This window comes from Xenopus tropicalis, chromosome 1, assembly GCF_000004195.4.
Source record: "Xenopus tropicalis strain Nigerian chromosome 1, UCB_Xtro_10.0, whole genome shotgun sequence".
In the NCBI taxonomy this organism is placed as follows: Eukaryota; Metazoa; Chordata; class Amphibia; order Anura; family Pipidae; genus Xenopus; species Xenopus tropicalis.
Window position 1 is genome coordinate 83452862 of NC_030677.2, and position 144179 is coordinate 83597040.

The following is a 144179-nucleotide window of genomic DNA, read 5'->3' on the forward strand; positions in this document are numbered from 1 at the left end:
AAAGCTGCCATTAAGCCTACTGTAAATATGATATTTTGGTATAGCAGCTGGAAAAGTTCTGGTGGGTCAGTATATTTTCCCTAGGTCTTTTAACTATAACAGGTAATCTGATGTGTTTTAAATAATATTGGAATATGTGGGAATTCGATTGAGCAGGGTGGGGCAGATTCCTAGTTCCTAGGTCATCCCAATGATTTCAGATCATATTTAGCTAAAGTGATATTGGTTGGCTGTCTGGTGGTTGCATTTGGGCAAGTAACAAAAAGGCTGAGAATGTTGAGGAATTGTGGATACTGACCTTCTAACTGTAATTGCTGCAGCATTGTTGTGTGAGAACCACTGGATTTCTTTTTATGTTATATGCACTGCTAAACAGCAGCTTCATTTGTGACCAAACACTAAACTTTGCCTGCTTGTGTAACTGTGGCACACAGAGACTTATTAAGCTTAGTTTGTGGCTCAGAGGAGCATTTTTAGGTTTGGATAAAAAGTGGTGGAGAAAAAAAAAATACTACACTATATCCAGTTGAAGAGCTGTTTTGTTTTGTTTTTTGTCCTAAATAAACACAGGACATTTTCTTGCAAAAGAAATTGTTTGTCCAATAATTTTAATCCTCATATTGCATTTAGGGGGCTGAGTTTTGCAACTCTCTTTGGCATTTATATATTAATTTAGCATAAAGCAAATAATGTCTATACGTAATAACAAGTGCTTATTTTAAATTATTATAAATGGCTGTCTCTAATATTCATTTCGCACATCAGATAGGTCTTGGTTCACAGCTTTATAAATACATCCTTTAACACCAGGTTGTGGGTAGGACTGTCAGTATCATATATGTGTTAGCCTGACAAACTGTAACCTCTACATCACATCTTTTCTGTTCTAAACTGAATGCTTGACTATATAAATGCAACATAAATATAAATTGAGATAACTTATGAAATAACAGGTGTAACTCTGTACCAAGTTCTAGTTACTAATAGCAATAAATCAGCAGACTACATGTATTGGCTGTTCTAATGTAAACATCAGTTTGGCTGCTTTGGGTTACAAGGAGGAACTTTGTGCCATAACACTATACTATTTCAGACTGTCTGCATTCAGTATTTACCCAGTCACACTGTTGTCCAGTAAAATTACCTTACTTCTGTGAACCTAGAAAAAGGACTATGGCTTGAAGACACCAAAACCAAATGCACAAAATATATATATTTATTTAATCATATCTAAAAAGTAATTTTCAGACCAGAAGGTTCCTGCTGAGGAATATATAATATATGACTATAATGTATGTAATAAAGAATAAACAAGTGCCAGCAGCATTCATAATACACATAACTGTAAGTGTTGTAACTCCCTCTAGTGGTACTAAAAAGGTGCACACTTTGCCAGTTGAAAGAAGCCTCAACCAGAGTAAAATATGTATATGTTTTCTCCTTAAGGGAGAAAATATGAATATCATAACTACCTTAGGAATTTTCAGGAACAGAGCAAAATGCTATTGTGGATATTAAAAAATGTAGGCAGATGAGGTTGGAATCAAGTAAACATATCAAAGAAGTTAAAGGATGTCTCCAGACAAAAAGTTTGTATCAAGCTGGAATGAATATAAACTAAAACGCAGATGGAATAAAAGTTTGAATCGTTGCTTATAAATAAGCATGATATGCATAGTACTTACAATGCTCTGGATAATATACGTATACATATGTTACCTAGATTAGCAATATTCCTATTCATATACTTTTAACTAGGAAAGAACAAACTACCATTATTCTGATTCATATGTAAAATATCTCTCTGGGCTCCTTCTGAACTGCCTTTTCTAGCACATTTTACATAAAGTGACATATCAAGTATAGACTCTCTCTTTTGCATTCAAGAAAGTTGACAATGAGCTCATAAATATTATATTTATATTAAACAAATATAAAAGATATTTAAATAAACAAATCCATGAAAATATTTTATATTAAAATAATTCACTACAATACTGTATGTATTATTCCCTATTAATTTGCCCTTTGCTGCATTTTTGCTATTTAACCATTTAAGTTGGAGGTGAATATTGTTTGCTTTAGCTGGGGCAATCCCATAGACATTGAGCTTACTTAACGCTGTTTTATGAAATCGTACTCCTATGTATGAATGGAAATATGCAGAAACATGTTCTATACAAGAAGCAATGAATTGATGGTTTACTATTAGTTTACTGCAAGCAAAAAGAAACTAAATATTGCAGACATATATATCCCTATAATGTTCAAGGCTACATTATTTAAGCATAACTTGATTTAAACATCCAGTTAATTGTTTTAGATTCTGGCACAGTTTTATTCCATTTTACACTGTACTAATCTGTCAGTGACATAAGAATACATTTATTTAGTTACTTGCCCCCTATTCTTACTGTATCAAGAATAAAATATCAATCTTTCACTTGAGAGCTTTTCAGTGCAATTTATATGCTAAAATATATACATAGAGTCTAGGCATCATTGGCAAGATAATCCAGGAGATAAAGCATTTCCTTTTGCAGCCTGTATCCTCCATTAAAAAGACATTTTTATAGTTCCAAGTAGCTCAACATTTTGTTGCTCATGGGCATTCCTCTGACAGCTCATGTATCAAACTGTAGAAGACATTCAAAGGTCTCACAGAAGTGGGGATTGAGACAGACTGTGAGCATCTTCCATAAATAGAATGACTTTAAAATTTTCTTAAAGGTGAATCAGTGAATCTAGGGACCATCCTCTGAAGGCCTCCATTAAAAATTGGATCTGTTTCGCTCTTTGCAGTGTAAAATAATATATTATACATACGGTGATTCTTTTGCCCATCTTGTCAGAATGATGTTTCAAAAATCAAAGATGATTTTTATAAATTTCATGTATTAAAAAATGTGGTAGGTTTACAATCTCCTAGGCAAAAGTCAGAGATAAAGTTTGTATATTTGTTTTACTCCTAAGTTGTATGATTGGCTGGTGTTTTTGAGGAATATATTTCAGATATTTATATTTATATTATTAATAATTCCCTGGAGTAAATCAAGTAACAGCGTCATCACATGTCCCTCAAGGAGCAAGCCACTAATACAGCCACTGATAATGGTTGCTAATATAATTACATAAGGAAAGATTGCAAAACCTCAACTTTCAATTAGAAATGATGGTGGTGTTCACTAAACATTGCTCTTAATACATACATGGTAAATTATAGTATCTCGTTGCAGTCCTTATTTTCCACTGACCAATTGCCTGTGTTGTTGCACATGTAGGACATTAATCTATTTGTAAGGGGAAGGGGATCCTAAGATGGGACATGTAGTGCTAAGTGAATACCCGATGTAAAGCAATAACCATGGTACATAAAAGAGATGCTTTATTTTCTCTGAACTATATTCCTCTTTAGTCAACAATAAAAAAAAGAAATGAAAAGTTACTCTGCACCAATCATTCTGGGAAAGAAAGCTATCACTCCAGCTTTATACAGAATACAGCAGCAAATCATGGACTCAGAAACACAAGTCTATGCATGTAGCCCTATGCCTGTATATACTGTACATGTAAGTGGTGCTCTGTTTGGTGCTCCTGCTGCTCATAGAAGGAATTTATAACTCCAATAAACCATAATTCACATGGCACTCACATTAACAGCAAGGAGCAGTGGTTTTGATGGTTTGGAGGAGATTTGAATAAAAAGCATCAAAACCACTGCCAATTATGGTTTATTGGAATCATGGACGCCAATTACTGACTGTTAACTGCTAGTACAATTTAACACACCTCACACAATGTTCAGTTGCATAATCATTCTTTAGCTGATGGTCTTTGCCTCCCTGGCTCAATGGTAAGGGTACAGATTACAGACATTATTTTTGTCTGCAGTATAGTGAGATCTGTGAGCTACATCTCTCTGCAGAAATGAGAGTGTGTTTTCTGATTGCTCAATTTGTAGGCAGTGTAAAAATGTTCAAAGAGTAAATTTTACAACAATGAATTTGTAAAAAGCTTGTTTTGTTTTCCTGAAACCAAACATTATTCAACCAGGATTTCAGTAATAAGAGTCATTAGCAGGAAAATATATGCCATAGGTCAATAAGAACAATTTTTCTGTTTGTGTGAACAACTTTTTAACGTTAATTTAACTGTAAAATTGCTAAAGTATTTAACAAGTCTTCCTCCACAAGGGAAAAGCATTTTGTTTTTGCACCAACCTGCAGTGTATATAATAAAACTTCTTAATGAATCTTAATGACATTTTTCTACACAGGTTTTCGTTCAATATTAAAATATACTCTCCAGAAAAAGTAATACATAAAATCCTGGCAGAACTTGGTGGCTGATTTATTGTTTGTTGGTATTTCTTTACCCAGTGGTAACTATGACTACCGCTTGGCAAAAGATACATATATCTTTAAGCTCATGGCACACAAGGTGTTTTCTATGCAAGGCGTCTTGACTTTACCAGTGGTTTTAGCTGTTGTAAACCATTAAGACCTCCACTGATTTACACTGCATTCATTTTAAGGAATGCTCATTAATATTCCCTATTCAGCAGAACCATGTTCTAAAACCCAACAGCACAAAATGGAGTTTGACTGCAAAAAGCAGTCAAACACATGATCACAGTAGTAAAGGCTCTGAGAAATAAATCAATTCTCAACAGAAACATTTTACTAATAATGATAAAAGAATTAATAATGTAGAAAAAAAACATATACCACTGAAAATCTCTCTAAATTCTAGGATTCTGTACACAAACTCTGTAAATATTAACTGTTAAATTCCTAAGTGGTTATTAATATGCTCAGGGAAATATGTATATGTGCTGACTATAACATTAATATTAGCAATAACCCAGTGATCTATTCTAAGAACAGCTGCTGACACCTCGCTGTCACAAACAACCTTTGCCAATGAGAAGTGACAGTTCTAAGATTAAACTGCATTTTCAGCATGGAGAAGAGCAAACAATATCTCTTTGTAATTAGTATGCAGCCTTTGACTGACTAGACATCTGTAACACCACCACAAATTATAATAAAACTATATTGGCTAAGGTTGGCATAATATTTATGGGCAACAATTGGGTTATTTAAATGCCAAAGCTTCAGGTGTATACAAATTGCAGCACTGCATATACAAAACAAAAATGTAAAACCAAGAAATTTATTGTAGTAGAATGTGCGCTGCTCTGAGGTGCTCTGAAGTTTTGACAGCCACCTCTAATTTCTCTCTGCATAGATTTTCATTACATTTGCCTCAGCCATATAAACAAAGCTGTTTTTGCATTTTTTTAATGTTGCTTTTAGAACATTAGGTCTGATGTGTTTGCTAACCTAATAATGTACAGTGTCTGCATTACATACATTATACTGATTCTGGTACAGTTTTAATGATGTCAAATCTTTTCAGCTTTGCAATGACACATTTTAAGGTCAGTCTAATTAAACTTTTATATAAGCATAAAACTTTATTTACCATAAACACAACAAAATCTAATACAACACTGGCAGCCAGGTATCAAAGGGCAAATAATGATTGTGCCTGGTTGTTTTTTCAGCACAAATATATACTGGTATGGGAGTTATTATTAAGAATGCTTGGACCTGGTATATTCCAAATAAGGGATCCTTAATTAATGGGGAGAACTATATCTTAGAAATACTAAAAATACATTAATAAATTCAAAACCCTGGGAGGATTTTGCTACCAGTATGGATTTGTGCAGCTTAGTTACCATCAAGTACAAGGTACTGTTTTATTATTACAAAGGAAAAAAGCAAAGACTTTTTTAAAAATGTAATTATTTGATTAAAATGGATTCTATTGAAGATGGCCTTCCTGTAATTCAGAGCTTTTTAGATAAGTGGGTTTCTGGATAAATAATCCCTTATGTGTATTGTCTTATTACTGAGATAAAACAAATTAAATAAAAAAAATAAGAATTGATTGTGGCAATAAGACACTGTGGAAGATGGCATTTCTGTATTTGGGGCTTTTTGGCAAAGGATATCCAGATAATAGATCCCATACCCGCAAAAGCGAACAAAAGCTAACAAAAAGTCTTTGTTAAGCTTGAAGAGCTTTAAAATCTTTCCCAAGGAATGGTTTTACAGCATAGTCTATCTTGATGTTGGGTGGAGACACAACATTTTACAGTTATACCTGCTCTCATATAGCGAGATACACAGGACCTCTATAGCACCAAAAAGGGAAATAAGGGATGGACTTCCCACGATAGTAGAAAAAGCAATATAAGTAACAAAGGAGTTGATAGTTATGACCTGAGTGCTAGGTGCAGGGGAATGGAAAAGCAAACTGGGGTGGTATCAAAAATAAATAAGTAAGAGCGCATTGTCATTATGTGCTCTGAGAATGATAGTAGGTCCTTACATCTGCTTGGTTTTCCCACAGTAAAACAAAGTTTCTGCCAAATTAAAACTGAGGAGAAACAGAACAAACATAAAAAGTAAAATATGAAAAAGAGAGCCAAAGTGACAGAAAAGAAGCAAGTATAGTAGTGAAATGATCAACATTATATTCAACATTTTATATTTAAAATGTTTAAATATTCTTATGCAACAAGTGACTAAATCAAATACTGGTACAAGTAATGAAAAAATATAGCTGATATTATGCAACACCGTTTAGCAGTTTGCCCTGGTTTAAGTCAAATATGACACATTTTCCTGCATATCCCCAACTTTTTTTTCAAGTCGTTGTAGCCTTTCTCAAGTAAGGAACACACTAAGCTTTTCTAATGGAGCTCATATAAGAACCTTATACAGAGTGACATTTCATGGTTCCAAGATGTGACCTTGTTGCTTTGAAATCTGACATACATAGTAGTGAGCCTAAATAGAAGTTTCATGACGAATATGTAGAACCTCAAATCACCTGACAGCATATTACTATATTTCATTCTTGCAAATAAATGTAATTTACTTTGAAGTAACGTGTTATCATTGGAAAAAATGAATAGCTGTCTGTGACAAAACAATCGTTATTATTAATAGGTTTTGAAAAGAACCAAGACAGGAGTTTGGAATCTAATCATTTTTTCAGCAAAACAGTCTATTAATTACTAGCAAGCCCTCTGCTAATAGACTTAGTTTCTAAAACAATTCCCTGGCAAATGAGGTCACAGCAATGGCAGTCCTACTTTTGAATAATACAGATTTAATCTAGAGACTAATAGTGCTTTGTGGAACCAAGTTCTAAAGATCAGACGTGATAATAATTAATTCTTAATTTCCTGCCTATAAGGATTTCACCTAAGTGCAACATGGAAATCTCAAAGACTTGAAAGGATAGATAATGACTTTTCAAAAGCCTCAAAGGAAACACAAAATGGGTGGCCTATGAGACAAGCATGTCTCTTTAGTTTTGCTCAGTGCCTTCCAACCTTACAGGTTCATCAGCTGTCTAAATAAATTATGATCTTACCTTTTCCTTTTAATTCCATAACTTCAAATCAGTAGGTAAGGGCAAATGAAAATGTAAATTCCTTCAATTTACTCATGAAATTGTCTCGCTTTGCACAAAACACAAATAGCGTGTCACAAGGAATTACATTTGTATTTCATGTGTATTAATTCTCATTAATTAGGAAAAGCTTTAAAGTGATACTGACACAAAAAAACTACTTTTCAAAATATGAATATACATAAAAAGCTACCTATAGGTCATGTTGACGGTTTTTTGCTGACATGTTTGCCTTTGTAAGTAATTGTTACTTGAAGTTCCTAAACCTGACTGTTTTGCCAACCTGACTGTCCCTTCTCAGCCTGTCAGTTATAGCTTCCACTGCAAACGGACAAATATGGCCGCCCCCTCTTTGAGGAACATGGGGGATCAGACAGGTAATGTAAAAGCATCCGGCAAATACTTTTATGGCAAAATTATAAAGTTATTGCAAAGACAATGTTATGACAGATGTAAAAAAAAAGATATACTTTCTGGTGTCAGTATCTCTTCAACATTAATATATGGGATTTATATATACAGTGCAACAAAGTAGTTCTGGACTTTAATTATACGTTTCTTCTTAACAAAATAAGGTCCTTTAATAATAACACCACAAATTGTACTTTATATAAAACCCATTCCCCTTTCCTGGTCTGACTTTCAAGATTGTGAGACACCTTTTTGTGATTTTCCCACTTAGGAACAACATATGGACATGTCCTCATAGTAATATTCATCAATCAAGTTTAAACTTTTTATCTAAACCTGCCTAACTGGTAGCTGATCCATAGGAAAGAGAAAACAGTTATCTGAAGCTACTCCAAACTCCTGGCTCAAAGATGGCAATCAGACCAGTCACTGGATAACCTTTTTACTATGAGCTTATTTTTAGTAACCCTGTATTTTCCTACTGTATTGGTGAAAAAAACCATCCATCCCCTTCTTTAAGCTAAACAATCCAAACTCTAAACCCCGAACCCCCACCAACGATTAGGAGTGAGAGGGGTTCAAAATTGCTGGGTGCGTGCAGCGCGCGACGAAACCCCCCCACCACCACCATTTAACCCTTCTGAATGTTAATTAGCATATGCTGATTAGGAATTAGTTCGACCAGAAAGCAGACTCTCTGGTTGCTGTGATATCTCTTTGTATAAAAGTATATGGCCTGCATAGTTTTCTGTCATCTGCAAACACTGGTACTTACATGAACCATTAAAAACCACCCTCTGTACATGATCCCATGGCCAGTTTGCAATCCATTTGCAAACAGCATTATCAAGACCAACAGACCTTAGCTTAAAAAGTAGTAGTGTATGCAGCACAAAATCAAAAGTTTTGGCAATATCTATATAGAACACTGCAGCCCTTCTGTCTAAGTTCCTATTTAATTCATCCTAAAAATAAATTAGCTGCAATCAACAACTCATGCCTGATTAAATATCTGGCAAGAAGTATAGCGGTTATTACTTTTAATTGAAAGCTGCTAACACTTGTGAGATTTTTAAAATTACACACCAGAATAAATATGTGGCTCAGGTGCTTTGAACCCCGAGCTTATCGCTTAAAGACTCCATCCACTCCGTACATATAAGGGGATTCTATGAAGAGTACTTAACTCACTGAATGTTGTCGTTGGCCCAGGTGCAGCAACCCTGAGTCCATAGCAAGAGGAGCTTAGCAAGCTTCAAATCCTTGTGACCATCGGAATATCAGATAAAACTTCTTATTTATTTGAAGTTAGTTAAAACATGCTTAAAACAAGCATAAAACCATTTCAGTGTAACTGGCTATTAGTATAGCAGTTACTGGTTTTGGGCACAAGGCAAACCTGTCAAACTTCAATGAGAAGGGTGCAAAGTGCAAAAAATTTGATGGCTTGAGCGTATTGTTTGCACTCTGCACCCTTTCCTGACATTTGTAAATGACAGAGTGCCAATTCAGCCCTCATCTGCCCCATATGCTTGCACAGTGAGAGAATTAGAATCAAGTGTGCATTTTCTGCATTAAATCTGCTTCATAAACGCTTTGACAAGCAGATTCCAGTCCAGTAAATGCACACACATACGGGGCAAAGGTGGGACAAACTGACATTTCCTTTAGGGCAGTGGCACATGGGGAGATTAGTCACCCCACGATAAATCTTGCCGTTACCATGGGCGACTAATTTCCCCGCTATGCCATCCAACCAGCAAGAATGTAAATCGCCGGTGGGATGGCATACATGTCGCTTCGGTTTCCCGAAGTCGCCCGAACTTTCTTTGCGGGCGACCAATCTCAACTTGTTTCACTGCCCTTACTGTAAAATTGGATGGCACCCAGGAGATTTAATGAGGATGTTAATTCTTGTTTCAACTGTAAAAGGATTACTTTTTCAATTATCTTCTGCCTCAAATGGGTCCATAAAGGTTTTGGATTTATTTGTTTTGCTTTTCTCTGTTGAAGTCCATACATATGAATTAACATCCCAATCATGGAAAGAATCAATTATACAGAGTTAAAAAACTATTTTATAAATGTGTGTAATATTGATGCCAGAGTAAAGCCTAAAATGAAGCCAAGAGTTTACGCTACTCTAGGCCTAGAATAACCAACTGACAAATTCAAGCCACAAAGAAATACAAGCATGAAACTGGTTAAAAAGATGTGTAGAAAGCATCAGCATTTAGCTTAGTGTTTTATATGTATTCTTTAACACTTCTTTTAACTAGGATTTTACACTCCATTAAACCGTCACGTATAATTAGATGTCTTTAAGAATATGAGCAATTTCATAGGGAATACCATGACATTGCATGGTGTATTTCAGAACTCCTATGCTACAGAACACAGCCCGTTCTTTATTTAACTCTACTTTTTTGTAACTGACATTGCTAAATTAACTTTTTAGAGGAGCCTTCAATAAACTCCTAAAAAGATTTATTAGACTGCTTGCTTTTCAGATCAGTAAAGATAAATAGATCTCTATGTTTTTATAAATGTACACTAAAAGACCATAACATATTAAATTGTACAAACAACTTACCTCTTGACCTAAAATGTAATATGCTGCAAATAAAAATGTCTGATTAAATTATCTTACAATACAAATTAAATACAGGCGATCTCTTATCTGGAAAGCCATTATCTAGAAAGCTACTGAAAGGCCATCTCCCACAGCAAATAATTTTTAAAAACAGTTTCCTTTTTCTCTGTACTTGATGGTAGCTAAGTTGCATGAAACTAAATTGAGGGCAATATAACCCTGCTGGGTGTATCTGACATTTTTTTTTTTTTTTTGTATCAGGTATGTTTATTCAAAGAACACTTCTGGAAAACCCCAGGTATAAGATAATAGATCCTATACCTGTACATATTCTGACCAATACAAGTTTACAATCTAAAATGAGAAAGGGGGTATAGGAAACAAGATGTGGGGGGGAAAGTGGGAATAGTACAGGTATTCATCTATGGACAGATCACCTGACTGCAGCTGGAAAGGGTGGGAGCTACAACACAAGAGCTGGCCACTGCTCCTGTATAAACTATAGCAAAAAAAAGGGAAAGTTGTGCTCAACCACTAAATTTTAAAACCATTAGGCGGGGGTGCAAGGAGGTTGTGACCACAAAATACATAGAAACAACAAGAAATCCTCTGCCCCCATTATTGATCTATATGGTACATTAAGACATTCTGTGCATTAAGCTACCAAGAAATGCCCTCGCCTTTAAACAAAACAGGGATTGTTTGTCCATATATTGCAATATACTTCAAGCTGGCCAACTGCGTCAAAGTCATCCCTTCTGGCCAGTCCTACACTAACTTATGCGATTCATTAGAGATGAATATACAATATACATTTAGCAACGTAATGTTCTATATAGATTGATAATGGGTGAGTGCAGAGAATTTCTTGTTGTTTCTATGTATTTTGTGGTCACAACCACATGCATAAAGAGAGGGGGATTGATCAATGTACATTTCCTGGTCCCCTGTTTCATAAGTAAATTGTCTATGCTAATACATGTATTGACAAAAAACAGGGGTTTTTAGTTACAAAATTATGATCATAAGATTGGTAAGCCTCCATTCATCTATGGACCAAATCTGATACCTCTCCAGGACATTTTAATCTCAAACTGTATTTTCAAAATACCCCACTCCTCCCCCCTTTTCACAACCATGTATGTTATTTCCTTATATTTTGTTGATGCTGCTTCTTTTCCAAACCTGTTGGTTTACCAAAAGTACTATTTCCTAATACTTTATTGAAATGTTTTACATTTTTCACCTCTACTTCATACAAAATAATACTGTTCTGCTGTGTATTTTTTTGTACCGCTACCTACAGTACATACAGCACATGGGTAGGATATGGCAGGTCCCTTTCTTTGGTAAGGTGCAATACTTATACACTTTTATTCAATGTGAAATGTGCAAAGTGTTTCTAAAGTCATTTCTAAATTATTGCTCCATACTGTGGAGATCCATTTGTAAGGACAAACTTCTTTAAACATTCTGATCAGTGAGCATCCAGGAATGTTTTAATAAACTGACAGCATGTCCTTGATGAAACTAGGCCACTGCCAATTTTCCATTGATCTAATTGCTGTACATGTTACATACTGAGAACTTCATTCTGTCTAAATATAAATATTTCCTCTAGTGGTTGTAATTGATTGAAAAATCCTATTTGACGTCAGTAATTTTCATTTAAAATTTGCATACCGACTGTTAATTCATACAAAGATTAATTCCTATAATATGATGAGAGTAGATGTTGAACTGAACATTAACAAAGAGTTAAAAAACAGTAAACAGTAACTTTAATAGCAAATACTGTATTAAAATGGGGGTTATTTTCTCATCAAGCAACTCAGTTACTTTAATATAGTTTGATATTTATATTTTTATGTTTTGAAAATTTAATTTACCCTTTGGTGTATGTAAAAATAAAATATGTATGGCCTCATTTACATATCACTGGTTTCAACAGTAATTACATTTACACATAACTTTAAGGGCTCTGGCACACGGGGAGATTAGTCGCCCGCGGCAAAACTCCCTGTTCGCGGGCGACTAATCTCCCCGAGTTGCCTTCCCCTGCCATCCCACCGGCGAACATGTAAGTCGCCGGCAGGATGGCAGACGCGGCGGCGCGATTTCGCGCAAATTGCCGAAAAAGACTCGCAAGACCTGTTTTTAACTTCTAATCGCTTAAGCATTGATTATTTTTTGATATATTTACTTTACAACTTAACATAACTATACCCCTCTTGTGTTCACACCTTGTAAACACTGTGTACAATTGTGGTGCTATATAAATAAATGCATACATACATACATTTAAGTTGTTGTGTAAAATATTTTATGGCAAAACAATGGTGCTAAAGCTGGTGTAATTTATACATTTATAAAGTTCTGCTATTGTCAATCTATTTAAAATTGTGTTTATAGTAGATTCACACCGAAAATACTATTATTTTACAACAGTCTCTATGACTGAAGTCAGTGGGCCAATTACAGATGGCAAAGAATTTCTGGTGTGAAAAGTAGTGTGCTGTTAAAATGTGTTTCTTAGCACAAGGTTTTATTAAGATTCTTTTTACAGATCTTTATACGCCAAAATATTACTCTGGGCTACACAGTCACAGAAAATAATTAAATAACTTAATAAATACAGTACATACTGTGGCACAAAGTGCTATGTTTGGTGTGTTTTTTTATGTTTTTAATACCACTTTATAAATATGCCTCTCATCATTTGTAACTTTTTACAGTTTTTTTTTTTATTAAATTGTCCTTTCGCCTTGCTGAATGTCTTTTTTCACAGTCAAAATGAGAATCTGACAATTTAGAACACTTTCACAGTGTGACAGTGCCTCAGTGTGCCAACTGATTAAAAAAGACAGAAGAGGTTAGAAGGGAGAAGGTTGTCAAGAATTCATTACTGCTGTGTATGAGCTGGATTTCTTTGTTTCAGGTTATTCTTAGCAGTTTTATTGTTCAACACAGAATCAGAAGGAGTCTCAATGAATATGTATCTTGATGCATCCCTACATGGCATAACAGCTAACCATCCAAATCACAGTTAGCGTGCATATCTTGATTTATGACTGCTGTCACCAAGGTATCATGCACAGTCTCCGATGAGAACGCAAAATAACCTTTGCTCATTCTGCCGGTTCCGATTTTTTGTCTTTTCTGTTTCAGTGAAATGAGATCCTTGTCTAAAGCATTTAGCTGCCCCACGGCACATACTGAACACAGCTTGTCTAAAGTTCTTACATCTTTCTTCAGATCTTCTGTCCTTTTGCACTTTTCAAGCCAATGACCTTTACCTTATTAGAATTCTATTAGTGTAAGAGTCTGATGGCCTCAGCTGCTGGAACCTTGGTAAGCAGGTGTTAAATAACCCTTTGCAAATGAATTAGGACATGTACAGTAAGTAGACTGATATAATTAATTTTTCATTTCATACCATGCTGAAGCGTATAATCATTCTAGATTGTTTCTTGTCACAGCATAAAGAAAATGCAAATATACATTTACACAAAAGGGAAAAGGTGTTTTGTTTTCTAATAGAACTATGTCTGGGCTTTCAAATAAATAAAGGGTAAAAATGTTAGATCATGTGGATAATTGTTTTTTTTAACAAAAATTGCACGTAAGAGCATAAAAACTGCACCCACTGTTTAAAAGTGGTGTTCAAATTTAAAGAGGTCATAATGATTGATATTATCAGCATGGCAGTGTTGTTAATGAAAATGTAACTTTAAGGCTGATGCCAGACAAGGCGTTTTTACACTGCGTATTTTCTAATTCTCTCGGCAGCTGAAAAACGCACAATATCATCATCCATAGAAATAACTTAAACAGTCTCGATGGAAAACACACTATGCGTAAATAAGCTAGAAAACGCGTTACCACGGACTTTTCATGCGTTTGCCGAAATATGCCGTTATTTGCACAGCAACCTATTCCTATGTATACACAAAGGCAGCTGCCAGACCTTGCGGAAATACGCAGCATTTTTACTATTTCGCACTATTAGCACCATGGGAAACGGGATTTGCTACGTCACCAGTACTAGGCTGAAAAACGCCATAGTCAGGGGCTGTGTGGGTTGTGTGGCGTTTTTAGGAAAATATGCAGCGTAAAAACGCCACGTCTGGCATTAGCCTAAAGGAGAAGGAAATGTTATAACACTAGCTGGTATGTCAAATGTGTCTCTTCATTAGACTTGTCTGGGATTCAGCAGGTCAAACCAAAACTGCAATTGATAAAGTCATAGCAGCAAAACCAGGTAAAAGAAAGGTTAAATCACTGGGGGTGCCGAATGTTAGGTGATTATAATCACTTACCTGATACCTCAGGCCATTATACCTGTTAGCAGAAATCTGCACTGGCCTGGGGTACTTCTGAGAGAGCACTGCAGAGCTATCCTCTTCTTCCACTTCTTCATTCCTCAACGGTCCTGGGATGACACATGCACAGTACAGTGAAAAAGCTAAAGCTAAAGAATCATTTAAATAATTAATTTCATATTAATTTAACATCCCAATAGGATAGTTTTGACACCAATATGGATTTAAGCAGCTTAATTTGAATAAAGTACAAGGTACTGTTTTGTTATTATAGAGAAAAACAAAACATTTTTTAAAAATTAGAATTATTTGCTTTAAATGGACTCTATGGAAGATAGCCATGCCTTAATTTGGAGCTTTCTGGATAACAGATTCCAGATAAGGTATACCATGCCTGTATGATCTCAGGAAATCATATTAAAGGAACAGTAACACCAGAAACTTTACAATAGTTTATATAAATAAGCTGCTGTGTAGCAACAAGGGCAGACATTCAAGCTGGAAAAAAAGGAGAAAAGGCACAGGTTACATAGTTGATCACAGATAAAACACCATTGTATTCTACAGAATTTATCTGTTATCTGCTACATAACCTGTGCCTTTTCTCCTTTTGAATGGCTGTACCCACGGCTACACAGCAGGATATTTATATAAACTATTGTAGTGTTTCTAAAGCAAACAAACACTTTTCACGAGTGCAGGGCAGCAGTACATTATAATTTAAGTACTTTGATACATTTTCATTTTTTGGAGTTACTGTTCCTTTAAGGGTATATGATGGCACCTGCATTACTGCATTAGTTTCAGCTGCAAAAAAAAATTTTTTTTTGGTTGAACAACTCCCAAATTAATTGTTAAATATATAAACGACTGCAAGGGAATAAAAAAAAATCTAACTATTTGTGAAGCAGATTTACAATTATCAACTACAATTTAGCAGATTTTTTTTTAATGGTGAAAGCCTCCTTTAAATAATAGCTTTTGTAGGTTTAATAAGTGCTGCACTGTCTTTTTTCTCCAATCTAAATGCTATTAAATTCCAAAGTAAGCTGCTAAATGTATTTTAAAAAGTAATCACAAACAGATAAGTGAAATAGAGATAAATTGTGCAGATGCTGTGAGAAGGTGGTAGATGCCAAAAAGCACAGCTGCCATTTTGCCTTATCTGTTTCTCAAGTTCCTCTTAAGCCCTTGATCACTTGATTACAAATAATATCATTCGCTAAATGCTGTTATTAACAGAGAACAATATTAGTTTAATTATGATCTACTTTTTTTATGATTTGTTTGAAAAAAAAGCCTATTGATTTGTTCTGTAATTCCATCTGGGGTTATATGACATTTGAATAATTTCTTAAGAAGTTTGTTTGCAAGCCAAATACGTGCATGATTGAAACAAACATGTTGGCATCTACCACCTTCATTTCTCCTGCTTGAATTTGTATGTAAAACTCTTCTACAGCTAACCTAAGATCGACAGAAAATTAGAATCATTGAAATGAGGCAAATCTGTCTAATGAGGGATGATTGATACATTCAGCTAATTAACAATTTTTCATGATTCCAACCCCAAATGATTTTTCAGAAACAAATATGGGTTTTTAAGGAGATAGTTTTGTTCAACAGGGTAGTGTTCATGTTCCATGTATTACATTCGGGAAGGACTAAAAACCAAATTATAGTAATTTCCTCCGATTCTCATGACAGCTCTTTAAAAGTCAAATGCACCTGCTTGCATTTGTAATCATTAGTCATGTGCAGCACTGATGCCTTCTCATATGACTTAACATTAACTGTTCCCACCTGAAACTAAGAAAGACAATTTACATTTACTAAATCATCTAGTTTGTATATATTATTTTTACATAGCAAACATACATAGTTACATCATTTTATTTCAGTGTATACCTTTAGAACATTTAAAGAGATCAGTTATTATTCATTTGCAGGGCAAATAGGGGACAAATTTGGCACTCACTCTTCGAGATCTTGGGTGCTGCCCCCCCCCCATTGTCTCCTATAAATATATATAATATATATATATGATATCAGTCTGACATCAGTAGTAGGAAAGATTTTGGAAGGGGTAATAAAGGATAGGGTACTTGAATACATTGCAGTTCACAATACCATAAGTTTGTGCCAGCATGGTTTTGTGCGTTACAGATCTTGCCAGACTAATTTAGTTGCCTTTTATGAGGAGGTGAGCAGGAACCTTGATGCTGGAATGGCAGTTGATGTCATCTACTTGGACTTGCTAAAGCGTTTGATACAGTACCTCACAGAAGGTTAATGATCAAATTGAGGAATATTGGCCTAGAACATAATATCTGTAATTGGATAGAGAATTGGCTGAAGGATAGATTACAAAGAGTGGTGGTAAATGGAACATCTTCTAATTGGACCAGTGTTGTTAGTGGAGTACTGCAGGGGTCAGTCCTTGGTCCTTTGCTTTTTAACTTGTTTATTATTGACCTGGAGGTGGGCATAGACAGTACTGTTTCTATTTTCTATTCATGTCTATTTAAATAAGTGAATTTCTGTATTTCACACTCTTCCATGACTTCCTTTTATCCTTAACCAATTGTGCATATACTTACAGACCAAAACTATGGTCTTGGAGCTTGTAACAAATTCCCTCTTGGTAGAACTATAACTCCCAGCTTCTCTTTCTCCACTTTCTCCTGCTGCTGGACAAATATATAACGGAAATGTGTGAAATCCTAAAACTTTATTCTAAAACATATTGAAAGTGAAAATCACAAAATCCATAAAAATTACGTCCATCGGGAGTACTTTTATAAACAGCGTTGGATCCTTGCTTGCTTATCAGTCTCCTTATGTGATCTGCAGTGTTCGCTTTGGTCCTGGCTTGCAAGTCTCTCCGTTCGTGTTCCCCCTTTGGCATCTCTCTCCACCGCTGACGTGTTTCGCAGATTGGCTTCCTCTGAGCGATGATGGAAGCCAGTCGGCGAAACACGTCAGCAGCGGAGAGAGAAATACCGAAATTCACTTATTTAAACGAACTTTAAACACTTTGCAGTGGATTGTATTTATATTTTTTCACATAAAAGTGAAGTAAATTTGGTAGTGGTGTTTAGAGATGTAGCGAACTGTTCGCCGGCGAACTAATTCGCGCGAACTTTGGGTGTCCGCGTTCGCGCAAATTTGCGGACCTTTGCCGATGTTCGCCACTTTGGGTTCGCCGCGTTTTTTTTTGGCGCTGCGTTTTTTCACCTTGGTTTTTCCGCCGCGTTTTTTCACTTCGTTTTATCGCCTATGCATATACATAGGAATAGCTTGCGTTTTTTTTGGCGTTGTTTTTTGGCGTTTTTTTGGCGTATTTTTCAGAGAAGTTTTTGCCCTTGATCCCCCACTGTCCAGGTCGTGGCACCCTTTAAACAACTTTAAAATCATTTTTCTGGCCAGAAATGGCTTTTCTAGGTTTTAAAGTTCGCCTTCCCATTGAAGTCTATGGGGTTCGCAAAGTTCGCGAATATTCACGAGTTTTGACAAAAGTCCGCGAACGGGTTCGCGAACATTTTCGGCGATGTTCGCTACATCACTAGTGGTGTTCACAAGATTTGTTTCGGATACAAACACGTTTGGAGGGGTGATTATCAATATTATATTACTGTGTTACGCAATTTTTTTCTTATTTATTTATTTTATTCCATAAGACCTCATCTGGGAAGTCTGGACAGAGGAGGGCACTCCAGAGTTAAGTATTATAAGGATTTAAATGAAAGCCTCATCACTTTTTAGTTCAATGAAAATTATGAATGCCGTATTTCTAAAGGTTTTACAAACTGTCTTCATTATCAAAGTTTCCACAATTCCAATAAAACTACCAACAACATTAAAATATTATAGAAGAAAGAAAAGGTAAATACTATGTAAGCTTAATCAGAGCAGTCTAATAGTGATGAGCACTATCACTTCATCAAAATATTTGTGAAACTGCTGCAAAAATTCAAAAAATGACAAAGAAATTCATGAAAGGTTACTGCATGACTTTTTGGGTGTGGGCATCTTTTTGTGAAATGACCAATATAATATACTGTATATCTATATAAGTAAATACAGCCATGAACACTTCCATAACTGCTGCTCTGAGTTCTCTGTGAAAAGAAACATCAAATTTCTTTCCTTCTATTCTGTACACATCATCTTCTTTGTCAGTAGCTGAATTGCGAATAAACAGATACTTTGATGCAGAAACTAAGCTGCTTTACATTCTATAATTGTTTAACACATGTTTTGAGCTGTGACTCCTTCTCTAGTGTTGAGAACACTTGGGACAAAAGTTTGGTGAAGAGATACCAGCACCAATATGCACAATCTTGTCCAGTAACACTCTATTTATTGATCTTCTATGTCAAATTTCCTTCTCCCAGCAAAATTCTTCAGGGCATGGATGAGCCTGCACAGCTTGCTCCTCTCTCCTTCTCCCTCTCCTTCTCCTTCCACCCCCTCCCATCCCTGCTGTAATCTGAGCTGAGAGATGTTCCAGGCAGCAGCATGCAACAAGGAAGTGACGTCAGACCTAGTTAAAATGACAGTTGCTATCTTAAACAAACAGAGTCTGTGGCTGTTTACTCATGTATTGTAAATCATTCTGTAGAATAAATATAGCATTCTAGCTTGTACTATTGTGACTAATCTATTGACAATAAAATGCTTCAGTAGCTTTCCTTCTCCCTTAAGTAGAATTTTTATTTTCTTTAAGTTTATTTAAAGTTGATATTGCTTAGCTTACCACATTTACTGTAATGCACTTTTGTTTAATTCTGTGCTTTTTGAAGGCAACTTGGAATTCATATAAAATCTGTATAAAGTAATGCCTATTACTGTATTTTTTTTTTACTTGTCTTGGATATTCAATGACCCTGATTTGATTTGGTTTATCACCTTTCTTATATTTGCTCTTAATGCTTAGGGCACCCAGGGATCTTCTAGTCCAACCTCTCATTCTGAAACAAAGGATATTAATATTACTTTGGTGCTCACATTGTAGATCTTGTTTCTAATCTTTTTGAAAATCTAGCTTTCGGCTACAACAGTATTATTAAGGTCTAGTACTGGTGTTGGCTGATGATGCCTGGAGCACAGTCAGTTTCTGAATTTGTCTCACAGGTTTCAGTTTGGTTGAGGCCACGGCTCTCTGCACGCAAGTCATATACATCCACCCCCTTCTAAACAAACCAATTCTGTACAGACGTTGACTTGTAAACGATCATGCTGAAACTAGAAAGAAACTTCTTTAAACTACTGTCACAAAGTAAGGGCACTGAATTGTCAAGAATGTCATTAAGACATGCTTTCAACCAGGGCCTCTTGTCCAAATCAAGAAACTCAGTCCTATGTATTAATCTTCTTCCATAAAACTTTACTGATAGCATTATACATTCAATGTTCTCCTTGCATCCCCCAAACCGAGATATTGGATTGATAATTTTTGAAGCATGATTAAACACGTCAGAGACTGCATCCCCTTTGCTCCAGAGTCCAGTAGAGGCAATTTTTACACCACTCCAGCCAATGCTTGACATTGATCATAATGACAGTTAAACACTGGAACCTCACAGTGGGGGTTTCATAGTTACATAGTTATATAGGGTTGAAAAAAGACCAGTGTCCATCAAGTTCAACCCATCCAAGTAAACCCAGCACACCTAACCCACACCTACCAATCTATACACTCACATACATAAACTATAAATACAACCACTAGTACTAACTGTAGATATTAGTTTCACAATAGCCTTGGATATTCTGATTGTTCAAGAACTCATCCAGGCCCCTCTTAAAGGCATTAACAGAATCTGCCATTACCACATCTCTAGGAAGGGCATTCCACAACCTCACTGCCCTCACCGTGAAAAACCACCTACGCTGCTTCAAATGGAAGCTCCGTTCCTCTAATCTAAAGGGGTGACCTCTGGTTACCTCTGGTAACTAAGGATATGCAATTTAAAAGGGGTTTCAAGAAACCTTTAGCCATAGTGTATTACAGAATATAGAATTTCAATGCTTAGGGATAGAATGTGTTAAAAAAGGACAATTTATAAACTGTAGTAAAGATTGTAACAGCAAAAATACATGAGGAGGACATCTCTCTTGACAATGTGGTTTGGTCCTTATGGTCAAAAGGTCACTACTGTGAGATCTTTGTATGCATAATGTATACCGATCCTGCTATCTGCAATATACAATTATGCAATGTGTTCTTTCAAATGACCTAGTCTTATTGAGAGGTGAAGGTCAAATTAATCATCCAGTTTGCTCTTATGGATATCACAGCACCAATTTTTTTTTTTTTTTAATACATCCTGTATCACACCTGATTTATGTATTTGTCAAATATGCAATATTCTTTTTAACAAAGTGCACAGCAAAGATATTATCATATGTCATTTTTAATATCTTTTCAGAAAGTGTTTTGTGAGCTTGATTTCTAATCTGTCACCAGATGGGACTGTTTCCCATCTGTTTAATCCCATGACCATGAGCTGTGTTTATTTACAGCATGTTCACCATATACCTAATGTACAGTTATAAATACATTTTTTTTAACAAAAAAAGCAACCTATATTTATACATAAAGGATTGAGACAGGCTTAAATGATATAAATATATAGAGACAGCAATGATGTAGATAGAAATGATAAGAGACAATACTAGATTTTGATATTTAAATTACTGGTATAGTCAGCAATGCACAAACAATCACATTTTACAAAGACAGAGCAGCAACAAGGACATAAATTACATTTCTATAATGTAGTTTTGTAGTGAAAAATACTTAGCATATGTTACATGAACATATAAATATTTATGTTAAAGCAAAATTGACCTAATTATGTGGTACATTAATTACATTGTTCATGGGATACTTTTTGATGTAAAAAAATGCCCTAGTTATGACAAATATCTCTCTCAGTAAATATGGTCATCATTAGCATTTGTGCTACACTGTGCACGCACTTAGTTGCCATGATTATTATTAACTTTAAGTATATTGATTTACATTTTTGTGTTTTGTGTATAGCTTTTGAGTTGAATAATATTTTGCTCTATGTCAGGCAGCAATTACAAGCTATAACAGCATACTATCTTTTTTCATAATTTATGTTTTACAAATCTTCATTTATTCCATGGCAGTACAATTGCACTGGCATGGACTAAATATTGCCATTTTCAACTAAAAGGTGTGATTTTATGCTGCTGAACTTCTCTGGTTTCTCTAGTATCTGGACCTGTCAACTCTCAAGCCCTCCTTGATTCTGGAGCTGCAGGTAATTGTATGGACCCTGTCTTCGCTAAGCACCTTGGTATTCCCCTTTTTTCCATGTCAGCCCCCTTACAGGTGTTTGCAATGATAGACCCCTGACATCTGAAATCATCTCCAAAATTATGGGGGAACTACCTCTGGTTGTAGAGTCTCTGCATAAAGAGATATTATCCTTTCTTATCAATTGACCTTCTGCTCCAGTGATGTTGGGGTTACCTTGTCTCTGTTCACATAATCCTCTCATAGATTGGTCCACTAGCCAAATCTCCCACTGGAGTCCATATTGCCACAATAACTGTCTGCCTTCTACCTGCATGCATTGGTTGCCTGTTGCCTTTGTTGAACTTCAAGCCCTGCCCTCTCCATGTAAGGACTTTTCAGATGTCTTCTGCAAAAAGTCCACCAAGATTAAAGACTTTCTTCTCATCGTCCCTATGACTGCCCCAGCAATCTACTTCATGGAACTATGCACCCTAGAGGCCATACCTATCCTGTCTCTCCAGCTGAGACTCAGGCCATGAAAGAATACAATAAGACAACCCTTAACATGGGTACATATATCCTTCAACCTCTCCTGTCAGGGCTAGATTTTTCTTTGTATAAATTACAGAGGGCTCAACAAAATAACCATTAAGATCCCCTACTACTCATCTCTGAATTGTTCCATCAGTTGAAAGGGGCTAGGGTTCTCTGTAAATTAGATTTCTGTGGGGCCTACAACTTGATTTGGATATGTGAGGAAGATGAGTGAAAAACAGCCTTAAACACCAGAGATGGGCATTATGAATATCCCTTAGGATCTGCAACGACCCTGCTGTCTTCCAATAATTTGTTAAAGGCATCAGTCCGTGTTTGTCTAGCTAGCCCAGGTGCAAGGCATACTCTGTAGATTGAAGAAAAACTCTCTACACTAAACTGGAAAAATGTGTCTTTGAAGCCACCAAGATTACCTTCCTTGGCTATATTATCTCTCTCTAAAAAGGGTTTGAAATGTACCCTGTCAAAGTCTCTGCAATCCTGAACTGGCCTGTTCCTACCAGCACCAAGGCCATACAGAGATGTATTGGCTTTCCCAGTTATTATAGACAATTTATCAAGGGGTTCTCCTCTCTCATTGCACTTATCCTGGCCTCCCCTCATTATAGTATAGGGGACAAAGTATGGTTATCCACCAAGAACATCCATCTCAAAATTACCTCTGAAAAGTTGGGAGTAATTATTAACATAGTGGCCATCCAACTTCCTCCTGAGATGCAAATTCCTAATGTGTTCCATATGTCCCTTGTTAAGCCTGCAATCTCTAACCATTTCTCTTCTGGAATTCTCCTCCTGCCCCTGTCATTGTTGATGGACTCAAGATTTCCATTTCCATTTGATTCAATGGAAGGGCTTTGGTCCAGAGAAATGTTTCTGAGTGAAGCATTCAGATGTCCTTGCCCCACGGTTGATACAGGAGTTCTACAGACAGAAAAGCCTTGTCTTGGTGGCCCAGCCCCTGTGCGGTCTGGTTAGGAGCGCTCCTCTTCATAGGGGAAATTAAAGATGGTGATGCCAGTGGCCACAATGTCATTGCACCGACACACAGCATAATGATGGACTACCTACTTGTGGCGTCATCATGCTTGGTGCAAAAATGTTAAATAAATACATACAGAAGACCCGGGTTCAATGCTGGCCTGAACACAACCTTCCTTCTTGGTCCCTCCCGCAAACCTGTTAGGAGCTAAGCAGGCCCTTACAGACCTTAAGAAAAGCTTGCTGATAACCCCTGTATTACATTGATCTTGTTGTTAAATAATGTGGTTGGAGTTAATGTTTTTTTCGTACACAAATTTAATTAAATATATACTCTATATATGTTTCTGGAGCCTTTATATTTTTTTACAGACATTAATATGGGTGAAATATGGAATGAGCAATTACAATTAAATAAAAAAGTTTCATTGTAAATAAAAAAATTATAATTTAACAAGTACTGGGGTAAACAGCAATAGACATACTGCTTTTAGTAACAATTCTTACAAATAACTTGCATAATAATTTAAAATATTCATAGTCAATTTCATAGTGTAGGAATCAAAAACCAATACAACGAAAGGAAGAATAAATAGAAAAACAACAGAGCAAGTAATACAACCGCATATATCTAGTAACATACACATTAACAAAATTCACAATGATGTCTTGTGGTCATCTTACTAGCACATACATTTTAAGCACTAATGCTGTTGCATATAATCCAACAATGAAAAAAGAATGTTCAAGTTGAGGTTATTTACAATGGAGAAGAGTAGCTTAATGGAGATATAATTATGTATAAATAAATATAGGAACAATACTATAAACTATCTGATACTTTATTTACCAATAACCTGAGTTGAGACAAACTGAGCATGCTCAGTTAGCCATGAGCAAAAGTACATTTCTGAGGGAGAGGTCTGAGTTTGTTAGAAGAGGAGAAGAGCGGATGCTGCAGCCTTACTATTAACTTTTTAACAACCCGAGTGGCAGGTATTTAAAAAAACAAAGGCTGTTCACTGAATAATTTTTTTGTGGTGGTTTACATAGGTTGTTTTTTATTTGACACAAGCACCTGCCCAGGGTCTAAGGTAGATTATATGCACTGGCTGGTGCCTAACGCATTGGAACTCCCACCAGTCAATAAGGTTAATTCACTAAAGGTCGATAAGCATTATCGCATGCTTTTTTGCGTTAAAATTGACGCGAAAAAACACGCAATTCGCTAACGTATTATCGCATGTGTTAAGTCGCATATCGCAATTATTAAATAACGCGTAACCGAATGTGTTCATTTTAACACATTGCGTTAATTAGCGCGCAGAAATAACACTAACGCATGATTCAAAAACACTTAGATGCACTAAATATCACATTAGTCTGTGCGAAAATTAACACCTACTTGGGGCAGGCGGTAATTATAGAAAAGTACAGTTCATGAGCTTTTGGCAACACAATATGGACTTGGCAGTGTGATTTATTCAAGTATGTGTTGGCCCTAGAGTGATGTAGCCTCCAGTTTGCAGGGAAATGGTCATTTTCAGAACAGTAGTTTTACGAAAGTAATGGTGTGTATGTAAGTAATGTAAGTAATGTATGTATATGTATAAAGTGTGTGTGTGTATGTATAATGTGTATGTATAAAGTAGTGTATGTAAGTAATGCGTTTTTTAGCACACGGTGACAATTTGTGCGCGTCAAATACCGCATGAAAATAGTCCTTGCAACTTAAATAATGCAAACAGCATAGCGCCTAAATTAACACAAGTATCCTTTTAGTGAATCATGCGTTAAGACACGAAAAATAACATGTGATTTTTAGCGCATGCTATTAATAGCGCTCGTTTTAATGCACCTTAGTGAACCAACCCTAATATCTATTAACTTGTCCTTGAATAATAAAAACTGAATTTAGAGATGAAAATAGTCAAACTTGCATTTTCACTTGTTTTCTTTCAGTAAAATATTTGGTGGTAGGGGTTATTCCAGACGTCAGTATGAGAATAATGTATTTTATCTATGAACACTGAAACTAGCAAAGGGTTAATAGGCCTTGACTGTCTTAGCAAAAATGAAAATGCAGCTATGTATTATGAAGAAACAGAAAACGATACAAACACAGCATGGAATCTTTTTCTACCTCAAAGAAATTACCCAATCTAACCTCATTAAAATGTAAGAAAATATTTGTTGTACTTCCACGCAAAAGACAGATGAGGTAGCTAAATCTCTTCTCAAGGTAAAAAGTGAAGGGTTTTTTCAGCAAGTTTTGCATCTGCTTCATTAACTGAGCTCTGGAGTTTTAATATTTGTAATGCAATTTGCATAATGAGCCGTTCACAAAAAAGTATCCATAATAACCCTGTAATTTAACGTGTATGATCGAGTTTTCAGCAAGCTGTCTTCATGATAGTTCCCATGGTGTGAAATGATAGATGGCTAATGTACACATACCACTTCTAATCCTGTTACACCTAATATACAGTGTATCTCTCAATACCGTATTAGCCCAGGAAGATGTTATTTAATGCATGAAAGAGCTATTGCAGCTTGAGCAAAAAAAGAAAACAGTAAATCTTATAATTAAGGATATTGCTGCATATTGCAAATATATGTTTATGGTTCTACTACTACAAAAAGGTTCTGAGCATGTATTACACCTATATTATATTAGGTAAACATGTACTTCTTGGTAGTGGAAAATATAATGATTTTAGAGGTCAAAAAGTCATAGAGATTCAAGGTAACTTTAAATACAATCATATTTTACAACATGGCATGCTTTTTACAATACAGAAGTTTCCATGGGGTCTTGTGACACAACTGATGTCACTAAGCACCATATTACAGACATATTTTACTAAATATCATGGCTTTTTCTGTATTATAAAAGTAATATTTTAAACATATTTGAAAATTTCCCTATGAAAATTTTTTTTTTATAAATAAATGAAATATGCTAGAGAAATGCTACGTTTTCTATTAGCCAAGGTGACTAAAATAGCCCTGTGTTGCACCTTCCAAAGAAGTCTTAAAAAGGATTATTCTCCACGTTTTTTTGTTGATTATCTTAAAGGGAGTAATAATATTACTAAAGTAGGTTTTGCAACAATGTAATTTCCAAGGCTTTTAGAAAAGAGTTTTCTGTGTAGAATCGAAAAACTAATACATTATGGGCTGGGTTAAATTGTATAAATTATTAATTTAACATATTAATAATTATAAAAAGGCACATACCCATCAAGTACAATCACTTTTTCTAAATTAAACCTGACTGACTAAAAGTTAATCCAGAGGCGAAAAACCCCAATTTAATGATGGCACCCAGCAGCATACCTGGGCGTCATCTTCTGTTCAATCTAATACTTTGGTACTCGCCACCGACACGGACCCTGCTTGAAGCTGATTTCCTGCCAGCCCCAACTGCGCAAGCTCAAGCAGGGTCCGTATCGTCGGTGAGACTTGAAGCATTTTCTATTGAATGGAAGATGGCGCCCAGGTACGCAGCTGCTCTTTTAGGTTGGGGTTTTCTATAGGGCCAGTATTTTAAGTTACAGACTATGCGATAAGAGAGAGGTGGGGGGGGGGGGTTGAGGCAGGCCAGTTAAGGGGGCTTTTAAACCTGAGGGAGGTGTAGTTCTTCTTTAAGTAACATGAAGAAACAATTGGTAAAAAAAGAAAAGAATTTACTTTTTTTAAAGGGGACCTGTCACCCACACATAAAAAGCTGTACAATAAAAGTTCTTAAAAAATGAATCATGAAACCAAAAATACTTTTTTCAATTAAATCATCCGTACTTGTTATAAATGTATAGAAAAATCTTAACTTTCCATTCAGTACTTCCTAGATTTCACCTAAGTGGCAAATGCTTAAGATTTTGGGGTGGTACAAAACTTGCCTAAATAACAGTGTACACAAAATAGTGCCGGCCTGCTGCCTGTGACTGTAAATTTTAAGACTGACAGAAAAAGAAATTCAATAACTTATATAGTGTAAGTAAAGTTTATGATCACATGATACAACATGATACAAAAGGATTTGGAATTATTTTTTGACAGGTGAAATGGATTCATCTAGCTACTGTTATGTGAAGCACAAATATTGGAGCAAAAACACTATTCAGAAACATTTGCACCATGTAACATCAGTATTGTAGTGAGGCTTTGACTAAGTACCAGTTGTAGATTAGGCAAAATGTGCATACACATAGAAAACATGTAAAAGTATCCCATGACACTATGAGGCTCACTTTGACTCGAAAGAAGGTTGCCATTGATTCAAATTTCAAACTGATATTCTATTGGTAGAGGGTAGTCAGAATAGAAGTCACTAATGACTTACCACTAGGAGGTGTATGCAGAATTCCTGTGAGTCAGGATTTGCACCAGTAACCCAACCTCTTAATTATTATTTTAATAAAAATATAATTTCAGATCATCCAGAATGTCATAGATTTAAAAAACCTGTCCACTCTGATATTTTGGCAAATCATTTTTATATGTTTTCTTCCAAACTTTTATTAATGGTAATGCATTTTTATTCTTTCAGTCACACCATTCTAACCTATGTGCTTGTTTGTTGTTCCACACCTGAGTAATTACTTCCAGAAGACTCCAGATTTGGAACAAAATGCACATTTGCTCAGTTTGTGAGTGCTCCCATAAATCTATGCTTATAAATGTGTAGCATGTCTGGAAGTCCCCAGTGTGTACTACTAATCCTTTAGAGACACAGCCCACTTAGAAAGAGAACTATTTTTATACCTGGAGGATGGATATTAGAAATTCAAACTGAGTGTTTAAATGTACTGTCCCACTTAAAAAAGCACACACTGTAGCTAAAATAATATAAACGCTACAATAATATAAATACTTTCCATCTCTTTCCAAAACCCAAATTGGATCTCATGAAGTTAAAGGACATTTACCTTAAAATACACTAAACTACAAGTTTATTGTTTAAACCATGTTGCAGTTATTGTGTATAAGGCGTGCACAATAGGCACCCTCAATCTTCTACTAAGCTTACTGCCCAAAATCTAAAAAAAAAATTTGCAATATTTGTGCTTCAGCAACTGGAAGTCCAGATATCTAAAAATGGGCCAGATTCAATTTAATGAGAAAAATTTCCCTCATGGTTTAACATGTGAAAACCCATGGACGAGATTCTATTTGAGGAGAAAAAACTTTAATGTGAGATAAATTTTTCTGAACTGCATGTCAAATTGAATCATGAGTTTTCATGTGATAAACCTTTTTTTTCACTGAATTGAAAAAATCCGGTTCTTAATAATATGGAAAAAAAAAATCTATAATTTCAGTAACTGGTACAATCTACAAAACACACACTGTATAGGGCACTGGTGGATAAAGTTCTATGCATTCAGAAACCAGAAAAAAAATAAAAACGTGCAAAGGATTTTGGGTTGTGCCTATTTTTTCATAAGCAATTTTTTTAAATTCCCCTAATGTTCATAACCCCCCAAAAAGTAAGACTAATAAAAGACTGTGTAAAGTTACTATTGTCTACATAATACAGGTATTGAATGCCTTATCCAGAATACTCGGGACCTGGAGGAAATATTTTTCTAAAATTTATAATTATTTGATTAAAGTGAAGTCTATGGGAGATGACCTTTCCATAATTCGTAGCTTTCTGGATAACGGGTTTCCGGATAATAGGTCCGATGCCTGTACTAGCATGTAGCACCCCTATCTGTTCCAGTCACAGTTGATGATTTTTTTTTTCATGAATGTGCAGGATTGCAGTTTTCTGTAAAACAGACTAGACCCTGGATATAAAAGAAAATGCCATAACTAAGGAGTATGAATTTACAATAAATACAGTAAACAATAACTGTAATGTAACACTTGTTTGGCTTAATAGGGGTAATATACCAGGCTAGTTGGGTACTTAGAGCATGGGTTACATTCAACCCCCTTTCCCAGGAATGGGCCTCCGCTATATGGGAGCTATGTCAGGCTAGATGAGGTAGTTGAACTACAACTCACACTGGTGTTGTGCAATATAGTAAGTGATTGGACGCCAGGAGCTCTTGCAGTTAACTGAATGATACTTTATTTGGACAAGGCACATATAGAATAGTGCATCAGGGTATATACTCACAGTCACAGCAGTATAGAACTTGGTCACAGAGAACACAGCAGATGTGACACTCAAGGTAACAGTATAGCCCACTTGGAGGTTATGCAGAGTATTAGCTGTATGCCAGGAATGGATGCCCTTTACTGGAACGGATCCCCTCCAGCCAACTATGGTTCAGGGTAAGGAACTGCCTGAATCCTGCGTCTTAACTGTGGTCCCTACAGCAAGGCATACAAAGCCTGGGTTAGACTAAACCCTTACAGTCTCCTTTGATGGGGCCAGTGCTGCCCTTACTAAATAGGCTATCTATGCTCACCACTCCTAGAGGGTGCTATTACATATGACTGACTGTGCTGGCTTTATCTCATTCACGGGGCCCTGTCCCCGACTTACAAATCAGCAGTTCTCTTTACTGGGGCCTAATTGCCTCAGGCTCGATGACATGCAGCCTCAGGACAACATCAGCCAAAGAGGAAGACACTTCCTTGTGCCAGACACTATATAGTCTGCACAAGGGGAGTGGTCAACCTGGGCTAAACCTATAGGGGGTAGCCTAATACTGTAATCTGAGTGTAGAGGGCTCTGCCCTATTACAACACAGATAACATAAAGGTAGGGGATAACACCATAGGGAACTTAACCCTATGGGTCCCTACAGTAATATGCAGTTAAGAGCTGAAACAAAAGTAAATGTGCAGCAATGAGTTGCTGGCAGAAATCATGGTGGCTGGAGAGAAACCATAGGCTTACCAGTGATACCATCAAACTGTAGAAAGTGGGAAAACTAATTCCCAAAGTTGTTTTTTTTATTATTATTATTATCTTTAATAAAATGAGATGCAGGCAGAGAATGTGGCTCCATAAATGGAGATATTTTGGTTACTGGGGACTCTAAAAATGCTCAATTAGCTCAGGACCAACTCTTTAAAATTTACGTGGCTTAACTCAAAGACGTTATTGGCAGCTAACCAGGATATAGCACTTGACCCTTTCACTGCCAGCTGATTTGGTTGCTTGTGGTATTTTCATTGCCAGACAGTTTTTGAAAATGTTGATGCCCAATGTGTACAGGTTAACCGAAGTATGTGGAATGTAGGGGCCCCAAAATGAAAACGCCCCCATATGATCTATCATTACTCTCATTGCAGTTCCTGTAAAATTAACACATTTACATAATTTTTTTTTTAGTTTTTCAGTCCAATTCTTACGTAGCAGAATTGTGGTTCCTATTCAAAATAATAATACACATTAGTTACAGCTTCTACAAGTTTTATTTACTTGTGTTATGCAAATCTTAAGAGAAAAATTAACCTGTCCATTTACATCATTTTACGTGAGATAAACCTACAAAAAAGTAAGTTCACCCCAGAAAACCATATATGGTTTCGTAAGTGCGGACTGCCTTAGGAAGTAAGCATGTGAGAGAAGCCGGGGAACCCAGACACTTTGCTCAGGATGTCCATATGTGCATCACACACCACTTGCACATTGAGGGAGCATGCGATGACGGTTCACTTTAGTGAATCAACCCTTTAGTATGAACAATAGGGGTCTGCTGCACAGTTTTATGCCCAACGTGTATAAGTTTACCTAAGTATGTGCCATTTAGTGACCCTGAGGTGAAGATACCTCATTTAATCTATCATTTTTATCATTTCAGCCCCTGTAAAATCAACATATTATATCCTTTTATGTGGGATAAAGCTACAAAAAAAAATGCTCACCCCAGAAAGCCATATATTTTTGGAAAGTACATGATTCCCCTAAATCCAAAACTCCAAAGTACCAAGTCGCAAAGCTTCCCTAAATTTGGCCATTTTGATGAAATTTCTGAAAATCCCCTCAAGATCCCAGCATCTTATCCCCTACAGGTTAAACAGTTTGATGCCCACTGTAGCACATGGCACTTAGAGACCCCAAAATATACCTTGTGCATATTGGAAAGAACCTGCACATAGGACCGATTGCAAGTGGGGTGACCAATGCGTGTTTATTTAATAGTGTAACATTTTGAGGACACTGCCCTTCATCAGACATACACACCTCAGCTCAGCTTCGGCAAACATGATTCCTTGCTTGTGTATTATGTGTAGTAAGATCCCCTAAATGTACAGACACCCCCAGAAAACCATGTATTCTTGGAAAGTACAAATTCTGAGGAATCGGACATGGGTGAAGATGCGGTTTTTATGACTTTTCTGAAAATCGCCTAAAGATGTTGCAATTTGCCACATTTATCTTGCATAATTTCTTACATAGAAAGGCAAATCACCCCAAATATGAACACCAGAGGTCTACTGAACAGTCTGATGCCCAATATACATAGATGTACTGGTATAGTATGGTATGTATGGACCCCAAATGAAAATAGTGCATATTAATTTTCTCAACTGCCATGACTGTGACTTATGTGTCATAAGATGCCTTAGCTGCACAGAGACCACCAGAAAACCATATATTTTCGGAAAGTACACATTCTGATGAATTCAAAATAGGTAAAGACTCCTTTCTACACCAAAGTACCAAACTGTAGACCTATGCTAAAAAAACAGATCAGTAACAATAATGCAGGAATTAAAATGCAATAAAACCAATAAAAAAAATGTGCAATTTAGGTTATCCTCATCCTTAGCATCATCAGACAGTTTTGTGTGTATATTGACACTGTATATATACACTTTTGAAAATTGTTCATGGGGATACAATATTGTTCTTCAACAGGATCTTCTCCAGCACATTTGGATGAAGAAGGGGCAAAAGTTTGAGGGGCTTTGAGCTTCTTTAGTAAAAGGATGTTACAATGTTTCCTTTACTTGGCTGTGTGTCCAGAAATACATTTTTGTGTGCACTTTGTGCGCTTTGTCCTTAAAATGTGTGCATGATGCTAACCACACAGCTTTGAGAAAACATTGGTAAATACAGTTATATGTAATGTAAGTCTAAGAAGCTTTCCAACATATGTTAATTTAAAATTTTCAGTAGTTTTAGGGACAGTTGAATTTCTTAATCTTTTTATTGCATTTAACAATGTAGCAAAAGTCGTCTCTCCTCTAGCCAATACTTTATTTCTCATAATGCTTTGCATGCTTCTTTACAGTTTATTAATCATCAACTGGCTTTTGCCAGCATGCCCAGCAGTGCGTAGAATAGGGACAGACAGATACTGCATTTATTAGTAATAAAATTTACAAATAATTTTACAACCAGTGAACATATATAATGAATGAATAATGGAAATTTTTTACATTTGTTTTTTGTTAGGCATTTTCTACTTTGGGGTTTACAACCTTTAATGTGACTATGAATTAGAGAGGTGAGGTGAAGAAGTGACATGGACTGTTTGTATGTACATGATTATGAAGCATAACAGCCAATGAAACTTTATATTGCATTAGAAGCACACAGGGCTTTGTATCATAAGATTATATTATGAAACAATGTAGCATATTATGCTTTTATACCTCTGTAACGATGGTACAGTATACATTGCAATGTCACTATAAGAATGTATATTGGTGGATGATGGTCATGCACACTGGAGCTAAGCATTGTTTGTCAGTGTAATGTATAGGACGTTAAATAATCAATACAACCCATTGAGTAAAGATTTATATATTTATAGGGAGTATGTATCCTTTACTGTTAAATATAAGAATATTAGTTGGTGAGCAGATCCATAATATTATATGCAATGGAAATACAGGAATATTTAGTACTGTATATGACATTATAGTGGTCTTATTTATTAATTTTAGAGTTTGTGAATTGGAGAGTTTTTCCTAGTTCTAATAAACTCACAATGTCTGCTTATTTATTAAAATGAAAAAATCATTTTAATAAAAAAAAAACTCAAATTTGTTTACAAACTTGAAAGAAACTCGAAAAACTTGAAAATCTCAAACTGAAAATATGGCTTGACGTTGCCTAGGAAAACTCCCATTGACTTGTACATAAACTCGCAAGCTTTTAGGTGCTGAAGTTTTACACAGGGTTGAAACTCAGAATAGGCAGAAGAGGCACCTGCCTAGGGTGCAGTGATGGGGGGGGCTACCCCTAGTCCACACTCCCTTGTCACTGCCCCTGCTGGTTGCCAATGCGCAGTGAGAGCAATGACTCCCCTTATGTGCGTACAACGGCATTGCACATGTCCCTAGGGTTGGCTTGGCTTGGCCTGCCCCTGAGTTTACATTCGATTTTTCAGGTTTTTTGTACTTAATAAATATTGGACATTCAAGTTTTTGAGCCATAACTAGAATTTTGGAAGTTTTAGCACAAAAAAATATGAATCATGCCATAAATTAGAATTCAAATGTTGATAAATCACCTCCAAAAGTATTATAATATCCATTAAACAAAAGTTAGTTCAGGAATGCGCCATCTTGAAGATGGTTTTTGTAACTGACATTTTTTCTTGCAGAATATTAAAGAGATCCTATTTTGTCTTATTTCAGTTTTTAATTTTCTCCATATTTTCAGGGGATAAAAAACCTCTAAATGTAATTTGTAAAGAAAAGTTATTATTTCTTAGTTCATTCACATTAAGTGAAAGAAAATGTACTGAATTTTCAGGCCCTTTGAGTTTTTATAGAGTTTGTCCCTATCCCTACAAAGCAGCAATATTCATTTGCCTTAACATGATACAATTTTTATTTAATGCAATTATATTCTCTTGTCTATTCTGAAATCAAGAGAATGACCATGATTAATTTACAATCCCTTGCTTATTAAGTAGAAGACACACAGTTCAGCTCTCTTTGAGATAATACTACAATGTATGGGCTTTAGGTTGCTTTCTCTCACAAGGGAAAGAACTCATGTAGAAGCCTCTATAGACCCTTCAGCACAATTTAAGAATAATTCAAGAAAGGAAATAATTGAAATTGCTCAGCTGAACTTTATGTTTTATTTTTTCCTCTATTGGTAAAGGATATGAAGTCTCTAAACTTGTTATGACCTAGAAACTGAATTACCCAACTGTCCCTGCAGCCCTAATTAGTTGCAGAAACAGTATTTTAGCACATAACCTTCAAATCATCTCTTTGAATTTTCTCTTTGCTTCTAAATCTCATTTCTATCCCAAGTGTTTTGCTTGTCTCATTTCATATAGATAATGAAACAACTCAATCAAGAAGGCTGGTGCCTACATGAGCTGATTTATGCTGAAATCAGAAACTCCGTGCTTTAAAACAACTGTGTAAAATCTGCTGCCCCTCTAAGCATTGTTTAGAAAATATATTCATTCAATTTCAAAACATTGTCTACAATATGTAATAAGTCTCAAAAAGCAGCATAAAATTAACTACCAATGATGGTGTTATGGTATATAAAGATCCATATACTGTACAAGAGATACCAAGTGGTGAAAGATCCACACTACAAATCCTAGTACTTTATTGCATTATTATGCGTTAAAGGGGTTGTTCGCCTTTGAGTTAACTTTTAGTATGATGTTGTATGACTATTCTGAAACAGTTTCCAATTGGTCTTAATTTTTTATGATTGTAGTTTTTTAGGCACTTTAATTTTTGTTTGAGTTTCATCTGCTATCTGCGACCAGGGAGTGGTTTAAATACGAGACAGATATATAAATAGACGAAGACTTGAATAGAAAGATAAGTTATTAAAAGTAACAATAATAATGGAACTGTAGCCTCACACAATAATAGTTTTATGGCTGCTGGGGTCAGTGATCCCCACTTGAAAGCTGCAAGGAGTTAAAAGAACATGGCAAATAATTAAAAAACTATAACAAATAAATAATCAAGGCCAACTGAAAAGTTGCTTAGAATTGGCCATTCTATAAAATACTAAACGTTAACTACCCCTTTAAGGGCTCTGGCACACAGGGAGATTAGTCGCCTGAGACAAATCTCCCTTTTCACGGGCGACTAATCTCCCCGAATTGCCATCCCACCGGCAAAAATGTAAATCGAAGGTGGGATGGCACACGCGGTACCTTGAGAGGAAACTTCCATGATTTTGTTGAAATCGCGGCGCCGCGTATCCCATCCCAACGGCGATTTACATTTTCGCCAGTGGGATGGCAATTCGGGGAGATTAGTCGCCCACGAAAAGGGAGATTTGTCGCGGGCGACTAATCTCCCCGTGTGCCAGAGCCCTAAAGGGTACTGTAGTCCAACAATATCAGGTTTGTATTCTTAAAGCAATGTTGTCCAGTAAAACATTTCTTCAGCTCTCCTCTGTCAGTGGCAAAATAATTATGCAAAAGAATTCTCTAATGAAGATCTCACCTGATCTCTGTATATTTGGTTGCATGTTGTTTGTTCCTGCAGCCGCAGAAGCTTTTTAGCACAAAACAACAGCAAAATATCTTCTATTGTGTTTCTTTAAATACAGCATGGTATCCTAAAGCTAATATTACTCAATAATGTCAATGTGTAAAATAACTATAAAGATATTTTTACATTTTGCCATTTATTTTAGAGAAGAAGCAGGTGCAGTGAGACAATTTTTGAAGGGTTAGATATCCCTTTTAAATGAACATTACTGAATACACATGCACATACAGTATGTCCCAAATAAACATTACCAAATAATCTACAATCTACATCAGGGGTCCCAAACCTTTTTAACCTGTGAGCAACATTTAAATATAAAAAAGTTGGGGAGCAACACAAGCATCGAAAAAATATTCCTGGGGGTGACGATAAAAGGCTGTATTTGGTTATTTTGTAGCCCCTATGTGGATTGGCAGACTACAGGAGGCTCTGTTTGGTAGTACCCATGGTCATTATGCCTCCAAAACTTGCCGCCAAGTTAGAAATTCAAGAATAAAGACCTGCTTTGAGGCCACTGGGAGCAACATCCAAGGGGGTGGTGAGCAACATGTTGCTCTCGAGCCACTGGTTGTGGATCACTGATCTACATAAACAAAAGCAGTAATGGCATTCTTACAAAAAATCCATTTAAAAAATGGTAGGAGGACTGACGTTGCTGACCTCCTACCTGCTTTAATGTCTATTGGTTGCCGATCTTTTGCCTGTCTGGCTTTTGTGTGATGAGTTGGCCTTCCTGACTTTTTTATTGCTTTACTCCTTTCTCCACTCTCAGGGGCTCTATGCAGTGGAAACTTTAGGGGAGAGTCCTTTTCCTCATCTGGCCTCCTCTTTGCTTTCTAATACACGGGTTGTATACATTTTTATCCAGGCATCTGCTATTATTATTAGCTAGTAATGAGTGAGAGGATGGAAAGGATATTATTAGTCAGGCAGCTAAGGTTATATTAGTGAGGAAAAGCTAGTGCCTTAGGAACTGGTGATGCATGTTAAAGTGCCTATGCCTATGCTCCCATCTACCTCTGTGCCACTGGGCCCTAGTAGAGCCCTGCACGTATGACAAATGATAAGCACATGTTTTATTCCCATTAGATATTTGTAGACTGACAGATGAAAATGTTCACACATAAGCACCAGTCAAAATAAAGCAGCATGGGACCATCTACAGTGGTAACAGGGCAGATCTTTGGGGGCAAGATATTTAGTGTTATGGTGCATATGTGTATCAATTAAATTTGTTGCCTATTATAGCTGTCCTTTAAAGAGCCAATTAAGTAATCCCATGTTTCTCCAGGGAATCCTAGAAATATATGCATATCTGCACAATGGTAAAGTTTAGAATCATATTAAATATAAGCATTTAAAAGGATGTGATTGTTTTCCAATTAAATGCAACCAGATTTTCTGAATCTGTAACTCTCAGTAGTAGGAAACTACAATGGGATCAAACTAAGACCTATTTTCAAAATATTGTAATGAGAACTCTACATGTTTAGGGTATTCAATGCATGATTGTTCCTGTCCACATACATACATCCCCAATATGTAGGCTAGCCCACAATGGAATATTAATAAAGACACAACGATGTTTGTTAATATGAAAAAAGTTGTTTTTCTCTTTTAATCTCTCTTTTTGTTTATTAATTGGGTAATATGTGACATGTTGAGGGACTTGCTAGCCTGAATTTACTCGCTTTTATTATTCTACATGCACTAGGGAGATTAAAGCTGGTTATCTGGTACAGCCCCAGTGGGTTCCTTGCTCCTTATAATGACAGAATTTGTTGCTTCCTGTTTCTCAGAGTCTATTTAAAGTGACAGTCATAGCCTAGCTATTAATGTAGCTAGTAGCTTAAATAATGCAGCAATAATGCAGAAACTGTAACTGATGTTCATTGCCTTTTTATTTGACATGAGATTTGTAGATGAGATTTAATATATTTATATATATGGTTGATATATATTTAGTAAATGTCAAAGTAATTAATTGTGAAAGTGTAAGTGTGGACAATAGTCTATCTGCCATAAAACCTCAACAATCCTTGCAGCTTTGGAACAGTCCACATGCTGATGTGGACAGTCAGATTTTTCAAAGCAGAGAGACCCAGCTAAATCAACAAAGGGATACCAGGAGCATTGGACTTTATGGTATTTGATCTACAGTTCAACCTATCTTGATCTTTTTCACTGACCTGATTAGCTGTGACTGTCCTGGGAAAGGGTAGTATGGGTTATGCTTGGTTTCCTTATGCATTATATAAATAGCATTGTAAATACTTTGTTATACAGGCACTTTTCTTTACCTTCTATTCTACCTTATGCTCTACCCTTTTCTTCCTTCCATTTTAGTTATTTCCCTTTGATATTATACTTTGTCATTTTGTAAATAAATCAGGCTTTGTCCTCCTTCCATTTTAGTTATTTCCCTTTTATATTATACTTTATTGTTTTCTAAATAAAGGCTGTCTTATTTCAGTAGGTAAGCAACCCAAAACAGAGCAGATTCGAAACAAGATTACGGTGACAAATAGCTGGATAAAACATTTTAATAAATTAAAGGAATAATGAAGCATTCCTATGGAAATCCATGTGAGCATTACTAAAGAGTTGTGGAATAAAAATATGTGTAGGCAAAAGCCTCCCCCTGTCCAGCAGAACATGCTCATCATGAAGGGGACAGTGAGCAGAGGGAGCCACACAGTTTTCCATTTATTACTGAGGGCTGAGACAGCTCGATCCTTCCATAAGCTGATTACAAATAAAATTTGTACTCCAGCCTATGGAATGATTGTACCCCCTTCAGCCAAGTATTCTGCCAATTGCTGAGGGAGCCCAATAAGTCTCTAAAATATAAGCAGTTTTAATATTTATGAAAAATGTCTTTAGGGAGCCCTAAAATGATTTAGCTGTGGGACCCATTAACTTCTAGTTATGCCACTGGACTTGCTAATTGGGACATGTAACACTAGAAATAGGTGTATTTGAAACACAAGATCTATAATACAGAGTATGCATGTTTGTAGGTTTATACAACAGAGCAAAATGTATTTTATTATTCCATGTATTTATTTATATTTATTTCCACAAGGAATAAGCAATTGTTTCACTGAATTATGCTGATACCATTGTTTGTGGTGCTAAATGTAGGCTACATTTTTACAGATTAACATTATATTCCATAAACATTTTAACAATATTCTGTTTCTATTCTTTCCCATGGTTACTTAGTAGCAAACATGCTACGGAAATAAATGATCTCAGCACTTTTCTGCAATTCAGTTTGGTGACCTCTGGCTTGCACAAACTGCTTGTTTGTGGTAACTGTGTTTCCTTTTGTTTGTGTCATTTAAACAACATTAGAAACATTGAAAAGTTAAGACATCTGATTTGTGCTTCTATTATTTTCACATTATTTCTTTAAAGGTTATCAAAGTAGTGAAAACGAAAAAGCACCTATATCAGGAACCATTAAAAGTAGCCAGAAGTGACAGTAAATAAAACATTTCTCTAAAGGAGCGGTTGTTATAAGTAGGATTAGCAAAATAGGGTAACGTGAACACTGTTGTTTCAATGAGTTTTGAGAACAATGTGTAGTATGGTAAATTAGCCATTGGGATTTCTTTTGCAATATACTGTCCAGCAGAATGCCCTGTGGCAATCATTACTGCCCTGTGGAATATTTCAAATTCACTCCTATAGCTTTTATTTCATTACAAAATGCTGTTCTTTGTAGTAAAGCATATTATAATATCCGATTATATTAGTTTACCAGTGCACAGATAATTCCCTTGCATGCAATGGACTTCTGCTCAACGAAGGGTGTATGCTGGTATTCTAATTATCTACCTGGCAAGGACCAACATGAACTAGCTACAGTTTCACTGTTTGCTCTTTTTAGCTGAATAAAACTACAGAAACTATAGATTTTTTTGCCATTAAAATAATAGGTAAACATTTCGTTCAGCACAAGTTCAATTAATTGAACTCATTTTGAACAGATATGGATCCTCTGTGAAATTCCACATTTAGCCATTGGCAAGTATTTTCACAAAGCCGCTGCAAAAAAAAAAACCCATAAGCAACAATGTATTTTGTGTGGAAAAAGTTGCCTCAAAAAATGCCCATTAATTCCAATTTGTTTGAGCAATTTTTGCTGTTTCACTTATCTCTAATTATACCATTAGTATAAATGAATGACATCAGTGGGACTGACAAATTTTCAACGTGAAACTGCAGCAAAAATTCGCTGAGTGAAGAAAAAGTTGTGGCAGTGTCAAAAAGTCGCAGGTGCATCAAAAAAGTCATGGTCATGTCAAAAAAGTTGTGGGCGTGCCACAATATTCACAGTCCTAAAAAGTTGTGCTTCAAAAAAGTCATGTGGTAGTAGCGATCCAAAATTTATTCGCCAAATAGGAAATTTGGAAGCAGTTTCACTAATTTTTCAGCAAAAAAAAAAATTAAGTGGGGCAGATTTGTTCATCACTACACATAAGGGAGAAGGAGAGTGGAACTTAAGTTGCAAGTGGGCTGCATTGTGTGCCTATATTTAACTCTTCCAGGCTGCATTTTCTGAAAACTGTAAAGGCCTGACATTCTATTTCATAGGGATGTAAACCTTCCATTATACTATCCCACAGTGCTACCTAGTTCTCTAGGAGATGCAGGAGGTTTCACCACTGATAATATTGCCTATGTCAGGCATCTTCCTACTTTCTTAAATATAGGTTTGTATAGGTTTATAGGGTTGTGTAATTGTGGCTTCATGATATTACACTATAATTAAATATCAGTAGGGAGATCATCACATCTTGTGCACATTCAGAAAACATAATTCATGCTGTTTTTTAAGGAACCATAAACTCGTCCAACAGACATTTATTTCTGTAACTTCTCCCTTATAGCATAATGTAATTTCATTAACCAGCTGTAGTTATTTATACAGATTCATCATGGCTTTACAAAAACATTTTAGTATTCATGTTATAGTGTACAGATGTGTGCTGGATGTGGCTACCATGGCAACTTGCAGCATTCATTTAAAATACGGAAGATTCTATTTGTATTTCTCTTATAGGAGCAAATTGATGCCTGTCATTATTTATCTTTCAAAAAGAAGAAATGGTATGGAGAAGACCTTTCTTGCTATATTATTAGATAACGCAGTTGTTCTGAATAACTAAGAAACACAAATGCAGTCTTATTTGGCAAAAAGAAAAAAGAATTCAAGAAGGTTTCAAGGGAGCTTATTAACCTCATTAGAAAATCGAAAAGGAATTTCACTAGCAATGGTAATAGTCTTTTCATATCATATTAAATATTTCATATTCATATAATATATTTCCCTTTTGTCTGTGCAAAGGTTCATCTGGCCACTTGGGTATCTAATGAAAAGAGGACAGCAGATCGTTTGAGCAAATACAGTATTCCATTTAATGAAAAGCAATAAAACACCACAGGATACAATCAGCTTCACTGCAAAAGAGAAAGGAGGTATTTCCTGTTGTGTTAGGTAATAATCAAAGGATTACATTACAGCCATTTACACTAGACTTTTCTTAACTTTTACCTAATTATTTTATTTTTAAAAATATATATTTAAAATAGTCATTTAAGTTGCGTGCTTTTTAATTTTCTTTTTACGCTACTGAGGTATTGTGATTTTTTGCTAAACATTTATTGATCCTTCTTTCTATTACAGTGATAGGCCATGGATGGCAGAATCCTTATGTTATCTGACTGCAACTATAAATACAGGTACTCTGCAGAGGTTCCCAATTGGCATGACCTCTTCAATCAGTTGTGCCCACTAATATAAGATGTAAAATGCATCAGAGGAAAGCAGCATTGAAATCCGATATCAAGTTATAAATCTCAGATTTTTTGCACATTTTGATGCAAAATCATTTTATTTGTAATACTAAGAAACGGATTGGTTCAAATAGTTTTTCTTTCATTTTTACTGGTCTAATTTTTTCACTTTTATGAAAGTTCTTCCCATCATTCTAAAAATGTCACCAACATTTTTCGTTAAAGAATTCTAGAGCTTTTCTCTAGAATTTAAATCATTATTAGTGATGAGCGAATCTGTCCCATTTCTGAGCAAATCTGTCCCATTTTGCTTCACCGAAGCAGGTGAAGGTAAACATATAATTATAAAAAAAATTATAGGTAAACATATAATTGCATATTCCATTACACTTATGTATTTGTCAAATTGAATAAAGGTTATTATAAACAATATATGCTTGATTTGCATATGTTATATTGTTTAAATATTTTTATGGCCTGGTGGCCTAACTTATAACTGGGTAAAACAGGGGGGAGGGGTTGGGGAATGTTAAAGAGGGAAGGGGAAAAGAGGGGTTTGAGTGCGGTTGAGCATACATTTCTTTGCTATATATTGGTTATAGAATATGTATCAGTCCTTCCCTAAATAACCATATTTTCCATACTTTTTCAAATGAACGTAAATTATTGTTAACTAAGTTTTTCCATTTCTATTGTCCACCATAGTTTGTTGCTTGAGTTGTGCTGGTTTGCTTAACAGAAGGGTTAGCCATGGATCTGGATTTATATTAGCAGCTAAAGTTTCATTTATAGTTTGAAATATTTCCACAGTTGTATAATCAGAGGGCATGTTCACCACATGTGCATTTCATCCGCTACTTCTCCGTATCCCCATGGGCATAGATTTTATATGCATTTTCCTCAATTCATGTGTTAATGGAGAAGGTTGCCATATTTCTGAGTATTTTGTTCCAATCCTCTTCCTCTATATGTTCTCTCAGTCTTTGTTCCCATTTAATTATTGCTTTAGTTTGCTTCTCTAGGTTGTTGGGTGAAAAGAGTTCTGAGTATATCCAGGTGATTTTATGTTTACGTGATGGATTATTGCAGAGTTGTTCATAATGGGAGAGATTTGGGTAGGAGTGCTTTAGTATCTGTGCTGTAAAGTGTTTCACTTAGCACTAATTTTAATGATTTGGCTCAGTGTTTGCCAGATCTGGATATGGCTAAAACACTTCCCCACTTTCTCTATGGTGTTTTTCTTAAAAAAAGTTTAACTTTGAACATACCAAAATGATTTTATTCTATAGGCCAAAAACATGCAAGTCTTCTCCAAATTCAGTCAAACAAGGAGAAAGTTTGGAAAATGTATATACAAGTATGGGATCCATTACCTGTAAAACTGTTATCCAGAAAGTTCCAATGTACAAAAAGGCCATCACCCATAGACTCCATTTTAATTAAATAATTCAATTCAAAAATTCCTTTTTCCCTGTAATAATAAAACAGTAACATGTACTTGATCCCAACTAAGGTACAATTAATCCTTATTGGAGGCAAAACAATCCCACTGGATTTGTTTAATGTTTAACTGATTTCTTAGTGGACTAAAGGGTTGGAGATCCAAACTAGAAAAAAGATCCCCTATCTGGAAAACCTCAGGTCCCAAACTTGTATATGAATAAAGATATTCTGCAAATGCAACCTGGAGGGTCATGTATAGTATTAGCGTAACTATAAAGGCATTGCATCTCTATAATTGCCTGGCTGAAAAATTCCTACAGTGCTAGGAGAAATCTGCACTATAACTCAGAAGATATCTATTAAGGTTCAAAAGTCATATGTGAACGCCAATGCTTTGATGGTGTCCTTTGATGATGCTACATAATAAAAACCAAGGCAGCCACAGGGAACACAGTTGGGGAGAGGGAGTCGGAGTGCTGAAAAAGGGGCATGATCTTCCACCAAAGGGATGTGGTTTGAGTGAATTAAAGTGGAGCTTGAGCTGATCTCTGGTGGGATTCTGCATATCAGGTGAAAGGGCCAAATATGACATGTATAAGGCCCTTATAAGTGCTGTAATGCACACAAAGGGGTATGTTTATCATGCTGTGTAAAAAGTGGAGTAAAACATCACCGGTGATGTTGCTCATAGCAGCCAATCAGATGCATTGCTTTGATTTTCTAACTGTTAAAATATAATTGCTGATTGGTTGCCCTCCAGTAATGCTTCACTCCACTTTTTACACAGCATGATAACTATAGCCCCTAGTGTAATCATATCTGTTTTTTGGTGTGGGAACTATTTCTAAAGGTGGCCATATATGGTGCTGATTCTAGATTGATCTGTCCCAACGGGCTAATGATATTGCCCAACTGAGGTGGACATATCGGGAGAATATCTGTTGTGGATAGCAACATGTATAGCCACATTAAAGCTCATACCATATAGGTTGTTTTCTTGTATTTCAGTCTTTCATATTAATAACAAGAGTTTATGTTACTGCAGTACCTCCATTTATCCTAAGTAAAATATACTGTTGTGTGTCTTTGTTTTTATCTTCATTTATTGATATAGAAAAAAATGATACAAAAAATGTAAATGTTTTTCATTTATCTAAATATATATACTATATATAAACAAACACTACACATTAGATTTGGCACTGGAACTAATCAGTATTTAGACTTGACAAGCATAAAATATACTATTTATAGTGACAAGCTTAACTAGGATTCTCTTATACAAAGGATGTAATCAGTTGTCCATTACTCAATTTCATCTAGAAGCTGTGCTCCAAATTCTCTGTTTCCATTTGTGTAAGATCACACATCAAGCCGCACACAGAGCAAAGCACTTTTCTTCATGATGCAAAATCTTTCTTTTAGGTCATTCCTGATGAATGGCCAGAGAAGGCTTTTTCTGTTTGCTTTGGTAGTTGCAATCTTTCATGTCTTCTAGATTCAACCTGCTGTACTGGCCCTTTGTGTTTAGTACCCTTGGGAAGAGAATTCACACAGGCTGGATAAACCTGACATAAACAAATAATACATTTATTTGGTACAATGAAAAGCAACATATTGTTGAACAGTGTAAAGGAAATTAAAGAACACTGACCTATTTTCATGTTAGTTTTAGTGTTTACTGTGTGTTTTTTGATCTAGTAAAATATTGCTGATAAGATAATATAAAGTAGTATAAATTCTACTATACATGTATGTATATATTTATATAGTGTATGCAGCACTGTACTATATGTACAGCCATTTGCCACCATACAAACATAATCTGTGTAGGAATCAACAAATCATACCTTATTAGCAATGGAATGGTTAAATAAATGTGAAATAAGAAACAATCTCACTTTAAAGGAGACATATCCTATAACAATTATGAATGTACTAGTGAATTATACTCCTCTAGATATAGAAGGATTGTGCTTAAAAATGTTGTGTTGCAGACTGATTTATTGAGCAATTCCACCAAAACCCCACTAGCCCCGCCCATCTGTGCCACTTCCTGCTGGCTAAATTCTCTGGATGTGCAGGGGAGCCGGGGGCCCTCAGTACACAGCACTGTAGGATAGGAACCAATCAGCAGCTAGTCTGACCTGAGAGGGAACTGAAGCCTGTCTGTGTGAGTGCAATGCTGGGAATGGCTGTCCCCCTCCTACTGTGATTCTGGCAGGGACCGTTAGGACACGCCCACCCTTCATTTCAAACACGGTCAGAGAACTGACCACTATACCAGTGTTTTATTTGAAGTTCTTTAACCAGTCGAATGAGTTTAGTAAATTTTCATAGTGCCCTACTGATGATATTAGTCTGCATTGTACTGCACTGATTTTGGGTCAGATACACATCCTACTGATGGCCCAAGCAGACCCTTCAAGAAAGGACCATATCATTTGCCTTTATCCAGCTTTCCCAACCAATGTAATTATGGCTCAGTGCCACCCTGAGGTGGCGAATTTACAAATATGGCACCCCTTCTGTGCAAAGCATATTCACATTGTGAAAAGCAACTATAGTTTATATAAAGAATGCTGCTGTGTAGCCAGGGAGGCAGCTATTCAAAGAAGAAAAGGCATATATCAGATAACAGATGAAACACTAGAGTGTATCTGTTATCTGCTATGTAACCTGTGCCTTTTCTCCTTTTTTCCAACTTATATGGTTGCCCCCCATGGCTACACAGCAGCCTATTTATATAAACTATAGTAGTGTTACTGTAGCAAACACACTTTTACCAGTGCAGGACAGTACATTATATTATTTGCTTATTATTATTATTATTTTATTTGCTTTAAAAAAAAAAAAAAATTTGATGTTACTGGACTCCCAGAACTGCACAGCATGCTCAGGATTGAGGAAGAGTAATACTTATAAATCTATTAATAATAAATTAATGTATATTGCATAATATAAATAATAAAATAATTGTTAACTAATATTACTTCACTGGTCATCACATTTAATTATACATTTATAAATTGCAAATAATATGTATTTTAGATTATTCATTGGCATGATCAGTGTCAGTGGCACAAATAATAACCCACAACATTTATAGCAGATTATGCAGTTGGCCTAAATTAGTGCCAAAAACTCAGAGAAATAACTCTGATATGAACTGCTCTGCTTGCATAATCAACCCCAAATTATTGCAAGACAAATTTGTCACATTGCATTTTAGCAAATGTAAGAGCGGAATACATTTTGTCACAAGAATATTCATTGGGGTTAATTGGTAATAAATTGGAAACACTTTTTACTTTTTACACCAATTTGTTTTAAAAATAATCCTTATTACTTTTATGTTTGTTTCTGCTTCTTTCTTTCTTCGTGCCACCACCTCTACAAATACAAGCACTGAACTTCCAAACCATGCACAAATAATTTTATTGGAAAAACAAGGATCTTTGTTTAGTTTGCATCATTGTTTACTAGTGTTGTTTGTGTACATGAAGTAATACTTTGCACAATGTTAATAGAACTATAATTATTCAAGAACCACGCAGGGTCAAAATTAGCAGAAACAGTTGATGAAATACAAAGCTATGCATAAAGTAGGACATGAGTCTCCTGGGAAGGATAGTCCATGAATGTATTATTAGTGTCTGGATGAACTGTCAACAGTAGCAGATGTGCCTTTCCTTATCCATCAGAAACCATATGATATACATTATCACCTCCATTAACTAGAAACAGCAAGGCAGAGAGACTTTTGCATTCTTTATTTTATTTATCTGTTTTACTTGCAGTCAGTGAAATATCTGCATTTAGCTAACAACATATCCCTTTATGTCATGGTGGAATGAGTTCATCAGAGTTCAAGGACTGTCCTTCCTCTCAGCTGAAAAAGGTCAGTTAGTCTTTCCATTTAAACCAACAAGTTGACAAGGATTAATACCAATCTTTTGACAGTTCTCCCCAAGGCAATAGCTATACTTATCAGTTACTAAGCTGTCTTTATACAAGAATACCCCAGTGCTCATTGTCTTCATGAAATATAAGTGTTTTTAGTTGCTTAGCTGCCATTTGCTGCCCAAGGATGCCTACGAAAATATATCATGTGCTCAACACACCAAATAACTCTGTAGGCAGCTAATATCTTTAGAAATAAAAACAAATAAAATAACAAAAAAGATCATTTCCATTTTAAGCTTGTAGAAACTTTTTTATTAAGGAAAAGGTTGAAATGTTCCTTTGAAAGTAATTATTGCATTAAAAAGGATATACATAAAATGAAATAAAAAAACTTTCCAGTATATATCTTTTTAATAATGTCAGTGGTTTCTAAAGTAATGCTAAATGTATTTGCTATTAAAAGTCATATATCTGGCTGTTTATATTGTGAACTCCATTAGTTCTAAATTTTTAAACCAGCTGAATAACAGATCAGGAGAAATTTGACTTCTGCTACATTGTTTCAGGTTATAGAACCAAAGTCAGGTGTAGGCATAGTTTTTTTGCAGGTTTTTTTGGCCAATTTTCTTACTTTAAAGCATACCTTCTGGTCCCTGGCTTTCTGGCATGAAACACCATTAAAATCTGTTCTGATCCTGCTTCCCATGCACCTTCTTCTGCCTGAAGATCACCACTAGTGAACAGGGGACAGGAAACAACACAGGACTGCCAGCCCCAATGCACAGCTCTGTCTTCTGAGCTCAAATACAGGGGAGCATGGCCATTTTGGAATGTCTGCTTGCTTTGCTTAGAGAGGGCGCTACCATGTATAAATGGCATCCATTAATTGTAGCACACATAATTTGTTAAGTCTTCTGGGCCATACATACCTTTATTTTAAACAGTAGAAGTGACAGTACTCACAGGCAAGTATTAAGTCTAAAGCAACTGAACTTACTGGGTAATCTTGAACAACATTTCACCATTCATCTATGCAATTTCTTTAGTTTAACAGAGTGGCTTAATGGAACCATTATGACTGAATGAGTTTTATATACCATGGTATTCTCAGCTGAGCCGAAGAAGCCGCAGATGAATGGTAAAACATTATTAGGTTTATTCAGAAACTCCATTTTTTTTGTACTTATCGCTGCTAAATACTGTACATCATGACCTGGATGAATGAAAACATGCCAAACATACAATTTTTTTTTACAAAATCACCAAGGCAGTTATATTGGGTTTATGAAGTGCATTCTATTTGCTTGGCTATATCTTTATATTAATACATATAAGATGTAACATGAAGGCTTTGTCACTGAACACCAAGCAGAGGCATTAGAGGCAAAGAGTAGATGTCTCAAGAAAAGGAAAGATTCTTTTTATACTATGCATATACTAGGCAACTGCTCAAGAATATAAGAATAAAAAAAAACCTTGCATAGAGCTTTCTCTACCTCCGTGTTTAACAGTGAACTATTTTACTAATATACACAGCATTTGTAAAATAGCAATGGTTTTGAAAAGAAACTCACTGAACATGTGTGTGTGTAGCATATAGGTACGTGTCTTAAAGAACATAAATATTTCAAGCCACTGTATTGGGGTGTTTGACTTTAGCCATCTACAACTACAGTATAATTATGAGGGTGCAATTAATAATGACTTTGAGTCCTCTATAAATTATACCTGTCAAGGACAGGCATCTTCACTGTTTTCCTAGTAGATTTCATTGTATTTTACCCAGCACATCTCATCTACTCAAGTTCTTCCACAGCCAACAGCAATATTGGAACCCATGACCTTGTAATACATATCTAGAGATTCTATGCACAGAAGTGTCAGAGACAAAAGTTAAAATTAGTGATGTAATTTGTGAGTTTAAAGCCTAAGGGCTTTTCATCTAAATCACTTTTTTCACACAATGTTAATACTGACTTTCATATTACAGTGCCCTTCATTTCAGTAGCTAAGCTCAGGTAAATTGTATTTTAATATGATATTTTGCAGACTCACCTTGAAATTAATGCTATGGGTAATATTCTGGACGTTTAAATTTAGAATTGGCAATTATAATTTATTAATAACTCTGTCGGTGCAGCATGCACACAAGTATTTGAATATGCAACAATCCCTGTGCTTTTGTGATTTACCCATGAGGTTAAAAAGGATGGCCTCTGGGGCATTTAAGAAACATGCCATGTTAGTTTTTGGCTCAAATTCATATATATTTTTTTCTTTTTAAATTATGCTCTTTTCACTAATTTGTCAATCAGTGTACTTAGGGGTATATTTATCATGCTGTGTAAAAAGTGGAGTGAAGCATTACCGGTGATGTTGCCCAAGGCAACCAATCAGCAATTAGATTTTAACAGTTAGAAAACAAAGCAAAGCATCTAAATGGCTGCTATGAGCAACATTAATGGTAATGTTTTGCTCTACTTTTACACAGCTTGATAAATATACCCCTTAGGGTGAAGACACACTGAGCTACTAGTAGCAGCTACTTGTCATGGCTACGAAAATAGACAATGCTGATCATTTACTGATAATTGTCTCTACGTGTGCTTTAGCAGAGGCAATTCTCAGTATTGTTTATGGCATGGGATTTTCTGGCGTTTCGTAGCTGTGAAAAAGTAGCTGCTACTAGTGTGTGTCTTCACCCTTAATGTACACATCAGTACTCTGCAACACATGGCAACCAACAGATGTGACCCAGGCAGAGAAACCCAAATGTTCGATTTGTACAGTGCTATCTATGGGAAGTAATACCATGCATTAATATTAATCAGCATAACTTTACTTGCCCTTTATATTGAGTAGAGTAGATTAGGTCAGATGAGTACTGCTAACAAAAATAAGGTGTTGACATTACTTACTGTGAAAGAGATAGGCTCAGAAACCTGAATATTAGCAATGTACAGAAGACAATAGTGTACCTAAGAACTTATTAACCAATACCTAAAATTGGTGCAATTAACTTTTTTCCCTGACATTTTTTTATTTTAATCTTGGTATTCCTGATAAGAAAAATTTTATTTGATGATAAGCAAGACGTTAAAAATTATTTACAAGGGATCAATTAATTTAAAAAATGCAGTGTAGGAAAATTCTGGAATCTGCCATTTTACTTTGCACAATGTGTTCTGCTCTTTTTGTATTGCAGGGGCGGGCCAAGCTGACCGGGCACCCTAGGCAACCCGGTCGACCACTCCCCCTCCCGAACGGCGCATGCGTGCCAAAGCACAAGGGGGGGAGAGGTGCAAGGGGGGACACAATCAGAATGGTCATTGCCTCCACCGCTAGTGACAAGCGGCGGGCGCAATGACAGAGGAAGATGAACTAGGGGTAGGTAGGAGAGGCTCCAGCCTGGCGCCCCCCAATCGTTGCGCCCTAGGCAGCTGTCTCTTCTGCCTACCCCTAGTTCTGGCCCTGGTTGCATGTCTCTGTCGCTCTTGCACCCCTTAGCCCCAGGACTATGTATGAATTTACCCAGAACTGGCCATCCATTTTGCTGTACAATATCTGGCAGACTGACCTAAACTGATACAATTTATGACTTAATGGTGAGCCTTAGCGGGAAATTAAATACAAGTAGGCATTAGTGATGAGCAAAATTTTTTGCCACGTTTTGCCATGGCTTGGAAAAAGCTGCCTAAAAACGCCCATTTTTGTAACTTTTCGCCATTGCAGCTAAGTGAAATGGGGCATATTCACCCATGACTAGTATGGCATTACATTTACTTGCAATATTTCATCTAAGGTCATTCTGCATTTGTGTATATCTATCCAAAGTATGCCATCTTCTGGAAAAAAAACAGAAAATGTAGCCCACAGTGTGCTTCCTGGGTGGGATGGACATTCACTGTCATTCATAAAATAGGTCAAGGCTACATTACAGGTTTGTGTACTATAAAGCTGAAGCTGCAGCAATGCATAAACTCAGCAGATGCACTTCTTGCCCCAAGCATCTTGTACAAGCATACATGTACAAGGGCAGTAGTCAACTCCAATGCTACAGATTTGCGCACTTGTTTTTAAATTGTGAAGTTGATACTTTAGGTTTGAAAGAACTGGAATACCAAGTCATAATCCATTAACTCCTATCAGTGACATGCAAATTCTTAGTTATAGCATATGCTATAGAATTGTGTTAATGATATATTGTAAAAAGAAAAATGTGACTTAAGTGCAATATTTAAATACTTTCCAGTTTTTATAGTGGTGCAGAATGTATCTGGTATCTTGATGTAGTAATAAGAAGGCCTTTTTATCAGGCGCATGCTGACTTCATTTCCTTATACAGTAGCATAGATGCTTTGTGTCCTGCTAAGCTGGCAGTTAACATTTTTCTAAGGTGATGTCTAGCTGTGAGGCTGGTGCTTAAATTTCTGTTAACACTCTGTAAATTTCAGTGCTTGAACATTTGCCAGTTTTTCTCTCATACACCTGCCATCTCACATGAACAGGAAACTCATTTGTCAGCCATCACTCAGATAAACACTTGCCTTGCTACAGGGGGGTAACAAGGGCAATGTTATTCTACACATAATTTAGACAAATATATGAATTAGACCACAACTTTTTACCACTTCACACAAGAATAATAATTACACTCCTTGTACATAAATGTTATTATTAATAATATTATATTATGTACTTTGGAGTAAATATGGGAAACACTTTCTGGAAAGAGTTTCTATGTTTACCCCATGTCTGCTTTCTGCTATTTTAGTTTTCTTCTATACTTAAGGTTAACTGAACCTGACTCTTGTGCATTGAATGAATGTTATAGGCACTTTAAATTGTAAGCTCCTCTTGGACAGACACCAACATAAAATATATACATAATGCTGTGGAATGTATATAGATGCTATGAGGCAGATTTAATAAATTCAAATTTGTGTTATGTGTTTATGTTTTGTGGCTTTTTCTACCACAAAAAAACCTCACACATTAAAAAAGCAGAAATGTTGACTTATTATTAAAAGACTCAAATATAAAAAGCACTGATGAATTAAAAATCCAAAACTAAATCCTTGTTTTTGTAAGAATTTGTGTGCTCTTACAAATGTAAAAAAATCACAAAGACCTCTAAAACAAGGAATTAAATACAATTTGCCTAGGACAGCTGACTTCTATATGACCTTGCCAACATTTAGATGGCATAGTTTTGTATTAGGGGTTTTTTTTGGTTACACCTGATAAATAAGGATGTAAATAAAGGATTATGATATAGTAATAACAAAGCTTTTCATTTGTAGTGATTCTGCATTTTTAGTTCTTAGTTTCTCCTATTGTTGCCTTATTTTCTCTGTTAAAAACAAAGAAGGTGTACAGTGTCGGACTGAGATGGCAGGGCCCACCAGAAAAACCTGGACCATGGGCCCACTCTCAGAACTTTAATTCCTCCCTCAAACTCTTTATTATCCTAGTCTCTTTTCTCTACATACTATACTCTATTCTTCTATCAATCAGGCTTCCTTGTTCCCATACAGAAATATGGAATGACCATGAAATAAGCTAAATAGTTAGAAGCAAGAGCCCACTGACACCTGGGCCCACCGAAAGTTATGAATATTTTGAATGTTTACCATGATTCTTAACTTCTCTCTGCAGGCATAATATGACTATGGAAGTTTGATCATTTGCAGACAAATTTGCCAGTCACAAAATTATCCTTGCCTCTTCAATTTTTCCTTTCACTTATGATATTACATGGAAAGCACAATCAAAGCAAACATTTTTTAACCTCACAGTTTGAGTCATTTAAAATCTAAAATTAAATAGTTCACAAACTCTTTATGGTGTCAAAACCAATAAAACGGAAACATGAACTTTTATCAAGGTCAAGAAAAATTCCATTTGCATTTCAATCTTCTATAACTTATGGATATTTTTATGATACAGGTTGGTAGCTTGATGGTTTCTGGCTGATATCTAAGCCAAGTGGCCTCTTGTTGTGCTGGTGGGGAAACACTGCAAAAGTTCAATAATTTTAATAGCTCAAAATGCCTTAGGGACCACTGGTTAATAGAGGCCACTTGCCAGAAGCAATGTAAGCCTTACATTTTTTAATTCATACTCTGAAAGCAGAGATTACATGAGCACACAGTATATTCCACTGCCGAAATCGAATTGATTCGTTTTTATTTTAAATTATACTCATTTCTTTGCCTCAATTTCCCAGTGTGTACCCTACAGTGATGTTTTTAATGTCAGCTGAGAGATGGCGTGCTGATGTGTGTATGAGCATTAGCTGACAATTGACTATATGTCACTCATATATTCAGAGATGGACTGCATTAGGATGGTGGAGAAAAATTATTCTCGTTCTTCCATTTACAGTCTGGACTTTTCTAAAACAATGGACCTAAAGTAAATATGAAGGCTTCTAAAAGAAAAATGTCAAATAATCAGCAAGTCATAAATGTTTAAGTAGTTATTAAACAGGCAGGAATATTCTACATGCTATATGTTAACTGCATACTGAAGGAAATCTAAGCAGCATTTGAATAGCCTACTGTATATATTAAAAATAGGGTTAAAAATATAAATCCCAATCATGTAACACTCTAATAGTTAAGGGGATAGATAAGTATATTGCTTGAACATATATTCAGCATCTTACAATAATAGTCAGCCCTTTGCAGTATAGCAGGAGAGCTGCATTTAATCCTCTTCATACCGGTCATCTATATATACAGTAATAAGCTATATGAATGCAACCTGTTAAAATCAGTTAAGCAGAAGCTTGGACAAAATCATTTTTGTCTTTTTACAAATTATTTTGCTTTATCATATTTTGAGTTATAGTCGTGTTTATATTTTTTGAGGCAACGCACATTACAGTGCCCTATTGGCTAACAATGCTTCCTTCCATGGCTGAGCTTTTGGGAACAATTTTAACCCAACATATGAGTAGGTTAAATGGTTCCTGAAGAAAAGGACTTTAGCGCATGTTTTTGGATTGTAGGTACAGTGGGACATGGAGTGAGCTATATAAATAAAGGATGGGCCGCATAGTGGCTCAGCGATTAGCACTTCTGCCTTGTATTGCTGGAGTTGTAAGTTAGATTGCTACCAGGCCATGGATCATGGTGAATAATAAACTGCAAGCTTGAAAGAAGGCTTATTTCAGATCTCATCCTGTACAATGTTTCAGAGTATACCCCATTTTTCAGGTGCAAATAGCCAACTACCCCATATAAATACAATATGTATAACAGAAATCCCTTGGGTGCCTAAATGATGTCAACCCACACAGAAAACACCAAAATTGTTGATACTTTGTTATAAATGATAACATACATGCAGAAAAATTGGCCAGATTACATATAATACAACATTTCAAAGTATTTCAAAGATAAACCTAAAAAAAACTATGAATTTTTCTTCATCGCAAAAAATCTTCAAATAAATAGCACCGTGGAATAAAAAGACTGTAAAAACTGTGCCAGGCTTTGTCTAACATCTCATCCCACTTACAACTACATTTTTGACGCCATGCTATCTGGTTTGGCCCAAACTGACAAAATGACCAAAGAAAAGGTGTCTTGACAAAAGTGGTCATTTAAGACCCTGGAGGAGTGCAGTTAGCTTTAACTCATTCCCTCTTCCTGTCAGAGTTCCGTAGGGCTCTGTTTAGTGAAACAGGGAAAATGTTGCACGCCAAAAAAAAATTGATGCGCACCACAATACGTTAGGCGCCCAACAATTCTTCTGATGAGAGACAATTCTTTTTGCCGTGAGACAATTCTTTTGATAAAAGACAATTCTTTTTGGCGTCAGAAAATTCTTTTGATGAGAGACAATTCTTTTTGGCGCAAGACAATACGTTTGACACACGACAAAGAGACAATTCTTTTGGTGAAAGACAATTCTTTTTGCCGCAAGAGACAATTTTTTTGATGAGAGACAATTCTTTTGATGAGCATGACAATTCTTTTTGGTGCAAGACAATACGTTTGAAGTGCAACAATATGTTTGACGCGCAACAATACGTTTGACAGACAATTCTTTTTTGAAACGTAACAATTCTTTTTATGCTGACAACAATTCTTTAAACGCTCACAACAATTATTGCTCGTTTGGTAAAAAAATCCACCAGTGGAGAAAAGCAGAAATTTGTCGCGAATTCATGCCTGGCAAATTTTTTGCCCATCACTATCCAAGACCCTTAGCAAAAAAAAACTTCTCCCTATATCTCATTTCTGACTTCAATATACACTTTTCCCTATGCTCTGCTTCTGATCTTTGCCCCTTTTATAATTTGTCACTTCATACCTTTTCAAATTGTATAATTTATCAGACCCTCCCCTTTCTACTAATCTTTAATGACCAATCACATTAGCATAGTTTTAGGGGGGATGTGGATATTCTTTAATATGATTATATCCTTCCTCTAAATTAGAGTCAATTTAGTGCAATTAATGTTAATAATGTTACTTATTAAAAGTAAAATAATTATCAAAATGATGATGATTAACAGTTCCTTGTCAAGCTAGCCACTACCTATAAAGTATGCATTCAAGCTAACCAATCACAATCTATCCCTGCTATCATACTGGTCCTTTGCTCACAAATAACTTATGTAATCCCTTGTGAGGGGCCTCTAGCAAAGTGTGAGTGCTTAAAGATGTTACTTGACCTAAAGAAGGACTCATGAATTCCATTTTTCACAAACTCACTCCATTTGTGCTATTATATTGGCAAATCCAATCTGATCTACTGTACTAAGTCAGGATTCGGGCCTGTAGTTGGAATTTAAAGAAGAATAAGATTTCGTTTTTATTTTTTTTATGCTATTTTTTATACTTTCAGTAATCCTTAAATAAGTCTATGTGTAATGGATTACGTAAAGATTACATATTCTAATGACTCATCTTGGGTTTTTTTTTTAAAGGAATTTGCATTGCTCTGCCAAGAATTTTACTATGCTTATTTTTCTTTTTATCATGTTGATTTTGTTCTGTTCCATGCATACTTGAAAGAGCATTGGGAATGGTAGTAAATGTATAATGTTCAACAAAACTCACAGTGCAATGGAAACATGAAAAGAACAACAGCATCACCCAGTGGCCAAATTATATCATGACAGGATTCTAATTCAGCAGTTACCTAATTTCAAATACCAAGTTGTTGTATTCCTTTTGACGGAAGAGAAGAGAAAATGCCTTATCTGTGATGATGGAGAGATGGCCCCTACAAGAATTAACCCTAGAGACTGTTGTTTCTTAATAGGCATAGGATTTCTGACTCCATACAGTGGAATGTGGAATTTCGCAGCGAATCCATGTCTGCTGAAAAATTTCACTCATCTTAATTAAAAAGACTTTATTATCAGATGATGTCAAAAACAAACAATGCTGATTTAAATGTTTGATTTTTGAAAGACATATAGCATTATGGAATAAAAGGTCCATGGTTTGTTACTGGTCTAGTAATCCATAGCAACCCATCAGCAGGTAGCATTTACTAGCCAGCAGTTTGAAAACAAAAACCTGGGCATACTTTGTTCCTTTTATTACATAACCCTGTTCATTTAATTGTGTTCCTCAGTATGTGTGATCTATTTTATCTCTGTATATGATCCTGTACAGAGAGATTTTTAAACAGCTGAAACCACAAGAACAGAAAAAAACTTCCCCCTTAATGTATCTTTTACAAAGCACTGGTAAGGCCCCATCTGGATTATGTGCTGGATATGGAGGGCATCCATTCAGCTTAGAAGAAGATTCCACCTTAATATTCGGAAAGGGTTTTTTTGAGTGAGAGCGGTAAAGTTAAAGCATTTTGTCCCCGAATCAGTCATATATATATATACATATGATATATATATATATATATATATAGCTTTAAGAAGAGGTTGGAGCAAGTGAGAAAATACAGCCTGACTTACTATAGCTCTTACTACAAGACTGGTCCAATTGCACTCTGAGGCAACCTTGTTTTTCTTCCTTTCCCTGGATCAACTAGTAGTTAAGCAGGTTTTATATACACATAAATAGTTCAACTTGATGGACATGTGTATTTTTTCAACCTAAGTAACTTAATGTTACCTAATTATTTAGCTAATGTTACTATGTTACAAGGTCTTGTTTTATTATTAGAGAGAAAAGGCAACTTGTTAAATAAACTAAATAACTAGTGTAACAAAACTAGTGTAACACTTGTTTGGCTGTGCAGTGCAGTGCAGGAAATATGAACACGTTTATTGTCAGAGACAATGCAATGCGGGGTTATCTTATACTCACACACAAGCAGAGGTAGATGTTACTTGATAATACACTCTGAGGAAGAAGAGAGGGTGTACACCGTTATATCCCACCTCTGGGCAGGTTAAATTCACCTTTCAGCCAATACCCCTGTGGAGGTTGTCTGGGTAGATATCTGATCCTTCAGATTGATAACCTCTAGTATATGAGTCCTCCGGGTGAGTAGGGATCAGGGTTGATTCTATACCTGTCACTATCTCTACTCCGTGGCCCTACACTGAGGCAACATTGCCAGATAGGAGAAATACTCCCAGATCTAAACCTTTGTTGGGGCTATTAAACTGCTCTTACTTACTAGAGCTGACTACTTCACTTTCCTAGAAAGTGCTATGACAAATCTGCTGTGCTTTCTAACCTCATTCACATGGCCCTGTCCCCTACTTTTCTCCAGAGGGATGAGATCTTCTGGGGTATGATGGCTTCTGGGGCCCAAGGTCTGCTCCCAGGCTCAATGGAGCTTTGCTTGGAAGGCAGCCTGCAGCCAAAGAGGAAGTCACACCCTCTTGCTAGACACTATATCAGTCTGCAGGGGGTGTGAACAACCAGACTAACCAATAAGGGATAGTTACATAACTGAAACCTGAGTACAAGGGCTTTGCCCAATAACATGTGAAGAGGTAGGGGTTTAAAGCCATAGAGAGCTTAACCCTATGGGTCCCTACACTAGATAAATGGTTTCTATAAAAGCTATGGGACAATCAACAAATGAAATGGGGGTTGGGTTTTTTAGCTATTTTTACATATAATCCCATTTTCTCTGAATTTAAACCTTGAGTCCATTTATTATGCCTGTTTTGATCAATACTTTGCCAAAAATATTACTGTCTTTAACTCTGCTTTTTTAAGGCAGAGTGCCAAACTTTTCCTATTCCTGTTCTGAACTGTGGCAAATGAATTTGTTGCACTTTTGACAGTGCACTTGCACATTTTAGACATAAAATCAGGGTCTGTTATTGGATCTCTTGAGTAATGCCTTTGACAGGATGTGCTTGCTTTCATCAGTTACAATAAATAGAAAGAACAGCATACAAGATGTGAGACAATGACAATTTTGAGCAGGGTGAATTTAAAGCAAAGAATAAAATAATTTGTTCAGGGACCTAAGACTGGCATTTTTGTTCTGACTGCTTCTCTGGTGTGAATGCATAAAAAAGGCACTGGACACTCCCATGCATAGACTGTCTTGAAATCACACAGCAACTCCGATGTGACTGTAAGATATACAAAGCACACACTGACAAAATACTAATACTCTGCCTGCCTTCAAGCCGGTTGTATGGATGTATGGAACTCTCTGCTCTGATTTTATATGTGACCAGTTAGATCAAGTGCAACTGCATCAGGCCTAAAGTGTATTCCATTTAATCTAAAGATATCTGGAAGTACATATAACTGCAGAGTTTACATGTCATTCAAGTAAGTACTGATGGGCTGGGATGGCTTTGGGGGACCAGACTAGCTTGATTTTCATGCTGAAACTCTTTGGTAATACTAGCGCATTCCTTTAGATTTTCATAGGAAGGCATCAGTATCTCCTTAATATCAATTTTGTTACAGTAAGGAGAGGGCTGAAGGTGGTGAGACTTGGGCTAACACTAGATGGGGCAGTTTTTCAATAAACTTGAAAAAAATCTGAATAATTGTTTTTTCCAATTACAACGTACAAGCAGATAGTGAAACATACTTGCCATAACAGCTTTGATCCTGCAGAGGGCAGTATTTTATTATTATCAGGATTTTATTAAGCACTTTTACTGAAAAGTATATAGACAAATTCATTTAAGACCCAAAGGCTGATGACTGGATAATTGGGCATCATCCTGAGCTCTGTGTACTTTGCACAAATCATTTATTTTATTCCAAACTGTCAGTACAAATATATATTATAAAGCTTGATTACCCCAGCTGCTAGCCCACTCATTAGTGATGAGTGGATTTTTTCACCAGGTGTGGATTTGCAGCGAATTTTCGCATTTCACCATTGGCGAATTGTTTTGCAAAATTTTTGCGAATATTTGCAGTGGAAAATTTCCTCCAAGTATTCCGGGTCATGGATCCCACATACCTGTACAAACATGTTAGTGCTGGGAGTTAATTACACAGTTGGAATTAGGTGCTTGTTCCAAAGAGCTTACAACCTATGAGGAGAAAGAGATAGAAATAAACAAAACTGGAAGTGGAACAAGTGCCAGAGTCAAGGAAGTGTTATAGCAGATGAACACCAATTAAAAGTGTTTACTCTTAAATATAACGCACTTACTTATTTAACATTTTACAAGTCACCTCAAAGTTCCATAACCTGTATAAAATGATCCACATTGCAGCCTCAGCCTCGTGTCTACATCTAATCATGGAACTCCTCAGCAATCTTATAATATAGGGCGGGTTTTTTCCTATACAAAATTATTCAATTTCTGCCTGTGTAATAAAATTGGAAGATTATCAAAATAATAGGGAAGCTGGCATACCTAATATTTTGAATTCATATTGTTAGACTACCCCTCTGGGGTCATAAGTAACTACTTGTTTCTAATAAGGCAGTATCTAGTGCTTGAGAAAAACAATGCTGTATAAATTAAGAGTGGTAACAAAACAATGTTTTTTAGTAAAATAAAGTATGGTGCTCAGAATTACAGAAGGACCCCTTATTTGAAAAATAATCATTCTTGATAGGCTCCCTGTGTGTAACACTTCACACCCACCCCTCCAGTGTAGTGCCCCTACCTTACCCTATATGATAAAAATACTTGACAGAAATTATTTTTTTACACAAATCTGTCACTCTCCCCTACACAGTGGTGTGGTGCCATAGAGAGCTCTATTTATACAACAAGCACTGTCTCTCTAGGCCCCACCTTTAGGGCCTTCCTGGGCATCTTGGTGGTTACTAATTCTACTGACATTGGTGATGCAGTCATGAACAGTGTGACTCAAGAAAGAGGACAGTATAGAAATCTAAAATGGCAGAAAAGCTGACTTTTTTCCCTTTAGATAGCTGAGCAGTTTTAAATGCAACAGTTTATTGAAGGTGTGATGGATTAACATGTACATTAAATTGCGATGACTTTCAGAAACATGTCTGACTTTTTTTGTGTATCAAGGCCAGTTATCAGTGTATAATGTGGCATTTCCATGACAAATCGAATGCTATGATTGTATTTAATGTATTTATGTTGCCATTATAAAGAGCCAGAAGAGTAATATTATCTCAGGATATGCTACCCAGCAAAATTCAATCTATAAACACGGTAGTCAGGGATGTTAAATATGATCTTTCTTTGATGAAAATGATATCCTTTGTGTTACCTAAGGTTCCTGAGTATTCTTAGCATTGAGACTGATGGTGGGAGCATAATAAACCGTGTCACTCTAAGCCGCATCGGCCTTTTGATTTATTTAGTGCAGGTGGCTACAGGTTTGGCAAGGCCTCATTTGTTTCACACACTATAATGTCTCACATCCTGATGAGCACACAATACTGATTGTTGTACACTGTAAAATACACTTGTTTTTCACTTCAGTACTATAAGTATTTACTTCATAAGTTGTCCTTGCTGGCAAGGCAGAAAGAATAATAAACTAGACTGTGGCAAATTTTTGGGAAGCTGGGCATATAATTTATCTTCTCTTTGCTACAGGCAATGTGTGATGCCTTCTATTCCAGGCTCTTGGAGAAACCACAGAGAGTGACCTGATGTGAACTGACCCAGAGAGCAAAGAGGTCTCCCGGCCGTGTCTGCTTTGGCTGTACAGACAAGTAAGGATGGCTTCCTTAATCAGGATAAATAGCCTTTTGAATTTCCTTGACTCTATAACAATTTCTTCTGGAAAAGTGTGATGTTAGGCCTGTGGTAAAAATTGAAAATAATCATATTATTGTGTATTGAAATTAGGCTCTACTACATATACACTACACTGAATCTTTATCAAACCTTGAGCAAACTTCAAATGTGGAAGTTGTACATGTAGTATTAGCTGTTTTTGGTCTGCCACCTCCCCAAGTGAACAAGGAATGCTTTGGAAAACAAAGCAAGTGGGATATACTTGTACATTCCAATTATTTTCCTGAAGTGTAAAACCAGAGTAAAGACAGTAACATAATAAAAGGCACTATTTTTGCACACCTGCAGTAACCAATAAGATGTTTGCTTTTAAACAAGTGTTCAGTAAATTATACACTGGGAACAAAATAATCTGTGGAAAAAACTCAATTTATACAAATTTGTTTGATTGTTAAAAATGTTGAAAAATACACCTCCCATTGATTTATGTAGAAGCGTGCCAGGTTTTAGCTGCTGAATATAACAAAATAAAATTAGATCTTGAATATTAACAGATAGATCTCTTTTTGTATTTTAATATATGGCTCCATTTACACAACTTTACCTGTTTTTTCTAACCACAACTACACTAATAGAAGGTCATCTAATGACTTTCCTCTTCCTCCCGTCCTGTCTCCTTTCTTACTCCTATTCTTTGCTACTTGCTTATTTCTGGCTTTAAGCCAATAAAGCATATCATATGGCTGTATTTGGCAAACTGTTTAATAGTCATTGGTCAAGCGGATAAAACTTGTCTTATATCTCATTCACATACTTGTACTGTCCAGAAATATGTGGCAAGCTTATTGACTGCTTAAGTAGTAGTGATAACAAGAGTTCCTTTTTCTGGGCCTTGATTTGAAAACCATTTAATGTTTAAGAGGAATTAAATACTGCATCAAAGTACTGTTTTGTCTGTTGTAGAATGGAGAGAGATGAATTGTAATTTGACTATTATGCTTTCTCTAATTTCTATCCTGAATAGACCATTAAAATGCTTTTTCCATTATAACTATTAGAAACTCTGGGCAAGAATCAATCTGATAAGTGTTCTGATCTCTTAATGCAATTCCAGACTTTCCCATAGACTTCAATGATGTTTTCACATGATAAATCTTGACTAAAGGTGGCCATGCACAGGCCGATTCTAGCTGCCGATATTGGTCCCTTAGACCAATTCGGCAGCTTATCGGCCTGTGTATGCGCACTAACAACGGGCCTGCCCGACAAACATCTGGCCTGAAATCAGGCAGATCTCTATCAGGCAGGTTCGAAAATTAGTCGGATGCGGTCCCTGAACCAACGGACGTCTGTACCTGTTGTTCTAATTCAATCGTTTGGCCCCAGGGCCAAACGACCGAATTAGCCCGATATCGTCCACCCGTAGGTGGGGATATCTGGAGAAGATACGTTCATTGCCAAGCGAGCGGATCTTAGCGTGTATGGCCACCTTTAGCAAGATTAGATCCATGTACATTTGTAAAGGTTTCAGTTATTACTAATAAATATCTATCATTCACAGCATTCTGAGATCATTTACTACTGGCCTGGTGTAGTAACTTATATATGGATTATGAAATATAAAATAGAAATGTAGCATCTCCTTGCATTTGCTTATGGAGACTCATGAATTGTCAGAGCAAGATGTCAGCCTTCAAATGTCTTCCACATAGCTTAGCCCCAAAGATGAAAATTAATGACATATGCCAGATGTTGAAATGTAAAGATTTCAAGAAAAAGCAGAGAGATATAGTTTTCAGAGGGTCATGTTGAGATACAGTATATACGTTTAACCCACCACCTGTTGTGAACTGCAGCTCAGAGCTAATGTGGTGGTTTTGGAAAGTTGTTTATTTCTGATTAATGGAATGCAGACATTTAAAGATGAGAGACTCCTAAAATCTATTCAGTTCTAGATTACAGGAAACTGTTATTGGTTGTGTGCACGCATGAGAGGGCTTTGTGCTACTCTCACAAATCTGTCATTTGTATATTTTTCTAAGGACATTCTTAAATTTTCAACAATATGTAAAACAATAAATATAAAAGCTGCATTTGCAATGTTTTACTGGATTTGATTGATTGCCATTTATATCATTTTAGCATTACGTATTACATTTGGCTTAGTAAACACCGTTAGGGCTGTGGCACATGTACATTTTGACTGCGACTACTTGTAGCTAAGGAGGAACCAATCCATAATGTTTGTATTGGGCTGAATTCCAGATCCATCCCATAAGACAGAATTGCATCAATAAAATTAGAAGAATTCCATCATTTACCCTGCATACACAATTACTATCTAAAAAATGCACTGCCATGTTTTCTGGATATAATTGTCCATGCAGGGCTGCCCATAACACTTTCCATTAATGTCAGTGACACATACATGGATAAAAAGCTGTTGTAGGGTTGCTGTAACACAGTGGCCCCCCTGGGTTAAATTATCCATCAACTTATAAATCACAGAATTCTTATGTCATTTGTGTTGACACTTCTTAATTGCAGGTGTAGTTGAAATAGCAAGCCTGGGTACATATACAAAAACAGGATATAAGACAAAACGTTTGGACATGTTTTTTATTGTTTAAGTAAAGTGGGCTAGCAAACTTCCTTCCTACCCTTGAAGTCTCTTTTGTGCATGACTTTTCATAGAATGCAAACAAAATAAACTTCTCCAGATTCATTTCTAGCTTTATAACAACTTCCTTGCCTGCATTTAATTGATTACCAAAAGTGAGAAAGAGCTGGTCGTGGACTGTGTTGCAAAACGATAGCAAATGCCTCCGGTAACATTTTATTTTATTGTATTGGGAGATTTATCAAAAGTTGAAAATAAACATGGCACTGGTTTATCAGCCTTTTCACCCTTTCTACTTGTGTGTACCCTACCAACTCAAGGGCTCTAGCATGAGTAAACTTGAATATGCTATGCAGCAACACGCAGCATTGTTTTATATTAATTAGAAATGAAGACACCATGAAGCACGTTTACTAAGACAGCAGACTGACATTGGATTGATAGGCTACATTAATAACAAAAGACATTAATAAAGACCAAAAACATCTTTTTGATGCATAGCTGCCAGTTATTATTCAATTAACTTCTATTACACATTAATCATTGACAACAGTTAACCTAATAACTAAATATTCTTAACATCAGCCTTAACATCAACGTCAGCCTCTGCTTGCAGGCATATTTACTTGAGTTGAGTTCCATCAACTTAATCAGGACATTAACTCAGATATTTATTAACTTTCCTCGGTGCCAATCACCTAAACAGCCTTAGGGCAATGGCTGGCATATCATAAGAAATAAATAAGAAATAATAACAGACTTGTTTCAAAATATTTTCCTGTTAGCAGCTGTTTGACTATCCTGCTTTTTTGTTGTATTCCATTGGACAATAAAATTCCATAGGAAAGCACTGTAATCACCCCAAGCATGTCAGTAAAAGTACACAATCACAAACATGCACGAAAAACCCATGTCCCATTGTACTTAGACTTTTCTGTTTACTAATCAATTACATTTTTCAGTGTCCAATACTTTACTGTCCATAAGATTCATCTGCTACTGATATTTTTAACTGCTGCCAGTTCCTCTAGTTCAATCTATAATTGGCCCTAGTCTTTACTAATAATTATTTCCAACCTTTTTTAGTTCTGCTAAATAATCTCCCACAGGTGTTGCAGACAAGACATGCTGTGAGTATTCATGCTTTCTGCCTGTTCCTGGAACAAATTCCGATGTAAATGGCATAAACCACCTGCAATTTAATTCTTAGATCTTTGCAGAAACTAAGCCCTGAACCAATTATTTACTGTAATTTTTTTAAGGACAAATATTTTCTACCACCTCCTCTTGTACCAGGTACACAATTGTTTTTACCAGGGGACTGCTTATTAGTGCAAAATATTTATTCTGAGCTATCATGGTAAATTAGTATGTTAGCCAAGTAGGATCCAGATGTGTGCCCACAATCCCCACTATTATTGGAATTCAGCAATTTTTTAAGGGAAAGTTTATGTGTGGTATTCTTTATTTTTCTGAACAAAATAAAATATAGAATAAGTACTTTCTAACTAGCAACTAAGTATTATAGTCGATTTGTGGTTATCTTACTGCAAAGTAAGACATAAGACATAATCATTGTGAAAGGTGCTGATAGATTTACTATGGGGAAGATTCATTTAAGTACGAGTTCGAATCCCGAAATGGAAAAAAATTCGGATTGGAGACGATAATTTCTGATGATCGCAAATATCACGAAAATGCTTACGAAGAAATCATATTAGTCACGATAATATCGTATTGGCGATCCGAAAGTCATGAAATTTTCATATCCAAACAATTGTAAATGGTGGGAAAACCTTTCTGACTTTAATCCTTCTGTGCATGATTTTGGAAGCCTCCCATAGGACTCAATGGCACTCTGCAGCTCCAACCTGGCCCAAGGAAAGTCACGATACCGAAGCTTGAATGAATCTGAAACTTTCGCACTCATTGGGACAATACAATTTTGTCGCATAATTTTTGACGCAGTACAAACAAGTCGCGCAAATTAAAAATTAAAAAAATCCGATTTTTTTTTTATTCGGAGCTGATCGTACTTTGATAAATAGGCCCCTATATATATATATATATATTGTGAGAGATGCAATGGGAAAGGTCATTATTTGGTGTATTTCCACCAGTGTTTAAGGTGGGATACAAATGGCACCAGGTAAAATACCTGGTTTTACAGCAGGTAATGCTGTGTTGGAGGAAATCTCCCTTTAAGGTTTTGATTTGGCCAGCTGGAGGGAGCTGCCTGATTTAGGCTGCAGGTGAGCAGCCAATAAAAGTGCTGTATGATTTACACAGAGTGGGAGTTGGAATTGAACCTTGACTGTGTGAAGGTCACTCTCAGAGCAGAGCACAGAGCAGGAGGGCTGCCTGTGTCAGGAACTCCCAGAGGAGCTGGGGGTGCCTCCTGCCACTGCAGGGAGCAGAGGGAGTTCTGACCAGACGAATGAGTGCTGAGAGGGCTCAGCAAGGCTTAATGTGACGCCTGAGTGTTCCAGACTGTGGAACTAACCCTGGGAGGTGAGAACCCTGAAGGAGGGACATATCACAACCCTGAACTGTTTATGAACTTATGTCTTATGTTTCTGTTGGGAAGAATTGGCTCTAAATAAAACCTGAGTTTTGCCTGAAGACGTGGTGTCCCTGTCTCTATGCTCCAGATCCTCTGCATGCCTGCCTGCCTACCATTGCTAATTCCCCCAAAATTGCAGTCAGCATGTCACAATATATATAATAAATTCCAGCCAGCATTAAGGGTCTTGTAGTTCAACAACTTTGTGTATTATAACTGCATGTCCCAAAGGGGACCGAAACGTCGGTTGTACATACGTCCAGTGTATATATGTGGACAGAAATTATATTACTGTCTCCCTCTGTTCTGTTATATAAAAAATAATATATTTTTTTTTCCCAGTAGACAATTATTCCATAATATCACATGCATAGAACTAATGGCTTAAAGGTAACCTAATCCTACCATCTGTCTTAAATTCAAACTTGTGTTAAAAGACGCACCTTTGAAGTTGACATAACACTTGCTTGATACTGTAAACTTCACAAGGCACATTGACAGATTAACTTAAAACTTTGATTGGTTTAAATTCTCGATGACTGATTATTTTAAAGAAATATATATATATAAATTATAAAGTATGTCAGTACTTCCATCTTAAACATCTGTGTAAATACAGGGAGATGAAGCCTGCACATTTTTTCAAACAATTTAAAAATTAGTTTGCCAATGAAAGGAAAAGCTTTACAGCTTTTATTAAATACATATCGAATTTGGGACACACCTACTCTACTCTACTCTACTATTTGTGGATACATTTTTTATATGCATATATTGAGTCATTCAGTGCCCAACTGGGGCCCCCATACCTCTGGCCCTCTAGCAGTTATACCCCTAATAATTACTTCATTAAAATATTACATGATTCAATTAAAAGGACAGTAAACTTTTAACTCATTGAGGCACGCATTATGTCCAAAAAATTGCAACCTCTTGACACAGGCCTGGAGCAACTGCCCCTATTTGACTCTTCCTATGTATGGTTCTCATTGTACTGAGTTATTGCCCTTTTACTGCATCATTAAGATGACCCAATACAAGTGGATTTTTTTGTTTTGTTTTTTTAGGTTTTTTTTTTACACCAGCACCAATGTATTATAATGATTAACCTGGTAATTTATAATTGGGTTAACAAATATTCAATCCTATCACATAGCACAAACGGCCAATCATTTGTGGTATAAGTTGACCCATATTTTTGTTTGTTTATACAAAAATGTTAACTGAATGCTGATCGATGCAGGCTCAAAAAAAAAAGGAAATTTATATTAATTTTATACAATTTCCTGTATTTTCTTAGTTATTACAGCTGGTTCAGTATATCCACAAGACTTTATCAGTTTTAATTAGAACATGTCCACTGACCCTGTGACTAGCACATCCCTTGCAGCCCTGATTCGGTTCCTGATTCTGGCTTGGCCACAGGGTCGGACTGGGGTGTCAGGGTCCCATTGGCAGTCTGACTTTAAGGGCACTCTGTGTGAACTGAAAGGCTCTCCCTTAGCACTCAAATTTCTCTGTAAAGCACAGGTATGTCCTCCCTGTATCTGCGTGGGTTTTCTTCAGGTACTCCTCCCTCTTTCCACTCTCCAAAAACGCAGGCAGGTTAATTGGCTCCAAATAAAATAGCCCCCTCTGTGCATGAATGTGATAGGGACCTTAGACTGTAAGCTCCAGTGGGGCAGGTTCTCAAGTGAATGATGTATGATCTCTATAAAGCACTATGGAAATGTGTTGGCACTATATAAATACAGGAAATAAATAAATAAAATTGTAGCCTTGAATCAAGTGCCTGTACCAGCATGGGGCTAAGCAGCCATTAATAGATCATATATCTGACCTACATGTTGCACCAGCTGTGATAATGAGAAAAATTTCAGGGCAATCCTGGTTTAAAAATGTGAGAAAATATATCAATGTGAGAATGTGGCTTAAAAATATATATAAAAAAATATATTGGCTTGCACTATGGATGCTTGCCCATTATGTTTTATGTTATTACCACCTGACTAAGATCCCAGAGAGAATCAAAACTCTGTCCATTTTGCTGTAATGGCTATCTAAGTACATATTCATTCTAGAATTCTTAATGTCTAGAATTCTGCCTTTCCTGAAGCTATAATAGGAAGATAGCCACAAACATTCCAAATTATTGTGCTGTGAATAATCATAAAACTCTATTAATCCCTTAAAAGGCTTCCTAAAGAACATACAACTCAAAAAGATGCAGAAATTATTGTGCACAACACAAGTGAATTATGTCTTTGGCCTTTAACCAATAGCGACCAGTCAGCAATGAGCTTTACTGGTCTGGTGCAATAACAGAGCTAGAACAAACTGTGTCTGGGTTTGTGCATAATCCTGTTAATATGCCTTGGATAATTCACCCACCGTCCATCTTTCACCTCCAAATAAACACTTAAGCATAACTAATAAGGGATTTATTGTGCTTGGCTATTTTTTGCTTCACCCTTTTATAACTCCCTTATATATTTTAGCTATTGTTGTTGCATTACTTTCTACTGTATATGAACTACTCCAATCATGTGAGTGCAGTACATTTTTAACAGGTGCATATTTTCTTCACAAAGTAATCAGACATTTGCTTGTATATACTGTTGATTACAGATTGATATGGGTTTTATGATCTAGAACAAATTAGCCCTTTTAGTACTTCATTTAAAGTGCTTGATCAAGTCCTGTATCCATGTCTTTATTTCTGATACCTAATATGTAGAAATATGCATGTGTAAAGTAATCAGTATTACTACTGATAAAACATAGAACAGGTTGGGTTCAAGTTTATTTATGCAGCTATCATTACGGCTTCATAATATGTTGTTAATGATGTAGAAAACATGATTCAGCAAAGGTTCAAATTCAAAGTGCAAAGGCTAGAGTAAGGGGCTGAAGGCATGGTCAGGCCTAGCAACATATATTAAATGCAAGAATAAATTATGCCACACTAGAATACTCTCCCACAAATTCAAGTAACACAGATAATTTCGCCAATATAGTCAACTTACAACTTTTCCATAGTGAACTGCATGCCAACCTTGATATTTATGCTCAGGGCCGGATTTGTCTTCTGGGCACCCCTAGGCCGGCCCCGTTGATCGACCCCCGCCCCCCCCCCACACACCCGCGAGTGCGCATGCGCATACATTTAAAGTCCCATACGGAGCAGTGGGGAGAAGTTCCCACTGCTCCGTATGGAAGAAAACTTTAAAAATTCTGTTGCGGCGGGGCGGCATGCCGCCCCTGCATTTTTGCCGCCCTAGGCCCGGGCCTTTGTGGCCTCTCCTCTTTGTGGCCTCTCCTCTTTGTGGCCTGTTTATGCTGTTATCTAGAAGTTGCGGGCACAAGCTATTAAACGGAATTCTGTAGTTAAAGGAGAAGGAAAGGTAAAAACTAAGTAAGCTTTATCAGAAAGGTCACAGAAACGCTGCACTGAGTTCTCTATCAAAAGAAGCCGGATTTCTTATTATTATTATTAATAATAATAATAATTAATAATAATTATTATTATTAAACGGAATTCTGTAGTTAAAGGAGAAGGAAAGGTAAAAACTAAGTAAGCTTTATCAGAAAGGTCACAGAAACGCTGCACTGAGTTCTCTATCAAAAGAAGCCGGATTTCTTGTCTCCTTTTTTTGTAAACATTTTGTTCGGGTGTCTGACTTCCTCGCTCAGAAAAATCCTTAATTCCTGTGACCAGAGTCTGTGCAGTTCTCTCCTTTCTCCCCTCTCCTGTTACCCTCTCCCACAAAAATGCTAAGAACTCCCTCCCCCTCCCTTAGAAATGTCTGATATGAGCTATAACGGCTAGACTGCAAACAGGAAGCTATTTAAAATTGCAGCTGCTGTCTTAAGCAAAAGGAGAAATCTTCCAGGGCTCTTTACTCAGGTATGGCAATGCTTTCTGCAGAATAAAAATATTGTTCTAGGTGGTACTAATGTGGCAAATCTATGACAGTATCCCTTAAAAATGTTAATGATTTGCAGTTGAATGTTGTTCTTTGCACAACTGACCTAGTTTAGTACAGAAGCATTTAAATTCACTATGCAGGGTGCATCAATAAGCCAGAAACATTTATATATTAATTACTAAACTTATAAGGAGGTGAAATATTAATTTTAAGTGTGTATAGTTAGACTATATTGCCAATTAGGTGACACCAGCCTTTAAAGTTGGCCTGTAAGGGGATTACCCTTAAGAAGCCTATATAAAGGAGGTGTTCTCAGCCAGGTACTTCCTCTTTGGTTTAAGAACAGTAGAGACAGACAGTACCAAGAAAGACCATGTGGGAAGTGACGCATTGCTAGGAATACCTAGAGAGTAAAGAGACCTTCATAAGCTTATTTTAAGAGTGAGAGACAGAGAGGATAACCATAATTGGGGAAGAGCCCCCAGGTGATTGTACCCCAGTTAGTAAACTGGAGAGTATAGACAGGTTAGTGAAAACCTGGTGAGCTGTAGTTAGATAGCTGAGAAAAGCTCATACACTGTATATGGACATGAAGTTGTAGACTAAAAGAAGAAGGAACCTTTAACAACTAACACCACTGTGAAAAGAAAAAAGAGAGAGAACATGGAGCGTGTGCTGAAGAGAAAGGATTTTTCATGTTGTAATATTTATGTAACTTATAAATTGCTGGTCAGTTGGTCCTTGTCTGCCCCTATACAACTTGTGACTGAATAAAGTCCTCTTCTTGCATTTATTGGTACCATGCCTACTTTTTATAGTAAAGGCCTAACCTTGTCCCTGGCTGGAAGCATACCAGTCATTTCCTATACTACTTTAGCCACTCAAACAAATAAAACAAATATTACAGATTTTTTTAATTTTTATAAAGGCGCTATACATTCAAAACATCAAGAAATTCAATATATATAACACTTACATGTCATCAAAGTAAGGAGCAAGCTTAAGTGTGAGTGATAAAGTACATTGTGACAAATTCCTATCATTTACTGACCAAATGAAAAAGTAAATTTTACAAAGTGTTTTACTTGCATGTTTTATCAAAATATAATTGTGAACTTTTGTCCTTCTGTGAAAGTTACATTTTCTTGTAACACAGTTGTAATTTAAACGGCATAAAGAAGATTTCCGCAAAAAGCAAGAATCCTGGATTAAACGTATAAGATATAGGCTATTGGCTTTGTCAAAAAATATCAATGAAAACATCTAAAAATTCCATTTTGCCATGGCAACATTATGGGAATGATTTAGTGGAGACTATTTAAATGCATGTGAACATGCATAAATGAGGCAGATTAACTAAACTACAAGCAGTAGTCAAAACATTCCAATCCCAAGTGTCTCAGAGCATTTATTTTGTCAACTGGTTATTCAATTCTCATTCTCCGAGGGAAAGAAATGTGACCCATTCTGCTACCAAGCATCACAAAAGCATAACATCAGATGTCAAGTATCTGTTCATTATTTTCATAGAATGGCATCAATGACCCAGCACATTCCTTTCCTTTTATACTTCAATAAATACCATAATCCTATTAGCTAGTTCCTTAACACTTAAGCTAAAAATGCAATTAAATATGCAGCCTACAAATAATTTCCTTTTTAGGCAGCATAGCTGCTAGTATTTGCATATTAAAGGGTAAAGTAGTTTTTATTTTGTTTTTGCAACTAATTTTCAAGTTGTCCTAACAACTTGTTACCAAAGTGAATAACAAATGTCTGCATTTAATGTAAGTAGGATGTAGAGGCAGATTTATTATATATCAGTATTTTTACTAAGCGGTAATGATGCTTGAAGTTCAATAAAGAAATAGTGATGCTGTTAGATTTAGCAAGCCCTTTTCTCCTCTAGAATAATACAGTAAATAGCAGAAGAGAACTTTAATGTGATATGCTTTTACGTTTTTATTGTTAATCACCCCATTTTCAGGACTTGAAGTTCTGTGGGTTGTCAGAGGTAATTTTTGCTGTTAAGCATAAATGCCCAATAGAAGAAATTAGTGATTTCATTCAAAAATCATTGTAAAATGTTTCTGCTGAATTGTTCATATTATCTGTGCTATGAAATATATATATATTGATTTTTTTTATGGTGATACACAATAGGTAATGGAACACAATATGGGGTGCTATGTATTAAACTGTGTAAATTGTGGTGTAAAATAAAAGTGCTATTGATCAAGCCATATTAATATTCTTACATATGATTTACTGTATATATTGAGATATTATATAATATTATATTATACAATTGGCTTGAGGATATTTGCACAAAACTATTCCTTTCGTATTTAATATTTTCTATAATTTCAAGATAAAAGATAAAAACAGGTGTTAATACCAAAAGTAGATTCTACTAGCATACCTGGGACCCACTGGGCATAAGGGGCCTTAGTGCTAAGTTTTATTTATTTTTTTAACAAAATGCCACTGGTACTTTCTTCAATCCATATCTCCTGCTATCATTATCACCTCTTCTAAAGTGTGTGGCAACCATAGCAAACCTAACTGTTCTCTATGTTCTTTTGTGGCTTCTCTACCTACTGTAATGTTCTACAGTTTCCTTCTTCTGCTCCCTTAACTACTACTGCTTCAGCTCCAGCAAGAACTAAAAAGGGTCTTGCCCAAAAGAGCTTACAGAGGAGAAGGGGAATGTTACATAGGGTATAGGACAAGCTAGATCAGAAGTTGGCAAGGTGAGAGATTTGGCATTGTGCATTGCATTTAGCAGTTTATAAAGCACACTGAAGCTATGCTAGTAAAGTAGATGAGGAAAAGCTTCTCTAAAGAAATGTGTTGTAAGAGATACTTTGAAGGCTGGTAGAGAATGGTATGGCAGAGGTGTAAAAGCCTAGTGGCAGTATTCATTATGAACTGGAGGCATCTGGTGGCATCTTGGGTGATAAACTATTGTCTTTTAAAAATATTCCTTAGGTGAAAGTGGCATGATTTAATAAGTGACTGAATATGTGTAGTGAAGGCCAAGATAGAATCAAAGATAACCCCAAGTCACAGAGTCTGGGGAGATGGGGTGATAATGGAGTTGTGTTATAGTTATACTTATAGTTGTGTGATAGACACTTCTGGGATGTTACGGGTGTTGAATGGGGGAAAGAGAACCATTTCTGTTTTGGATAGCTTTAATTTCAGGTAAAATTGGAATCAGATTACGATAGGAGAAATAGATGTATCATCAGCACAGAAATGGTATTTGGAACATATGAAATTATTTGTTTGCCAAGATAGAAGTATACAGAGAAAATAGCTAGGGACCTAGGTAAGGGACAAGATGATCAGGTCAAAGTAGGCCCTGGTATTGCAAGTACACCAAGGCCCAAAAAGCCCCCAATAAATAATGAAAGTTACCTGGTGACTAGCTCTGCAAGGTTTGGGGACCTTAGTATTAATATTTAAAGAATGGTAGAAGTTTCAATTTAAACATATGAAGTCTATAGGTGAAATCTGATTGGCTGTTGTTGGCCTGCCCGCATTTCTATACTTGGAACATAGTCAGCCAGTGACAAACTGTGCAAAGTTTGGGGACCCTGACATCAAAAATGTGAAAATGGCAGCAGTTAAAATTTCCACACTGAAAACAATGAAAGAAATGTAATTGGCTTTTGGCAGCCCCACTGACATTTCTAACTTTGAATATGTAGTCACCCAGTGACTGACTGTGTAAAGTTTGGGAACCCTGGCATCAAACCAATAAAATTCAATGGGTAAAAAAATTGGTGGCCCTGCCCACATTTTCAAAACTAAAACTTCAGTCCCTACTGACCAACTGTGAAAAGTTTGGGGACCCTGGTGTTAATACTGTGAGAATGGTAGCAGGTTGAATTTCCCCATTGAAAGTCAATAGGTGAAATCTAATTGGCTGTTGGTGGCTCTGTCCACTTTTCTAACCTTGAATTACAGTTACCTGGTGACTAACTCTGCAAAGTTTGGGGACCCTGGTGTTATTACTGTAAGAATGGCAGCAGGTTGAATTTCTGCCGTCAATAGGTAAAATCTGATTGGCTGTTCACAACTCCTCCCACTTTTGGGCATCCAACAATCATCATATTTTCATTCAGGCTGACCCCATGACTATGGGATTCAAGTTTGAGGAGTACAGCATCAAAGCTGTAAGACTGGCAGCAGTTTCAATTTCCCCATAAACATCAATGGGTGAAATTTGATTGGCTGTTGTTGGCCCCTGCCTACAGATTTTGCTATTTCTTTTGGGGTGACCCATGATTATGTAATTCAAGTTTGGGGGGTGTAGCATCAAAGCTGTAAGAGTGGCAGCAGTTTGAACATCTTCCCTGTCAAAGTCAATAGGAAAATTGGGGGGTTCAGAGCGGCGCCACAAAAATACGGGGGGCGGGATCACTTAGAAAAGCACAAGCAACCTGCTCCACTATAGGGTGAAGAAGTGTGGAGAATCTGGGTGTTGTAACCCTAAAATTGTAGGAGGAGTAGCGTTTAGAAAATGGGGGCGCTAAGAAGAAGAAGAAGAAAAAGTGGAAGAATAAGCTGAAGTCGAAGAACAGTATGTTGGGTTTTTCAACCCAACATAATCAGGGATAATGTAAGAAATGCTGTAGATCAGTTCTGTCCAACTGGCAGCTCACAGGCTGGATGCCCATGCCCGTGTACTGTTCACATCTTTAAGCCCCTGTATTGTTCACACCTTTTAATCTGTGCATTGTTCACCCCCTGCATTCTTCACAACTCAGGCTCAGATTGTAAGGGCCCACATTCTTCACCTGTTCACACCTCAGACTGTAGAACCAGTGCCAGCATTGTGTCACTGTATTACTGCCTGCCCTATGTGTGCCATACTCTGCTTACCCTATACTGCCAGTCTGTGCCATACTCTGCCTGCCTTATACTACCAGTGTGTACTATACTTTGCCTGCTATATGCTGCCTGTGTGTGCCATACTCTGCTTGTGAGTGCCATACTCTGCCTGCTCTATGCTGCCTGTGTGTGGCATACTCTGCTTGTGTGTGGCATACTCTGCCTGCTCTATGCTGCCTGTGTGTGCCATACTCTGCTTGTGTGTGCATACTCTGCCTGCCCTATGCTGCCTGTATGTGCCATACTTTGCCTGCCCTACCCTGCCTGTGTGTGCAATACTCTGCCTGCCCTATGCTGCTTGTATGTGCCATACTCTGCCTGCCCTACCCTGCCTGTATGTGCCATACTCTGCCTGCCCTATACTGCCTGTATGTGCTATACTCTGCCTGCCCTATATGCCAGCGTGTGCCATACACTGCCTGTCCTACTTTGCCTGTGTGTGCCATACTTTGCCTATGTGCACCATACTCTGCCTGCTCTATGCTGCCTGGGTGTGTCATACTCTGCTTGTGTGTGGCATACTCTGCCTGCCCTACCCTGCCTGTATGTGCCCTACTCTGCCTCTCCTATACTGCCTGTGTGTGCCATAATCTGGCTGCCCTGTGCTGCCATGTGTGCCATATCCTGCCTATCCTATGAAGCCTGTGGGAGGTGAAACTGGCAGGACTTTGTTCTGGGAGTTTGTAAGCTTTAGGAAAAAGTCATTATATTGTCCCTAAGATGTGTAATTATGTGCTGGGGTTGACGTGCTATCCTCAGGAGAGGCATATAGATATAAATGAAGGGGGATATCCTTGCAGTGAACACCAACCATAACAGGGGTGTGGCTTGAAGTGGGTGCGGTTTAAAAAATGGGAGTGTTCAAAACTGGCCCTCCACCATTTAGGCTAAAATTCCGGCCCTCTGTACCACAGAAGCTGGACAGCACTCCTGTAGATAATAAATTGCTAAAGTGGCTGCTACATCTTTATGGTGGTATTTCTTAAAGGAGAAGGAAAGGTAAAAACTAAGTAAGCTTTATCAGAAAGGTCCATCAAAAGAAACACAGGATTTCTTGTCTCTCCCACAAGAATGCTAAGAACTCCCTCCCTCCTCCCTTAGGAATGTGTAGTCTGAGCTAAAAGGGCTAGAGCTATACAGGAGGAAGTTATGAAGACCAAGCTAAAATGGCAGATGCAAGATCTTAAGTAAACAGAGAAAGCTTCTAGGGCTGAATACACAGGTATGGTAATGCTTTCTGCAGAATAAATGTGTTGTTCTAGGTGGAAAGTCATTTTGGCATTTTACTGGTATTTTGGCATTTTTTATGCCAAAAAAAATGCCAAAATACCAGTAAAATGCCAAAATTACTTTCCTTCTTCTTTAAAGGACAATGAAAGGTTAATATAAATTAAAAGTAAGTCTAAAGGCATTCTTTTTAAGTACTTACTGCATATCTAAATTCCCAGATCCCTGCTTGCTTCTCTGAGATATGGTGCTGGCAGCCTACAGCAGTGTGAAGACTACAGTGACATCACTGAAATCTCTCTGTCCTTCCTGTAGGCTGCCAGCGGCAGCCTTCCTATTCTCTGGGCATGTGTGTAACTAGATCCTGTCTTCTGTTCTGAGCTACACCCACCAGCCAATCAGAAGCGGATCTGGCAGAGGGGAGTGCGGGGAGGGAATGAAACACATGTGCAGTATGAAGCAAGGAGGGAAAGGAAGGGAGAATACCTTTTTAGAGATGGCTGCCTGTTCTAGAAAATGTGAAGTGTGACTGAGTAAATATTTGATTAGGTGAGCCAAAAGTGTGGCGTTTTTACTAAACAATAGGAGGACTATTGGGCAGTATGCTTTTTAAATTTTGACTTGCATTCTCCTTTAAGCCTGAATCTGCTGAAATTAATATTTGCAAAAAATCACGTTTTACTCATGATACATTGTCATACAATGAAAGTTTGACCATGGTGTTTCACTTGCCAAAAAGGTTAATACTTCAATAGTTAATTTGCCAAACATTTACATAGTCATGTCTTAGCAAACTGACAATGTCTTAGGGAGTTTTCTGATTTTGGCTAAAGTACTTTCAAATTGAACTTTCTTACTAGTAAATATGTATCATTTCCATGATAGAGAGCTAAATGTAGTAGCTAAATGTACTACACTGCAACAAGCTTGTAAGTGGTGTCAGGATTACACTAGGACACTTCCTCATTCAGTCAGTTGAAATGACAAGCAGTTTACAATCAATCACACTCACTGGCAGTAAACAGGTCAGCCTCATGAAGTTAAAACTTCTGTAATGCTAATGAGATGCTTTGTCGTCTTTACAACTTTGCCATCACCTTTGACACAACGATTGGGAAACATCAAAGTGGCCTTAAAAATAATGAATTGCAGCTAGTTTTTTAGCTATCAAAGGCATCCTTTACCCAGAACTCATGCAATATATATAACAACTCCTTTAGCCACAGATGTGGGGAAGTGCTTTTTTTAATTACCATGAAAGACCCCACAGTGGCATAACAAGAATGATCCCAATCTCACTGTGTACTGTGGAAAAACATACAAGAGAAACATAATTGTTATACATCAGGATAAACTAAATTAGTACAGGCATGGAATCTATTATATGAAATGCTTAACACAAGATAAGGGGTTTTTATGTAATTTTCATGCCTTAACTTTACTAAATAATCATTTAAATATTAAATAAACCCAATAGGATTGTTTGCCACCAATATGGATTCATGCAGGATCAAGTACAAGCTACTGTTTTATTATTACAGCAAAAAAGGAAGTCATTTAATTAGTTTCTTAGGCGCATGGCTTATGGGGAGATTAGTTGTCCTTGGTTAAACCTTGGTTACAGTGGGTGACTCCCTAAAATGTCTTCCCACTGGCATTTAAGTGAATTGGCAGTGGGAAGGCGTATGCTTTGCTTTCCTGCAGGAGAAAAACTTCACACATCTTCGGAAAACAAAGCTCTGCATATGCCTTTCCACCAGCGATTCACTTAAATGCCGATGGGAAGGCATCTTGGTTAGATTAACTGTGGGCGACTAATCTCCCCATGGCCCTTGGCTCTAAGAAACAAATTCTAGTTAATAAGATGACTTCCTTTTTCTCTATTTTGACACCCACTATTTTTCAGTTTTCCTTTGGAAGCCGTAAAACAGTACCCTAGTAGCAGCATACAAAGCTTACAAATCAGAGCAAAGATTGGTGTCCGGTTATCAAATAGTTTGCTTTCACCTAAGGCTAAAATAGCAAAAAGTTAATTGGTGCTCCTTTTCCCAGCATGCCTCTGACACACTCATCAATGTCTGGAGCTAAAAGGCTAATTTTTGTGACCCTGAGGGTATGAGGAAAGATAACCTTCAATTTTTCACTAATACACAGGTCCTTTTGTTCTTTTATTTCAAAACCATTTAATGGCCAATCTCTTCAGATGAAATAGATAATACCTGTCAACACTAATGGCATAAAGTGTGTACTGCTTCTAATCTTTAAAAACTTGTGCTTTAAACATGGCATGAACAATCTTATATTAAATATAATGTATAATTATTCCTCTGTTTGGGTTTATAGGTACATAAGTCACGGTCAAAATTAGAAACACACTTTGATTCTTCTTCAGATTGTTTATTCACTTTTTGCACTATTAATTTAATCATGCTGCTAGCATATTAGATATGGCTGGAGTACTTTAAATAGGAACTTAGAGATTGTTATTGCCACCTAGAAAGTGGCCATTAATATTTATGTTTTTATATTGGTATTTTATTAGTTACATTTTGCTGTAAAAAAAGGGGCTCTCATTACGAATTGATTTTAGTGTACACACACATTAAACAGAGATTGTAGCAGGCCTAAGTTGTACTATTATTGTATGATTAATTTATTGTTAATACTAATACTATAAAGAACTGGTCAGCTTTAAGTTACCTTTTATAAAGATCAAGATCAACTAACTGAGTGCTTGAGGGTGTTTTTATAGCTTACCAAAGATTTTAGAATTGGGGGGACACATGTTTAAAGGTGGGTACAAAGTACCTGGACAAACACATTGGTACAAGTTGGAGTACACATAACTCCTTTATTTTTCAATTAAGTGCTGTTTAATATTAGCATATATCCCAAGTTAAAATATGACTTCACTGATTTAGCATGATCTAGCATGATTTTTAAATAATTACCTGGGATAAACCAGGATGAGGCAGTAAAGCTGTCAATACAGGCTAAAATTCTCTCATTTGGCCTAAGGGACAAAGAGGTCTTCATTGTCCCAAATATTTAGATCTTTTACCACAAAAGGCCACTACACAATGCTAATGCAGGTGTTGCAATATGGGGTAAAAGTAACATGGTATCCTGTGCCCTCTCTGAGATACTTGGCCAAATAATATACACCATGGTCACAGCTTACGGACCTAGAAAAACAGTTTATTTGCAAGCACCAGAAAAACACTTTGCACAATCCTTGGCAGTTAAGGTTCCCTAAGCCACTGGGCCCCAGCCTGATGCCTACTTCCCGGCTCCTCTCTCTTCAGGGATGCCATACCTTCTTACAGACTTTCAGCATAGGGGTCAACCCTGCGTTCCAGTTACATTAGGCCCTATCTATGCTAGTCTCTATCTTTCTGGGTCCCTAACTGAGCGAGTACTGCTGGGACACTGGCCCCTCACTTCCTCCTCATTGGAGCCTCAATGCTTGTCTCTCTCTACCTTAACACTGACTCTCACCACCTGCATTGAGCTCCAACAAATCTACTCTGTCTCACCTACTCACTCCTACCAGTTACCTCTTTGAGGTGGCCTACCTCAGGCTACCTGGCATCATGCACCATACCTTTCTTCTGTACTCCCTCTAATATAGCTTCTCTTGGGGCTTCTCTTGACCCAACATCCCCACCTGGTGGCTGAACCGAAACCACAATGATTATAAATAAAACATTTTCCCACTCCTTACAAACGTGTATTAACTAAAGAATTTGGTCTTTGGGTGCAATAATGCAAGGCCTGCAGTCATACCTTTAAGCCAACTACTGTCTGTCTCAGGATGGTTTAGTGTCTGGTGCCCTCCACTAACATGCCTAAGCACCACCCTAATCCACCCAGCTCTGCCCTACTCAAGCTTGCCCTGAACCTTCCAAGACACTTCCTGGCTTCCTCCATCTGCCTCCATCTCTGACCTGTACAAGCCCAACCTTCTTACACACTGGGCCACTTAAATCCCATGTGCCATGGGTGACCTCTTAGAGCTCATGGGAAGTTAAAATATGAGTTTTAACACTTTACATATCTAAAAAAATATACTTTAAAGTTACAAATTCAAAGCTAACCAGTAGGCCAGTCTGTTTGAGATAATAAGGTATCTTTAATAATAATAAGGTATCTTATTTGTGAAATGCAACTTTCATTCTCAGAATGTGCCATTCCTGTTTCGTGTGATCAAAGCAGGTCAAAATAAGTGGAGCGCCTTGCTTCTTATTCTGCAATTATGCAAATATAGAGGAGCTAATATAAGCACAAGTAATTTTGTACATAGAGATTGAAAAACATTTTTGCACACAGCAATGCATCCTTGCAATCACAAATGAGCCCTAGTGCTTACCTTACTCCATCACTGCCTTTTTGATATTGTCCCATATTTCTTGGTCATCCTTACCTCGGATACCTTAAAATGCACTTAAATATATGCTTGGCATAGTGGTTAGGCTTAGGCTAGATTTTTCTACATCCCTTTGAATCCAACAGCCCCTCAGATGCACCTGACTTCACTGATTTAGCATTTGGCGAGGTCGCTAAACGAGAGGATCTTTTCCTGATATGCCAGCTTGAGGTGGGCGATATAGCATTGATCACATTGATGGGGTATCAGCTATCGGGATAAGAACTGCATTAATGCACCGAGACTATGTATGGCCCCCTTTACTCTTTGCTTCTATTGGTTCCTTTGATGGTTTGGTACCAAGAAAATGCTATACCTATTTGCACACATAGGAGCATAAATATTAGTTCTCCCTTAGTTCTGCTACTGGATTTAGCCTGTACAGGTATGGGACCTGTTATACAGAATGCTTGGGACCTAGGGATTTCCTGATTAGGCGTCTTTCTGTAATTTGGATCACTATACTTTAAGTCTACTAAAAATAATTTAAACAGTAAATAAACCCATTAGGGTTATTTTGCCTTCATTAAGGATCTAATATGTCTTATTGGGGAGTGACTACAAGGCACTGTTTAAAAATTCAATTTTAAAATTTGAATTTTTTAATTAAAATGGAGTCTATGGGAGAGGGCCTTCCTGTAATTTGAAACTTTCTGGATAATGGGTTTCCAGATAACAGATCCCATACCTATATTATATATTGATGGCAGAAAGATTAATCTTTAATTGCAGAAAAGTCATAGCAGATGATTATCTCCTCGTCTGTAGGGAATTTGAGAGGTGAGAGTAAAATCTGAATCCCTAAGCCCACCTTGTTTTCCATCTTTAGGACTATCTATGCAGAGAACATACTGTACTTTTGTGGAAGATTTGGCTCTGATAAAAATGCCGAAACCAATACAATTACCCACCAATATAGATAATGAGTTCTAACTCATGTGCAGTTAGTAAGTATCTACTTAACTTTTCTGCGCATACAAAACAAAGGTTCTATTGTATTTCTCTCCTCTCTTTTTCTTGCCATTGGCAATATTCCCTGTGAACTGTATCAGTGACAAGTTTAACTTGCTTTAATACCATCTGAGGCACTGTGAGCAACAGAATCACTTCCTTTCTGCTCTGTTACACTGAAGAAATGTGCACCGAAAAGATAAAGAATTAATCAGAAAGCGTAAAAAAATATGTCCACTGGCTTACTGCCCTAATTACTAGCATATGCCAAGTAGCAGTACAAGTATGGTTGCTTGTAACAGCATAAGTTTTTAAAAGCAGATCATAGGTAGAAACACATCAGTCAGAATAGCCTTAGGCATTTCTGACATATAATTACACTTAGTCACAGACAAACAAGCGCAAACTATAATAAACATTTATAACTTTTATGTTATTCCTCTCCAAATTTGTGCTGGTATGTGATCTATATCAGAATGCTTAGGGCCTGGGGCTTTATGAAGTAATGTGCAATACCATTTACGAAGATACATTAAACACTTTCAGACTCAACAGAGTTATGGTTTTAGGAACATGTAGGACAGCAGATTTAAATGTCATTGGCCATCAGGCAGGACTTCCATGAATATCGAGCACAGTAATTATCCTTCTTGAATTCCCCAATAATTGGCCCTAAAAGGGACATCTTAACACTTTGGGATCCAAGACAGTTTCCATATGTTTGTAAGGAGAAAATGTTGGAAAATTTTTTATTTATAATCATTGTGATTAATCATATGTTAACTATCCTGCGAGGGAATGACCCTCTGGACAACAAATGTGCAGATAATAAATTCCACATCTGTACAGTGAAAGTAAAATAAATACGTCTGTATAAATCCTGTCTTAATATTTCCCTTTGCCACATGGCTTACTCTACAGATCAGGTCTGGAATGGGATTAAAAATAGGCCCAAGTACAAAGAGGCCCAAACAGCCCCCCACAGGCCCAATAAATAGTCACTGTCTATGGCATGTTACAACAGTCCCTCTGACATTTGTCAGAATCCATGTATTGCCAGTCCAGGCCTGGCAAACTTTTTAGTGGAAATAAACCATATGCAAACCATATAAAAATAAAGAGGTTTCTATACTTGCTACGCACCCTGGTTCCTCTTGAATCTTCACTCCACCCGCCTCTATCCCTATGTCACTAATAAACACATTTTTAAATAATTACCTGGGATAAACCAGGATGAGGTAGTAAAGCTGTCAATACAGGCTAAAATTCTCTCATTTGGCCTAAGGGACAAAGAGGTCTTCATTGTCCCAAATATTTAGATCTTTTACCACAAAAGGCCACTACACAATGCTAATGCAGGTGTTGCAATATGGGGTAAAAGTAACATGGTATCCTGTGCCCTCTCTGAGATACTTGGCCAAATAACATACACCACGGTCACAGCTTAGGGTCCTAGAAAAACTCACTTTAAATCTGAATAAACTGGAATCAGTTTATTTGCAAGCACCAGAAAAACACTTCTTGCACAATCCTTGGCAGTTAAGGTTCCCTAAGCCACTGGGCCCCAGTCTGATGCCTACTTCCCAGCTCCTCTCTCTTCAGGGATGCCATACCTTCTTACAGACTTTCAGCATAGGGGTCAACCCTGCGTTCCAGTTACATTAGGCCCTATCTATGCTAGTCTCTATCTTTCTGGGTCCCTAAATGAGCGAGTACTGCTGGAACACTGGCCCCTAACTTCCTCCTCATTGGAGCCTCAATGCTTGTCTCTCTCTACCCTAACACTGACTCTCACCACCTGCATTGAGCTCCAACAAATCTACTCTGTCTCACCTACTCACTCCTACCAGTTACCTCTCTGAGGTGGCCTACCTCAGGCTATACCTTTTCTTCTGTACTCCCTCTAATATAGCTTCTCTTGGGGCTTCTCTTGACCCAACATCCCCACCTGGTGGCTGAACCAAAACCACAATGATTATAAATAAAACATTTTCCCACTCCTTACGAACGTGTATGCAAGGCCTGCACTCATACCTTAACATGCCTAAGCACTACCCTAATCCACCCAGCTCTGCCCTACTCAAGCTTGCCCTGAACTTTCCAAGACACTCCCCGGCTTCCTCTCAATCTGCTCTGCCTTCATCTCTGACCTGTACAAGCCCAACCTTCTTACACACTGGGCCATTTAATCCCATGTGCCATGGGTGACCTCTTACATAGATCTCATGGGAATCCGCCAGCTGATATATACCTTGATGGGTGACCATTTTAGAATATCAGGTGTTGTAGGCAGTAAAGAAAGGACCTGTACCATATTTTCAACAGGTCCCACTGCTTTAAACTAAGCTCCTGCTTGGTGGGGTCCTTTTTGTATGTTCTAGGGTACAGTAGATCTATAATAATAATCTTCCCCTATTTCAGGTCACTGATCACAACCTGAGAATGATGTGCACATTTTAAAGGAAACATACATTATTTCCTTAACCATATCAGAATGTTGGCTGTTTTAATTTCAGTGGAGTGGGTGTTCACTTTCAAAGCAAAAATGTTTTTTCTGTCTTAAATTTTAACTCTATATAAAGCTTTTCCTGGCAAAGCAATAGCATGTTTTTCTGAAGTTACATTTTTATATAGTGTTATTTCATTTCATTTCTTGAGAGTGCTAAGTACTATAATTCAGGGATTTTATTTTCTTTGATGGAAGTATAGAAAAGATTCCAAAACTGGAAAAATACATTTAACATTTCTAAATTAATATATATAGAGAGAGAGAGAGCAAGAGAACCCTAATGTTTTATTAGGTTAAAGGAATAATTGTACCTAAACATAAAAGCTGCTTATATGAAATTCGAGAGTTTTCAATCATACAACACAGATATAAATTTTCAGTAATTCAGTTAAAGGGCCTATAAAAAGGAACCCATATGCATTTATTTATATATACTGTTTGCTTAGTGTCACATTTTTCATAGTTTGAACATTTTTCAGCTCTTAAAATAAAAAATACTTCAGAAACATGTAGCCTGTGTTTTATAGGCAGGTAGGATTCTAAACAGAATAAATACCCCCAAATTTGTCATAACCTTATTCAGTTGGGTAAGTAAAAATGGTCCATAACACTATATAATTTGCCTAAAATAAATATATAGATGTATTTATTTTGACACAGACATACATGATTATTCAGACTGATACAGGGTAAACTATGATGGTCTGCCTGGAAAATGTCCAACACCCCTTAGCCCTTTCTTAACCTTTTCTATGTTGAAGTTATATTTATTGAAGTTATATATATATATATATATATATTCTGGTGCCTGACATCACCTGCTTTCCAGTGAATTTGTGCACAGCTCACCATGTCTACAGCCTATGATACCTCTCTACAGGTAATGACCTTTCCTCATTGCAACTTCCCACAAGTGTATAATTGCAAACAACACCATGTCCATTGGAATCTGGTCCAGGTGGTGCTACCTGTCTTTTAGTCCTTCTAGTCTTAAGCTGGCCATACACACCAATATCGCAAATGCCTTGGATAACGGTTGTCTCGTCGATCGGGCAGGTCAACGGGGTCCCGAGCAAAATCTGCATTTAAGGCTGAATTGTCAGCTAGGAGTAGAAATCCTATTGTTTCAACCACCATATCTGACGATTCAGCCCTGAATGTTAGTTGAGGGCCCAAACAATCTTTCCTGCACTGAAAAACATAAATCCAGAATCTAAAACAAATGACATTAACAATATTCAATTTAAATTTTGTAGATTCTATAATGTAACACAAAAAAGTCATAGATTTTTAGATTAATATTTTCACCTAAAACCTGGCAAGCTTTTTATCTTTTGCAAAATCCCACTCTTAAAAAAGCAAAAGCAAATGATTACAGACCTTTCCTGCAAATTTTTGATAAATCAGATCCTAAGATTGGGACACAAGAGTTTCATCCAAGATGTTGACTGTTGAATTATTTCTGACTAGTAACTATTATATGATAAGCTGGCAATAGTCACAAGTGATGAGCAAAATAATTCGGCAGGCATGGATTTGAGGCAAATTCGCCATTTTGCAAAACTGGCGACAAAATATTTTTTTGACACACAACTTTTTGCTGTTTGGGGATTTTTCGCCATTAAGCCAAAATAGGACAGATTTGCTCATCAATAATAGTCACCTCTGCCCACTTGTTGCAATAGTATCATTTGCATGATTTCACGGTCAGCTAATGGAAAGGACTTTTACAAGAGGGCAGTGGACATGCCATCTTACTGTATAATAATGTACAGCATGATTGCAGTCTGAAAAACCCCTTCTGCATCACAAAAATACCCAGTGATTATAACTCTCTGTATATCAGTCAGGCAGGCCAGTGCGGGGTGCCCATACAGGGGCACATAAGCTGGCCAATCGGTCTGCAGAATTCGAAATCTGCCTGTGTATGGCCACCTTAAGAGTTTATCACAACATAACCCTGTACTCTTTATAAATTAGATAACACAATAATTAAGAAAATATTTTCATTAAGCCTTTAGCAGGGAGTTCATTCAAATGAAAATGTGCTAAGGTGAAAAAATATGATATGGATACATATTCTGTATTTTATAAACTGAACTTACTGTATGAGCCCAGAGCCATGATCAATGGTTTCAAAGTTGTCCATAGCAGCTCCTCATCTTCTAATCTTGTTTTTGAATGCCAGTGTCACTGCATGAGTTCAGCATGCTCTGGGCTATTGTTGAGAAGCTAAGCCGAGTTAATTTAGTTAGAAATCATCAAAACAGTAGAAACTGAGGCTTTATCTCTTATAGAAGCTGCAGCTACAGAGTTTATTATTCTGATAATTATGATGCAGAATTCAGCTTGGAAGGCAGAGTGTATTCTGCAAACATAGCAGATTGCTCACAGTTTTTGCACTTTGCACCCTACATTCCACATCATAAATTAATTTCTACCCTTTTCTAAGAATAAAGCTTATAGTCTTACTCATGTGTCATGGTAGGTATATATAAGTGGTGAATCACCCAGAATCCATGACTTTTTGAGCACAGAGGTCTAAATATATGCTTATTCAGAACACATTGTTTTTTAATACCCCCTTTTCCTTTAGATTGCAAGTTCTATTAAGCTGTACCTGTACCTATCAATTTTTGTATGTAATCTGTATGTTTTATTTATACAGCCGCCTACTATAAAGCACTGTAGAATATGTTGCCACTTTATAACTACATTAGTTGTATTAAAAAGGGCATAGATTCCGGGGAAAAGGGGGTTATTCTTCCACTTAACAGAGTGCTGATAAGGCCCCATCTAGTATATGTCGTTCAGTTTTGGTCTCCTGAGCTCAAATGGGATATTATTGAGTTAGAGAGGGTCCAGAGAAAGGCAGTTATGAATAAAGACTGGCCAAGTTAGGGTTGTTCACACTGGAGAAGAGGTGCTTAAGGGGTGATATTATAATTATGTATAAATATTTAAGGGGATCATATAATAATCTCTTTAATGTTTTATTTACCAGTAGGTCCTTCCAACTAACACAAGGGCACCCATTCCTATTTGAAGAAAGGAGGTTCCGTCTAAATATTCGGAAAGGACTTTTTACTGTGAGAGCTGTGAAGTTGTGGAAATTTCTCCCTAAATCAGTCATACTAGCTGATACATTAGATAGCTTCAAGAAGGAGTTGGATGGCTTTTTAGCAAGTGAGGAAATACAGGGTTATGGGAGATAGCTCTTAGTACAAGTTGATTTAGGGACTGGTCCGATTGCCATCTAGGAGTCAGGAAGAAATTTTTTACCCCTCTGCAGCAAATTAGAGAGGCTTCAGATGGGGTTCTTTTTGCCTTCCTCTGGATTAACTAGCAGTTAGGCAGGTTATAAGCATTGAGATTGAAATTGATGGATGTGTGTCTTTTTTCAACCTAACTTACTATGTTACTTACATGTTACTATGTTAGATCTAATTATTAATAATAATAATAATAATAATAACAATAATTATAAATGGACCAGGGCCTTTCTAACTATAGAAGAGTCTTTAGTCACCACAATATGCAGAAAGCATTGTTTTTGCAAAAAGGTGACAATTTTGTTAGACTAAATTTTATTAACTGTGCAAGTACATGGTTATAAATACAATAGCTAATCTTGTTTTTTGGGGGGTGGGTCTGTAAGAACAGTACATTTAATTAAACTAAAAGTATCCAGTACACCTTTGAGGCAAAGGTTAAAACACACTTGAAGGGCTGTTGGGAATATTCAACAATATCAGTAACACACATAAAACGATAAATCAGCTAAATACATTTGACACCTATAGGGATTTAAATTCCTGTCATTCCTTTGTATTTTGTATGGTGTCAAATTTGCTATAAAAGACTTCTAAAAAAAATATCACCCTTCACTTTTATTTTTGATTATTCTGTCAATTATTATTTTAAAAAAAGTAACACCAGCTTGCAGCACAGTTAATATTGTTCCATGAACCTTCTTTTCGACAGAAACAAGGGTACCTTACATTAGCAGGAGTTTGTCCTTTTAAGTTTAAGCTATAAGTAGTTGATAACAGCAAATCTTTATAAGAAATGAATTATATATAAATTGGTGCACTTAAATTGAAAGTTCTGTTGCCAAGCAGGAAATGCACTAGCACACCAATGACACTTTGCTTTGAAGTGAGTGGAAAGTGGGGTTAATAGGAGTGTTAGTCCTGCTGCTGTGTGCCATAGACGCAGGGTCCTCTTTACCTTTTGTATTGGTTATTGGTTCTTTTGTATGTTTGTATAAACCCATTTATTGTACAAAGCTGAGTAATATATTTGTGGTTTACAAACACATAGTAATAATAGACCTTGGGATGGGCAAATGTGTATATATTAAATTATCTTTATCTGTGGTTTGGTGTGGAAATGTATTTGCACCTGTCATTAAGCATTCAGCTTAATGACAGGTGCAAATATATTTCCACAATTTTAAGTTACTTCATAACTTGCATAGGCATATAGAAGTGATATAGAAGATAATAGAGTTTAGATGCCCTTTAAAATGTGTCATCCCCAGAGAGGTGGCTATTTAGGTTACCAAAAATCTATATTTTATAATTCAACTATCTTGACAACAATTTCTCATACCATACAATCAGAAGTATTAAAGATTGGTCTTAAAAATTGCTATATGTTTTTGAGGCATCTGTGTTTATAAAGTGCAAGAAACCATGCGGTGAAGGAAATGTGTCTTTCTATTCATGTAAGGAATCATTAGATGACTATTGCTTGCATACAGAAAATACCTCTTTGCTCCAGTTATTGACATCACACAATCTTGCTGTCACTGACTACTTTCCAGCACAGATTCAGCTGGTTACTGGAACCAGCGATAAAAGAAATTTAGGGAGGAATTTAGAACCTTTGTAAGTCTGTTTCCAAGCTACAGAGTTGCATGTCTATTTTGATTATACAATGTGTTCATCCGTCGGAAAAGGCTGATTAGCACTTTTTATACTGCAGGTCCCCGTGACTCACACAGCTTCTTTGTTCCGTTGCTAAGTGCTTCTCTCATTTAAACTGCTGCTAATTTTTTTCTCCATATGCAGCATTTGTTTTCAGACTTATTTTACCCAGGCATAAATTCCTTCAGACCCTCTAAACAGCAGACATTCTGTTCCATAACCCCTTCCCTCCTTGCATCTGCAGGATGTGCTCCTGGCTTTCCATTATAGCTATAATCTACATTCTACAAGAATTTATATCATGGCTTCAACATAATTGGTAGAGGAAATTGGTGGAAAGGAATTTGATCAAAAAAAGATTTGACCTTTAGTTTTGAGAAAGTCTATTTTTCTTTGCTTCACCCTTAGATAATGTATTTTTATACTTTTTGTTCAAATACTGACCCGATTTGTATGCTGTCTTTGATTTTTTTTTCTCAGGAAGATGCAGGGATGAACATGGAAAAGTAAAATTAGGAAACACTTCTACAGATAAAGAGTGATTGACACATAGAATAGCCTTTCTTGGAATTTGTTGGGGATGAATTCAGTATAAGAATTTCTTCATGCACGTGATAAATTCTAAGCAATTAAAAGGCTGCACATAAAAAAGCATTTATAGAGGATTGAAGTAATGCGGACAATTATCATGTTGGCTATGTTAGACCTTATTTTAGATTTAAAGTTTGCAAGAATGTAAATGTTTTTTTAAAAATTAAAGCATTGCCAAAAAAAGATGTAATTTTTTTCGTTTGTGTTGATGTAAAAGGATATGTATTAAAACTGGAAAATGAATAACTTTCTAGCAAAAAAATTGGCACTATCAAATGGGTCTTAAATGTTTTCCAGCAATTTAAATTCACTAGGCAATTAATGTCTAACATTACATTGCCAAATGTGCTTTCTTTTTGTGGATTTATATTGAGCTAATAACTTTAATTACATTCCACCTATAATGACCATATTAAATGGACCAACCGATTCTTTTCTGCTCTCAAATTCCCTGTTTCTTTATTATATATAAACCTGTCCCATAAAGTAGAAATTTTAAAAAGAAAAAAATCAGAAGCAACATAACTCGTCATAGAGATTGGTTGTCATAATGAGACATCACAAAAAGAAATAAACCATTGGCATTCAAATACACTACACATTACTACCATGGTACGTTGTGTAAAATCTAACATGGTTATAAAGTTGTGTAATCTTGAAGAAAGGCATTAGTTCAAATATAAAGTTAATAACTAAGCATTAAGACAATATTTGGCACTGTTTTTATGTGTAAAGAGCTTTATAAATACGTCCACATGCACATTTACAAATACTGTACAGTTAGATTACTTATACAAATTCTGCCTCAGGTACAATAAAACACCAATTACTTCATAGAGACTTTAGGGTCAGGTTGCCTATAAGTTTTGCCAAACATCCAGTTAAAATGAATGCTATCATCACTAAATGCACTAAGGGTTGGCAAACAAGCAAATCTGTCCCCGGATATGCCCACCTTGAGTGGGCAATATTGTGCTAATGCGATCATTTAGCCCTAGGGCCAAACAACTGCATTACAATGAAGGGGATACAAGAAATCAGGCAAGAACCGCATCAGCCCACAAATCAATGCAGCCTTCGAAACAACAGGAAATTCAAGTCTGCCCGATTGATAAGCAGATAAGCTGCCAAATCAGTCTAAAGGACCTGAATCAGCAGCTTAAATCTGCCTGTGTATGGCCACCTTAAGAATGAAAGTCACCTAGCGAAAAATGACAGGGCTGGCATCCTAAAATAGCTTGGAAGCATGATCTGACATCGAGATATATGCAGAATGGTAAATGTCAGTGCTTATGTCATGACACACAGGTAGAATCAATGAAAGGACTATTGCTGAGCAACATGTGCCACAGATGATGGATAGTATCTGACACACCCTCATTTTGGAGCCTTTTGGGAAACTAATTACTAGTTATATAGTGGGTTAATTTACTAACTTAGATGCTCAATTGCCTCATGCTTAGCAATCAGAAATTAGTTATAAACACCACTGCAAGAATCCATGTTTTTAAACACAACATGTTTGCTTATGTTTATACACACAATATATACACATTATTTTACAAACTTTAACACATGGGACCCTCTATTTCTCCATTGATAAACACTGTTTTTGCAAGGTCCCTTTCCCTAATTACTTTAGTAGGCTTTAAGAGCAACTAAGAATTGTCTCAACTGTAGAGCTTAATAAAATCTATGACACTGCAAACTTTGGCCTGTCAATCAATAACTATTGATCTGAAAATGAAGTAATGTTTCTACTTCACAATTTTCACTGTCTGTAATGTAATCTATAAATGGCAATAAAGTGGAACTGTGTAAAGTCAAGGCAAAACATCACGTGACTGCAAAGGGCCTGCAGGAAGGTTTGGCTGACACAGGAGGGGTGATGCACCATTTCACATTACAGTGTTGCTTGTACAAACATGATCTGCATGGAAAAGTCATCAGGAGGAAGCCTTACCTGTGACCTCATCACAAACATCAGTGTCTTAGGCATGCAAAACAGCATCTAGACAAGCCAGAGAGTTTTTGGATATATGTGCTGGGATTGATGAAGTAAAAATGGAACTCTTTGAAGAATAAAGTAGCAGCATTTAATGAAAAAAACTAATTACCAATTGTTAAACATAGGTATAGGGATGTATGGAGTTGTGGCACAGGAAAGATTGTACGTCTCCTACAGCAAGACAATGATCCTAATCATACCTATAAGCTTTTAAGAAAATGTATAAAGTAAAATGTAAATGTAAGAATGCAAAATCTATACAAAATATATGTTGTTTTAAAAGCTCTTATTACAGCATTATAATGTAAAGTAGAACATGTACTGTACATATTACATTTATAAAAAGAATTGCAAAATATTGACAGTTGATTCCATTTGTATTAGAGACTCTGCTTATCTCAAATATAAATAGATAGATTAAACAGATTAACAAAATAGATTGTATGTATGTATGTATATCTTTATTTATAAAGCGCTACTTATGTACGCAGCGCTGTACAGTAGAGTATATTAATACAAACAGGGTGTTAATAAGATAATAATAGATAAATACAAAGTATAACAATAAATACAGCTGCACTAAGTTAAGAGATGAGGACACAAGAGGAAGGAGGTCCCTGCCCCGTAGAGCTTACAATCTATATGGGAGGGGTAACTAACAGACACAAATAGGCAAATATAAGTGCTGTAGGTCACAGTGGGTGACACTACAATATAAGTGCCAGTTCCCAGGTCAGGTGCTGGGCGAGTGATTATTGTATGTTCATATAATATATTTGTGTGTGTGTGTGTTGTACAGGTATGGAATCTGTTCCATGATGCTGAAATCCAGAAAACACCAAAAAAACAAAAAAGCCACTTCCCATAGTACTCTAATAAACAATTCTTCATATCTGACTGATTTCCCTTTCTCTGTAATTATAGAACAGTGTTGAAGTTAACCAAGTTAGTACAGTAAATCCACGTTAATGGTGAAATTAATTTGGGGTGTTTTATTAGCCTCAAGGCACCACATTGCTGAAAGAGCAGTTACATTCATTTCAGGTAACAGGTCCCATACCTGTGCTAGATTTTCAGCTACTGGCCAGTGTGTGAAGCAAAGCAATTCAGAAGTTTATATCTTGGCGATGTAGGAAATACATTTACCTTGTATGAAATGCCAAATTGTATCAGATCCCCACCCAACACAAAATATCACACTGAAGCACTGTGCCAACCCCTAGCCAAGTGGTATAGAAAAAATGATCTGAAATGCTGAATTTAATGCCTCTGGACCCTGGATCCGAGATCCTCCTGCAGTTGCTGGCCTTGCTGTCTCTAATGTTAAACCCCTGCCAAACTTTGGAAGAATGATCAGTCTGCACATATATAGCAGTGCTGATTTCATTTCTGTCAATAAATATCAAGAATATCTAAACTGAAGCTCTCCACAAAATTTTGGCAGCATTATTAAAGAGATTGAGATAAGTACCAAATGGGCAATGGGGACTTATATAGACTTTGATATATATCTATATCAACTTTATATACAATAACTATATTTACACTCTGTAATCTGTCCGGCTCTTCTCATCATCCCCAATGACCTTAACACATCCATGGTGACTCTCAAACTCATGAACACGTGGGCTTCTCACTAAATGTATATATGTATTTAACAGAAAAAAAGTCTGAAAGCAAAAGACAGCAGAAGAACCTAGAGGCATGTATGTGAACAGACCTGGATTTGTGGAAAGGCCACAAAGGCCTGGACCTAGGGTGGCAGAAATTTAGGGGCGGCATGCCACCCCACCGCAACTAAATTTAAAAATTTTGCCCCCATACGGAGCAATGGGGACCTCTCCCCACTGCTCTGTATGGGAGTTTAACTGTTTGGCGGCCCTTAATTCTGAAAATGGCAATGTTCTATTTAGGAGTACCCATAGCACATACTACTAAGAAAGTATATTTTTACAAAAATGGTTTATTTAGATGCAGCCTTGTTCTACATATGAGCTTGTTTATGCAATATATTTTTATAGAGACCTACATTGTTTGAGAGTCTAGTTTTCCTAGGTCTTTGTAGCCACAAATCCGGGCCTGTTTATTTGCTTCAAATGGACTTCCTGTAATTGTGAGCATTTTTTTCAATATCAGGTTTCGGGGTCCCATACATGGCTGCTGATGCAGCTGAAAGTCAACAGTGCTTGATCAAGCAGGTCTAGAGGAGAATTTCAGGCACACATATATATACAAGAGGTATGAATAAAAAAGTGAGGGGGGCGAGAGCAAGTGAGATCTCTATATGAAACATAGGGGCAAATTTACTAAAATCTCATTTTTTTCTATGTAAAAAATGTAAATAAACAAATTTCAACGAATGTCGCTAAACTATGACTTTTTTGAATTGTCACATTGAAACCTCTACTTTTTCAAATTGTCTCACAAAAACCAGTGTCAAAAATCCGAAAGCAAAGCAAAGAAGTATCCTCCAGGGAAGGGGCATCTCCCATTGACTTCTACATGATCTTGACAAGGTTTAGCTGACGAATTGTCAGATTTGGATTTTTAGCAGTTTTGCTGCATAGTAAATCTCGAAAATTCTTTTTCGGTAAATGTCAGAGCTATAGCTTATTATGCATATATATATATATATATATATATATATATATATATATATATATATATATATATATATATATATATATATATATATATATATATAAACTGTATATAGACCAATTGTTTTAAACATATTTCTGAATTAAAAAATTAAACAAAAAAACACAAGTAAATATCTCTGTATATTATTGTGTTTGAGCAAGTCTAGGTTTGTGTTTCTCATGTCTGTCATGTATGTTTCACTCATTCTAACTTTAAGAACCTTGTAGAGCACACATTTCTTGTTGCTTTCGATCTGAAATTGCTTAATAATGAGAAAACAAGCTGTCGGCAAAAGTACTTATACTTAAGTTCACTGTAGGTGATGAAAGAATAACCATAAAACAGTTAACAGTCATAATTATGAAACTGCTGATGAGCAAAGGATCTGATGATCAGAATATATTTTGTTATATACAGTACAATAATAGAAAGCTTTTATCATCAACACTGGGCATTATTAATCATGCTTGTCTAATTAAGGAATCATGAATAAACTGTAGGCAGTAGTCTGGTTCATGTGCCTATACAGAAACTCAATGATATGATATTCAATATGCAATGATATTTTATGTGGTATTAAGTAGTGGACAATCCTGGAGCTGCCACTGCCAGAAAAAGGATCCTTATAAAGAGCTTATTAGTTTTATAATTCTGATGAGGATGTAAAGAGTGGAACTATGGGTAATTAAAACCATGAAAAAGAAGTAATAAATTATTAGGTTCTAAACGGTGTGCATCTTGTCTCTTTCAGTTTGAAAATTGGTAAGAAGCTTAAAGCTGTGCAAGGCCCCATGTAGTATTTAGTGCACAAGCTCTTATGCCTCACAGCCCCTGCCCTGAATACACTTGGATCATACCCCAGAGATGGTAAGCCTGTGGGTTGCCATAATGGTATCTGATATTAATTAATAAACTTGTGGCTTGCTGCATGCTAGATAGTAGCTATCAGACAGTTCATTTTTTGTAAAACACCAGAAATATGTGTCTTTATATACTGTCCCTTTCTGTTTTTTATTTTTATCATTTTATCAGCCCCACAAACAATCCAGTTCTGCAATATTTATTATGTATATTATGTATCAAGGTTGCCCCTCATCACTCATCTAATTAATGTTTTCCAGTATGCTGTTGCATTTAAATTGCCTTTGTGGGGAATGGACTAAAATAACAAAAACCCTCGATTTTAATGACACTTCAGCCAAGCAACTTACTTTCCCAACTAAATCTCGTCTGCTAGATATAAGCCTAAAATGAAAATATACCCTGTTTTAAGGCACGGTTTAGTTATATGGGCTGAATGAGCAAAATCTGCATAAGTATTGCCATTTTGCCAAAATAAGAATACAAATCCCAGTCGAATTATCATGTCTTTGAAAAATATTATCATGTAAAATCAATGCCCATGTTCCAAAGCCTTAGGCCCTTGATTATACACTGCACCTCTTAACTCACAAACAAAATATAATATTGGTATGCTAAAAACGTGTGTAACATCATAAAAAGAAACCTAGAAATCATATATTTTTGTGTGTGTAAATGTTTTAACAAAATAAGGATCTGAAACTCGGTGCATAAAGGGTAACATAATAGAGAGAGCAGTTTTCTGGAAAGAAGCATGACATAAAAATGCACATTGGAAAACTGGCTAGACCAAACAGGTTAGGAATATTAGTTCAACATTGTCTGAGAACCATTGGTTCCACTTGCTCATAGTGAGCAGGTAATTTAAAGGTTTGTAGTTGACCTTTCAGCAGATGTGAAGACATACATTCAGATTAGAAGAAAGGCGGTTTCCACAGACCTCACAATGCAGGGAGCTCTGGGTCACCAATGAAACACACGGCCGTGTTTATTTTTTTACTGTTTCAGCCGAGCAGAGGAGGCACGAGGCAGAGAGTGACAAGGAGCATTGGAGCAGCGTTTGTGGTATTCTAATTGGCTGAGGTATTGCTTTCAATCTACCCATTTATGCAGTCATTGTACTGGCAAGTCTAGTGTTAATGGGGTTGCAACTGGTCATTTCTGCAGTGATCTTACTGGCAAATTTGGAATTATTGGTGCTTTTCATTGGCCATTTCTGCAGTGATCTTACTGGCAATTTGGGGGTTAATGGGGCCCTCATTGGCCATTTCTGCAGTGATATTACTTGCATGAAATGCAGGTACCACAGTGTGTTGTCTTCTCGTGCACTTCTGACGTGCTTCTGATGCTGCATTCCAAACATGGAAAAGGGTGTGTTTTTGTAAAATAGGCATGGTATTTGGGGGTGTTGCTATAACATAGGTGTGGCCAAAATGCTTCAGCCACACATAGGGTTGCAGATCACTCTTTTCACCTTTTTTTACGTGTTGGGAGGTATAATGCTGCTATTCAAAGTGTACTTTATAGATAGATTCTCATTCTCATCTACTATGTTGCTATGTTACGTGATTTTAACAATTATCTCAGAGCAAATAACTTTTTTTTGTTATATATTTAATATCTATGTTTGTTTATTGAAGGAAAAATTTTATAAGAAAAATATGATTTTTTCTACTATGTTAATAGGGCAGGAAATATATATATAATTGAGGATTAGGGTTTCTACAGACTCATATGTCAAAGAGACTTTAACTAATCTTTTTTTTCTTGATTCAGTCTGAGATTTAAAAATGCACTCATCTATTGTTTTCTTTAATAAAAGAGATTCTTTCATTTGGTTTACCCACAAACAGTATAATCACCTCTAATATACAGTGGCATCCCTTTGATTTTAAGCTTATAGTGTACCTAAGCAACTGTTGTGTTATCAGATCTTACCAAAAAATCAAGAGAAGGAAAAATGAAGAGTCAATCTAAGCAAACTATTCACTGTAACAATTGGATCAATTGCTGCTACACAGTCCCTGTAATATAGATTGCTGTAAGTTACCAAACTATCAGCAAGTCATTCAACCTTCTATTGTATGGAGAGATGTGCAGTACAATGTTTATGGTTCTGTGCCTTTATTCAAATTTCATTAGCTAATGGGACAATATAACACACTTCTTATATATTAACAGGCTTGGTTGTGCAATTTGTGCCTGAACATCCAGTCAGGTATGCCAGTTCCTAAGCTACAGCAGATCATTTGTCCCAAAAGAATAGGACAATAGAATCTGGCTATCCCTGTGTAGGAACAGGCCTACAGTATCCATCTGTTTGGTCCATGGACAAATCAATAGATATTTTTAAGTCTCTAGTATATGGCTTCTTCAGAAGGAAAAAATACACAATATAATACAATAGATCACATTCTACATGTAAAATTGAAAAGCACATTTTCCCGGGTTATTTCCTATGACTGCATGTTTTCACAACAGCCTTCCTTTTCCTTGTCCTTTTAACAGCAATGCATTCAGGAGAAATGTGACCACCATAGGCTATAAATATTAATCTTTCATTAAAGGAGAAGGAAAGTTCCAAAAGGAGAAGGAAAATTCCAGTCACTGTGTGGTGCCAAAATGTTAGGCACCCCCAGTGATTGTAATCGCTTACCTCATACCCGGGACTGGTGCTCCTGTTTGGAGAAAACCACACCAACCTAGGATAGCTGTTTCTTCTGTCTTCATGCTGCTTGCGCATGTGCAATAGAGTGAAAAGCCGAACAAAAAAGGCGGCTTTTTCACTCTACTGTGGATAGCTTGTTCACAGCTACCCTGGTCTTGCGCGTTTTTTTTTCCCAACAGGAGCACCAACCCGGGGTATAAGGTAAGCAATTACAATCACTGGGGGGTGCCTAACATTTTGGCACCCCCCAGTGATTTTAACTTTCCTTCTCCTTTAAGATCTACTCCATGGTGGGTCCACACACGACTATATAAGATAAGCAGGATCCAATGATTGAAAAATCATTCTAAAAGTGAAAAAAGAATATTAAGAAAGTTTTACGTTGTATTAGAGTGCCACTATACATGTTCTGTGAACAGGAGCACACCATCTATTATTCAAAATAGTAAATGAAAACAGCAATATTTTTCATTATTACATCAACGACAGATTGTTCTCAAAGTTAATTGCACATAAATGATCCGTTACATATAGAATACAGAACACGTTGCTTATTTTTTATGAGAGTGTAAAATATGCCAGCTGTACAGACCTGCTCCTTTTTTACATGTACTTTTGCTGTAATTGTGAAATGTAATGTGTTTGTGATTCTTAAACCGATGAAAAAAACTGATGATGAATACCTATCAGGTTTCAACCTGTACTTTTCATTCCACATTTGTGGTCGTGGGTGTAACTGAGTTTCAGAACTTAAAAACTAGCAATCAATCATACATATGCTGAAAGATGACCTTATTTCCTACTATCCTGTTACATGTCTTATCAGAGAATTCTTGTTTTCTTGAAGGAAAAAAAGCAGAATTATTTGGATAAATGACCACAGCTAATGCACATAACCTGGCAATGGCAATGTAGGTTTTTATTGTGTTCTATTGTAAGTTTTATTTATGATGTGAAAATTATTTTATTTTGCAATCAGCAGAATGTTTAGAAATAGTCTGATCAATTGTGCTGCCTGAGGACAACTGTGAATACCCATGAAGAATTTTCATGAATGGCTGCCCTGCCCTGGTTTTCCTCTTATCTTATAAATCATTCTTTCATCGTCTTCTACAGAGTAGTATCATCTTCTCTGACGATGCTAAAATCTGTTTCTCCTCTTCTGATCTTAAACCAGAGCTCTTAAATCACTTAAAACTACTTGCTTATCATTATCAGGAACGGGCAAAATAATTTGCATGGTGGAAAAATTTGCACAGCAAAATAAATTGGTCCCCCTTTTCTATCTCTATTGATGGCACCCTCATCAACCCCATCGATTCGGCGCGTTGTTTGGGGGTGATCTTTGACTCCAGTCTCTCCTTTTCTAACCACATTAACACCACTGTCAAAACCTGTCACTTTTTCTTACACAATATTGCCAAAATTCGTCCCTTTCTTTCTAATGCAACAGCTAGGCTGCTCATGCATGCTCTCATCCTGTCATGACTGGACTACTGCAACCTGCTATTAACCGGCCTCCCTAACTCCCATCTTTTCCCCCTACAGTCTATAGTAAATACTGCTGCCAGAATTCTCCTCCTCTCATCCAGTTGAGTTCAGGCCCTTCCCCTGCTAAAGTCCTTATTGTGGCTTCCTATTAAACAAAGAATATCTTACAAACTTCTTCTACTAACCTTCAAAGCCCTCCATTCCTCTGCTCCTCACTACATCTCTTCCCTTGTGTCTCTGTACGTTCCTGGTCGACTCCTTCGTTCCTCGCAGAGCAATCGCTTGGTTGCGCCCCCCACTACTACTGCGGTTTCCCGCCTTAAACCTTTCTCCCTTGCTGCCCCTTACATTTGGAATGCCCTCCCTGATTTCCTCCGGAGAGAATCCTCCCCCAGTCTTTTTAAAACTAAAGTTAAAGACTACCTTTTGGAGCACTCACCCAGCACCTGATCTGGGAACTGGCACTTATATTGTATTGTCACCCACTGTGACCTACAGCACTTATATTTGCCTATTTGTGTCTGTAAGTTACCCTACCATATAGATTGTAAGCTCTACGGGGCAGGGACCTCCTTCCTCTTGTGTCCTTGACTCTTAACTTATTGTAGCTGTATTTATCTGTATTTATTGTTATACTTTGTATTTATCTATTATTATCTTATTAACACCCTGTTTGTATTAATGTACTCTACTGTACAGCGCTGCGTACATAAGTAGCGCTTTATAAATAAAGATATACATACATACATACGTTGCTTTTTGTGACGCCATTCTTTTTGTGCATCATATTCTTTGGTGTGACCATCGTTTTCTTAGATGCGTGCATCATTTTGTGATGCGTGCATAGAAGAATGTGTCAAAGAAGAATGCATAAAGAAAACTACACACGCATCAAAAACCAATGCGTGTGTCAAAGGAAGCAACGCGCGCATCAAAAAAAAGTGGCCAATTTATTTCGCTGCATGAATTATTTTGCCCATCACTACTCATTATCTCTTCACATACTGGCATTAGCCAAATCCATAATGGAGAAGGACTTTGGAGTCCCTGTAGATAATAAACTTGGCTGTTGCAAGCAATGCCAGGCAGCGGATGCAAGGAAGTTTTGAGCTTTATTAAAAGGGGCATAGAGTGTATGAGGGGGTCATTCTTCCACTTTACAGTGTGCTGGTAAGTCCCTATCTAGAATACAGTATACTATGAAGTTGTGAAATTCTCTCACTCAATCATCCACAAGCCATCCACAAATAGCTAACTTGTCAGTACTCTTGTGGAGTAAGGGCATTCAACTCTAAATTTAAAAGAGTTTGATTTCCTGAAGATATACCCCCTAAAGAGACCAACCTCACCAGTCAGAAAATAAACTGTGGGTGGGCTAAAATTTTATTCTAATTTGTAAGGGTCTTACCTTTAAATTATGCAAAGTTCACATTGATTATTATACCAGATTACTAATTTTGCATTGCCTCCTGGTTAAAAATTCACTAACTACATTACTATACATACCTCTGTTAGTGTCCATCCTATATCAAATCCCGAGTCCCTTTTGTATACTGGGAGATTTAAAGTAATTAAAATATAATGTACAGTTGCCATGCGCTGGTAAAACTGGTAAGTTTGCAACAGAAATGCTACTATAGTTTATATAAATGAGCTGCTATGTCAACATGGGGGCAGCCATTGAAGCTGGGAAAAAGGAGAAAAGGCACAGGCACATAGCAGATAACAGATAAGCTTTATAGAATATAATGGGGTTTTAACTGTTATCTGCTAAGTAACCTGTGCCTTTTCTCCTGTAAATGGCTGCCCCCGTGGCTACACAGAAGCTTTATTTATATAAACTATAGTAGTCTTTCTAAGGAAAACACACCAATTGTACCAGTACAGGGCAGCATTACATCATATAGTAATTACTTTTATACACTTTCATTTTTTGGTGTTACTGTCCCTTTAAGGTTAAAAATCCAACATGTACCTCTGTCCCTTTCTGATCACTTTCTCCATTTTCAGCTTGCCCTCCACTGGAATCCAACTTGCTCTGACAGACTGTGGCACCTAAGCTCTCTCTAGTTGAGGAATGTAATAGTAGCCTCCATAAACCAGAAATGGTGCACTGTCCCAAGCACTGTCCAGAAGTTTGCACAATCTTACAAAAACCTATGTTTACTTTGGCTTTTACTCTGGCTTTTAGTAATTATCAATAAATGCACTTTGTGGACTCCATTCCTATTACATCTCTCTCTTTCTCCAAATGACCAGGCTTGCTTAGATGCTCAAGTTACTAAACAGGAGATTGATTTAGCAAGTGCCACCCTTCCCACAAACAAGACACCTAAGACTCCAAGTTCATCTGCAAGTGCAGTTGCAGTCCCTGCAATTTTCCCCAAGTCAATTGTGCCAAAATCTGCTCTGTGTGCCTGCAACCTGGTCAATGCAGTGGCTCTGGGTGAACACACAGGATAAGGCTGATGCTAGCTTAGGGGCTAAATTAATCAGCCCTGTGTGGTGGTGCCCTAAGAGTTACTGTAGTGGAAATGTCTTACAAGAGCTTAAAGGAGAACTACACCCCCTCCGGCTCTAAAAGTCCCCTTAACTGGCCTGCCTCAACCCCCCCTCACCTCGACTTATTGCATAGTCTCTATGCATGCGCAAGCAGGGTTTGTACCGAAGAATGTTCGCTTGAAGGGAAGATACCACCTTAGTATGCTGCTGCGCTGCTCTGCTCTTTTGTGTTGGGGTTTGCGATAGGGACAGTTTTTTAAGTTAGAGACTATGCAATAAGGGAGAGGTGAGGGGGGTAGAGGAAGCCAGTTAAGTAAGGCCTATTACTGATTACGTAAGCAGACATTTCACTGTAAATAGCTGCGCCCCTACTCATACTGATGGAGAAATGTCAGTGTAATTGTGCTTGTCTGTAGTCATTGTATTGTATGTTGTAAATTACTTTTGCTTTATTTGGCTCAGCAAAAAAGTCTCCTTTGTTATAGCAGTAGCTCTATAAACACCTCCTTTTTCAATTACCTGTTTCACAATTCTGATACAATGAACATATCAGACAATAAATCAAGTCTCCAGACAGGATTAATCAATAACTTTAAGGTTCACAATAGTAAACCAAAATATTACATTTTTGCCTGATCCTTTATATGCAAGTTGGTTGTGTCAATTGATGCTGATCTCTATAGGACCACTAGAGCTACCACCACTATCAAGGGTGGTAGTAGCTCCTGGGTTTACCTGCATTGGTAGGTGTGCTGTGTATAATCTGCAAGAGGAGGTATGATGGAACCAGAGCATCAAGCACATCTATGTGGAAGTGCAAGGCTTTAGACACAAGTACCTAAATTGTGCAACTTCAACTGTACTTGTGGGCTGTAAATGACCCCTCTTATGTATCAATCTGCATCCTGTGTACCTAAAGGTGTCTCTTGCTAGGGAATGAAACTGAATATTACTTTTCAAATGGCTAGAACTAGTTAGAACAAAGGAAGATGTTGACATAATTAATAGAAGCTATATGATTTTAGTAGAAGGAAAGTGTGAATCACTGAGGGTGCCAAATTTTAGGCACCCCCAATTATTGTAATCACTTGATTCCCCAGGACTGGGCTCCTGTTAGCAGAAAACTGCACTGGCCCAGTGTTCTTCTTAGCAATCACCATGGAGTGATCCTCATTTTCCACTTCTTCTTTCGTCAATGCTCACGGAAGATGCTAAAGTTTGGCTTTTCACTTTACTGCACAAGTGCACCCAGGCAAATATGGAGGATTAGGACCACTCTGTAGTGGTCACTGAGAAGAACACCAGGCCAATGCACTTTTTTGTTAACAGAAGCACTTTAGGAGAGCTTTAAAGAGATACTGACACCAGAAATTAAACCTTAAGCCATAAAAGTATTTCCTGATGCTTTTACAGTATATTCCCTATCCTAGTCCGTTAGCATTAGAAGCTATAACTGACAGGCTGAGGCGGGACAGTCAGGATGGTAAAACAGTCAGGTTTAGGAACTTCAAGTAGCTATTGCTTATAAAAGCAGTTCTATCAGCAAAGAATTATCAACATGACCTATAGGTAACAATTTATGTAGATTCATAATTTAAAAAGTATTTTTTTGTGACAGTATCACTTTAAGGATAAAAAAAAATCCCCTTTTATACATATGTCTGGAGAATGCTATTTATGAAGAGCAAATCCAAAATCCACAAAAAGCCTCCTACTATTAGAAATCCTTAATTCTTGACCTTTAATTCAAGCTGTTAGGAGAAAAACATTCTAACCTTTTAACCTTAAAGATTATTGAGATAAATATTTGGTTTCTACTTCCTTTCACACAAAATATCCTCTTACTGTTTAGGGCTCTGGTACACGGGGAGATTAGTCGCCCGCGGCAAAACTCCCTGCTCGCGGGCGACTAATATCCCCGAGTTGCCTTCGCCGGCGGGATGGCAGACGCGGCGGCGCGATTTCGCGCAAATCGCCGAAAAAGACTCGCGAGGCTTTTTCGGCGATTTCCCGAAATCGCCCCGCCGCGTCTGCCATCCCACCTTAATTCCTCTGTAGGAAACACTCACTCTCTTTAAGAAAAAACTCAGAAGCTACCTTCTAAGTCTTGCGCTTAAAGACAAATGCCCATACCTTGTACACTCTTGCCTTACAATTTGTGCCTGTATGTTACCCAACCACTTAAACTGTAGAGGGCAGGGACCTCCTTCCTACTGTGTCTTATACCACATGGCACTTACTCCCTGTGAATTATACTTATTTATTGTATTTATTATAACACTTGTCCTCCCTGTATGTAATTTTGTATATTATAAGATTGTACAGCACTGCGTATCCTTATAAATAAAGTTATACATACATACATATATGCTATGACAATAATTAGTAAGCAACCAGTAGTTATTATGGCAATGTATTGTCAACTCATTATTTTGGTGCTTAAGGATACATACTGTATCTGTTCTTTTTAAATACCCATTTGTAGCAGCAACAGGAAAAACACCTGGATTTGTGTATAGTTTGTACAGTGGAAAACAATTTACAATCAATATATAAAGTTTAGCCCCCCCGACATTCTTTTGACTCCCACACTGAACCTTATCAATTCCCTGGAGGCCAACAACTTTATTTCTTCTTTTAGTTGTTTTTCCTTAGATCTTTGTTTCCTGTCAGTCATTCTGCTCTTTCTTGATACTGATCTCCCCGCTGTAGAGTACTTTCTTCTGATAGCAAATGACAGTATAAGTACATATGTCAACAATCAAACAAACTGACAATTTAGAGAATATCTTAATTCTACACTTTCCATCTGAGCCAAGTGCAGTGAAACCTGTTTGGCCATTTTTCCCACTGAGACTTAAATAGTTAAATCACCAGGTTCTAATGACAACAATTGCTGGGGAAACCAAATATGGAGATAAATATAGAAGATTTTCTGCTTATGTGGATCTGTGAACCATGTTTTTTCAGTCCTCTGTACACTATTTACTTTCAAGAGAAAAACAAAAGTCCTATCATAGCGTGCAGAGGTTTTCCCTGCTCAGCAACAGCATTCATTGCTTTTTAATAGTAACATAGGGGAAAAAGCAAATAGCATGCACTATTCAGTCTCAGCTGATTCCACAATAAAGAGTTGCATGTATGAGAAAGGGAAAACTATACCCAAACAATGTAGGTAATAATAACAATATATTGCATAAAACAGCTCATACCTGTATGTAAAACCCTGCTTCATTTAAACAAACCATTTTCGTAAAAATCTTTTTTTTTTTAGTAGTACAATGTGGTAATCTGAAATAGAAGGACCAGCCTCTGGGATTATGTGATTCACAGTGCACACAAACAAACTAAGAGCACATTTACATGTTAGGTCACATCAGCCAAATGGACAAAGTTGTGTCTTTTGCTCCCACACTTCTTCCTGTTACAGTTAGAGCTGCATTATTTTCTGTCAGGCGATCTCTTAGAGATTACAAAATGGTGGCTAAAGGGAAAGGGCAATGTTTACTGTGATATATATAATTTTCCTCCTGATTTGCCTTTTTTTCCTCTATGTTACATATATGTGGCTGTATTTGCTACATATTTAGTTACCTGATCTTATTTCCTTTTGGTTTATGGGCTTGCAAACTCTGAGTTCCATCTCTGTTATATTATAATAGTTTAAACATACAATTCATCATCTGCATACAGGTATGGGACCTGTTATCTCAGTTCAGATTACAGCAGAGAGGGGTGGGGGATAGAGCATAAGGGATGGAGACAGGAGCAAACTGAGGACTTTTCTGAGAGCAGAAAATCTGACACAGATCATGTATACTGAATAGAGATAAGTGTTTATGGCTGTATTTACAAAGACCTTTCTGATAAAGCTTACTTAGTTTTTACGATTCCTTCTCCTTTAAACCCAATAGGATTGCTCTACCTCCAATAAGGATTAATTACATTTTCACAAGGCTAAGGTGGTACTGTTTTATCATTACAGCAAAAAAGGAAATTTTTTGAATTATTTGATTAAAATGGAGTCTGTGGGAGATGGACTTCCCATAATTTGGAGGTTTTTGAATAACGGGTTTCTGGGTAACAGATCCCATACCTGTATTCTGCATATAGAACATTTGAAATTCTGAATGCAGCCTTACAGTTTTTATTGCATAGGTTTCATATATAAAATATAACATGGAAATATAATATTTCCCCATTTGCTCTGAATAAGACTGTCTGTTATAGAGCAATGGTTACATTATCTCTTGTAATACATTTTTTCTAGCATTCACATTCTAATCGATGCACAAGCTAGGGTGTTTTCCACTTGACTCCACATGCCTCCACCTTATCCTGTATGTAGCACTGCCAAATGTAGCCAGTGCAGTATAGAGAAGGGGTCATTCAATATCACCTTGGGCATCACATTGTATTCAAAATTCAGCAGCACAGGTCAGTATACATGCCAAACCCTTCTCCCTTCATAAAAACAGGGCTACTAAATGCAGGTAAAAAATGTTGGATTGCAAACAGTTTTTGCACTTTGCACACTTCCTGTTCAGTTATAAATTACCCCTAAAGTGTTGCAGTAGTTTTCACACTATTCTAAGAGAACAAAAAGTTGCCTCTCTGGGTGCAACCTGCAAATTTCAAAGCATCGAGGTGTGAAGCACATTTTGTCTATTTTTTTTTTTTTGTGAAGCCCAGGATGTATCATATTAATTCTAATACATAATTTGGAAAATGTGAATTGTTGTATTTTCAACTTTTTTCAGGATAAATAGCAAAGCTATTATTAAAAGATGCAGATGATTGATGGTGTAGTTTACAATAACCTCTAACTAGCTTCAGTAATTGTGTTTATACATGTGTTTGTCTTGAAATCTTGTGCATACACCCATATATATATTTATCCTGGCATTTTCTGATGAATATAACAGACCTTTCCATTTAATGTATAATTTTATGCAACTTCCTTATAATGACATAATTGCTGCAGACAACCCTCTAGGCATATTTAGATTCTCCCTGTCTGGTGCAACTACACAAGAGATCATAGTGTCATTTGATTGAGTTGTCTCATGCCAAAAATAAAGGCCCTTTCTTTGCTAAGATGTCAAACAAGACATATAAATCACTTGCCAACAATGGTAACTAGCTTGTCTTTGTGCCAAACATAAAAGGAAGAAGAAAGGTTTCAATATTCATTGAAGTCTCTATGAATATGCAGCTAATGAAATTTGTAGCTAAAAGAACACTGTAAACCATATTGTAAATTTATTTTATACATTTTAAAAATTACACCATCTGAGCACTTCATTTGTTAGTTACATTGTCACAAATCTACAGTAGTTATTTAAACCAATAGTAGAGGTGGTTCTCACAAAAAAGGGATGGTGTGAATACTTGGAGAACCAGTATTAGCACAAAAAAGGCATTTGTATTAAAAGCTATATATGTTATAAAATAATAAATTTTTGAACATAGAGGACATTTCGAGATATGTCCCATTAGAAGATGTAAGTACAAACAAGGGCATTATGTTGACAATAGTACTAGAATTTGAAGCTTTCCATTAGCGTCATTTATTTAGAAGAATAAATTGGGTCCAGGGTTTAAAACCATTATGTAAAAATGTTACATTACCCTTTTGTCTCAGATATTATTGTAAATAAAAAATTCTGAAGGATCTATTTGAAAACCTAGTCAGTGTATAAATGTTAGGTGTAGTTCCAGCAATGGTAGAGGTTAATGTTACCTGCACCTCTCTCCTAATCAGCAACAGGAGAAACCTTTTTATTGACCCTGCCTTGCTTTGCTCCTTGCCTGAGCAAACAGGTTCTGTTGAGAGTTTAGCATTTGTGCTTTATCTCTAGAAAATACTGTTGTGAAATCTGCCTGTCTGACCCTACTAATTCCCTTGTCCTCTGGTACTGCATTGTTGTTGATTCCTGGGTATTATTTTGTTTTGTTTCCTTACCATCCGCTTAAGCTGGCCACACAGGTGGCGATTTTCGATCTTTCGTGCGATCATTGGTCGCACAAAAGATCGTTCCAACCCAACATTCACATTCAACATTCAGGGCTGAATCGTCAGATATGGAGGTAGAAACAATAGGATTTCTACCTCCTTCTGTCGATTCAGCCCTGAAGGCAGATTTTGCTCAGGCGCCTTCAATGGCACCCGATCAAAATCTTTTAACCCCCCCGATCGACGTGTCGACCAATATCAGCAGCCTTCTGTGATATCGGTCGCCATGCCGAGTTGCCATACACGTACCGAATATCGTACGAAACAAGGTTTCGCATTATATTATCGGTGTGTGTATGGCCAGCTTTAGTCTCATTCCTTGGTGCTGCGTGTCTCTGATTTCTGTGTATGAACCAGTTAGGCCTCCCAAACTGCTCTATTGTGTGACCTGTGTGGCCTGTTCTTTGGTGACTCACTAGCCACTAGGGTCTATAACACCCTTTATGTCATTCCATAACAATAAGATTACACAAAAATGTTAGTAAAGCTAAAGCTATAAGTAAACCAAACTTTCTAGTTGCACTGGGGCACAGGGTGATATTTTTTACGTATTGGCACCTGTAGTTTTTAGTAGCTTAAGGGGAGGCTGGAAAATTATTCCCCACTGCCTGCTATGGCATTTACATGAAAGGAATAATCCAAACACTTATTAGGCGATTGTCACCTGGTGGTAAAAAACAAAAAAGATCTCGGACAGTGACATCTTCGCAAAGGGAAGACAGGTATGGAATGTATTATCAAAAAGCCCATTACATAGAAAGCACCTCAATATGGCAATGTCATTTTCTATAAAGTCCTGTTTATTCAAATAATTCCAATATTCCACTGATTTTATTTTTATCAGTTGTAAATAAAGGTACTTTATATTTGATATTAACTAAATTAATCCATACTTCAAAGTCATCTCATTTGGTTTATTGGGGAAAGGTAACAATGAAAAATTACAATGAAACAATTTTGACAATGAAAATTTCATTTTGACAACAATGAAAAATGAACAAATTCTCCTTTTCATGAATTTCATTTTGTTTTTTGCGAAATTAGAAACTGTTTAGCGACCACTTTTACCAATGGAAGAAAAATTCCAAATGTTTTTGTTTGCACAAGTGAGCAGCGTATGTAATGTATTTATGTAATGTAAACTTCTTACTGAAAAAGTTATTATTACTACTAAAGATGATACCCCCATCAAGCATGCCTTAAAATTGTGCTATGCTCAATTAAAATTCACAATGCAATAACTGTCTGGTGAAGAACATTACATCACATTAAAATGCTAATTTTTGTTCTTATTTGTGCAAATAGTTTTCATTTATCCTAAAAAATACAGTTAAACTTCCAGATTATAGATCCAATACCTGTATAATGTATGGACTACATGTATTACCTGGTGATTTATTTTTCAGTGGCTTGATATGTTATCCAACAATATTTTACTGTTACAGGTACAGGTATGTGATCTGTTATCCAAAATGCTAGGGACCTGGGGTTTTCTGGATAATGAGTCTTTCCATAATTTAGACATCACTGTGGGGTGCCAAATGTTAGGAACCCCCCACCAGTAATTACTGTTTACCTAATACACCAGTCTGGTGCTGCAGTTAGCAGAAAACTGCACAAGTTTGGGGACTTTTGCATGAGCACCGCCTTGTCATCCTCTTCTTTCATTTCTCAATTCATCCATGGCCCTAGGCCAGCACATGCACAGTAGAGTAAAAAAGCCAGCTTTTTGTTTAAAATCCAGCTTTTCACTCTACTGTGTGTGCAAACCTGATGTAAAGAAGGAAGAAGCAGGGAGAGGATTGCTCTGTGGTGCTCACACAGAAGTTTTCTGCTAAAAGGAGCACTGGCTCCTATATTTATTTATATAATTTCTCAATAAGGAGAACTCGTTTGCACAAAGGAAAATTAGTTTGCATTGCACAAGTTTTATTACCTACCCCCATTAGTGTTTTTGTGTGTTGGAAAAGGCTGCAATAGAAGTGTATTCTCTGCGTATGTAGCCAAGAAAATAAATGATAGGAAAACAACTGTATTTGCCTATACCATTAAAGTAACTATTTTTACAAAACAGAGAATGCTCAGTGCAAGGAGTTCCAAGAACTGCTGTTTACTATGAGATTTTCTAAGACATGCTTCACCATAAATTGTCATTATTAAATCATTTTATTTTTGACCTTAAAATAAGTCAGTTCAGACTTTCAGCATTTTATACAGATTTACAGTATCTCTTATGTTCCTATAGGCCAGTTAAAACTTGTTGACATCATTGCTAAGTTTACTTTTCTCCAAGTTGTGAATGTCTGTGGAATCTTGTGTAAAATTATAACGGTCTTTATTTCATTTCCCGATGCTTCAGTAGATCCCGAGGCACTTTTACAATTATTTTACTGGATCAAGGAGTGCATGACATTTTTCTTCATTTGATCTTCACTTTTCCAATTAACCATACTTGTGCTGTTTGATCAGAGGCAGATTTTGCAAGTATGTGCATCTGCCATTAAAATATATGTTTACAGTTGCTACTCTTATCCAGAGTGGTCTGGTCTTTCTGTAGGCAACTAGAAAAGGCAAAGGTTCATTGGTGATAATCAATGGTGTGACTTCCATACATCAGACCTGTTAGTCAAGGGGGAAGGGGGGGGTCCAGACCACATGTATGGTATGGTCTTATGCCTCAGCCCCTTCTGCTGCTTAAACTTGTCAGATACCTGAAGATTTTTGCAGGGGCTGACCCCTTTAAGGTATACCATTCCCAAGAATGAAAAATTCACTGCCTATGGCAGATGTTGATGCAATCAAGCATGGATTGCTTAGAAATATTTCCAGCCATACACTGATAGTGTGCTATAGGTCTCGCCATTCGATCATTTTAGGACCTGCAGAAGCTAAAATTATTTATTAATGGAAAATTAGTAATCAGTATGATAGTTTAATTATGAATTTATATAATTACATAATACATTTATTAATAAAAGTATTTTAGGCAAATAGCCGTTATCAATCAAATAGGTACTGTACATGGAACAGTTGAAAGTCAGGGACAGCAACAGGCAAGAGCTGGATGGATCAGGCATAGGGACAGCAATAGGACCTGAAGTCAGAGCAGGAACATGAACAGGACTGGACCATAAACAGAAATGAAGTGGAAACAGGCAATAGGGGCAGGAACAAGAGGAATAACAAGGGGCAAGCTACAGTGCTCAAGATACAGAAACTGATGCTCAGGCCAGAAAGTGAGGTAACAGAAAAGTTTATATAGTGCACAATCAGTGCTGATTGGCTGAGCCTATCTAACCAAAAAGGCTGCTGATATGAGATTGAAAAGCCAGGAGAATACATAATGTTCAGAATGAATGAGAGACATGAGTTTTGCTTCTGCTCTCCTGGCCCAGTGGTTAAGGAGAGCATGCAGCAACGAGGAGGCTTCTGGCTTGACTCAAAAGAGTCTACAAATACACCACATGCAGAATTGCTATCATGTGTGACTGCCGCATCAAGATTATATGTTAATCAGCCATGCAGGGTGTGGCTTTAAGATATACAGTTTTAAAGGAGAAGGAAAAGTAAAAACTAAGTAAGCTTTTCAGAAAGTTCTATGTAAATACAGCCATAAGCACTCACAGAAAAGCTGCACTGAGTCCTCTATCAAAAGAAACACAGGATTTTTCCTCTCTTTTTATGTAAACATGTTCTTAGGGTATCTGACTTCCTCTCTCACTAAAATCCCCTCTCCTGCTCCCCCCTCCCATAAGAATGCTAAGAACTCCCTCCCCCCTCCCTTAGGAATGTGAGATCTGAGCTATAACGACTAAAGCTGTAGCATGAAGCTACTTAAAATGGCAGCTGCTGTCTTAAGCAAATGGAGAAAGCTTCTAGGGCTCTTTACAATCAAAGCATTTCTAGAGATTGTTACTCAAACTCTGAATAAATGGAGCATTTTAATAATAGCCATTGTTTAGCCTGAAAATGCTAAAAAAGCATGCATTGACACACAGGGATGGACTTATTAATTGTGGGCCCAATTAGGACCATTTTGATGGAGCCCCCACCAGCTGGCACAAGGTTCCAGGGCTGGTGGGCAAATAGTCCCTGCCTCTCCCCGTGTGACTGATGTTGTAATCCTGCCTTTTCACCTCTCTTTTTCTTGTTCCATTGGCCCCCAACATTTCATGGCACAATGTGGCCTCCAAACAATGGCCAATGACACATTAGGCATACTATATACCGTGAGAGACAGTAATTATTAGCCCCTCAAGCACACAATACACAGTGAAAGACAGTGTGTACCCTGGGGTAGCAGTATTAATGCCCCAGACCACATGGCAGCTTTATAGGGCAATCATTGTTGGGGGTGGGACTGGACAGCTTTATGTGCTGGGCCTATAGGCCCAATAGGTCCAATTGGCCCAAGGCCAGCCCTGAGTGACAATCAGCTTCTATACATATCAACAGACAGATTAATATGCAGTATATTTATCTTGCACTACATTTAAACTGCAAAACCTGCAAAATCAAATCCCTATAATATGAATATAAGAAACCAACACCTTTCTTGAGGGTCCAACATCTGTTCTACATATCTCTGCTACTTAAATGTATGTGTAAGATTTTTTTTATCTTTTGTCAATTGCTTTATAAATCTCACATAGTACTTTTTAAAGGAAGGCTATGGTTTTAATTTTTGCCTTATTTTTTATTACTTAGTCTGGTCTACATCTATAAATCACACATAATATAGAATAATAGTACTAGCACAACCACAGGTTTTAATGACTCATGCCATGAAATAATATATAAAAGAAACTGCCATATTTTAGGAGCGCATATGTATAGTCTGAAACCATGTACAGCAGAAACTGTAGTTCAACAATTAGTGACTGGTAAACACAGCAAATAAAATCATTTAACTGACATTTTAATGTGTCATTTTCAGGACATTAGTGCTCTTCAAGGTTATAGTAAGTAGAGTAAAAACCCTATATGTCCCCTTAGGTCGAGACCTGTATTCACACAATGCTTGCCTAACAATACACCTGGTAAGGAAAATAAAAGATGGGCAAAAATCACCTTAAGCCCCAGGGGGAAGGCTAAGCAGCTGAAATGCATTGAGAAAGCTACCCATAATAATTATAAATAAGGCACGGAGTGCACAGATTCTTGTAGGTTAAAAAGATGCCTTTTAATTTAGCAGGGGGTGTTTTGCTTTCCTTTAATGAAGAAATCAAAAAACATTGTATTGCTGGAGAAATATAAAATGTCCATTTCATGTACAACAGTCAGTCATAAGGCAATGGCATACAACAATTCTAAGGGGGTTATTTATCAACGTTTGTGTTTTAATTTTTTTCGTGATGGTTTTGAAAACTCACATTTTTTATATTTATTAAGAAAAAAAACACAAGAAATTCGAATGTAAACCTTCGGCATCTAAAAGTTTGCAAGGTCATGTAGAAGTCAATATGAGCTGTCACAGGCAAAATCTAAATTATTTTAATCTATTTAATTTGATTAGCTTGTAGACCCAAAATATAGCAAAAAAAAGGGGGGGATTTTTGGAGTAGGTTCACAGTTATAAGTAGAAGAGCTCACTGGTATATACGTCGGGTCCGGTTGTATATGCCCCAGGCCTACAGCTTGAGGAGAAGATATACTTCAATACATATGGCAGGCACTCACAGATCCCACAAGCAGGCAATAGTAGATAAAAAGAAATAAGCTTTATTGTAGACAATTGGACCACATTGTAGCCTTATGGGTTTCGTGCACGTGGCACTTAATCATAGGCTGGAAAACAGCATACAGAATGCACAATATATACCCCATATTCACCAATCACAAACAAACCTCACAAAAATCATCTAGTGTTCCCACATGGGGATATACAAATGTGGCGCTAATAGATGCCTTACATGTACCTATGTATCAGTAGGTGCTTCCCACTTCACAAATAAAGAATATTATATTAAGCAGTATAATAATTGCTGTTGAAAAAAATGTTGTTTATTTGTTATCTTGTACGAAATGTAGGAAGCAATATGTGGGCCAAATGACTAGAATGCTCAATTCAGGAACATTTATGGGACATAAGATAGCAAAAAGGGACAAATGTCTCTGAACATTTTTCTTCCTGTTTTGAAGGGAATACCAGCTTTTTTCAGCAATAGGAATACAACGTGTCACATTGGGTCCCAGAGGTGGAAACGTATCTATCCTTTTAAATAAGAGAGAGGTAAAATGGATTTTTATACTGGGGACTAGGCCTCCTGCGGGTCTAAATTACACTTTTGATGTTTCTTGTTACTATGAATAATATTTCTGTTATGCTGTATAAATTTCAAACCCAGAAGTATGTATATATGTATTTACATTGTATTTTCTTTTTGTTTTTAAAGTTCTTCCCCTTTTTTCCCTTAATCTGATTGGCTAATGAGCCTGTGTTTGTATATATTGTGTCTGTATCCTGTTTTCCAGCCTATGATTGAGTGCCAACTGCAGGTTACAATAAGCTTGCAGATAAAGTCTGTGTCATTATTATTATATATAATATATATAATTATTTTGAAGAAACTTCATTTAGTTATTATAGCCATAACGTGACCTTGAAAGATACCACACAACTCCCAATGTTTTCTTGGAATAAGTTGCGTCTTATTCAGACAGCTGTGCTTTACTACTGCAAGGAATCAGGAACTAAAAAATGTTCAAGAAGAAAGGGTTTTTAAAAATCTCTTTTAGGACTACTCTTAGTTTTAAATCTGCAAACCATATCAATAGAAATGATAGATGACCCAAAGACTCTGCATAAATGTAGCATCTCTTCTACAATTATTCTAAAAATAATTCCAACAAAAATTTAAAAAAATAATATTAGGAAGCATTTCTGAGTTGCCCCAATTTACATTATGTATGGACAAATAATGGACATGTAAGATTTTTATACAAAAGGTGTAGCGGTAGTATCCTTATCTAGGGATAAACTGCTGCACTCAAAACAAAAATATATTAGGTTAGGATCAAATAGAGAATTTGGATTGACATTACTAATAGTGGCAGTTATAACACGTGCAACTCACTGCCATGGCACAGATCTTACTGGAAATACAGTTTAATGTCTGTTTAGGGAGTAAAGCAGTAAGCACAGGAATTACCACTGCTTTGCATCCCATGGTACTCCATACAAGAAAACTATAACCCCAGAATGGTTAACTAACAGATAATTTATATCCTAAAAAGTGACCTATAAAAAAATCTTACCAAACAGGAATATATATATATATATATATATATATATATATATATATTGGTGAATATTGCCCTTTTACATAGTTTACCATATAGATATAGGCTGTTTTATGGAATATATATAGATCTGTAATGTTCAGGGGTATAGTTTTCTGTTAACTTGAATGTCTACATGACAATTTAGCTAGGGAGTATTGTGCCTGCTCTCCATCTACCTCCCCCTCCTAAACAAGCAATACAACATAAACATGCAGATCCATGTGGTCCATAAAAACTGCAAAATTCAAAAATGTCCTGCTTTCCCCCATTGTTTGCTCATTACACCTTGCCCAACCAATAGTAAATAAGTCCTAAAATCTTATCTGTATTAAAGGAGTACTGGACCTATTAATACTGTTAAATTAGATGTACACTATAATTGTTGCTGGGGAAAGTAATTGCATTTTTGCACCATCTTTGTATGGGATAGGCAATGTGCCCCAAATTTAGGGGCACATAGTGCTAGGGATGAGTATGGGCTACAACTATTGTTTGCTCACTTTTCTTTTGATTCTTAAGACATTTTGCCGTAGCTATCTGAATGGGATGCAGTGAACTGGAGCCTTCTGCAAAGCATCTTTGCCTTTTTCGGTTTGTTGCAGGCAATTAACACCACTTAACCACCGTTACACCAAATAATAGTCCTTTGTCTCAAGCAGAATTGCTAATTGTTCAATTTCACAATACAAGTGTCAGGCCAAACAAATCATGACATTGTCCTTAAAACTAAAACTGTATATAATAATTACATTTTCTTTTTCTGTAACATATACTAAAAGAACTTATGATATGCACAAATCAGTTGAAGTAGTCCAGGTATTTAGACACAGGGCAGATTTTCAACCTGCGGATAAGCAGAATTTGGTGAAAAACTGATAATTGTGCATGCCCCCAGGCTGACCCAATGCCTCTGGGTGCAAGGCACAGCAATTAGATTTCTGAAGTGTAGGGCCAGAAAATCTGCCAGTGTGGCATTAGCCTTAGCACTTCTCTCAGCCCTGCGTTTTTCAGTCAGCCTGAAAGAAGCGGATCCACTTGCTTACTTTGCACTGTGTGCCTGCACAAAAAACTATAGTAACCACCATGCGGCAAAGAGCAGATGGGATCAGAGGTCAGCCTGAAAAAACGTCTGCTATGCGTTTTTCTGGGAGACCTCCAATCCGCTCTGCGTGCCCACACTCAGGTGATTACTGTAGTTTTTATTGCAGGCATGCAGTGCAGCATAGGCAAGCGTATCCACTTCTCTCAGACTGACTAAAAAATGCAGGCCTGAGAGAAGCGGTTACAAACACTGTGTGCCCTTGCCCTTAGACTTTAGCCAAACACCAATGACACCACAATTGTAAATAAATCAAATATCATGACTGAACAACAGGTTCAACAATCCTTAGCAACAGTAACGTATAGTAAGATTATATTACTCTGTAAGGTCTTTTTATTTATAATACAAAAATGAAAACATACATACATATATAATTATTTGAAATAAGTGAAAGCATGAAAAGCAAAAAGGCATTAAAGTTCAATTATATCCTCTGATATATGTAATTCTATTCACTGATTTTTGTTTATCTGTAGCGTCTTTATCAAAGAAAAGACCAGCTGGATATGATATCTATCTTGGGCAGCAAAAAATGCAAGGAATTCATCTTTAAAACTATAGCTTTTACATTATATAAATGTGTGCATAGCTCAAGAGGCAATGAGAGTAGGGGGCTGGAAGGGTGCCTGGAGGGACTGAACAGAATAAAATGTCAGAGCTACATCAGTAGAAAAGAAAACAAGTAAGAAAAGGCTAGAGGCAATCACTATAGAGAAAAGGCTATGGTTCTAATTCATCCTCAAAATGTACAGAGCAGCTCTTAGCTTGTAAATCACAATTTATTAATAAGCCAGTCTGGAAGTCCCCAAGTCACTTTTAGTGGCATTGCATGCTTTACTGCAAATCTACTTTTCTGTAATAAGGTAAAAACCAATTAAACCAGAGTAAACCTCCTTCGTCATTCCTTAGGAAAGTTTGTTTAAACAATGACCCAAACCTACAGGGCTGTTGTGCTAATGTCCCACTGTCCACCCTATTCATAAGCAGGTACCTTGTAAGATGACCTATAATAAAAATCACTAAACTCTTCCAGTATTTCTTAAAATGAATATCCTCCAGTTTCAGGTGATTTGGCTAAGTGTGTCCTAAATCAGGCAAGATATTGATGTGAGTGGGTATTTACTAAAGCGCAACTTTTTTGGGTCGGGCTTTTAATAGGTGAAAACCCTAAAAAATTGTGGAAAAAAATGACAACTTTCCCAAAATAAAACTGCAACAATTCAAAATATGAAAATAAGCCATCTAAAACCTGTCAAGATTATGTCCAGTAGAAGTCATGGCACAATGTCCATTTTACAATTGGAAGATCTTTCCCTGCTTTGTTATTTTTGAGATTTTAAGGTTTTTTGATGGCTGGCTTTCGTGCGACAATACAACAAAAAGTCAAGGTTATCATGTGAATTTTCCACAACTTTTTGCCATTTGTGCTTTTTCGGTTCAGATCTTTTGATAAATGGCATCCATTCGTGGAAATGAATTTTTCGTGCTTTCAAACAAATATAAATCCGAAAAAAAAGTTTTGGTAAATATCCCCCTTAGCATATTTTTCAAAACACTGAGTCACATATAATTAAGAAATACTTTTAACTTGGGGCTGTGGGACAGAAATCCATTTAAGTTTGCAACCTGCAAATCTCCAACTCCTTGGAACCTTCAACACATACTACAGTACATGTAAAGGATTCTGGAGGTCATGTGTTCCTGCTAGACACTGCCTAAAGTCATATCCAACTTTTACACCTCAACAGAATTATATATTTATCTAGGATGGTAGAGACACTGGGACACTTATTAACAGGGGACAGCATACAAAAATGTTACACTATTTTGCCTTTAATCACCAGGTTACAAAACATATGCCCAGCATGAATATAGTCTAGTAATGTAATGCTAATTAATGTAAAATAATGAGATACAACCCGTGTGCACCTTATCACTGAGCCTTGATTCTGTGTAAACTCCTCAGTTTCTGCCCAGCAGCTAGAGGGCGTGCTCATATAAGAAAACCAAAATGCCTTACTTATTCACTTAGGTGCAGCGATAAACAGCACTGCATGCTCTGTACAGTTCTAGTCATATCATATAAAAATAAACATTCCCTAAGGTCAGATCAACCAGATTATTTTTTAATATCATTATATTAATTTTATTGTGAAATATATATATATATTTATATATATATATATATATATATATATATATATAGGCATAATCCTAACATGTCAGCATCACTTAAAGGAGAAAATTGTTTCATACTTACCGTAATTTTCTTTTCCTGGCCACCTCCCGTAGTAGCATCTTAACACTTGGGTAGCCCTCTTAGCGCAGCGATGACAGAAGGAAAAAACAGCATAAAATCCCCTCCCTTGGTCCATTCCATGTCTAGTAACAAGCTTCTGGAATATACAACTCAAAATGATTAATAGGGAGGGAAGATGCTACTACGGGAGATGGCCAGGAAAAGAAAATTACGGTAAGTATGAAACAATTTTCTCCTTTCCTGGCCATCCCCTCCGTAGCATCTTAACACTTGGGTAAGTACCCGAGCAATACCAAAAAAGGGAAGGGAACACATTAATATGCTGAACAGAAAACTTTAATCACAGTGAGACACGGCCTGCAAAACCTTGAGGCCAAATAAAGAATCATTTTGAGCAGAAACATCTAATTTATAATGTCTGAGAAAAGTATTAGTGGATTTCCAAGTCGCAGCCTTACAAATCGATTCTGGCGCTGCCTGTGCTTCTGCCGCCCAAGATGCTGCCAATCCTCTGGTCGAGTGTGCCTTGACCCCACTAGGTAACGGAAGCGCCTGCTCTCTGTATGCTGTAGTTATGGCCATCACGATCCATCTTCCAATGGTCCTAACCGAGGCAATCTGACCCTTATTTATTCCTCCCGGAATGACAAAGAGGTTAGAAGACTTTCTAAAGGGTTGTGTTCTGAGAATGTAGGTTTCAAGGCAATTCCTGACATCTAAGTTCTTCTTCGGAGTTTCCGTTTCTGTAGATGAAACCGGATGGAAGGAAGGAAGTACTATAGGCTCATTCAGGTGGAAGGTAGAAACTACCTTGGGTAGAAAGTTAGGCATGGTCCGCAGAACAACCTTCTCTGGATAGAAAACTGTGAAGGGAGGTTCAGACGATAAGGCTCTTAATTCACTGATTCTCCTTGCCGAGGTGACTGCCACTAACAGAACTGTTTTGAGTGTCAGATGCCATATAGAAATATCTTCCATCGGAGCAAAAGGCTTCATAGACAAGGCCTTCAAAACTAATGGAAGGTCCCAAGGAGGAGCATGGGACCTAACGGGTGGACGAATTCGCTTCAAAGCTGCTAGAAATCGGACAACTAAGGGATTCTCAGCCCATTTGATATTTAGGATGGCAGACAGGGCAGAAATTTGAACTCTTAGAGAACTCCACGACAGACCCCTGTCTAGGCCCGCCTGCAAGAATTCCAACACTGTGGCTGTAGAAGGCTCCTGGAATTCGAGACTTCTCTCTCTAGCCCATGCTTGGAAGCGGTCCCAAATCTTGCAATATTGAGAGGTAGTAGAGGCCTTCCTGGCTCTAAGGAGAGTAGCAATAACTTCCTCCGTAAACCCTAAATCTATAAGCCTTCTCCTCTCAATCTCCATGCCTTGAGGTTCAGATGCTGGGGAAAGGGGTGGAAAACTGGCCCTTGCCTGAGAACATCCTGCCTGCTGGGGAGCTGAAGAGGTTTCTCCACCGAAAGCCTCCTGAGGAGGGGATACCATGGCCGCCGGGGCCAATCTGGGAGGATGGCTATCACTGTTGCCCTGGACACCATTATTTTCCGAAGAATAAGAGAAATCATGGGAAGAGGAAGGAATACATAGAGGAGCCCCTCTTCCCAGCTCTGGGCTAAGGCATCCACTGCTTCTGACTGAGGGTGATGAAATCTCGAGTAAAACCGGGCCACCTTGGCATTCTGGGGGGTCGCCATCAGATCTATGGCCGGGGTCCCCCATTTCTGAGTTATCGTCAGAAACACCTCCTGACTGAGCTCCCATTCCGTATAATCTAGTGACCTTCGAGAAAGAAAGTCTGCTGCTTGATTTTCTCTTCCAGGGATATGAACGGCCGTTAGATCTTGTAGATGTTCTCTTGCCCAGTCCATGATGGGTTCTAGTTCCTGAAGAAGAGTCACACTCTTGGTACCCCCTTGCTTTCTTATATATGAGACGGTGGAAATATTGTCCGATCTCACCTTTACACAAGACCCTTGTACGAGATCTGAGAAAGCATCCAGAGCTCTGTTGACTGCTCTTAGCTCGATGATATTTGAGGGGATGTGTCCCAAATTTGTACCCCAGGATCCTTGAGCCGAATGCCCAAGACAATGAGCTCCCCAACCTTCTGCTGAAGCGTCTGTGAAGAGTTCTACCCAGCAAGGATCTCGAAGAGGAAACCCGTTTTTTAGATTTACTTCGTCCCGCCACCAGGAGAGGGAGCTCCTGACTACAGCTGGAAGAGGAAGGATTTGAGACCAATTCTCTAGTTCTTTGTCCCAATGGGACAGAAATACATGTTGGAGTGGCCTCATTTTCCATCTGGCCCATTTTACTAGCCCAATACAGGAGGCCATCATCCCTAACAGTCTCATCATGTGGCGCGCTGTAATTCGGGAAAACTGACATAGCCTGGATGCTTCTGTTGTGACCTTTAAGATCCGATCTTGAGACAGGCTCAAACTGTTGTCCTTCGTATCTATGTAAGCCCCCAGAAAGACCAGGGCCTGGGTCGGCTGTAGTTGACTCTTGGCAACATTGATGATCCAACCGACCTCCTTGAGCTTGGACAGAGCCCGATCTCGATCTACCACAGCTTGTGCCATGGTCCTGGAGACCACTAGAAGGTCGTCTAGGTAATGAAAGATCTCCAGACCGGCACGCCTGAGCCAAGCTATGACTACCACAAGGACCTTGGAGAAGGTTCGGGGAGATGTGGAAAGGCCAAAGGGCAAACAGACGAAGTGAAGATGAAGGTCTCTCCAGGCGAATCTTAGAAAGGACTGATGCTCCACTGCCACGGGGACATGAAGATAGGCGTCCTTTAAGTCTATAGTTATTAGCCAATCGCCCGAGCTGATCATTGGCCTGATGGTAGCTATAGACTCCATCTTGAACGGCTGGACCTTTATCTATCTGTTCAGCCTTCGCAAATCTAAAATCGGACGCAGCTCTCCTGAGCTCTTTGTAACAAGGAATAGTGGGGAATAGAACCCCTTTCTTCTGGAGCGAGATGGAACTGGCACTACTGCTCCCTTTGTGAGAAGCTGCTGAATATACTCGTCCATTGCTAGCTGGCCCTCTGCTTGTATAGGGATCCTTGTTTGACAAAAGAAGGTTTGACTTGGCCTTTTGAAAAATTCTATTTTGTAACCCCTGAGTATAATGTCTAACACCCAGGAGTCGTGAGTAATTCCTGCCCAGGCCTCTCTGAACTGTAGAAGACGTGCCCCAACTTGAGGAACCTGGACAGGCTCCATCTCATGCTGACTTGGGCTGGGGCTTAGGTGACCTGATGAATCTGGTTTTACGATTCTGGAACAAGGAGGACTGGGCAGAACGCCAATTTTGGCCACGAAAGGACTCCTTGCCTTGCCTGAAGCCTCTACTTTCCTCACGACGTCTAGTGAAGTATCTCTCAGACTGGGACCTTCTAAACGTCTCCTTAAAACGTTTATTTTGGGGCAAGAAGGAAGACTTACCACCTGAGGATTTGGATATAATGTCGTCTTGTGACTTGCCAAAAAGTCTATCTCCTTCATAAGGCAGTTTGCATAAGGTATTCTTAGAGGCTGTGTCAGCATACCAACCTTTTAGCCATAAGGCTCTTCTCGTTGAAATGGATAAGGCTGTAGTGCGTGCCACTAGTTTAGTGGAATCGATAGCTGCTTCTAGAGAAAAACCCGCAGCTACCTTCAGGTCAGCCAGGATCTCCCTTAATGAATCTCGTGAAGCCTTAGAATTAACAGCTTGCTCTAAGTTCTCTACCCATATTGTCATGGCCTTAGCCACAGAAATTTGAGCCACAGTGGGTCTATACAAAGCACCTGCGGCCAGAAAAAGCCTCCTCAGATCAGTCTCCATGCGACGATCCATCGGATGTTTAAGAGAAGATACATCGTCAATCGGGAGGGCAGTTTTCCTTGAGAGCCTTGCCACTGGGGCATCGACAACTGGCAATCTATCCCACTTAGCAGAAACTTCCTCAGGGAAAGGATAGAGTTTAGAGAACTTAGATTCTGTAGGGATCTTCTTTGCAGTCTTTTCCCACTCAGACTCAATAAGGGCTTTAATCTCATCGTGCAGAGGGAAACTTGCCTTCTTCTTTTTACTGATAAGGACTGATGAAGAACTTGCAGAGGAATCCTGAATTGAAAGGGTCTGTCTAACAGCTTTAATAAGCGGAGACACAAGTTTAAAGTCGAATCCGAACGATTCCTCATCCTCATCAGAAGAAGAAGAATATCCCTCCATATCATCCTTGGCGGAAGAGGATGAACTGCAGTCCTCAACCTGTTTGCTAGTGGAGGGTCTAGGACGCTTCCTCTCTGAAGCATGTTTTAGTCCCTCCGCCACAGCATCTTTGATCCAAGCTAATAAGTCCTTAGGACAAGCCTCTTCCTTAGCCGAATCCTCTGGCTCTGGGTCAACAGATATAAAAGCACTTCCAGAATGCTTAGCAGATTCAGCAGCTGGGGCAAGGAATTGGAGAATGCAATCCTTACAAAACTTCTTGCCTTTAAGCGCAGGTTCATAACAAGTAAGGCAGGACTTAAACTCTGTAGCCGGAGTATCCAAATGTTCAGGGGTCTGCGACATACTGAAACAGAACAAACATAATAAATCGCCACCCAGCATAAAATTCTACTCTCTGCTTTTTTTTTTTTTTTTTACCTTGAGAGGTGGCAAGATACAGGAGACACAGGCAGGACGACTGCAACAACTTCCCCACGAGTAGCGGCGTCTGACGAGCAATACAGCTTCCACTGACGTCAGAGAAAAGCGCCACACACCTTCACTGCCGAGGACAGGTAATGGGTGGGGGAAAAACCCCAACAACTGATCCTTAGGGGGGGCCACAGCCCGAGACACCACCACCAGCGCTGAGACACTCACTCTGGAGGCTGAGCAGCGCGGCATCGGATGGGGAGAGAGAGAGTGAAGAGAGAACTCCCCACCCGGTAAATCAACTTCTGCGCTGACAAAAGGAAAAAAAGACATGGAATGGACCAAGGGAGGGGATTTTATGCTGTTTTTTCCTTCTGTCATCGCTGCGCTAAGAGGGCTACCCAAGTGTTAAGATGCTACGGAGGGGATGGCCAGGAAAACATTTTAGTACTAACACTGGACTTTGTAATTAATCTGATATCTTTTTTTCAGTTTGTATAAAATATTTTCACTTTCATGACACAAATAACTTTCCATTTAATGCAAAGCATGCAGATATCTTGTTCTAAGAAGAGCTTTCGTTTATCAGAGGAGCATTTGTAGAACAGTGATTTGTTAGTAAAAAATAAGTCTCCTGAGAAATTAAATCATGCTGCTAATGAAGATTTCTCTGAATTTACCACGTTCAGTACGTACACACATATGAATACCTCGTCACATACATTTTGTTTCAGGGAAATATTTTTAACAGTTAGTAAGTGGAACAGCACTTTGTGTTTAGTGATGAGTGAATTTTTTCACCAAGCATGGATTTGTAGCAAATTTCCGCATTTCGTCGTTGGCGAATTGTTTCGTGTAACTTCAGGGAAAATTTGTCACATGTCAAAAATTTGCGGTGGCGTGAAAATGGTCATGGTCCCATCAAAATGGGTGTAGTCGCATAAAAAAAGTTGCGGGACAAATGCATTTCGCAGATTTTTTGACATTTCGTGAATTTTCTTGTACTTTCACAAAATTTTCCCCCGAACCAAAACGGGACAGATTCGCTCATCACTATTTATGTTCTGTTTAGAACAATCTGTATTGTAGATTCAAAAAGTTGAATAATATTTCTTTTAAGTTACATAAAACTTGTTGGAATTACTAAAAATATATTGAATACTACAACATCTCCAGTTGTTAATTTGTATCACATGCCATTGCCATTCCAATTTAATACAGTAAAAGTTTGTTGTTGATTAAGTTACAGGCAGAGAACTTTTAAAACAGATGAACAAGCGTGTACAGATATGTTTTATTTGTGCACAATTTAATCTACATAGAGGACTGTCCCAATACCTGTTAAACACCTTGCTAATGCAATGTATCCATTTATATCCAGTTGCCAAAATATTATTCTTTTAGCAGTAACAGCTAAAAGGTTGATTTCAAAGACTGTGTGTAAGTATGAACTGCCTTAACTATTGCCCACAGGAAAGGTAATGCAACTAATCTGCAAATACATTGTACATGCAAAATCCTCATATGCCATACCACCCCCAAGCTAAGGGGAAGTTTATATATTAAATAGTGGCATTAAAATGGGTGCAGAGACAATATTTGTTTGCCCTGATGCTCTTGGCCTAGTGCTTATGTCTATGAGACAAGGATTTTCTACCTGCTGATCTGTTGTGCATGAGCTGTGCATGAACTATGGACTTTGGAAGTATGTCCCAACTTTTCTTTTGGTTACAGAAAGAACTAACCAAACTGCAAATATTGAGCTTATTCTTCATTGCATTATGACAGCATAATAGCAGACTATTCATGCTTCATGGCAGGAGGGAGGAATAGCAAAGTACTTAGAAATTATGAATTTTTGCATTGCAAAGCACATTTGCTTATTGTTAAATTAATATAAAGAAATCATAAAAAAGATCTTATGCTTCAAGGACTGGTCTGTCTTAGTACTCCATAGTTTAACCAATGTGCATTAAACTGAATAACATGAAAAGGCCGCTCACCCTGGATAGTTGGGAAAAGGCTTTTAAAAACTTGTATGCTGGAAGTTTTAGTACAGAAAGATTTGGATAGATCAACATCTTAACAGATGGTCAAAGTCCCTTTTAAATAACATATTTCATCACTCATGTTTTTACACATCATTGGTTTGAAACATTGACAAATATAACACATGTATCCAAACATGCTGTCTATTAATACAATAGGATGTGATGTAGACACTAGAGGAATTTTATTTATGTAGGGAACAACATACTCCAGATTGTAAAATACATGTACAGGTATAGGACCCCTTATTCGGAAACCCATTATCCAGAAAGCTCCAAATTACGGAGAGCCTGTCTCCCATAGACTCCATTTTAATCAAATAATTCAGAATTTTAAAACTGATTTCCTTTTTTTCTCTGTAATAATAAAACAGTACCTTGTAATTGATCCCAACTAAGATATAATTAATCCTTATTGGATGTAAAACAATCCTATTGGGTTTAATTCATGTTTTATTGATTTTTTAGTAGACTTAAGGTATGGAGATCCAAATTACAGAAAGACCCCTTATCCGGAATACCCTTGGTCCCGAGCATTCTGGATAACGGGTCCTATACCTTTATAAGCATATTATAAGTTCCGTGACCATATATGAAAGCAAGGCTAAAGGCCAACTGCTTTTATACAGGTACTGGGACTTCGAGGTGACTTATAATATCCTCTTATTTTACAACAGGGGTGCATTTTTTATTATAATACACAAGTTTTAGTGTGCCATGTGACTGAAATGACATTATAAGCACTGATTATAACTTTTCACATCACTAAGTACAATTTCTGAGGATATAATTAACCTGATATTCGTGGCTCTTGTGTATTATATAGTGAATAAAGTACCCCTATTGTAAAATATATGGATATTATAAGTTACCGAGGAGTACTATGACCATATAAAAGCACAATGCAGAAGGCCAAGTGCTTTTATACAGGTCATGGAACTTGGAGGTGACTTCTAATATCCTCATATTTTACAACAGGGGGTTGGTTTATTTATTATAATATACATGATTTAGTGAGTCATGTGACAGAAATGACGTCACTAAGCTCCAATTGTAACTGATGACATCATTAAGCACTGTTTGTAAGGATATAATTTGTAATTTGGTCCCATAGGGAAATGACCAAACTGTATATTATAGAAGAATATATAAACCTGTAGCAAGTATGAAAGGGTTCTCTTAGTTCCCCCTGGATAAAGGAGTTTTCTTTCCCTAGGTCAATTGTTTGTAAATCAATAAAATATTTCTTAAGCTGGCCATACACGCAACCTCGTTTCGTACGATATCCGGTGCGTGTATGGCATGTCAGCGAGTCGACCGATATCGCAGGAAGCTGCTGATATTGGTCGACTCGCCGATCGGACCGGTTAAAAGATTTTGATCGGGCGCCATAGAAGGCGCCTGACCAAAATCTGCTGTCAGGGCTGAATCGGCAGAAGGAGGTAGAAATCCTATTGTTTCTACCTCCTTATCTGCTGTTTCAGCCCTGACGGTGTGTGGCGGATCTGACGATGTTTCGTACGACCGCTGGTCGCACGAAACATCGTCAGATCGCCACGTGTGTGGCCACCTTTAGGTTTCTAGGTTAGTAACATATGGGCCAAGACATGAGCATCCAACATGATCATTAAGGACAAACTTTTCCATTGGTTTTCATTTTTTCTTTTTTATAGTTTAAATTATTACCCTTCTTTTTCTGCCTCTTTCCAGCTTTCAATTGTGGGTCACTGACCCCGGAAGCAAAAACTATTCTTCTGTGACTCCTATTAATATTCCAGTCTCTCATTCAATTTAAAGCCTGGTTGCTATGGTATTCTGAACTTGCAAAAAAATCAGACTGAGTTCCTGAACTCACTCAATTTGTCTGCAAGCAGTTGGTCAGAATATCAGTTTATGAAAACAATAATTTATTCTTCAATGAGAGTGAACCACATCATATTTGTACTTGGATAGAGAACTGGCTTAAGAATGGATTATAGAGCGTGGTAGTACATGTAACATTTTCTAATTGAAAATGTTTTAGAACATTTTCTAATTGTCCTTGGTCCTTTGCTTTTCAACTTGTTTATTAATGACCTAGAGGTGGGCATACAAAGTACTGTTACTATATTTCAAGATACTAAACTGTGCAAAACTTTATTATATATTATTTCCATGAATGATGCTGCCACTTAGCAGAACGATTTGACAAAACTGGGCAGCAAAATGGAAATTAAGGTTCAATGTTGACAAGTGCAAAGTTATGCACTTGTATAGAAATAATATAAACGCGAGTTATACACTAAATGGTAGTGTGTTGGGGGTATCCTTAATTGAGAAGGATCTGGGGATTTTTGTAGATAACAAGTTGTCTTATTCCAGTGTCATTCAGTGGCTACTAAAGCAAATAAAGTACCATCTTAAAAAAGGGCATAAAAGGACACAAAAAATGGCATTGACTCAAGGGATGAAAACATAATTTTGCCTCTTTTCTTTATTCACAAGAAAAGTGGTTCCTTTGGATGGCATGATTCCAGAATGAGTAAGAGTATGCATTAGGGTAAATAAGTGGGTTTATACATTGGACATATAGAATTACATACAAAGCAACCAATAACCGATACGAGAGGTGAAGAGGGCCCTGAACCAAAAGAGCTTACAATCAACACACTAAAGGGCGCATTCATTAAAGTATGAATCCGAATCCCGAAATGCAATAATTTTTGATGATTGCAAAAGTCACGAAAATTCTGTTAGAAGATTTCGTACTTACGATCCGAAATTGAAACAACCGTTTATGATTGCCGTTCTGAAAGTCACGAAATTATCTTATCCGAACAATCGTAAATGGCAGGAAAACCTTTGTGACTTTGAACCTTCAGTGCATGATTTTGGAAGCCTCCAATAGGACTCAATGGCACTCTACAGCTCCAACCTGGCCCAAGGAAAGTCACGATAACAAAGATTAAATGAATCCAAAACTTTCATAGTCATTGCGACAAATACGATTTTGTCGCACAAATTAAGGCAAACTACGAAAAAGTCGCACAAATTAACGAATATATTGTAGAAAATATTGTAGAAAATATGCGAAAGTTGTAAACTTTAGAAAAAATACAAATTTTTTGTAATCGGCCCGTCGTACTTTAATGAATGTGCCCCTAAAAGAAAGGGAGGCATATAATGCATATGTGGAGAGAGCTGCAGGGTGTAGTATGGATTAGCTTTTAAACTTTTCATTCCTGCAAGAAAACGTTTTCCCATCACCCATGCAGTATGGGAGTCTGTTGGCACAGTTGTGCGCATGGTTTGCCAACCTTCTTATCAGGCATAATTAATTCTTTGGATATTGAATTCAGAGGATATATTATTAGCTAAAGATTTCAGTTGATCTATCTGTTATGGCAAGATACCCTGAGATAGCAAATACAGAAGCTGACTTAAACAGACCAGTGACAACAGAACAAATCCATTTTAGCCTAGATTCATTTTCCGCCCCGCATTATATTTGCCATATCCACATGCAAGGGCATACCAGCTAATCATACAGGAATACAATCAGTGTGGGCTCTTGCAATGCTAGGTCAGAGCATGATGATAGTTCTGACTCTGGTCAGAATAAACTGTACAAATAAATCTATACATGTATAGCCAGTATTAAAGGCATTGTCATTTGGTAACCACATGTTTCTAAATGACAGTAACTAAAGTCCTCAGGGGCACAGATGGGCTGCTGTGTGTTTTGACACATGCTCAGCATGCAGAAGAGCACAAAAATAGAACACAATGCATCTGGTAGCATTCATGATACTTATGGTCAGAATGTAACTATGGGGTCTCTGCATCATCTGAGTGTTTAACCTGGGTATAAATGCACCACATCTAAGCTGGACCTACATAAGTTTCTACATGACTTAGAGGGCAAGTTTTTGCTACCACAAATATAAACACATTAAAAAACAATTTATCAAGGTAGAAGAGCTGCACTGACAAAATAATACAGTCAACATTGTGCAAAATATTATATATAATATAAAGAATATCAAGTGACTGAAATGGTTATAATACTGACAGTAAACTGAAAGGAACTAACCTCTAGCTAGAATGCAATGAAACAACTAGACTAGATTAGTCTTACTTGTATTTCACTATGGGGCACTTTTGTGCTAGTAAATGAGCCCCTCTCTGGTACTGCATAACTTTTTCAGCTTTTTCTCTGGTGAAAGTGCTCTGAATTTATTCTAATTGCCTTGTCCTTTACAGCTTTCACCCAATGTCATGCTCCAAAAACAAAGTCACAGGTCAATGCACAACAACCATGTGACCGTGGTAAACATGTCTACCAGATGCGACAGGATGCGTAGCTATTATATCCAGTGGCTGATTAGTCCAATCTTGCACAAAGAATTAGCAAAAAAACTCTGAACAAACCAATTTTTTTGGGATGTTTATCGTAGATTATAACTAATGTCTAATTGAATTTACAGATTGCATGTTAAGCAGAAGTATGTTAAGCACATGTTTGCATGCAATGAAGCCTTTTTTTATAACTTGTAACATTTATAGCACTTTGTGTAATTATGGGTAAAGTGTACAGCCAAAAATATTTGCATATTTTGTTTACAGCTGCAAACCATAAGCCAGGTGCAAAAAGTATGCAAGGAACACCACCTAGGGCTTGGTGCATGTGGAACTGACACCCATTACACCTAGCCTAGGGACACAAAATCATATATTTTTTTATTTAACTTTAGGACATATGTAAGATCTATTATCTGGAAAACTTGATCTAGGTTTTTCTGGATATGGGGGTTTTCCATGTATTTCGAAATATCAAAACACGACATGATGGGCATTCGTCCAGTATATATTTATGCTAGCTTAGTTATCATGAAAGTACAAGGTACTGTCTAATTGTTACAGAGAAAAAGCAAATCCATAAAAATTAATTGCTTGTTTAAATAAGATGAGAACATTGCAATGCCTTTATTTTGAGCTTTCTGAGTGATAAATTGGCTTAGTTTCACTTAAAGCACATGACTAAATGTGTAATATATGTAAGATAGTCTGATATCAGTTGGGGGGAGCAAATTGTTGTCCAAAGCTGAGTTATGATGGCAAAAGCCAAAACCTAATTTGTATAGAAGGAGGGAGCCCAGCACACACCAAGATACCCTACTGTGTTAGCTTCATTGTAACATAACAAATTCATACAACTTTTCACAGGGCACAAATCCCTTCATCAGGGATGTGCCCCCAAAAATGTTGTATCCATTTGGTACATCACAATAAAGCTAACACAGTGGTGATTCTTGGTGTGTGCTGGGCCCCACCTTTTACACAAACTACATTGACTGACGTGGCCATGCGCCAGGAAATTACACCGCCAGAAGAAAAAGCTTTCCTATATAAACAGGTTGTGCTACCAATCCCAGATTGTTAAAGACTAGAACCAAAACCACAGAAAAAAAAGGAAACTTTGTTAACTTTGCTATTAGCCTGTATTGAGATTCATTAATATATGTCTAGTATAGTTATTCCATTGTGTCTAACATGGCTATTCTTCTGTATCAGTGGTTCCCAAATTGCAGCACTAGACCCCCTGGGTAAGACCAAAGCAGAAAGAATTTAGAGTTTTGAAAAGAATGTCTAGTTATCTCCTAGATACTTCTGGAAAGCCAGCCTGAAGGTTAATTAGGTTGGAATTCTGACTGAATGCTTATTTGCTGTCCTAGATATTCTGGGAACTTTTTCTATTGTTGGTTGAATGGCTGATATAACAATGTTTTCATACATTTGTAATCTTGTATTAGCAAGAAGGGCCTTGGGTCTTAAAAGATGGGTTTAAATGCAGAAGTTTGAAAAACAATATTCTGTACTAAGCATACAGTAATTATGCACAACTATTTAAAGTTTAGTATCCCTTTAATATAAAATTGTTCTTTCTGCCTTTCTTTTAAGTGTGTGATATAGTTTAGGCATATTAACTCCTTGGCAGAAAATTCCATATTAATCATTTCTCTGCTAGTTTGACAACCTTTAATTAAGTTAATTCATTTAAGACACCTTTATAAAAGCACAACTGAACAGATTCTGTTCATTCAAACATAAACAAGCAACAGCACTGCCTATATCCTGAAATGAATCATAGTCTGCTGCAGCAAGCATTAAATGGAAAAGTAAATACCGTCTAAACAAACAATTCATCAAAACAGATCAGCTGATTGAATCCACCTAGTACAATCACTTCTTGTATTTGTTAATAAGTACAGAGTAGTCTTGACAAATACTGGGGATAGGCACTGCATTTGTTACAGACAGATATAATCAGAATAAGTCCTTTTGTGATGATTGAGATGGTACATTCATGTACTGAGATGTAACTGCAAAGCCAATATTGAACATCTGGATTGCTTTTGATTGCTTTTCTCCTGGTGTACTGTAACACCTCCATTTAGATCAAACATGCAAGGATTTAGGACTGTATGTAAGTTGTTGTTCAGCAGTGTTCAGCGTACAAGGGATATTAGCACCCAGTGAAAATGTGCTGTGCATACTGACACCGGGTGTGAGGGGAACCATAGAGCTACCGCCTGGGCATGGGGTGGAAGTAGCACCAGGGTTCCAGTGTGTCAATGGGTGCAACAGTGCTCAATTCTAAATCCAAGGCAGAAAGGATTGAGGGGCCCCAAGCACAACTATATGATAGTGTAAGCACTTCATTTAGCAACTTTGCAATTGGTTTTAATTTTTTTATAGTTTTCTAATTATTTGCCTTTCTCTTCTGCTTCCTTCCATCTTTCAAATGGAGGTCACTGACACCAGCAACCTGAAACTATTGCTCTGTTAGGCTGCAAATGTATTATTACTATTATTTTATTACTTATCTTTCTATGCAGGCCCTCTACTATTCATATTCTCATCTTTCGTTTAAACCACTGCCTGGTTGCTAGGGTAAATAAGACCATAGCAACCAGATAGCTGCTAAAATAACATGAAGAGCTACTTGACAAAAAGCTGAATAACTAAAAGAAGATAAAAAAAATGTAAAACAAAGACCAATTGCAAATTGTCTCCCAATCAATGTCTACATCATATTTAAAGCTAATTTAAAGGTGACCACAATCGCACTTGTGGTAATAAATGACCCCTTTTAAGTTCAAGAGATCAGAAGAAGGATGCAGAAAGGATAACTGCATTAACATATAGATAGGATTAACTTGACCATATACTTGGCATGTTGGGTGATTTTCAAATCTGCCCTTCACATGGGAAAGTTCAGGGTGAAGGGATTCAGATTTATAGTTTTAAAGTAAACCACACCGGTACTGCTTGTAATAGTTAATAATAGTTTATAAAACTCAGCCTCTTATTTAAAAGTACAATAAAATATAGTGGAAAATTTTGACTTCCATAGGAAGGTATATATGCCAAACAGTATATATTATATTTCGCTAGTCTAGTCTGAGTCAGCGAAGCCTAAATAAGGCCCTGAGTACTCATTCTGTTACCTTCCTAAATGTTACAAAGATTGAATGAAATGCTCTGCATCAACAGAAATAAAAGCCAGAACCTGCTGTACTATATCAGCAGTTCATTCTGTCAGTTATTGTCTGCAGTTACCGTGTTATGCATTGCAGCATTGTGAGCGAGCCTTTTTGTGATTTCAAAATGGTTTTTGAAATAGTTGTTTCCATGATCATTATATTTGCTTTTGTCTTTTAGAATGTAAACAATTTTGGATGGGGCCCTCTTCACCACTTCCATCGGTTACTGGTTGCTTTGTAGGTAAATACGTATGTTTAATGTATGAAAGAGACTTAATGGAAAGATAAGGAATAAAAAACAACAACAACAATAAAATTGTAAAACCTCATAGAGAAATAGTTTTGTCGCTGCCCAGAACGTCATTTGAAAGCTGGAAAGAGTAAGAAGAGGAAAGCAAATAATTCAAAAACTATAAGATATAAAAAGAAAGGCCAATTTAAAAGTTGCCAAGAATTAGCCATTCTGTAACATACGAAAAGTTAATGTAAATGTGAACTACCCCTTTAAACATTTATTAATGTACAAGTGACATTTATATATATATCAGTGACACATGCAAACCATCTCTTTGAAACTAAAGTCCAAATCTGGCAATGGGACAGGAAGGATGAATAATGCAATAACAAAGTGCGTGCTTAGTATTTCCCAGGAGCTTGTCTGCCACCTCACCACTTTCCTGATACAGTTCAATTACAGGACATTTTTCTTATGCATTTGAAAGGTTTGAAATAAACATGCTTAGCTTTTCTTGCTAAGTAAACCAAAGCTTAACTCTAAACAAGCATTCTAACAAATTGGTACCACAAACCTATATCAACCAAGTATGAGTTTGATTTAACTGATTGATGTGAACAACTGTTTAGATAAATATGACTTTCTGTAGAAAATAATGCTGCAAATTAGTTTTATATAAGTGAAGTATTTATAAAAAAAAATTAAATAAGTAATTATTAACACTACATTATGAATGTAATCCCTAAATAATAGTCCCCAACATAGTATATATTCCCACTTCGCTCTTAAATAAATCTAATAAAGGTAAGGTAAATATGAGCTAATACTATTATAAATAAAATATTATCACACAGCATTTAGCAAATGTATCAAGTTTGCCTGTTTATGGTGTGTGAGGCGAGCCTTTTTAATAGGTATGGTTACTGTATAGCAGCTCTCTAATATTATATATTGATTGCAAATAATCCCCTCCCATGTATGTCTTAAGCACATATGCCACTTCTGAAACATAGGTTTTAGCACTTCCTGCTTTCATTTTGTGAGTTGTATATTCCAGTACCCAATTGGGCTGAGGTCCCTGGGCAATACTGAGGCCCCTATTGCTTAGCCCCAAACAGAACTAGCCATATTTGTTACAGAGAAATAATATGGCACCAATAACAACTTCACATGGTGCAACATATAAGTTATATATGAGACAGGGAGTGTATAACATTCCAGAGCAAGCAAGCAGGTAAGATTGCACATGTAATGGGGTTGCCACCTTTCTTGTTTGAGGGTGGAGTGGATAAAATCTTAGGTTGATGACATTTAAGGGCAGGGTGATGACATCTATGGGTGGGACAACAGACACAGTGGGTGAGAATTGGCCACATTTCAGGGCTAATGTGCTACAGTTTTGCCAACCCGATTTTAAACTGGAGAGCCTGCCTGAAAGTCAGGCAGAAATAACATACCAGTGATGGGATCAAGTAGGAAATATAGGTAGAGTAGTAAGTAAAAAAAATAAGGGGTCAATTATGACCTCCAAGGCAGTTTGCAAAGTGCAGAAAATGGGCAAGATTCTTCACGAATGGGGAAGCCATGTATGCAACACTCTAGGGAGTGGCAAGGGATGCAGGCTGCAGGGCCCTGTCCTTCCCTATGGCAAGTGGTAATAAGAGGGCTTGCCTGTAACCCTTGATGCTGCAGGCTGCACCTTGTGGCAGATTTTTTTTAACGGTGAGAGGTACAGCCCACAGCCAGACTGAGAAAAGAAATGCTTGTCCTACTTGCAGTCTGTAGTAAATGACCCATATATTTATTTGGAAATGCAGACAGTGAAGAGTATGAGGATAGAGAAGGGGGCATTAATTTGATACTTATACAGTCATATCAGGACACATCTCCAAGCTGGGAACAGATCAGAGAGAAGTGGCTTGCAAACTGCCTGGAGGCAAGGTGAGATTTGCATTACAGAAGCAGAGGCAGGTAAACTCTATCTAAGCTGAAGCATAAACAGACATAACTACAACCACCAATCCTCTGGCATTGCATGAATCCTTGGGTACTTGTATAAATCCTTTGCCTTCATTTATGAATGATGCAGGTGCAAAAGCTGCAACACTCAGAGCTAAACTACACAGGAGGACACACAAGGACTTCATCTGACAGACAAAATCTTGTTTCACAACAGCACACAACAGTACAATGTTTTGCGAGATGCTACAAAATCTAAAACCCCAGTATTAAAGTAGATTGTATCATAAGTTAGATAGTGTGTCTTGTTCATGCATCAACAGTCAATCAGGAGCATATGGGGTCTATGTTGCCATGAGGCACCCTTTTGGATATCGCCCCTCGCACCCACATTGGGACCACATTGATAGTGCAAAAAATTGGAAATTTGAAATTTCGTCTCGTAAAGTTACCAGGCTTTTTGCCACCCCGGTAAGTTGTGGACTGCTGTCGCCCAAGGTGAGTTTCTTAACTTGGGTCATGGCAGCAGCTCCCCTGCAGTCCATGTATCATCATAAAAAGAAATAAGTCTTTAAGACACCATCAAATTTTATCTTGTCAGATGCTAATGCAGTTTGCAGCTTTCCCTACTGACAGGGGAGTTGTGTCAGAGGGAAAATCGTTCATGTAGTTGACACATCAGATTTTTATATTAGTTTTATTATTTTTAAACCTGTGCAACTAAATGCGACTTGTAGTATGCAATCTGTTGATCTGACACCATCCTGCAAAATCTTTAGCTACAAAAAATCTACATACTCTTCTCAGTAGCTTAGCTGGGTCTCTCCTGCATATAATGCTGCATACAGTATACAGTATTACCCCACTCTACCCATTGCATGGGACTACAGTTGAATATTTCATATGTTTTTCCCTCTTTTCTATAAGCAAATTCCAGGGGTGCCGTTAAAGGCCCTTGGGCACAAACTTTGCTACAGAGCACAAACGTTGCTACAGATGCTCTTGCTTATTGCTCCAATAGCCTAATACCAGTTTCTTATATCTTAGAACCTCATATATATTTATAACACATTGGGCCGATTTACTAAAGGTCGATAAAACGAGCGCTATTTATAGCATGCGTTAAAAATTGTATCACTTCTTATTTTTTGTGACTTAGCGCTCGATTCACTAAAAGGACAGGTGTCATAATTAAGATGCAATGTTCTTTGCGTTATTTAACTCGCGATGAACGATTTTCTTGCGTTATTTCCCGTTGCGTGCGTTATTTCCCACTTCGCGCAATATATTTCACTGAGTGCTATATTAGTGCACGATTTTACGCATGTAACCTTTACTTTCGGAAAACCACTGTTCTGAAAATTACCATTTCCCTGAAAACTGGAGGATGCATCACTCTAGGGCCAACACATACTTGAAAAATCCCACTGCAAAGTCCATGTTGTGTTGCCAAAATCTCACGAACCACAATTTTCTTTAAGTACCGCCTGCCCCAAGTAGGTGTTAATATTCGCACAGACTAATTCGATATTTAGCGCGTTTAACGCTTCATATGTATTTGTGAATCATGCGTTAGTATTATTTCTATTCGCTAATTAACGCAATGCGAGGTAAATAAAAATGGAAGGTAGTAATCAATGGACTGCAAACAGTACACATAGGTTTTGGGGTGAACCTCATCTATTTTATCTAATTTGTGTAATGGGTATATAAAGTAAGCAGAAATAAATTCTGCAAATAAAATCTGCATTTTTATGCTAAAAAAATCCATGGAAGAAACATCAAAAATATGTTGGTGCTTTATATGTTAATTAAAGATGTAGATCTCTTTGAAAATATATTGGTGTATTGATATTAATTGTAATGTGTCAGTGTGTCTTTGAAAGCCTTCCAAATACAAATTCTATTTTTTTAATGAAGAACTTCCTAACCAGCTGTTTCCTGTTTGTCATCTTAAGCAAGAGAAGGCTAATTGTACTATTTATGTAAACCTGCCATTTGATTACGATGACAGTGTGCTTGCTTAGTAAACAGTTCTCACATGCTAAGATAATGAGAACAATTTTGAAAGGACATTTGCCTCAGCTGTGCATAACTGTGACAGATTCTAATGGTGAAATAAATATGAAAGAAAACTCTCTTATAAACTGTTATTCAAACTTCATGTAATAAACTACCCATAATAATGACTAATAACAGATTGCTGAACTGAAATGCATTCTTTATGTATAAATGTGTTGTTAGATTCACAAATATCATATCAGGATAAAACCTTTTTCATGGGGAGGCAAAGTTTTAAGTCCTCTTTAAAAGGTGGCCATACACGTCAAGATCAGTGGCGCTTCTGCCATTAGGCGAGTTGAGAAACTTGCCTCAGGCGGCAGAAGCGCCCCAGTTACCAGGGGCGGCAAAAAGCCGCTCCTGGTAACTTTAAGAGCCGAATTTCCGGTTTTTAAACCGGAAATTCGGCTCTTCTAGTGCAGAGAGCGCCCCCGGACCCGCTCCTGCGCTCAGAAGGTAAGCGCTGGGGAGTGGGGGGGGGGGCGGCTTCCAGGAGCCGCCTCAGGCGGCGATATGTCTAGAATCGCCCCTGGTCAAGATCCACTCTTTTGGTGAGGTCACGGACCCTTTCCCAAGGGTATTGGGCTAAATCAATCCTAGGGATCGGCCTAATTTAGTCCTAGAGATTGTTTGGCCTATCAGACTGACAGACGCATTCACAAGACAATGCATTCACTGATCCAACAGGAAAATCAAACCTGCCTGATCTACATCTGGCCAATTTTCAGTCTAAAGGTCCCCATACACGGTAAGATCCACTCGCTTGGCGAGATCGCTTGGCAGATCTTCCCCCGATATCCCCACCTACGGGTGGGCGATATCGGGGAGCTTAAAGTTAAAAAAAAAATAATCCGATCGTTTGGCCCTGGGGCCAAACGACCGGATTATGTATACGGCAATGGTGCAGTCGGTTCGGGGACCGCATCAACGAGCCGATGCGGTCTCCGATCCGTCTGGATTTTCTAACCTGGCCGATCGATATCTGGCCAATTTCAGGCCAAGTCGGTCCAAGGGACCAATATCGGCAGCTTCTATCGGCCCGTGTATGGGGGCCTTAAAAGACTAAATCTGCTCCTGTAAGGCTGCCTTTATTGTAAATAAACAATGGAAGTGCTAAGAAAAGATCAGAAGCTCGATATTCTTAAAAAATAATATTTAAATTTGTGACATGGAGTTTTTTTACCTTTAGGTTGGTATGCAGAATAAGTACTATACCTTTATTCTTATGATTTGACACTCTGCTGATTTAGTGAAAGCAATGGCAATAGAAAGGGTCATAGGTAGTTTAGTTAAAGGGGTAGTTCATCTTTAAGCCTGTCTCTTTCTGATACAATTTGCATTTAGTTTTCATTTTTTATTTTTTGTCATTTTTTAACTATTTGGTTTTATGTTCAGCAGGTCTTCAGTTTGCATTTTTTTAGAAACTATCTGTCTGCTTGTGTTCAGTTTGCCCTAGTAATAAAAAATAATAATATTATTATTATTAGGTATTGAAGCCTCACAGAACAAAAGTTCCCCCTTTTGAAAGCTGGCAAGGGGCAGATAAAAAGGCAAATACTTAAAAAACTGCACAAAATAAAAAGTGAAAGCCTTTCTATAGAATACTAAATGTTAACTTTAAAGGTAAACTATCCCATTTAATCTGTTTCCAGTCACTAAAGAGGGTAGGGTTTGTGCCTACAAAAGGATGATAGCAATAGCAGGATTAAGGACAAACTTGTTTTTTTATTTTATTCTCATTAACAATCACAGTTTTATTCCTGAGTGACACCAACAATATTTGTCCTTCGATGACACCCCGCATGCTTACCTTTACTGTGCCGGATGAGGTCCAGGGGTGGCTGCATTGCTAGTGAAAAGAGCACAGTTGCACTCTCTGCACTAGCAGAAATGAAGTCCTGTTTTAAAAAACAGAAATTCGGCTCTTAAAGTTACCAGGAGCTGCCCCTGGTAACTCTGGGGGTGCTGACATCTGAGGTGAGTTTCTCTACTCGTCTCATAGTAGCAGCGCACCTTCATAAGAGGATGGTATTTTTACCTAATAACCTTTCCAAAGTCATCAAATTATATTATTATATTTATTATATTCGCAAACTTTCACAATCCTCAACTTGCTTAGATTTCACGCTTCAAACTTTGTGTTACTTATTGCAGGAATTGGGGAATGTAGGGGGAATATGTATATCGTAACTAGTGGGAAGAAACTGAAGATATCCATAAATCTATTTTTCCACAACCTATAATTATATAAGTGATAACAGACTACTTAAATAAACATAATAATCTGGGAGTAGTTAGAGTATAGCTATTTTTGTAATGTAAAAAATTACCAATTCCTGAGAAAAAGTAAGCGCAATATATTGTGCCCATTAGTAGAGTTCATCTAAAGTTATACCCACAAAACTGCTTATTGTACAGAAATTCCATTTTAACATCTCAGGTCACAAGTTGTACATTCCTTTAGGATTAAGCTGCCACCTCACAATGCAACTGTGTATATATACATAATAACGCAAGCAATCAGCAAGAGGCTTTGTTAGCAACACCTCTGCATGAAAGGCAAACAATTCTTTACAAATATTAGTTATTTCACTACACGTATTTGTCCATATTTTCTTTCAATATGTGCAAAGAAAATCTGATGAGAATGGATCAAGAATAAACTCTTTACACCTGTAAGTTTAGCTTACCATCTGTTACCATCTGTTGTTAAAAAGACAAAAAAACTACTTGTCTCATTTGTAGGATGACTCAGTAATTAAAAGCAAAAGTCTTGGTGTTCGATAGCACTTATTAGCACCATTATAGGTGGATCTGCACAGCAGCAGTCATACAGTCTAGTTCTGTAGAGAAGCAACAGTGTATGGCAAGTTTAGAGTATGACCAAGCCTGCCCAAAATATTAAGCCACTGTGCAGATCTACCTATAATGGTGCGAATAAGTGCTATAATACACCAAGACTTTTGCTGTTAGCTAGACACACTAGCCACACAATTGACCAAAACACACTGATCCATGTATTCAGCCCTGCTATTTCCAGGGTTATCTAGCACATAAGAAAATTTAGGGACAAGCCTTATGTCAGGTTTTAATTAGGGGTGATCCAGCATACAGAAGCAAGTCGAGAATGAAAGCAGAGATTAGGCACTAGGGAAAAATGAGGTAAGCAAGATCAGGTAACAGGCCACAAAAAGGCCAGAAAAACAGGAAAGGATCAAAAAGGTACAGCTACACCTGTAGAGAGCAGCCAGGTATTCTACAGAGCTCTCTTGCGTTTTTATGCGGATTTCGGCTACATGTGCCTGCACCGAGAGTATTCCATTCATTCGGGTGCAGGCACATGTAGGAGCATATGGTGTGTATTTTCAGCAAGCGTTTATCGGCTTACCGAAAATATACGCCATACGCATAGTGTCCTAATAAGTCCTAATAAGTGAAAGCTTTAATTAATGTTAGATTCCTTTTGGATACATTTCCTAAAGTTTTTCAGAAGTTTCCAAACTAGCAGATCTTTCACAGATATCAGGCTAATCCAATTGTTTGGCCCTCAGGCTAGCGATCTGATCATAATTGCTGTTGGACCAAGGACCACATCAATGCACAGAAAATCAAACCTGCCCTAGCAACATCTGCCCAATTTCTGGCTTGTTGGAGGGACCCATACTGGCAAAACGGTCTGAAGGGGCCAAATCGGCAGCTTAAATCTGCTCATGTATTTAACACTATGCAATAGAGAATTCCTAGTCTCCTTTAAAAAAAATTAAAAATTCCCTCAAGGTAATGTAACTTACAATCTCTAAGGGCTCTGGCACACGGGGGAGATTAGTCGCCCGCGATTAACTCCCTGTTCGCGGGCGACTAATCTCCCCGAGTTGCCTACCCCTGCCATCCCACCGGCGGGATGGCAGGCGCGGCGGCGCGATTTCGCGCAAATCGCTTTTTCGGCAGTTTCCGGAAATCGCCCCGCCGCGTCTGCCATCCCGCCGGCGACTTACATGTTCGCCGGTGGGATGGCAGGGGTAGGCAACTCGGGGAGATTAGTCGCCCGCGAACAGGGAGTTTTATCGCGGGCGACTAATCTCCCCCGTGTGCCAGAGCCCTAATTGTTTTGTAAGAATGTACAGTCTGTATTAGTATTGTATGTACATGTATGGGATCCCTTATCTGGAAACCCATTATCCAGAAAGCTCCCAATTACAGAATGCCCGTCTCCCATAGACTCAATTTTAATCAAATAATTCAGAATTATTAAACTGATTTCCTTTTTCTCTGTAGTAATAAAACAGTACCTTGTAATTGATCCCAACCAAGATATACAGTGGCTTGCAAAAGTATTCGGCCCCCTTGAACTTTTCCACATTTTGTCACATTACAGCCACAAACATGAATCAATTTCATTGGAATTCCACGTGAAAGACCAATACAAAGTGGTGTACACGTGAGAAGTGGAACGAAAATCATACATGATTCCAAAAATTTTTTACAAATAAATAACTGCAAAGTGGGGTGTGCGTAATTATTCAGCTCCCTTTGGTCTGAGTGGAGTCAGTTGCCCATAGACATTGCCTGACGAGTGCTAATGACTAAATAGAGTGTACCTGTGTGTAATCTAATGTCAGTACAAATACAGCTGCTCTGTGACGGCCTCAGAGGTTGTCTAAGAGAATATTGGGAGCAACAACACCATGAAGTCCAAAGAACACACCAGACAGGTCAGGGATAAAGTTATTGAGAAATTTAAAGCAGGCTTAGGCTACAAAAAGATTTCCAAAGCCTTGAACATCCCACGGAGCACTGTTCAAGCGATCATTCAGAAATGGAAGGAGTATGGCACAACTGTATACCTACCAAGACAAGGCCGTCCACCTAAACTCACAGGCCGAACAAGGAGAGCGCTGATCAGAAATGCAGCCAAGAGGCCTATGGTGACTCTGGACGAGCTGCAGAGATCTACAGCTCAGGTGGGGAAATCTGTCCATAGGACAACTATTAGTCGTGCACTGCACAAAGTTGACCTTTATGGAAGAGTGGCAAGATTTAAGCCATTGTTAACAGAAAACCATAAGAAGTCCCATTTGCAGTTTGCCACAAGCCATGTGGGGGACACAGCAAACATGTGGAAGAAGGTGCTCTGGTCAGATCAGACCAAAATGGAACTTTTTGGCCAAAATGCAAAACGCTATGTGTGGCGGAAAACTAACACTGCACATCACTCTGAACACACCATCCCCACTGTCAAATATGGTGGTGGCAGCATCATGCTCTGGGGGTGCTTCTCTTCAGCAGGGACAGGGAAGCTGGTCAGAGTTGATGGGAAGATGGATGGAGCCAAATACAGGGCAATCTTGGAAGAAAACCTCTTGGAGTCTGCAAAAGACTTGAGACTGGGGCGGAGGTTCACCTTCCAGCAGGACAACGACGCTAAACATAAAGCCAGGGCAACAATGGAATGGTTTAAAACAAAATATATCCATCTGTTAGAATGGCCCAGTCAAAGTCCAGATCCAAATCCAATGGAGAATCTGTGGCAAGATCTGAAAACTGCTGTTCACAAACGCTGTCCATCTAATCTGACTGAGCTGGAGCTGTTTTGCAAAGAAGAATGGGCAAGGATTTCAGTCTCTAGATGTGCAAAGCTGGTAGAGACATACCCTAAAAGACTGGCAGCTGTAATTGCAGCAAAAGGTGGTTCTACAAAGTATTGACTCAGGGGGCTGAATAATTACGCACACCCCACTTTGCAGTTATTTAGTTGTAAAAAATGTTTGGAATCATGTATGATTTTCGTTCCACTTCTCACGTGTACACAACTTTGTATTGGTCTTTCACGTGACATTCCAATAAAATTGATTCATGTTTGTGGCTGTAATGTGACAAAATGTGGAAAAGTTCAAGGGGGCCGAATACTTTTGCAAGCCACTGTAAATAATCCTTATTGGATGCAAAACAATCCTATTGGGTTTAATTAATGTTTTATTGATTTTTTAGTAGACTTAAGTTATGGAGATCCAAATTATGGAAAGACCCCTTTTCCGGAATACCCTTGGTCCCGAGCATTCTGGATAACGGGTCCTATACCTGTATTAGTCGCGCTGCGACAAATCTCCCTTGTCGCGGGTGACTAATCTCCCCGAAAGCCATCCCACCGACTAGAATGTAGGAGACGCATGTCACTGAGGTGTCTCTTTACTGGGGAGACTATTCCTTCACATTCTTACTGTCTACTACAGAAGATAAAGGCACAGAATCATCTGGAAAACTGCTTATTCTAGCTACATCACTGCTTAAATTGTGTCACCGCTGTTATATTATTGAAGTTTCTGAATAAGAACCATTAATGCCTAGTTCTCTATTCATAAGATGAGCTGTAGCTATGATGCAGTCAGAAGATGCCCTGTTACTGGGGGAAGGTAGGAAAGCTCAAGTCAATACTGGTTTTATTCCATGTCTTAACTCCTAATCACATTATTTGTTTAATTCTATAAAGTGCAGTTCAGTGCTGCCTATCCTGCAACTCTCCGCTGTTACTCAACTATAATTCTAAGTGGGACCACAAAATCTGCAGAGTGTTGCCCTGCAGCAACAAATTGCTCTTGCATGAAAACACCGTAGTTCCCATTCTTACAATCCCCAAATAGGTTTAAAAATAATATGTTACTGAAAAACAAATATTATTATTGCATATTACATTAAAAACACTGGTTTTCCCATGGGAAAAATTCTGGAAGTTAAAACTCAGCAGAAGAGGGATAAGTGCAGGATCTGCCATGCAGGGAGACTATGAAAAGTAATAGTGATTCCTTGTGCCTGCAGGCCTTGCTGACCTTCAGGTGACTCAGTCACTCAAATCTATGCACAGGCAACATTAAACTTAGACGTTTTTTATTAGAAAATGATATTAAAAGGATAAAGGAC